The 144,179-nt window shown below is 39.6% G+C and overlaps 1 protein-coding gene across 1 annotated transcript; it reads right to left on the minus strand.

Annotated features, from left to right (window-relative positions):
• Positions 1–11,414: 11,414 nt before the first annotated feature.
• LOC143637868 (dynein axonemal heavy chain 9-like) lies at positions 11,415–87,490 on the minus strand. The gene is made up of 17 exons (XM_077105174.1): positions 87,269–87,490; positions 84,633–84,756; positions 73,841–73,983; positions 72,628–72,789; positions 72,185–72,418; positions 60,253–60,513; positions 47,292–47,717; positions 41,740–41,859; positions 39,274–39,462; positions 36,262–36,497; positions 30,024–30,146; positions 28,467–28,671; positions 25,447–25,611; positions 22,176–22,316; positions 17,328–17,498; positions 15,491–15,613; positions 11,415–11,510 (listed from the first exon to the last, which is right to left on the minus strand). Exons 1-17 carry the CDS (start codon positions 87,488–87,490, stop codon positions 11,415–11,417), a joined length of 3,141 nt encoding a protein of 1,046 aa, XP_076961289.1.
• Between the last annotated feature and the right edge of the window lie 56,689 nt (positions 87,491–144,179).

Raw genomic sequence — 144,179 nt, forward strand, 5'->3', positions numbered from 1 at the left:
ACCAAGCACACCACCCACTGGCCCAGATTGAAGATGGCAAGTCAACTGAGGCAGAGCCTGAGAGCCAGGAGGCCTGGGCGGGGTTGGGAGAGGTACATAAGGGTAGATGAAGAAAGGTCCAGGTTTTTTCCCCACTGGGTGGGATATGTATGGCTGGTGTTGGGCTGGGAACAAGGATAAGCCTTTATCCACTCAGGCAATGGCCCCTGTCTGCAAAGAGGCCCCTGTGGGCTCAGAGCTGAGGTCTTCCTGGCAGCAGGGGTATTGTCTATCTGTGCCAAGGTCAGGGCAGGGCAGTCATGTTGGCATCTTTCTCCTCTAGCTACAAGCTCAGTTCCAATGAAGGCTCCTAAGCCAACCCCAGAGCTAGAGCCTTCTCCAGGAATGGCTCTTGTGCCCTGGGAAGGGGCAGCAACAGCATGTCATCAGAGCTGGAGTCCAGGAGATCAGGTGTCTCCACTAGGTACTCCTCACGGCCCCAGTACAACAAGCGGGTGGGAGGCAGCTGCCTCATTCACATCTACCTGGAAAACGAAAGGACAACACAGTAGAAGAGCATCCTGGTGAGTCTTCTAGCAGGGGAGTCTCCTGGGAGCCCACACTGGGGAAGACCGAGTCCACAGCAAACACCTTGGACTAGGCCTGTCTTCTTGAATTAGAGCTTCTGGAAGGTCAGGAAGGAGAGCAGGGAATAAAGGAGAGAGAGAGAGGTCAGTGCTAAGAGCTTGACTTGAGGGATGGGAGAGTACCAGGATACCCAGTTCCATGAGTGAGTGGGCCTGTGTGTTTTGGGGTGTGCAGGCCAGAGTGCAGATGAAAGTGCTGGGTTGAGAAGACTCAGAGAAATATGTAGGCTGCAGGCTGCACTCTATGGACCTTGGTATTGTTGATGAGTGTGCAGGGCCTTAGATGAACACTTGCTCCAGCAGGAGGATCCAGAAAACTTTGAGCTTCTGCATATTGTCTCAGACTATTAGAGTAAAAGTGGAACAATCAGATGGTGTGGAGCAATGAGTCACAGTGGGCTCAGAATAACTTGCAGCCCAAACACAGTGTGCGTTAGCCTGAAAAATAGGCAGAGTGTGGTGGGAGTGGTGCACAAAACAAACTGCAATGATGGGGGCATACATCTACAAGTACTTAACTTTGCCCCCGTGGCCGCTGGACCTCTCTAACATGTGTCCTCCCATGGACCTGATCATGCATTGCAGAGCTAATATCCATGAGGGGAAAAGAAGATAGGAATCTATGTCTTCTATCAAAGGATAGGCAACCACAGCGTATCTATTTAGTCAGCCTTTCATGACTGTGACAAGTACATGTTAAGAGCAGTTCAGTGAAGAATCATGTCTTTTAGACACCTGGTTTCCAATCTTTCTGTTCATTGCAAACTGACTCCATTTAGGACCAGAGGACATATCTAGGCAGAAGTGTGTGGTAGAATAGAACTCTTCACAGCTTGGTGAACTGGAGTGGAAGAGAAATAAAAAGAAGGAGGAGAAAAAGAAGAGTAAAATGATTTGAAGGAGGAGACAATGAATAAGAACATGAAGAAGACTAGAAAAAGAATATTCAGAGAAGATGAAGAAGAAGAAACAGAACAAGAAGGAGAAACACAAGAAGAACAAGAAGTATAATGATAAATAGATTAAAAATGTGATCAGAATTATAATGATGAAAAGAAATGGAGAAGTAAGGAACTCAAAAAACATATTATTTTTGAGGGACAGCTCCTGGGGACATCCTCCATTCCAACAGACCTCCAATTTATACCCCCTCCCATTAGTGTATTCATCTATGGATGGATTAATCCACTGGCAAGGTCAAAGCACCCACTGTCAAGTCTTCCCCACAAACTCACATGTGATCATTGCTGCACCAGGGAGAAAATCTTTACCACATAAGTCTTTGAATCTGGATGCAAACTCTAGCACTGTCTCTTTGGAAGTTTCAACCTGACGTGAGAGGTTCTGAGGTGCAAAGGGCTTTTTTCCTGAAAGGTTAGATCCTGTGCATAGTGGGTCCTCAGGGAGGAATGAATCACTGAGGTAGTCTTGGGTGGAACAGTAGCTAGGTTAGAGGGCTCTCAGTTCTGTTTCTCAGGTCTGACCTGGCAGAAACTCTCAGTTATGGGAGGGATTTTCTGTTGTGTACTCTTTGAGTATCATTTACCACACCTGTGCCCCTCCCTCTCCAGAACTGAGGATCCCTGTTGATGGAAATGTGTATTATGCTATGAATGGCAGAGTGAACTACCATTTTATCCTCAGGGAAAGACCCGCCAGCAAGTGGTTCAAGGTTAAGCAAAAGGAGGTAAACACCCACCTTCTTCCTAGTGCCACTCCACCTCCTCCAAGGTGACAAGCACCTCAGCTTCTGGACGGATGTTGTAGAACACCCACAGAGCCAACTGACAGGCTGGGGTGGGGTTTAGTTGCTGGGCTTTGCTGATGTTGTCATACCCTGCAGTTCTTGGAGTCTCCTAAGAATACATCCAGGATCCCACCAGCCTTGAGCAGCACCTCTTCTGCAGCAGCCAGACCATTGCCCCAGGCCACCCAAAGCAAGGAGTACTGCAAGAGAAAAATCACCAGTAGCAGCTCCTCACTGCTTCACTCCAGTAAGCAGGTGGAAGATAGCCACTTTGTTCACAGAGCAGGGAGGAGACAAAGCGCATCCTGGTAAGCCCGACAGCAGGGCTGCCTTCTGGGTGTCCACACAGTGGAAGACAGGAGACACAGCCAACCCCGGGGCTGTGGTGGGAAATAAAGAAGAGAGAGGTCCATCTTAAGGGCTTGACCTGAGGAGGGAGAGCTTCAGCATGCCCAGCTCCAGCGGTGAGTGGGCCTGTGTATTGTGGGTTTTGCAGGCCAGAAGTGCTGTGGGCAGATGAAGTCAGAGAAATGTCCAGGGTGCAGGCTGCAGTGCCTAGAACTTGGTATTCTCAATGAGTGAGGTTGGAGCAGAGGAGGTGGCAGTGACTTGTCACATGTGTAGAAAAGATGTGTTGCTGGTGACAGAGAAGGGAACCTCCTTAGCATGACTAGGTGTGGGAATTTGGGGTCAGGATCACCTGGGGGGTCATGCCAAAGCTTCGGAATGTCAGCCTTTGCATGTATGTGAATAGGGAGCTAAAGGGGTTCTTGGCAGTATTTCTATGGATGTGCAGTAGACACCCTAATGCTGCAGGTGTCCAGCTGCAGAGGAGACATGTCCAGTGCCTGCCAGTGCTGAGTCAAGTACATCATTACAACCAGACCCGCACCGAGCTTCCAGAGGCCAGGGCCTCTCCAGGCTGTCATGAAGCACTCAAGTGCACACTCTTGTATCTGAGTCTGTTTTGTGTAGTGGCAGTCAGGACCAAAATTTTCAGTGTATCTGCCTCTTTCACCCAGAAAGGCAGTCTGCATCCCAGAGCACACGTGGCACGCAGGTCCCTGGCCCATTGCTCTCATCTCAGTGAGTTGAGAGTGTGTCTGTGCATAGGCAGTTTGGTCCTTTGACCTGAGTGGAATGTGGCTCCCCAGGGGGAGGGGGGATGGAAGGTACAGGCAGACATTTGTACCAGGATTGTTCTAGTAGCACATTGCAAAAACCCAGGGGGTATATGGAGGCCACACTCAGGTAGCAGGATAACAAGATTGTGCCCTTGTATATATAGCTGAGGTTGCTCCTGAATGTCCTTGACTGTTGTCCTTTGTGTAGCTCCTCCAAAATCAGTTCTCTGATGAAATTTCTCTCATCCTGATCCAGGTGACCTGCCAGGAGAAGATTACGGGCATCATCCACAGGGCCTTGACCACTATTTTCTCAAGAACAAGAATCCAGAAGACTTTGAGCTGCTCAAAATGGTCTCTCAGCATGAGAATAAGTGTGACAATCAGATAATTGGGAGAAATGATGCACAGTGGGCTCAAGATGACTCACAGCCAAGAGAAAGTGGGCCTTGGCCCCCAAAACAGCCAGTGTGGTGGACCTGGTGCAGGAAACCAACTGCAGTGATGCTGGAGTCAAATCTGCAGGTTCTCAAAGAGGCCCCAGGGGGCTGCTAGACCTTCCTAAATGTGTCCTGCGCTGAACCTGGGCAGGCATTGCAAAGCTAATATCCATGAGGGGCAAAGAAGAAGGGCTCAATCAATCAGGAGTTGGTTTATAGCTCACTGATAAGGATGCCTTCAAATGGGATCAGCACTGATGTGGACTGACGCAGCACATGTTAAAATCCATGGGCAGGACATGAGAAGTCCCGCCTAGTCACAGGAATGTCAGGATTGCAGCAACTGGGAAGAGGACTCAGTGAAGAGGAAGTCAAGGCCAGGGGATAGCGTGTTTGGGTTGTTTTTGGAGCAATTCCAAGTCCTCTGTGCCTGGGTGTCCATCTCCCAAAGATATCAGAATGGCCAGGTTATTATTTCTGCCAGCATCAAAGAAGGGCATCTGAAGATCATAGGCCACAATGCTGAGCTGTCCACAATGAAAGTGCTCTTTCCTTTCTTGTGAGCCAGACACTCCTAGCCTCCACCATCCCAGCCTGTCCACAATAGAACCCACTATCTTTAGGGCATTTATGGTCAGTTTTCCCATTTTCACACACCAAGTCGGTTCGCTTAGCTCTGTCTTATACATGAGGAAGACTGAGGTCCAGATAGTCCAAGGAGCTGGGCAAGGTAACAGTGGCTAGGAATCTCAGTGCTTGGGAGGCTGTGCAGGAGGACCAGAAGTTCAAAAGAGCCTCGGAAACTTAGTGCCTGCCAGTGCTGAGTCAAGTACCTCATTACAACCAGGCCCACACTGAGCTGCCAGAGGCGAGGACCTGGTTCAGGGGAGCCTGAATCAAAGTAAAAAGGCCTAGAAATGTGTCTTAATGCAGGGACTCTGGGTTCAATCTCTGGTTAAAAAAAAAAAAAAAAGCCAGTCAATAAGGAATTACAAAACTGAGAGTCTATGAAGGTGATTTCAGAAACAGACACTTTCAACCCAAGCATCAGTTGAGAGCAGGCTCCAGACCAGGGGAGGTTTGTGTGTAACAAACATCAAAAGGGAGGACTACCGGGGGCCTGGAACCCACTAGGTGTGATGGCATCTATGCCTTATGGCAGGAGGGTGGCAGTGATGCTGGCCCTCTCCTAGATCTTGGAAACCTTGTTTTCATTGGGGAAGCTTTTTGGAGGTGGAATCTATTTTAGCAATCCTGGTCCAGATGAGGTGCTGACTACCATGGGTAGAAGCCTATCCAGAATGCGGTGTCTGTTAGGAAGTCTTTCCTGACTGTGACAATGACAAAGAAAGGAAGTTACTTGTCAAGTCTTGGTTTCACTCCTGGCCATTGATTGAGAACTGATTTCATCTTGGGGTTCTGAAGAGAGGCTGCATCTGGGCAGAAGAGTGTGATAGATTTGAACTCCTCAGAGGACGCCCCACCATTGCCAGAGAAAGAAGGAGAAGGAGGAGGAGGAGAAAGAGGACACTCCTGAGTGGGGAGAGGATCAAAGATGAAGAGCAGGAGGAAGAAGAAGAAAAAGAAGGAGGCAAAACAGAAGGAAGGGTGGAGGGAGATACACAGAAGAGGAACAAGAAGAAACCATGTAAGAACAAGAAAAAGACCCAGAAAGAACTAAAAGATGATGCAGGACAGAAAGAAGATCCAGAAGTAGAACAAGAACCAGAATAAAAGTACCAAGCAGACAGCTCATGATGAGAAACAAGGGGGAGGAGAGCGAACCTATAGAGTTCTCAGGGCACCACCCTGCTGAAGTCCTCCATATCCATGCCCAACACACCTCTGATGGATACCACCTCCCCTCTGCGTATTCATCCACGAGTGGATTCATCCAGGGCAAGGGGATGAATTCACCTACCATCCAACACTTCCCTGAATGCCCATGTGTGAGCATGGCTGCCCTGGGGAGAAAGGCCTAAGCACAGGATCCTTTGGGGCCAATCCTGATGCAAAGCCTAGCAGTGTCTCTATGGCAGGTCCAACCTGCACTGAGAAGTTCTGGGGCCCCAGGTGCTGTTTCCATTGTCAGGTGCTCTTTTGGTTTAGATCCTGTGCATCATCTTCGTTCATGGAAGAATCATTGAGGGAGTCTTTGGTGGCACTGTAGCTGGATTGGAGGGCTCTCAAATCTGGTGCTGGCCTGCCCTGGCAGAGACTCTCGGGGGTTGGGGGTGTCTGTGGTATAATCCATGAGTGTCACCTACCAATCGCCTCCACCTCTCTCTGCAGAAGTAAAGGTCCCTGACCATGCAGTCATGTATCTGTCCATGAATCCCGGAATAAAGTATCATTTCATCCCGAGAAAACATCCCACCATCAAGAGGAAACAAGCAAGGGAAAGGAGGAAAACACCTACCTTATTCAAGCTGTACTTGTGCTGCCATTCCACATCCACCTAGGGAAATAAGAAGCCTCATCACCTGGACATATGTGCTAGAAGCCCATAGAGCCAACTGACAGGCTGGGCTAGCTTTCTGTTTCTGGGTTTGCTGATGTTGCTTCCCCCACATTCTCAGAATCAACCTGCAAGTCCTCCAGGCGGCTTTCCCACAAGCAGGTGGGAGATACCTGCTTAATTCGCGTCCACTTAGAGACACAAAGCCCAAAGACGTCCAAGACTGTCCTGGTAAGCCTGGGAGCAGGGGTGTCCCCTGGTGCTTACCCCTGGGCAGGAAACAAATACTAATCCAATACCATGAACTACTCATGAGCCCTCTTGAATTGGACCTTCTGGTTGGTCAGGAGGATAGATAGGAATAAAGGAGGCAGAGGTCAGTGTGAAGGACTTGACCTGAGATGAGGGAGAGCAGCAGCATGTCCACCACCAGGACTGAGGGAGTCTGTGTGTCGGGTGGCAGCGTGCAGTCCAGAAGTGCAGGGGCAGGTATTGGTGGCCGATTAAAACAGGATAGGACTTAGGGTTCAGATTCCCCTGTATGGGATGCTGGCGTCCATGGAGGAGGACAGCAGTATGAGGTTCTGCATGTTTTTTCAACAAGGAGCTGAGAGGGTCTCTCTGCAGAATCGATAAGGATGTGGAGTAAACACATGAAATGTCCAGGTAACCTGCAGGACAGGAGCCCTTTCCAATGACCACCCTTGCCGGATCAGGTGTCCTCCTACACCCCAGCCAGCACTGAGCCTCTGGAGGCCAGGAGCTCTCGTGGCTGTCTTTCAGCACTCCTGTGTGTGGTCATGTTCCTGGGTCTGTTTTGGCCCTGGCAATCCAGACCAAAGCCCTCTAGGTTTTGTGTCTGGGCCACCCCAAATGCCACCTGCATCCTCAGGCAGACCTGGGATCTTGGAGGCCACTGTCCCATTCCTCCCAACTTGTGAGGTGAGATGGCATCTGTGTACAGGGAGTGGGGTCCTTTCACTTCGAGTGGAGTGCGGCTCCACAAAGAGCAATGGCAGGTCCAGGAAGTCCTATGTACAAGGATTGGGCTAGTAGCCTATGGGAAGAGCGCAGGCGATGAGGAGGAGGCCAGCCTCAGGTGGTAGGGTCATGGATGGTGCCCTTGTATTTAGAGTGGAGGTACCACCAGAATGCCCATGTTCACTGTCCTTGAGTAGTCACTTCAAGGCCCATTTCCTGAAGGCCTGTCTCCCATGCTGCTCCAGGCGACCTGCCACGATAGGGCTCCTGTCGTCATCCGCAGGGCCCTCGAGCTACACTTGCTTACTCAGGAGAAGCCGGAGGATTATGAGTTGGGCCAAATCATCTCTAACCATTGGAGTAAGTGGGACAGTCAGATGGTCAGGAAGTGGACTCAGGTCAACTCATAGCACCAAAGAGTAGTCTCTGACTCTTGTACACTCAAAAGTGTGTGTGGGCTCTCGTGTACAAAGAATACTGAATTAGAGCTGGTGTAAAGTCTCTAGGTGTGACTCTAATGTGACTCCCTACCAGGTGTCCTCCCCTGGTCATGAACAGGCATCCAATGCTGACATCAGGAGTAGCAAGGAGGAAAGCCTCTTTCCAGAGAATGTAGGGCCCCACGGCTCTCTGATAGGAGTGGTTTAGAGGAACATGGGAATGCATGGGCTAAAGATGGAACTGGCACTTTTGTGGACTGAATCAGCAATATTGAAAGCCTTCTGTGTGACCAGAAAATGACTGCCTGGGCAGAGCATGGCCAGGATTCTAGCAAGCAGTAACAGGATGAAATTGGGAAGAGAGAACAGGCTGGGAGACAGGCTGAATCATCTGTGTTTGGACAAATTCCCTGGTTGTCTGTACCTGAGTCCACCTGCCCAGAAGTGATCACAATAGCCAGGTTAGGACCCCTAACTGAAGTCAGATGAGGGCTTCCTGAGCACATCGGCCACAAAGCTCATCTGTTAATAATGCCAGCGCTTTTTGGTTGGTTGGTTGGTTTTTGTGAGCCCAACATCCACAGCAGCCATGATTCCAGCCTATGTACACTGAAGACCACCATCCCTATGAGTTCTAGGATCAGTTTTCTCCCATCTTAACCTACTGTTAGGTCAGTAGAGTCTATGGAAGAGGAAGTCAGTCTGGGACCTTGGTAGTCTATGAAATTCATAGCAGAGATCCCCTCATCAACCCAGAAGGGATGGAGAACAGGCTCTAGGTTAGAGGAGGGCGACAGGAAACAGGTGTGCAGAGGAAGGAGAAGCGGGCTGTTGTATTCCCCCACTCGGGGTCATGGCACCACTGGACCATACACCATGTTGGAGGGAAGCAGTCCCTTTGCTGGTCTTTGGAACCATTGTTCTCAGTAGGGCAGCATTTGGAGAGTGGCCTCCATTCTCGGAAGCCTGGTCCACATGGAGGCGGGCTCCACCAACGCAGAAGCATGGCTCTAATGTGGTATCTGTTCTGGTCAGCCTGTCCTCCCTGTGGCCATACTTGAGGAAAATAACTCAGAAGAGGAATCCTAGGCCTTTTCTCTGGGTTTCCTAGCTTTCTCTTTGGTTGTGCACTGAGGCTGTCCATAAAGCTCTAGTGTGTGGCAGTGGAGACCTCCTCAGCCCTTGCCAAACAGGCATAGACTGGGAGAGAGAGAATGAGGCTGGCAGACAGGGAGAGAGAGAAAGACAGAGAGGAGAGGAGGACCTCTACTTGGAGGATGAGGATTCAGTGGAGCCAACAGGGACAAGGTACTATTGCCCAGGGCCCAACCCTGTTCAGGTCTTCCAACCATACCCAACCTTTCTTCCAGTCCCTCCCACCTCCCAGTAGTGTGTTCATCTTGAATGAGAATTTCATGATGACATCAGAGCACTCACCATCCAATGCTTCCCTCCAAACCCACCTATGAAGATGGCTCATGTGGGGTCTGAATCTTCAGCACAGGAGCCTTTTGTGGGAGATTTCAGATGCAAACCCTAGGGGTGTGCTTTGGAAGATGCAAGAGGACCTGGGATGTTCTGGAGTCCAAAGCCTTTAGAAGGAATAGACATTAGGTCTGTTGAAGTGCTCTGCCTACTTTTTCCTCAGGAAGGACTGTGGAGACTGTCTTTGTTGGTTTGGTGCTGAATTGGAGAGCTCCCAGGTCTGTGGCTCAGGTCGTTTCTGGCCGAGCTTCTCATATTTTGGGGTGTCCCATGTTGTACCTCTTGCATGCCAACTTCTTCCCATATGCTCCTCTCCTCCCAGAGCTGAACATTCCTCACCATTGCAATGTTTTTTATGCTATGAACCCTCACATTGAATACAACTTTGTGCTGAGGAAGAGGACCATCTCTAAGAAGAAGGATGAGTGGATCCAGCCCAAACCTACCCCTTATGATGCAAAAGAGGCTCAAGCTCTCCATAGGATCCTTCTAAGAACATTCTTCTGCTGTTTGGTTGGGCAGTGCTGAAGCATCCTATGATCATTTACATTTATTAATATTTGCTTCAAAATTTTGAAGTTGCCAATCTATAGTGTGGCATTCGATATTTGTTATATATTCCCTTTAGTAACATATTCATTACTATATCATATATTTGTTATTTAAACTAAGCACTTTTTAAAATATATTTTTTTGTTATCTGATCTACTTTGATGATTTGAGTGTATTAATTGTAGTAGTTGATTCCTAGAAGAAACATATAAGCCCAAAGGAAGAAATGTTTCATTTGATCACAAAGAAATTTTGTTTTTAGGAGTTTGACAGATGGTATTAAATGAGTTAATTTTTCAATGGGAGCAATGAAATATCAGGCATCATGACACAAACACAAAGAAAGACACACAAACAAATCTGAAAGACTTCTCCAAAGTGCACACACACACACTTGTTGAAGGATAGATAGAGAGTTTGAGTTGGTCTATGCTGAAATACTTTGGAGAAGTCCTTCAGATTTCTCCAATTTTGGAGTATTTTCAATTTCATAAGGTATCTTGTGGATGAAACCTAAGTCTAAAGAGACATGCCTGTGTGCTTCACATGCAACTTTATACATTATCTGAAGGTAATTTCATGCAATATTTTTAGTGAAGCTGATTTTGACTGTGAACCATCCCCAGAGGTCCGGTGTGGAATTTTCTACTTGTAGCATCACAATGGGGTTCCACTGTTTTGATTTTGGAATATTTCCAATTTTAATTGTTCAGATTTTAATGATATATAACATATATAGTGTATATGTTATGTATTATATATATAGTATATAATATATATATATATATATATATATATATATATATATATATATATATATAATTTACAGATAATGAATTTTATACATCTAGGAATCTGTAGGCCCATAGAAAATGTTTGGATGCCTACTGCTGCCTGGACTGGTCTGCAGGATCCTGTAACATTTGAGCATGTGTGAGGGCTGCATAGGGCTTGCAAAAAATCCTGCATCAAACTGAGCTCCTAGAAATCTCCACCACAGCATAAGGGCCAATGAGAAGTACACTTCCGCTCAGAAGCTGGGAAGCTACCTTATGAAGGTGATCATAGGTGTGGGGCCCTCTTGCTAGGACACTTTTTCTATTGGGCCAAAACTGTGCTCTGAATGTGTTTGCTGAGAAGGGTTTGACATTTCAGAACTGAAATAGTTTGTGAAAGCTGCTTCCATTTGCAGGAACAAAGCGTGTTCTCAGTGAGTACTCTGGGACTGTCCCTGGTTGAATTAGAGTGTGTCAGAAACACTTGTAATGATTGGCATTCACGGTTTCACATTGAAGCATCTGTGCCATCTGTAAACCACAGTTTGTTGCCTGTAGGGCCAGCATTTCAATGAGTTTTCTGAAAAAGGTATGACTTACGGATTTCAATGGAACTTTAGAGAATAGATCTTCTGAGCATTCCCCTTGCCTCCCTATATTTGGTGATGTAAGGTACAAGGGCTCTCTTGGTAGCACACATTGGGATGGAATGTGCTTACTGAAAACAGCTAGGTAATGGAGAATTGAAACCACTTCTGCAAAGCAGTTCAACTTGCAGGACTAACTTAGTTGTAAGTGAGCACATGGTGCTTTTTCTGGTTGACTAGAATGAAGCAGAACCGCTTCTTAGAGGTGACAAGCACGCTTTCACATTGAAGCATCTGTGCCAAAAAACAAACAAAAACCAGTTAATTCATGTGGGTACCTGCAACTCAAATGTATGTTGTCAACTAGTTTGACAAATGGATGTCAATAAGACTTTGGAGAACTGATCTTCTCGGCTGGTCCTCTTTCCTCCTGCAAGTTGGTGATGATAGATACAAGAGATCTCTTTCTGGCACACTTTGTGTTTCATGCCTGAACTGTGCTCTGAATGTGCTTGGTGAGAACAGCTTAGAAGTGCAGAAGTGAAGCTGTTTGTGGAAGCAGCTTTAAGTAGCACAAACTAACTTGCTCCCAGTGAGCACGTGGGGATTTTTCCCTGGCTGAAACACTGAAAATGAGAACTGCTTCTCAGATCTGATAGGCATGTTTGCATTTGGAAATGTCTTTGCCATCAGTCATCTAGAGTTCCTTGCATGCAGAAACCTGCATTTCAAGTGAGTTTTCAGAAAGGTCTGATGAATGGGTTTCCAAGAAATTTGGTTGAATTGATCTTGCCTTCTCAAAATTGGTGATCCTAGGTGCAAGGAATCTCTTGTAAGCCAACATTGTATTTTGGGCCTGACCTCGGCTCTGACTGAGCTTGCTGAGAATATTTTGGGGGTGCATAAGTGAAGTAGTCTCTCAGCAGCTTCAACATTCAGGAACTTACCTTGTTCTCAGTGAGTACATTGGGGTTTGTCGCTGCTTAAATTAACATGAAGAACAACTGCTTCTCAGAGGTGGCAGTTTCCCTTTGAAGCATCAGTACAATTGGTCAATGCGAGTTCAATGCAGGCAGGCACTTGCATTTCAAGTGAATTTTGTGACAAAAGATTGAGCAATGGATTTCAATCAGCCTTGGGGAACTGATCTTTCCAGAAGGCTCACATTTTTTTCCTCAAAGTTGTTAAACCCTAGGTATAGGGCTCTCTTGCTAGCATCCTTTGTATATGGGCTGAAACTGTGCTCTGAATGTAATTCCTGAAAATATTTTGGAAGTGCAGCACTGAATAATTTTGCAAGCAGTTTTAATATTAGGAAATAACTTTCTTCTCAGTGTGCACATTAAGCTTTGTACCTGGCTGAACTAGCATTAAATCAAAATGCTTCTGGGAGCTCTGGGCACTGTTTCAATTTGAAACAACTGTGCCATTGTTAAATTTTTTGCTGTCAGGCACCTGCAGTTTCAAGGAGTTGCCAGCAAAGATTGAGTAAGGGAATACAAGGATACTTTGTGCAATTCATCTTCTCAGCAAGACCACCTTCCTAATCAATCAACCAATGTTGGTGATGCTAGACAAGAGTGGACTTTTGCAATGATACTTTGTAATGTCTTTCAGGAAATGTGTTCTGAATGTGCATCCTGAGATCCATTTGTAAGGGGAAAACAGAAAAAGTTTGTGCAAGAAGCATCAAAGTAGCTTTGTTCTCAGTGAACACATGGGGGGTTTCCCTGGTTGAACTTGCAAGAAGCAGAACCTCTTGTCAGAGCTGATGGCACAGTTTCACTTGGAACCATCTACACACTCAGTAAAGCATAGGTCATTGCAGACAGGCTCATGCAATTTCAAGATAGTTTTCAGAATCTGTTTGAGGAATGGATTCCAAAGAATCTTTAAGGAATTGACCCACCCAGCAGTCCCATGGCTTCCTATCTGAGCAAGTGCTCCGAGTTACAAGGGCTTTCCTGCTAGCACACTTTGGATATTGAGCCTGAACTGTTCTCTGAATGTGCTCAATGAGAAGAGTGTGAAGTGCAGAAGAGAAGCAGGGTGTGCAAACAGCTTCAATTGCAGGATGTAAAAGTGTTCCTAGAGAGCACATTGAGATTTGTGAACTAATTTTTTTTTGTTGAGATTCTGAACTAATCAGAATTGGAACCCCTTCTGAGATCCAGCAGTCACTGGCTTTACTTAGAAGTTTCTGTGTCTTATATAAAGCAGAGTTTGTTGCTCGTGGGCACCTTCATTTCCAATGAGTTTTCAGAAAAATTTGAGAAGAGGATTTCAATGAAACTGGGCAACTGATCTTGTCAGCCGTCCAACTTTCCACGTGAATATTGGTGATGTTAGGTCCAAGGGCTCTCTGGGTAGCACAGTTTGTACTTTGGGTGTAAAGTGTTGTCTGAAGTTGCTGGCTGAGAAAAGCTTGGAAGTGTGCAGAATGGAAGCATTTTGTGCAGGCAGCTTCCAATTGAAGGAAGGGTCTTTGTTTCTGGTTGAAGCTTCATGAAGCAGTACCGCTTCTCAGAACCAGCACTCTCTGTTTCTCTTTAGCCTCTGTTACATTGGAAATGCAGGTTCCCTGCATGAAGGCACCTGCGTTTCCAGTTAAGTTTTCTGAATGAGTGGGAACCATTCATTTCCACACTGTATGTGTCTTTGGCACGGTTGAGTGGTTCCCTCAATATTTACTATGTGGTCCTTCACAAAAAGTTTGATGATTCCCGATTTGTATATAGTCCTAAGGTTGATTGAAAGGATAGCTATAGACTCTGAAAAAGAAGTTAGGAGAGGATTTTAAGCAATGGTAGCATTAGTGGAATTAGCCTAGAATTTCTTAAGACGACTCCTTTGAAAGAGGAAAGCCTGCACATAAATGATCTATTTCGGGGCTTTTGTTATAAAGTAAATCAGCTTGGATGGATCTCAAGGGAATTATGCTAAGTGAACAAGCCCATTCCAAAAAGTTATGTGCCATATGTTTCCACTCAAATAACATCCTTGAGATGACAAATGTTATGTAAATGGAGAACTGATTCGTGGTTGGTTGGTAGTAGGAACTGGGTAAGGAAGGAGGACACTGTAACTATAAAAGGCCAACATGAGGAAGCTCTGTAAAATGGAACTTTCTGGGTCTTGACTGTGGTGGTGATTACATGACTCTTCACATGTCCTGTAACTAAACACACACAAGCACGCACACACGAATTTCTGTAAAACTGGTGAAATCAGACTAAGATTGGTGGATCATGTCAATGTTAATTTCCTGGATATGTGATTGTATATAGTATTATAAGATGCTAGCATTGCAGGAAGCTGGGTACAAGGGATATCTTTGTATTATGTCTTACAATTGCCTGTGAATCCACAATTACTTAAAAAAAATCTGAGTAAGATATATATGAGAAAGAAAACCAATCCCATTGCTGTAGACTCATAATTCTTTGTGAATCAAGTCTCTGTAAAATGCAACAAATATGGAAGATCATAAGTAGGATTCATCTTATGCAGATGCCATTCCATAGGTGACTCCTCTGGTAGGGACTGGACTCTCTGGAGTTGGGATTCACTCAGTTGTCCTTTCCAGCAGGCATCATGTCAGGTTCTCTTAATGTAGGCACAGTGCCTATTGAAAGGACTTTATTGATTCTTTTCAACATTCATACAATCCCAACTTAACTGCACAATATGAAATGAAAATGGGCTCGGCCCCCAGCCAGGCCAAAATGTGAGTTCTGAATTTGCCACTAGTAAGAAGTGGGACCTCAATTTCCTCAAATGTTAAATGGAAACACATAATACCTATTGCCAAGTCGGACATGGCCGTGAAATGAGACCCTGCCTTTCTGAGGCACTCAATAAGCATGAACTCCTATCACTGCCAGCATCCCAGGTTGGAATGCATTCCCTGCTTGGAGTCTGAGTTCAGATTCAGGTGGAGATGTCTGCTTTTTTAGAAATGCTACTGCAGCAGCAGCTCCACATCAGTCCCAGGAACTCACCACAGAGCCCACATTCCAGTCCTGAGCCTTGGTAGATGAAGGCAGCTCAGAGAAGTTTATAGGGACTTCAGGTTCCTTTCTCCCCTGGAGGCACAGCCCTCACACACCCAAATGCGTGCTCAGAAGATTGAGCCTGCTGTGGGTGTACAGGAAAAGGGACACAGCTCCATACTTGAGCTCAAAAACTGAGATCCTGGTTGACACCGTAGGGACAAGTATCAGGAGGAAAGTAAGAGATGAGAACTTGACTTTTTCATAGGAACCAGTACTGACCTTGACACCTCCCCAGGCCTGATGGGAGAGGAACTCCACTGGGCTAGGGGTGCCTGTCTGCGCTGGAGATCGAAGCAGGAAGTCCAATTCTGCTGCACTGATTTCCTGGTTCATGAGGAGGATCTGCAAAGGAGGGAACATGACACCATATTTCTTTAGCTTGTGGTGGCCTCAGGTTCAGGGGATCTTAGGGATTGTCACTCAGTGTAATTATTGCTGCCTCTAACACTAGAGCTTGCCCATCAATTTTGGTTATTTAGAGAGGATGGAGAGGAAGAAAGTGTATATTTATGCAAATTACTCCTATGTGCATCTGTTTTCAACCCCAATATCACAGTGACTTAAATATACCCAGTGGATGACTATGTATCTTGGTTAGCAGGCATTTATTATGTATCAATCATAAATGCCACGGAGTATGTGCCTGAAATTTAATTGAGCAGATGACACATACAAATGACATGATTTGAGGAAAGTGCCAAAGTGACATATGAACACACGCAAAATAGAAACACACATATGAATCAACAATGTGAATTTATGCAAAATAGAAGCACATATGTGAATTAAAAATAGGAGAGAGGTTCCTGAACAAGGGAGTGGCCAGCAAGCCAGAGGAAGGAAGGGTTTAAATTGACTAAATTTTCTATAAGTCGTCCCCCACACCCCCAGCCCCAGCCTCCGCCCCCAGTACTGGGGAATACACCAAGGGGCCTTGTATTTACCAGGCTAGCATTCTATCACTGAGCCACATCCTAAGTCAGTTTGAATTAGGTCTTGAAAAGCTGAGAGATGGGAATATTGAACAGGAAGGTAGGACTTTCAGATGGGGGGGGGGGCGGAATGAAAAATGCAGAGGCTTGGAAGGGAATTACAACAGAGTGTGCAGGAGGGGAAAAGCTTTTGGCTTGGTTAGAGACATGATTTTCAGTGAGAGGTAGAACCCCTGTATTTTCAAAGTCCAAGCTATCATTTAGGCTGGCTTGGGAATTACAGAACATGAGAGGACTAAGAGATGCTCACATCTATGAGCTTGACTTTGGAACGTGGAGTCAACACAAAAATGATACAATATCTGATTTTGGAACTGGAAGTGGCCTTTGAGATAGTCTAGTCTGTGCTACCAAGGTATATATTGAAAAAAAAAATTCCCAATTCTAAATAATTAGGGGGATCAGTGAAAGGAAGTAAATTTTTATGACTTTTTGATGTTGAAATTAAATGGAAGACCAGGGTTTCTCGTTCAAGATGCAGCAATATTAGAAGTCTCCAATTTTCCCAGGCCTTTAAGAACCAAAGCTGTTGAAAATTTTCTAAGGCCATGGTTGCTACCATGTCTTGTGTGATTTCTTAACCCGGGAGAAGGTTAGGTCAGTAAACTTATTATCTAGATAAATATTGATGGAACAAAACTTCTGATGGCATTGGAAAATCTTCTAGTTTTCAGTATGGCCCTCTAGTTCCATCTTCGGTGCCAGTTTTGATTGACTGGTAGTGGCTGCTGGAGGGATATTTTTAGAAGAATCAGAGCTCATCCAGGATCAGCAAGAAAATGTACCATGATTGATTCAGCGTATCTGTCATGAGGGGGACAATGTGGGGGCAGCATGCATGTATCCTATCAGAACTTCTTTGGGAAGAGATGTTACAAGAAGAAAGTTTCAGGGCTGTGGCATGACTCAGACAGTGGTGGAGCACTAATTTAGGCCCTGGGTTTTATCTCCAGCTAGTGGGAGGCAAAAAAAAAAAAAAGAAAATTTTTTAAGACCTGATGACTGGGCACTAAAAATGACCTATCTTTTAGAAATTATTATTTTTTTTTTTGTTTTACTTTTACCTGAAAGGTGAGTTGGGCAAGGTAGGTCAACTTATCGCACTCGAAGAGTCCGCGGGTCGTATACTGGTACACAGAAAAGGTTATGTTGTCTATTAGATTGGTGACCCGTTCCTTGAGGCTGTCACCAGGAGCGGCCTTCTCTACAGCCTTCTGAAAGACGATGCAGAAGGCCTGAGGACAGAAGGGTAGCATCTTGGTGACTTACGTGAACCTCCTTTTATTATATGAGGGGTCAATTTTTCCAGCCCACCCAATGAAAACTTATCCCAGTATATCTGGGGAAGACAAGAAGAGACAATGGTAACAAGAGAAGATGCTTTAGCTCTTAGTTTGCTCAGATGAACAATTAGATCGCTACGGGGCTGCCACTGTTTGAATGTAGTTTGTGCCCTATGAAAGTCATATTGGATTTTTAATCCCTAGTGTGAGTTATTAGGAGAGTGGAAGCTTAATTTGACTATGGAATTAAGAGAAAGGGAATTTGGGAGGAAGGTAAAACTGGATAAGATCATCAGGGTGGAACTCCTAACGTTGAATAGAGATTTTTTCTTGTGGGTGGGGGGGGGAGGGTAGTACCAGCGATTGAACTCAGGGGTACTCAGCCACTGAGTCACATCCCCAATCCGTAATTCTGTAATTTATTTAGAGACAGGGTCTCAGTTGTTAATGCCTCGCTTTTGCTGAGGTTGGCTTTGAACTCGTGATCCTCCTGTCTCAGCCTCCTCAGATGCTGGGATTACAGGAGTGTGCCACCGCACCCCCTAGTGGTGGATTTATAAGGAGAGAGACCAGGAAACACACATGCCTTGTCCCACTTCAATAAGGACGCTGCCAGCAATAAGGCCATCACCAGATGTGGCCTCTTGACCTTGGACCAAGAACTGTGAACAGAAATAAAACTCTTTTCTTTATAACTTTATAACTTCCCCAATCTGTGATGCTATTGTTCTTTTAGTAAAAGAAAAGGATCAAATACAAGGACACACAGAGAAGAGCCCAAGGCTTTGATCAGTGAAGAACAAACATCCAGTAGTCAATATACTTTAAATTCAGTAAGTTTTTGTTGGATAACTACCTGAATAGAAAGTAGACACAGCTGGGATTAATGATGCTCTACAGCATGGGATAAAATTCTTGGGGGCAGAAACAATCCTCTGTTACAACTTTGTTGAACTGACCCTTGCACATAGCAGGCAGTGAGAATATTTTTAGTTAATGATTTTTCCTTTGATAATGATCAGAGTCTTAGATATTATTTGTTCTTTTCCTATTAATTTTGCAGTCATTTGAAAAGTCCTTGAAAAGTGTCCTTTTTCCCTTATGAACCCTTCTGCAATGGTGGGAGTACAGCCAGCTTTGGGTTCTTCTTTAGAACTATATATTATGGGTATGATGAGCAGTAAAAAAAATCACATAAGTTAATTTTCTCTTGTTTTAAACTTAAATAATGACTCCTCGTAAAAGTGAATATTTGAAATGCTACCCTTCAAGTGTGACATGAATAGAACAAATCCTTAAAGAAAATAAAAGCCAAGATACAATCGGACCTTTTAGATTCTTGGTTCTGCAGATTTCTAGTTTCTTCTCTATTTTCCTTTTGTGGTTTTAAGAAGAAGAAAAAAGAAGAAAAAAATCTAAAGTCTTTTTGAGACCAAGTATTTGAACCTAGATGGAAACCACATAAGATTTGAGTCTTAGTAGTTCTTCATTTGCAAAATAGGAAAAAAATGTGAATTTCTCTCTCCATTCACAGATCCACATTTCTTCTTGTTAACAAAGCCCTTGGAGTCTTCATCTCAGCAAAATCTTCAAACCAATCCATTGTGATGTTTGCCTTCACTTGGTAGATTTTAGGTGAAATATTAGTTGACTATGAGCTGATGAAGCCATAGCTCTCTAGAACCACACAGAGCAATTTGAGAAGCTTCCATGTGCAGAATAGGTCCATGGAGATGGATGGGTACTTTTCCAGGTGGTTGCTATAGCTTTCTTCTAAGGCTCTATCAAAATAACAGTAATCAGCAATGAACCTCGAGTTACTAAGTTTAAATAAAATGATTCCTGATTCAGGAAGAGAGTTAAGGAAAATGAAAAATCTGGATACATCCAGGATATTTTCTTTACACTAAGCTCATTTGACTGTCTTTTTTTTTCCATCCCTGTTTCTCTCCCTTTGTGGTTATGAACAACTCTGGTGCTGGGCCTGATCCTCACTCCCACAGCTTTCTCCAGAAGGTCTGTTCTGCCCACATGGTCTGGTTATTGACTTACCCTCCCCTGGTAGATACTCACAAGCTTTTGGAACATTTTTAGGGCCCATGAGTGATTGCCTAGAGTTTTGTCTTTCCACTTGTATAAAAATAGTTGCATTTCTCAAAATCGAGTCCAGCTCTGTGCATATTATAGGTCTGAAAAAGAATGGTTGAATGAATGAATAAATTTGCTCTGCTAATGCCCAAGAGAATGAGGGACGCTCTAGATCAAGACTGTCCAACTCAAATGCCTCCAGGAACCAGGTGTACAAGACCAAATAGGGAGGAGGAAGACTACCAGGACACAGAGGGCAGGTGCCCACCTAGGGAGAAGCAGCTACAAATTCATCCCATGTGGAATGTGAATACAATGTTGTCAATCTTCCAAATTTTCACGAGAAGCCCCAAATTGGTATATTTATGTGAATTCTCTTTATATTATTGTAATATTATTTGTGGTGCTGGAGATGGAACCCAAGTCTGATGCATCTAGGTAAGCACTCTACCATTGAGGTATACCTTCAGACTAATCCTCCTTATTTTAAAATATTGGTAACCTACTCAAGTATTTGAAAAGCCTTCTGTGGACCAAAGAGAAGAGATCAACAAGACCTTGGGTTCCCTGTTTGAAACCCGTGATCTGTGTTCATCTTGCTTCTGTCTATCGGATGATCCCTTTCCCATCTCATGGAGAAATGGTATTCCTCAGTCATGCCTTTCTATAAAGTGCACACAGCAGCTACACTGGGCCTCCCATCAGTCTGCAGGATATCCTAGGGAGGTGTCCTCTTATCTATGACACTGTGGTGCCTTCTATGTATGTCTCCCAGCTTTTGGTTGAGCTTTGAAGAAAAAGTTACTTTGCTTTCATTCCCATCTTAACCACATGTTGAACTTCAAGTTCATTCAAAACTTGCATTTGGATGAATTTCTGCTTGTGTAAAAGCAAGGACAAATATTTTAACGCATTCTTGCTCAAAACGCTTTGAAAGATGGGACATGTGGCTCCTGGCACACTGGTCTTTCTGGGGTTTTCATACTCTGAGAATGTCCCTCCTTTGTGTGCCAGAAATGAGAACTGCAAAATTGATCCTCATGTGAAAATCGAATCTGTAGAAACTCCAGTAGCTAGCTTTTTAAAAATCAAATCACAGGAGACTTTCAAATGCATTGTTCTTTTGAAGACCCATCCCACAGCTATTTATCACTCAGAATTTCCATCTGTTTTCAATGATCTAGTTGATCAATGAAAGGTAGTTGTCCTTGGCAATTCTTCATAACAACATGGCGACCCAAAGTACACCTTTTTCTTTTTTTTTTTTTTTTTTAAAGTAGTGCTTCAGAGTTTCCTAGATCAGGATGCTGTTGCTGCAGAGCAACTGACAACATGTTTTAGCCCATATTTTCATGAATTTCATCTCAGATCGTTTTCCAAGTCACCGTGGTAGGCTTCTGATAGTCAACTTCAACTACTCTTGGAACTAAGGAGATGACCCTGTAGTTAATAGGCTTATGCTAACTTTTATATCTGTTTTTGAAATATCTTATATTTCTTTCACATGTTTTCATAATCTGACTATACAGCCAAGGATCGAGTTTCTCCTAAAAACATAAAATATTATAACCACATGTCTTCCAATCTGCAGAGACTTTGAGTTAAGGGAAAAGGATTGGGAAATGGTGAAAACCCTCTCCAATTAAATGAGCCCCAGGTACTGGGGGTCTTCTGATTTCTCAGGTATTCATCACCATATCCACACCTTGACCTCCACATGATGACTTAGCATGTAATACACATACTGAGGAGTGTGTGTGTGTGTGTGTGTGTGTGTGTGTGTGTGTGTGTGTGAAATCTCTGTGTCCATATACATATGTTCTCTCTGTCTCTCTCCTATTTGTGCATGTGCATGTCCTCTCTGTTGGGTCAAACCAATGAAGTTGCTCAAAAACGTTTGATCTCCTCTTAATGCTTCTTTAATTGTGGTCATTTGATGAATTCACTAGGGGAGAATGATAGTTTCCGAGGTTCACTTAAAATTTATGGGTTTTATTTTTTCATGGGTAAGATGAGTTTAGTCAGCACTTGAAATTTGCTAACAACTTTGGCTTCAGGAATATTGCAACAACCATAAAACAGTTGCTTTGGGGATATTAAAGTAATAAGAAAAGTAATTTAAAGTTGACTGTTATGATGGCCTGCACTGGTCTTTCATCAGTACAAGTGGTGTGCATATTCAATCCTCTCTGGGGACAGGAATAATTTCTGACATTTCTCTGATATCCTCGTCCACACATCCAACATGCACACATCCAGTAGCCACCCGTACTGAATTTGCTTATGGAATGAATGAAGCTAAGCCTTGCTGTGGCACCTGCTTCTGTTCCAATGAATTATATAAGACTAAATTAAAGAAATGAGGACCTATAACGCAGGTCTGAAGCCAATGAAGCAGTACTCCTGGCCTTGATCTTCAAGATCTGCCGTAACTAATGAAGCACATGGATAAGCTCTCATGGGAAATTACATTAGAGACCTAACACCGCTTGATTACGATTATTCAAAAAAAAAAAAAAAAAAACTCCAGGTATAAATCACCTTGAGAGAGAACTGATACATTGGGTGTATCTTGCTGAGGTCATTCATGATGAAGTAGAGCAGAGAGGCTTGGGCAGCTGCTGGCCGATAGTGCTCTCTGGCCTCGTTGATTTTTACTTCAGTCACCCTGGCTTCCTGGACCTGTTGAGAAAATAAATAGCAGGCCATTGTTCAAACTAAATAGGGCTTCCAGAGAATCAAGCTGATCTTTCTGTGTGCGTGGTGTGTGTCTGTGTATGGGGTGGAGTGAATGGAAATGGGAATAGTGGGAAGAAGTTGGAAAGGCCCTGTATCAAGCTTGAATGGAAGGACAGTATTCACAATCTTGCTCTCACAGACTGAGCTGTCGGTTCTCATAGTTAGGAAATATGCCAGCTTCTTAGCTCCGAAAAAATATATATATTGCTTTAAAATGAACTCCATGCCAAGCAGTGGAAGTCCATGGGAAGAAGCAAAATAATTTTCTTTAAAAAAAAAAAAAGTTTAATGAAATAGTGAATACATAAATTCACAAAGAAAACCTCTTTTAATGGAGTATTTTTATTTTCAGAAAATTTCTTATCACCGGTAAAAATAAGAAGAGAAACCTAAGCAACAGGAAGAGAGATTTCTTCAAGAACATGTCACTTAAATACGAACCTCAATGCTCTCTGCCCTCAGACTCCAAAATAGAATCAACTACTGATAACTTGTGAAAGTCCACAAGAAAAAGCAATGATCCCTATTAAAGAGGTTTTCACAAGAAGAAGAAGTGCTAACAAAGGGGACAGTTAGAAGGCCTCTTCCAATGAAGTGAACACCTCCTAAATCCCAGAAGGATTAGCACTCTGAGAAATGAAGATGACTGAACAACTTAAAACAGAAAGACAAATACTGCATATTCTCCCTCATTTCTGGAAGCTAAAAAAAAAAAAAAAAAACTGATCTCATAAACACTGGTCTTTAAAGTCTAGAAAGGACTGGGAAGGCAGACAGAACAAGTATGTCCTTGTTCCAGAACAAGTAGATATAAAAGAAGCATATAATAAGGTCATTACCAAAAGAACAGGCATATGTGAAAAAGAACTAACTAGACTTCTAAAAATAAGACAGTTATTTAAATTAAAAAACTGTACAGGTAAATATAAGAGGCTTGAGTTGAAAAGAAAGAAACAGACTGGAAGAGAGACCTAAAGAAATCATTACAAATGCAGCTCAGAAACGAAGGTAGAAAATATGTAAGTTTATGAGTCTTGGAAGATAGAATGAGAAGATTCAGACAGTCCTAGTAGGAAGAAGTAGAGAATAGAAAGAATGAAACAGAGACAATATTTGAAGTTGTTTTTTTTTGTTGTTGTTGTCCTTGTTGTACAAGGGATTGAACCCAGGGGTGCTCATTACGTTGCCCAGGCTGACCTCAAACTTCAGATCCTTTTGCCTCAGCCTCCTGAGTTGCACCATGATTTCTGACTGGAAGTTACTTTGGGAGCTATATTTGGAGTTAAGAATTTTCGAAAATTGATAAAAGGCTACAGTGCTTATCTTGAAGAAGCATATCAATCGTGAGTACAATGAATAAAAAAAATAAATTCTGACTGTGGTGAAATTCGGAAACATCAAAGAAGAAGGGAAACTATTAAAAGCAACTAAAAAAGACAAAGCTGAAAAGGAATAGCAATTAGACTGAAAGCAGATTCTCAGCAGCAACAAGACAACATTAGCTATATTATAAAACAATAACAGAAGTTGGGAGGGAATGATCAGAATTAAAGTACTCTCTAATCTTTATGCTGTTTGGCAAGAAGCAAATACATTGCTTAATTTTGGACTCTTTAAAAATATATTTTTAAAGTCACATATATTTTTACATATAAACAAAGCAAGGTTAATCCATAAAGTAAAATAAAGTGAATAGCTTTAAAATTAGGAAAGATCTATAGAAGTTACCATAGTCTCTATAGCAAGCAACATGGAGATTCCTCAAAAAACTAAAAATAGAATAACTAGATGATGCAGTAATCTACTACTGGGTATGTATCCAAAGGAAATGAAATCACATCAAAGAGATATTTGCACACTCATATTTATTGCAGCGCTATTTACAATAGCTAAACTATGGAGTCAACCAAAAAACAATGAACAAAAGAAATAATATTACATTTCCTGTGCTAGTTGGAAGACAGCAAGTGCTCAATAAATGTTCACTGGTTTTTACACAGCTGATTCATCCTCTGACCTACTCGTATGTGAGCTAGATTTCTCCTGCCCAGAGCAGAGGACTTTCTGCCATCATTGCTTTACAAACTCTTTGGTCCCCTCTGGAGAGGCAGAGGTCATAGATAAATGGCAATAAAAGCTGAGAGGCACATCCTCTGCTGAGCCAGGGTTAGACTATACCCTTCTTTTTTTGGGGATCATCACTCCAACCTGAGTGAAGAGCTGTTATCCCACAGGGGGTCTGATCTGGTTTATCTGCTCTGACCATTACTTTTCAAGTTTTCTACTTTGTCTCTACTTGGAAAAGTCTTTCATATTTGGAGAAACCCCAGTAAGTCAGCAATAAGCATATTCATTCCAAGGTTCACTGTTCCCGGGCACCGTTAAGATGTATGTGATATCTGAATCAGAATGAGTAATCACAACTGGTCTTCTGATCCCAGAGCAGGACTGGGATTGCAAAAGGGCCTATACAGGTTTGAGTGTCCGTTGGGAAAGGATGAGAGACTGGGCCTCTCTTCCTTATCAAGTCATCTTCTAGTTCTCTGCAAGGAGGAATAAAAACCTTCCAAATGTTGTGAAATGGATGAAGGAAACTATCTGCTCTAATTGTTTCCCAGGATGATAGAGAGTTTGAGAACTGAGTTTTCCTGCCCTGTCATTGAAGTTTTCTCATTAAAATCAGACTTGGGAGATTTTGCTAGTCCAGTGGGTTTTCTTAGGATGCAATCATGCCTGAATCTCAGAACTTTCACAGCAATGTGATTCCTTAGCTTCAGGGCCATTCCACAAACTATCTGAGGCATTCAGTTTGAAGTCTGATTCCCTGAACAGAAAGCCAGGACTGCACAGGGTTAAGTTTGTGGAGCCCAGATGTCAGAAGCATTTTCTAGAAAATGGAAACTGTAACACAGAAGTGGAGGTAGTCATTGCTTGGAAGAATGGTGGGAAGATGGAAATGCTATCTGTTACTCTTCTTTTTTTCAAAAAGTCAGACTGAGGGACTGAGCAGAGAAAAATCACAGGAGGACCCCAATGGGGGGCTGCCTCCCTGGACCATCTAGAATAAAGTTACCTTTCTTTCCACCTCAGCAGCAGTCTGCTTGGTGATCTCCAGATTCTCCACCAAAGCTGTTTCTCCCAGGAAGTTCCCAGATGCCGAGGAGAGGCGCGAGAGCAGATTGTCTTCTAATGTTTTGAGTGTGATTTTGAATCCATTTTGCTGTTTTGTGAGATCTGACTGCAAATAAGGAGGAAGAAAGAGTAAGGCAGAGATGCCCAGGGCATCCTATTGCTGGGGAGAGGTTTGAATTAAAAAAAAAAAAAATCATTCCTGGAGCCAGAGTCCCTGCCCTTCGAGACTGTAAAGTGGAGGCCAAGTAGTGGGGTGCTTGAGACCACAAGCAACAGGAGATGAGCAGATAAGTCAAAACCCAACAGTACCCTACACTGCTGCCCTCCATATCCACATGTGCAAATTCAACCCACCGTGGACCAAAAATATTTTAAAAAATTGTGTCTTTCGTGAACACATACAGGCTTTTTTTTCTTGCCATTATTTCCTAACAATACGGTATAAAAACTATTTGTACAGCATTGACCTTGCATTAGGTATTATGAGTAACCTAGAGATGACATAAAAGTACAGGGAGGTTGCAAGTGTGTTATATGCAAATACTATTAGACCAGTGGCTTGAAACTCAACTGGTCTTGGAATCAAGAGGGATCCTGAAACTCATCCTCCGCTCAGACAAAGGGCATGAGACTTGGGCTAATTTTTCTCTTTCCAGTGGGGTTAATATCAGTCCCTATTTGCGGGATGTTTGTGCTATCCTTAGCACAGTGTTGATATACTCAGTGTCACTAAATGTAATTGATTGCTGCGAATAGAGGGAAAGGTCAAGTTTTAGTTCTCTAGCTTGTCCTCTTTATCACCACTTTACTGCCCCCAAATGAACAGCTCTCCTATGCTTTGCTTGCATGAAACAAAACAAAACAGTAGAAACTCATCTTACCCAATTTAGTCAAGATCATTGCAAGAGCCTTCTCCAAGGCTGGAGAGAGACTGGCATCCAAGTGAATCCCACCACATTTTCCCCTTTCTGATGGTCAGGCTTCATATTCCAAGGGACTGGGCACCTTTTATTCCAGTTTTGGGAGCCAGGGAGTTAAGTTCAGGCAGCTCTAGCTCTTTTGTCCTCACGCAGCCTTTGGATCCATGGAAAGATCCAAAGGCTACATGTGGAGGCTTCAGCTGTGGCCACCCTGGTCTACCTCAGTCCTATCTCAAGACCAGAATTTGCTGCTCACTTGGCTGAGAATTCTCTGTGTCGAGCAGCTTTCGAGTTATTTAGGAATTAGTTCAAATGCCAGCTCCTCCTAGAACTCTTTTTGGTTACCACTATTTAAACTAGCCCCCTAGCTTTCTAGTATCACCCTGTTTTATTTTCTTCAAACTTCTCATCCCTGGAGACTATCATGCAAAGTGAAATAAGCCAATCCCCCCCAAAACCAAAGGTTGAATGTTTTTGCTGATATGTGGAAGCTAACCCATAATAATGAGATGGGGAGGGAGAAGAAGAGAAGTTCAGTAGATTAGATAAAGGGGAACCAAAGGAAGAGGGAATAGAAATAGGAAAGACAGTGGACTAAATCTAACATGATTTCATTATTACCCTACGTGCATATATGACTACATGACCCATGTGATTCTACGTGAGGTACAACCAGAAAGTGAGAAGTTATACTCTATTTATGTATGAGGTGTCAAAACGCATTCGACTGTTAAATAAACAAAAATAAATAAGTAAGTAAGTAAATAAATAAATAAAATTAACATGACTTTCCTATGAACACCTGTGAAAATACCTTAGAGAACCCCACCATCATGCCCACCCACAAGAATGGGGTCCGAATTAGAATAAGATATACCTCATGCTTGTATACTTTATCAAAATGGATTCTATGGTCATGTATAGCTAAGAAGAACTAATAAAATTAAAAAAATAAAGTACATTATGTGCATATACCAAAAAAAAAAATCCTTATCATCTGCTGAAATGATATCATGTCTTGGTTTACATTCTTATTTTGCATATACTTCTACTAGGCCATAAGCTCCATGTGGACAGTGCATGGTTTTCTGTGGTCACTGCTCTATCTTCTGTACCTATCACCTTGACTGTTATGCAGTTGGTGCTCCATCGGTGTTCAAAAAAATAAATGATCACAGAGGCAGAGTCCCAGGGAAAGCCTGAAATCAATCCCAGGAGCACTGTCATTTTAAACCCATGTAACCTAACCTAATCGCAATTCAAGAAAAGAGAAAAAAAGAGATATTCACCACAGACTGAGTTGTCTTTCCCCTAAATTCATAAATTGAATTGTCAAAGCCCTGGCTTCCTATGTGACTATATAGGAGACAGTGTTTCTAGGGAGGTGACTGAGGTTAAAGGAGGTCCTAAGAACTCTAGTCCTGTTCTGTTGGGATTAGTGCTCTTTTGGGGGAGATGCCGGAGAGCTTTTTCTTTCTCTCTCTATGCATGCACCAGAGGAGATCAGATGGGGGAGCACAGTGCACCGTGAGAAGGTGGCTGCCTACAAGTCAAGAGGAGAGTCCTCACCAGAAAAGACCATGGTGACACCCTCATCTCAGGCTTCCAGTGTCCAGAACTGTGGAACAGTAGATGGCTTTGCTAAAGCTACCCAGTCTATGGTGTGTTGTTATGGCACCCAGAGCTGACTGAGGCACAACCCTAGCGGGGTCGAACCCACTTCTGTTACCACTGCAGATTTGATTCCACTTAGGCTGGACATAAGCGTGTGAATGTATGGGATCAGAGTCCTGGGCCAGGCCCTGCTCTTGGCTGTAGGAGTGTCCCTTTTCCTGCCTGTCCTCTGCTTTAACTCACTATATCCTCTTTTTCCTAACTTGGTGTTTCTGGGTGGCTCTATGGGATTGGGTTTCTTCCACCATATCGCAGAGTTCACTTTCTTGGTAGCAAGGAGAGCAGCCCCAACCCCTACTCCCAGAGTAGGGTGCACTGCAGGATCTAGAGCAGAGCACCTCCCTTCCTTGGGGAACACCCCACGCACCTTCAGCTGCTCCAGATCTGGCCTCTCCATGCTGACCACGGCGGCCAGCAGCTGGTCCTCCAGGCCATCTCTGGTCACGGTGAAGTTGATCAAGGTGGCCTGAGCCTGCAGCTCAGGCTGGTAGTGAGGATTGGCCAGCTTGGTGTGAAGGATGAGCCGGAATTTGGGATTGTATTCACACTCTTTGTCTCCAATTTTAATGAATCTGGAACATACAGGCTCATGTGAAGGTGGGGTGATTTCCTGTGAGATTTTTTTTTTTCAAGATTACAGCCAACAATGTGGCTATATTCAGATGTACTTTTTCTAGGCATGTCTAGTGTGCACCCTTGGGTCCTTCTTTGCCGTAATTTAGGGTTTAGGTTTGGAAGGGAACTAATTTTCCCTTGGCCACCACTTTTGATATGTGCACTGTGCAACCCTAGAGAGAGCCATTCTGGTGGTGGTCAGTACAGATTAGGATATTATGGAAAAGCTCCAGCAGATGGCAGTAAAGTGTTTGGAGGAAGCAGCATCTTGTACTTTGCACAAAGGTGTTTTTAGGCTATGATAGGTCATACTTTTTTTTTTTTCTTTTCCTCATGGCCGACAGGAGAATGACTTTGATGGGTGAAAATAATTAAACACATAAATGAGCATGGAAAAGCAGCTTAGGGCCTGAGCAGTGGGTGAGACTTTTGCTACAGTTGGATACGGTTTGTCCCCCAAAAGTTCACAGGCCGGAAGTTTGTTCCCCTGTGTTATGATATTGATGTTAAGAGGCAGGACCGAGTGGAAGGAGGTAATTAGGTCACAGGGGTGGAAAGGGATTTATGCTGTTTCTCTGAAGTGGGTCAGGGCTGGTGGGAGTGGATAAGTTCTGAAGAGAGTAGGTTACAAGATGAATGAGCCTGGCTCCTCAATCAGTGTCTTGCTTCCTGTTTTGCCATAGGATCTCTCTGTCCTTCTTACATGTCCTCCTGCCATAGTGCCATCTACAATATTGTGATGTAACCAGAAGGCTCTCACCAGAGGTCTAAAGGATGGCGCTGCCTGATCATGGACTTTTAGCCTCAAAATTGTTGAGTTAAGCAAAAATTATTTTCTTTATAAACTATCCAGCCTCAGGTATTTTGTTATAGCAACAGAAAATGGACTAAGATCCTAAGTTGAGCATGCCTTCATGATAATTAACACTCCCTGTCTTAGTGAGGATGGCTTTTCTACTTCTTCTCATTTCCCTTGTGCATCATATCCTCTTTCTGCCCTATTCTTGCTAAGCCTGAATCCATAATGGCACTCAAGATGAAACTGAACTGTGAACCTGTGGGCGTGGGAGGGGGGTGCTGGAAATCAAACCCAAGGGCTTGATTGATTGCATATTCTAGGCAAGTGCTCTACCACTGAACTAAGCTAAGCAGGCCTCTGCTGGGAGACAGAAAGGTGTGCTGGCTCCAGGGAGCTACTTGACAAGAGCAGAGGAGAAGAGACTCTAGCAAGAGCAGACCTCTCCACATTTCTAACTGGGGTGGGGAACCAGCTCTTCACACAGGGGCAGCCACATGGCTTGAACCTTACCGCCCTTTCTTAATGACTTCTCTCCCCAGCAGAGGTCCCAGAACAGGATCAATGGACTCCTCCAGGTTTTCAATCAGCACCACGTCTCCAGTTTCCAGGGCACGCTCGATGGTTTGCAAGTAGCTGGGGGAGCAAGTCAGGCAGTGTGAGCCTGTGGCCAGGTGTGCACTCAGAGGCAATTTAATAAGACGACCGTGGCCTCCAAGGCACGGCAGTACACTTGGAGGAACAGCTATTTGAAACGTCTTTCGTGGCCCCATTTTTTCTCTATTTCAAGTGACATTTATGTAATTTTGTACATTTTTAGAAATAGGGAGAAATTGCAAAATACGAAAAAGATTATGGAAATTCATCATAACTATATTAGCAATGTGGCATTTACTGGGTGTAACTGGACATTCAGTGATCCTTTGGTAACTGTGGGTGTTCCAGACCCCTGTGGACACCAGAATCCGCAGGTGCTCAAGTCCCTTCTATAAAGTGATGTAATATTTGCATTTAACCTGGACACATCATTCTGTATACTTTCTACATACAATACCTAATACAAAGTAAATGCAATGTAAATCATTGTTACACTCTATTGTTTAGGGAATAATGACAAAGGAAAAAAAGTCTACATGTGTCCACTACAGGCACAGTGTTTTTCATGTATTTCTGCTGTGTGGTTGGTTGAATCTGCGGATTTCTGTCCTGCAGATACAGAGGGCTATGTTGTATTTTCAAATTTAGTTTTTATATGGCATCTTTATTGAATTCATATGGCATCTTTACTTTAAAACCCAGTTTTCATAAATAAAATATAGTTTAAACATTTCCCTGTGCTATTAAATATTCGCCCAAAGCAAATGTTAATGACTGGATATTAGACTTTTATTTATATAACTTAACTTATTTATCAATCAATCAATGAATATCTAGGTTACTTTTAGCTTTTCAGTGCTTTATAGCATTTAATAAACACATAAAAATGAATTTCCCCAAATCAATTTATAAGTTTGATGTAATTCCAGTTCAAACAGAACAAAAACATTTTACATAACTTGAGCAAAGATTTTGAAGTCATCATAAAGGAAAACAACAAGGCTAGTTAACAAAAATAAAATGATGAAAAAGAAAGGAGACTCATATTATCTAATGCTAAAATATTTTATATAACTTCAACAATACAGGTATGTAAAAAAAGTCCCCCCCCCCTCTCTCTCTCTCTCTCTCTTTCAATTGGGTATTGAACCCAAGGATGCTTTATCATTGAACTACTTCCCCAGTTTTTTTTCTTTTGATATAGGGTCTTACTAAATTGATGAAAGTCTCATTAAGTTGTTGAGTCTGATCTTGAACTTGGGGACAATCCTGCCTCAGCCTCCTGAGTCGCTGAGATTACAGGTATGCACCACCATACCCAGTCAAAAGAACTCTTAAAAGACAAGTATTGAAAAGTTAGCAAGTTAGCAATGTTTTTGAATGATAAATTATAGAAAGTATTATTTCTTTTCTCTTTTTCTTTTTTTTTTTTTTTTTGCAGTACTGGAGATTGAAACCCAGGTCCCACACCTGCTGGACAAGTGCTTCACCACACCACTAAGCTACATACATCCCAGCCCTTTTAACTTTAATTAATTAAGTAATGTGCTGGGAATTGAACCCAGGACTTTGTGCATAGTAGCTAGACAAGTGCTCTACCACGCAGCAACAATCACAGTCCTCTTTCCTTTTATCAGTAACTACTTCTCGCTACCTTTTCCACAATTATAATGCATTACTCTTGTAATGAGAAATACTACAATTAATGTGACTGAATTTATGACTAAATAATTTAAAAGCGAGGTCAGTAAGCTAGTATAGTATGAGACACATAAAAAGAACAAAAATGCTGTTTAATACAATAATGATACAGTAAAATGGCATTTCTAATTAATCGAGAAAAGGATGGAAAATGTAATAGGTTACATTGGGACAGCAGCTAACCACTTGGAAAATTAGTCTGCATCTCATTTAGGGAACTTAAAGTATGATTGGATTTCAGTGTAAAAAGAAAATTCACAGAAAACTAAAATATAATAAAATTTCTGGAGGAAAAAAAAAGACATTTTTCTAAAGATGATCCACAGAAGAAATGGGTGATAAGTCTGAACAAATAAAAGCAAAATTAAATGAACAATAGTATGTCAAATCTCACAAATAAAAAGCCTAGACAGGTTTTTCATTCACTTGACAAAAGAAGATTACACATTGTATGGATAATACAGCATTTGCATTCAAATAAAGTACAACAAATCTAAAAAATCATCCAACAGAAAAGTAGTCAATAGACATGAATGGAGAATTAATTGAACAAATATTTATTGAAGGCCAACAAAGTGTTAGGCAGTGTTTGTGGTAGTGGGGATGTAGCAATGAGCAACACCCCCCCACCACCACCTCCAAAAACAATTCCACTTCTATCTAAAATGCATTCTGTTGACTAGAAAGGGATATTTTAACCAAAGTTTGGGAAGAAGATTAAGGTTAGATTATTCTGTGACTGAAGATGTAGATAAAAATATATCATGTCATTCCTGGGTGTTCATTTGCTCTGTTTTACAATTATTATTTATAGTTCATGAGATTGAACCTAGGGACCCTCTACCAATGAATTACAACCCCAATACTTATATTGGACAGGGTCTTGTTAAGTTGCAGAGCCTGGCCTCAAATTTTCTAGCCTCCTGCTTCAGCCTCCTGAGTAACTGGGATTAAAGGTGTTTAACTGTTATTTTTAACATTACACATTAGGTGTAAACAATCCTGGGTGAACTAGACCTGTGGGAGAGCATGTTAGGGACACATGACTAGAGAAGCAAACCTCACCTCACTTGTGCTATGTTGGATAAATCTCAGGTCTCTCAGTGAGGATAACCTGGGTTCAAATATTGCCTCTATCACTTAAAAAAACAAAACAACTATTTAGTGGACTATCATATGCCACAAAACAACATTTTAGTCAGCAAGCGATTGCCTATATGACAGTGGTTCTGTAAGTTATGCCACCTAGTGACATCATACCTATCTCACTTTGTGTAAAAATGTTCCATGTCAAAAATCAATGAAATTGAAGAAAAAAAAAATTAAAAAAAATTTTAAATTAAAAATCAACAAAACAAAAAGTTGCTTCTTTGAAAACATAAATAAAAATGATAGATATTTAGCCAAGCTAACAAAGAGAAAGAGAGAGAAAACTCAAATTACTAAATTCATGATGAGAAAGGAAATATCACAACGGACACTATTGAAATACAAACAATGATCACAAACTGTTTTGAACATTTATACTCTAATAACATAGAGAATCTTGTAGCTCAGGAGGCTGAGATGAAAGTATCACAAGTTCAAAGACAGTCTCAGCAATGGTGAGGTGCTAAGCAACTCAGTGAGACCCTGTCTCTAAATAAAATACAAAATAGGGCCAGGGATGTGGCTCCGTGGTCGAGTGCCCCTCAATCCCCAGTACCAAGGGGGAAGAAAAAGAAATAAAAAGAAGAAAAAAAAAAGAAAAAAGAAAAAGAAAATCTTGAAGACTTTGACAAATTTTTAGAGACAAATGACTCACCAAAATTGAATCATGAGGACATAGAAAATTTAAACAGATCAGTTTCAAGCAATGGAATTGAAGATGCCATCAAAAGCCTGCCAACAAAGGAAAGCCCAGGGCCAGATGGATTCTCAGCTAAGTTCTACCAGACCTTCATAGAACTAACAACAGTCCTTCTCAAATTCCTCCATGAAATAGTAAAGGAAGGAACCTTGCCAAACTCGTTCTATGAAGGTAGTATCACCCTGATACCAAGACCAGACAAAGACACATCAAGGAAAGAAGACTTCAGGCCAATATCTCTGATGAACACAGATGCAAAAATTATTTTTTTTCCCAGTACTCTTTATTTATTTGTTCTTTTTAGTTACACATGACAGTAGAATGTATATATTATACATACATGAAGTACAACTTCCCATTCTTCTGGTTGTACATGATGTAAAAATTATATTGCTCATGTATTCATATAGGAACACACCAAAGTTATGTCTGATTCTTTCTACTAACTTTCCTATTCCCATCCCCCCACTTACCTCCATTCCCTTTAGTCTAATCAAAGTACTTCAATTCTTCCCTACCCACCACCCTTATTGTGAAGTAGCATTTGCATATCAGAGAGCACATTCAGTCAGCCTTTTTTTTTTTTTTTAGATTGGCTTGTTTTATTTTGCATGATAGTCCCTAGTTCCATCCATTTACTGGTAAGTGCCATAATATCATTTTTCTTTATGGCTGAATAATATTCCACTGTGTATATATACCACATTTTCTTTATCTATTTATCTCCTGGAGGGCACTAGTTTAGCTATTGTGAATTGGGCTGCTATAAGCATTGATGTGGTTGCATCACTATAGTATGCTAATAGATGCAAAAATTCTTAATAAAATACTGGAAAATCACATATAAAAACATATTAGAAAGATCATGCACCATGATCGTGTGGGGTTCATCCCAGAGATGCAAGGTTGTTTCAACAAATGGAAATTAATAAATGTAATTCATCACATCAATTGACTTAAAGACAAGAATCACATGATTATCTCAATAGATGCAGAAAAAGCATTTGACAAACTCTAGCCAGAGCAATTAGACAGAAGAAAGAAATTTAGGTGATACAAATAAGAAAAAAAAGGACTCAAACTATCCCTATTTGCTGAAGACATGATTTTATACTTAGAAGACCCAAAAACACTTCACCAAAATCTTCCAGAATTCATAAATGAATTCAGCAAAGCTGCAAGAGGTAAAATTAACACCCATAAATCATTTGTGTTCCTATACATCAGTGATGAATCAACTGAAAGAAAATCAGGAAAATGATCCCTTTATAAAATAAAATAAAATAAAATAAAATATTGGGGAACCAATCTAACAAAAAAGGTGAAAGACCTCTATAATGAAAACTACAGAACACTAAAGAAAGAAATTGAAAAAGGTCTTAGAAGATGGAAAGATCTCCCATGTTCTTAGATAGGCAGAATTAATATTGTCAAAATGGCCATACTATCAAATTCCAAAGATGTACTTTATAGAGAGAGAAAAAGCAGTCATGAAATTCATTTGGAAAAATAAGCCAAAGCAATCCTTAGCAAGAAAAATAAAGCAGGAGGCATCACAATACCAGAACTTAAATTATAGTAAATTATACTACAGAGCTATAGTAACAAAAAATGCATTGAAGACCCATGGTCCAGAATAGAGGACATACAGACAAACCCACATAAATACAGTTATCTCCCATACTAAACAAATGCACCATAAACATACATTGGAGAAAAGATAGCTTCTTCAACAAATGATGCTGGGAAAACTGGAAATTCATGGCATTTGCTGGTAAATGGATGGAATTGGAGACTATCAAGCTGAGTGAAATAAGCCAATCCCCCTTAAAACAAAGCCTGAATGTTTGCTCTGATATGTGGATGTTAACACACAATAAGGTGGTGGGGAAGAAGAGAAGTTCATTGGATCACACAAGGGAGAAATGAAAGCAAGGGAGGGGGAATAGGAATAGAAAGACAGAAGAGTGAATTGAACCCAACTTTCCTATGTTCATGGATAAGTACATGTCCAGTGTAATGCCACATTAGGTACAACCACAATAATGAAAAGTGATATCCCACGTATGTACAATATGTCAGAATACATTCTATTGTTGTGTGTATCTAAAAAGAACAGTAACAAAAAAGAATGCTCTGTGATGTTCACACAATGATAAAACTGCATACCAAGGCACCTATCATCACAAATCCCTGTCATTAAATGACACGCGTGACTGTATTTTTCGAGAAAATACACAAAATATAAAATTTAGCATCTGCACCACTTTAAGGGTACATTCACACCATTGTAAAATAAGCACAAATATCAATTCACAGAAAACTACTTTTTGTAAATTCTGTACCCACTCTAATTCCCTAGTTAGAGGTGGGGTAACTGGGAGGAGAACCAGGAAGGAACTTGTGTGAGATCAGGAGAAGAGAGACAAGCTAGGGGGCACCTAATGTCTGCTCCTGATATTTCTTTTCTTCTTAAAATTTTTTTTTGTTCTTTTCCGTTACACATGACAGCAGAATATATTTTGATGTGCCATCCATACACACTTAACATTTCTTTTTCCTGCATCCATGGCAAAATGGTGACTTTTGTGCTCAGTTACTTACCCTTTCTGACCGATCTGGGTGACCCGGAGGTCTTCTCCATATTTGGTCTTGATCCACTTAATGCCTTGTAGCTGAGGGTCCACCATGAGCGGCCAGCGCTCACAGTTGATGAGGATGGTGGCATTCTCCATGGACATGCGGTCTGCCGGGAGGCCCTCATTCTGCCAGGCGGCCACATCGGCATCGTCTGTCAGCATTCTCAGGGGATCCAGGGATGGGGTGACTGGGATGGGAACCTGGTGAAAGTGAACACATGTGTTCAGAATGGAGGAGCATTTTCTCAGTGGGGGGGAGGTGGACTCGGATCTCACTTTAAAAAGCAAGATCAAGGTTCCCCCAAAGAGTGTGCATGGGGGTGTGATCATTTTTGGAATCAGGTGTTTTGTTGAAGTCCTGATAGTCTTTTTTTCTCTTGATGGATAAATAATAATAAAAAATCAGCCCATTGCTCTTTGTTATATTCACCTAAACCAAATTTCTGCTAGAGATGGGTTATATTTTAATATAGAACCTCCTACATTTATTTTTCTACCATGTCTCTCGGTTACCAGCCTGAAACTTTCATCTGTTGCACCACCTTGCAAAGGGGTAGAAAGGCTTACTTTCCCGGCTGCCCCAAACATCCTATTCCCAGGGTTGCTCACAGGACCCTCTCTGCACATCTGCCTGCCAAGAGCATCCACCATCCCTGAGAACTCTCCCCATGGCTCCCTTGAGGGCTCCCAGACTCTTCCTTTTCTTCTCTTTTGGTCTCTATCTGCTTATTTAATTTTCCTACAAGCAATCTTTTTCATTGATGACTCATATACACTTTTTAAAAACTAGAAGTAAAATTCACACAACAGAAAACTAACCATTTTAAAGGTGTCGAATTCAGTGGCATTTAGAACATTCGCAATGTTGTGCAACCATCAGCTCTGTCTATATCCAAAACATTTTCATTGCTCCAAGAGGGAACCTCGTACACATAAAATAATCACTCCTCATTTCCCTCTACTCCAAGCTCTTGGCAACTACTAATATGTTTTCTGTCTCCATGGATTTTCTGATTATGGATATTTAATATAAATGGAATCAGACAATATGTGACCTTTTGTGCCTGGCTATTTTTATTTAGTGACATGTTTTCGGGAGTCAGACATAGTCCCTTTCAACCCCTCTGTCTCTCTCCTCTCTGTGCTGTGCTTTGCCCAGTTGCCCCAGGAAAATCTCTTCAAACCATCTCCTGTCCCTTAACTTGATCTATTAAGGGCACAAATGGCCAGTGCTATGCCATCAAACAAACTGTTAAAGAGAAATCAGCCCCTTCAAGGTTCTCATCCTGGGATCGGATTTTTCTTTTAATCTTATTCACAGTGGCGTTATTTTGAGAAGGCATTAGTATTTTTTTTTAGCAGAGTGTCTGTTATAGTTTGAATGTGCCCCTGAAATTCATGTGCTGAGAACTTTATTTGTGATGCCACAGAGCTGGGAGGGGGCCCTAATAAGAGGTGATGAGGTGACGGATGCTGGGCCCTCCTAAGGGGATTTCTGTCCTTACCATGGAGTGGGTTAGTCATCGTGAGAGTGGATTTGTTGTAAAAGTGAGTTTGGCCCCCTCTTGCTCTCTAGCTCTCACCCTCTCTTGTATTTTTGGCTCCCACTCTAGGATGATACAGCACAAAAGCCCTCACCAGATGTCAGAGCTCTTGGGCTTCAAGACTCATAAAGCATAAGCCAAAAAAAAAAAAAGAAATCTCTGCTCTTTATAAATTACCCAGTCTCAGGTACTCTGTTACAGAAGCTGAAACCAGACTAAGGAGTCTATGGCATAGAAATGTTTAAGAACCCCGAACAAAGCCAGTAAAATCTTCACCAGCTGCAACAAAGCAGCTCATCTTCATTTGCTCAATTAATGATGGTTCTTTCAATAATTTCCTCTTTTCCACCAGTGTTCAAGATGAACAAAATAACAGTTTAATTAGTACTTTTAACATGACTAGTTAACACAATGAGTACTGCTATGTTATAATAGCTTAACTAGTACTTGTACCATTCCAAGTACTATAATAGTCTTTAAATCACTGTTTAGCAAATCATCACAGAAGTAGGATTTTATGAGATAATCTGGGAAATCAACCATTTATCCCCCCTCTCAAATGCATCTGTTTTGTTCTGGGGATACAGCTACCAATGAATTTTGGAAGACATCCCTTACTGTACATTGTGAACTTTTGGTGCTGATGCTTCCCATAGCTGAATTTTATGAATTTAAGATCCTCTGTGAACATGTTGGCGGTATCCTGATCTTGGATGACTTCTGAGACTCCTTTAGAATGGAGGGTAGGGCACACTAGATACTCACTGAATATTAGTGAACTAATGATAATGAGTGATGTGAATATGCCATGGGAATATTAGGAATTATTCTGACTATAGGATCCAAGTGCAGCTTGGATTCCCCTTTGATTAGAAACTAGCACCTTGCCTATTTCATTCAGTTGGGTGGGAGAGGTGTAGAGGAAGGACCCGGGAGTAGGTTCATCTACTTATATAAAGACCACCTGTGCAGCCCATGGCAAAATCACCTGAGCTGTGGTGGGCGTGTCTCAGAGTCCCAGGCACAAATTAGGCAGCTTTGAGGCCTGGTGACAAGGTGCAATGAGTAGCTGCTCCTATGACATTTGGCTCTGGAGCTGAAAGATCGGAGAAAAACAAAGGTTTTGTTCGGGTCTCCTGGATTTTACTATTTTGAGAAGGGCCAAGAGAGAGCTTCTGGCCAGAGGACCCAAATTCCCATGAAGAACTTCATTAAGAAGTGAGATTCTGTCCTTGGCTGGCCTAAAGGGTAGTGGGCCACAATGCAAGGCAGGGTAGAAGGACACGGAGGACACCCATGTCCCAGGCCTGGTGCTAAAAGAGCGGTATTAGGAGTGAGTGTGCAAGAGGGCACCAGAAGGTTTGAGTTCCTGTGGTCGTGTGACCTCACTGGTGTCCATGTGTGGACACAGGAGAAATTCAGGAAGTACGTACTTTCAGCTGGTTCAGGTAGGGTCGCCAGGTCCCGTCCATGAGGCTCTGCCGGTATTTTTTGGTACAGAAGCCAAGGTACGAAATGAAAGCTGTAATAAGCAAAATGTCTCCACACAACGTCCTTTCCTGCTGCTTGAAGTTCTGCACAGCTTCTGCCCACCTCACGTTTTCAGAAGCGAGTCCCCCAACCTACCATTTCAAAGGCCAGAGAGGAGAGAAGACGCTGTCACATGCCGGGCAACAGCAGTGGATCTGACCACAGAGATCACTCATTGCACGTTCAGAGCAGGAAGAGCCAGGACATCATTTGTTTGACCCTTTCGATCAGTGCTATTTGGTCCTGATTTCAGCAAACAAGCCCTTGTTCTGTGCTGTGCCTTACGAGGACTACAGAAAGATGACTTTTTTAAAATTGGTGCATTATGATTATTTATAACAGTGGGATTCATTATGGTACGTTTCTATATGCACATGACGTAATTTGATCAATTTCATTACCTGGTACTTCCCCTTTTCCTCTCCCCCTACTCCTGGTTCCTATCCTCTACTGGATCCCTTATAGTTTCATGAGGTTCCTCTAAAAACTACTTTCTTCTAACTTCCATATATGAGTGAGAATATATGACGTTTGACTTTCTGAATTTGGTTTATGTTGCTTAACATGGTGGCCTCCAATTCCAACCATTTTCCTACAAATGACATAACTTTGTTCTTCTTTATGGCTGAACAAAACTCCATTGTGTGTGCATACATACACACATACCCACACATGCGTGCGCGCACGCACACACACGCGCGCGCACACATATTACATTTTCTTTATCCATTTGTCTACTGATGGGCACTTAGGCTGGTTCCATAGCTTGGCTAGTGTGAATTGTGCTGCTAAGAACATGGGTATGCATGATTGCTATAGTTGGCTGAAAAACAAGCTTTTAGGCTCTGCCCTTTTTCCCCTGTGGAGATGGATACCACCCACTTTACAGGTTGTTGGGAAGATTAAATATGATCTGTATGTTAATCACTTAGCACCATACCTGGTCTATAGGTACCTCTCCCTTCCTCTCTAAATGCTGGCCTGCCTTCCATTGCATTTTTCATTATACAATGGAAATAAATAAAATCAAATCTGTGTGCTATAAATAATTACCACGTGGTAAGTAAGACACAAATTGTAGAAGTACTGTGCATACGGGGGTGTGTGCCAAGGACCACAGACTTTGGAACACACCCTGATTGACCTGGCCCACTTTGGGATAGCAGCCCTCTCCTTGGGAATAGAGCCATCTTTCCACCGAGGATTGCAAGGTGTCTCATGGAGCTTCGTTCCTGTGTGAGGACTTGCCCTTCATTTTTCCCTTGAAAGAAGCCACCATACAGTGTCAGAACTGGGAAGGACCTGAGGAATTCGCTAACTTCACCATTCCCATTCCATTTTTAGATTAGACTAGAAGGGTGTAAGTATTTCCCCACAATCTGCTGGTAGAGAAAGAGGTGGTTTCAGAACACGTGCCTCATGTTTCTCCAGCCTAGTGCCATCCTGCCTCCCATGAGAACCATCTCAGAAAGTGCTCTAGCCAGGTGCAGCAAATTGTGCTGAGTTTTGGAAACCCATCAGGGAGCTGAATGGAAGGCAAGCCAGCTAGGAAATCTGGATGATTTCTCGCCCAATTCAGTTGAACGGAGGGTCTCTAAATTATGTAGAGGCTGGTCCCACAAGCAAGCACAGACACACACTTGTGGTACAGCCTTTCTCTACTAATGCATGACTCAGTTTAATGGTGGTAATGACTCATTTCTCCCTAAATTAAAAAATATGGCTTTGTTATACAAATAAGTGGTGTCTGGAATAAATGTAAAAAAGAATCGATTATATTTCCCTTCACTGGTAGGGATGGTGCTGCTAAGACTCTCAACTGAAGAGTAACCTCATTCAATGGACTGCTTTGCAAGATCTTAACTGATAAAGATAAAACTGATAAAGTGCCATTGTGCTGGGTTTTGTATCCAGGCTTTAAGAGACTGAAACTGTCCACTTTCTGTCTTGGAGTCCTGGGTCACTATGGAAGATATCTGACTAGCCTGCAGGAGATATTGCATGGAGAGGCCCTGAGACTACACTCTTATTATCAAAACATAGCATAAATAAAATCTTTAGAGCTTGCCTATAAAAATACATGCTTCCTCTAGTAATGTTTCTGCACACATGCAAGCTTAATTGCATCTTGCATGGGTGTGACAGATCCAGCATTTCCTTCCATCCGACCATCTCTATAAGCAAACTCTTGGCATGACCAGGGTGCATGTCCACACTTTCCTGAGGTCTCAGTCCCTGCATCCCAGCACGTATTAATGTTTCCCCGCAAGATGGGCAGTGCTGAGCTGTGCCATCTATTTCGCACCTTCACAACACTCCACAGAGCTGCTAATGTAACGGGAGCTCAGGCTGCCGAGGTGTGCACTCACCAGGCGGTTTGCAAGGGAGATGGTGCCTGCGGTCATTTCAGCTTCTTGCTGACATCTGAGTTTGTCGGCTGTTGCTTTCTCAAACTTGGCAGTGAGCTTTGCCAGGTTTTCGTTAAGGTGCTGTTTAGGAAGGAGCACAAGGTCTGTCAGTAATCCCAGCTCAGGTCACCTCCAGTGCTTCTGAGATGAGGGTTCATGTGATTATAGAAGAAGTGGTTGGGTTGTGGGGAGCTTAAGGGCCTGGGAAAGCAGGGTAGGAAAGGAAAGGAGCCAACTGAATGATCTCAAGTGGAGTCCCAGGGAAGAAGTTGGCTTTATACCGTAGTGAGGCTATGGAGTGGGAATGCAGAGATTTCCCATCCAAGGTGAGAGAGCTGAGCTTCCACACTCCAACACCTCAGTCATGGGGTAAAGGCTATAGGAGGTGAGACTGATGTGGGGGGTGGGGTGCATACACCCCACCTCTCTTTGTATTGGGGAAAATTGGGTTCTTGTGGTCTGTCAAAATGGTGCAGGTCTTGCTACTAAAAGCAAAAGCACATTAAAACTGGGGGAAACTAAAACATGGTCCAGAGGATACCAGGGCAGTTCTTCCTGGATCACTGACTGTACCTTCTGTGTCTAGTCAGGACAGGGCTGTCTAGGCTGACTAGAAGGCCTTAGACCTATAGGACAACTCTTATATAACCTCATTGCTTGTCTCCCGCTATTTCAAAGTATGGGAATATTTTTGAAAAAGTCATAGTTTTGATTTTTTAAAAAATTATTAAGAATCTAGGACTGGGGCTGGGGTTGTGGCTCAGCAGTAGAGCGCTTGCCTAGCATGTGCAAGGCCCTGGGTTCGATCCACAGCACCACATACAAATAAATGAACAAAATAAATGTATTGTATACAAATAAAAAACAAAAAAATAATCTAGAACTGGAGCATAAAACATTTGATGCCCTCAAGAATACATATTTGTATGTATAAAGAAGACACAGGAGATACCTACAAATGTGTCCCGTGTGGGTGCAGTAACTGGGGTTCAGGCTGTTCTGTTAGTCATTACTAAAGTCACAAGAGAAATAAATACAAGGCCGAGTTTACACAGCCAAGTAGGTTTAAGAGCAGGTGGTGAGCCATCTGATTAATGATGGCCGACTGGCCACTCATTTCCCACCTCTCTTCCCCAGACTTCTATAAAATGATTGCAAAGCAATTAAAAAAGCCATAAAGCCCTTAACAACAAGCAAACTGGTGAAGGCTGTTGGAGGATGAGGCTTTCCAAAAGATCTTTGGAGGGTCATGCTATGGAGGGAGTGCAGAGCAGGAGGAGGAAGGAGAAAGCTACAGCTCCCATATCTCACCAGAGGGGGAGCTGATGAGCCTACAGAGGCCCACTGTGAGTTGGAGATTTTGGGAATGAGAGGAGCTGGAAATAGGGGGGCTCATTGGGAGCCTATGGATCCAATTCATATCTCCATCCCCATGTCCAGCATTCAATGCCCCTCGGCACCTAGGCCACCAGGCAAGAGAGTCAACAGGGGCAGAGAAAAAGCACCATATTTTGGCATTTAGGGAGCATCCAACATAACTTATTTGATTTGGAAAACAAATATACCAGTCAGCTCTGCACTTACTTGCAGAACTAGAATCAGCGGGTTTTTTTTTTTTTTTTGCCTTTCTAAATATCTTTATTAGAATATTATAACTGCACATAATAATTGGGCTCATTTTGACAAAATCATACTGAATGGGATTTGGTTTACTCCATTTCAGTCCCTAGTACCCCCCTTCCCTTCTCCTGCTCACTCTCCCTATTCCCTTTCTCTAATCCTACTGGTCTTCCTTTCACGTGTTTATTTATTTATTTATTTTTAAATTTTTAAGTTGTAGATAAACACGATATCTTTATTTTTATTTGTTTATTTTTATGTGGTGATAGGGACCGAACCCAGCGCCTCAAGCACGCAAGGCAAATGCTCTACCACCGAGTCACAACCCCAGCCAATATTTATTTATTTTTGATCGCTGCCTTACACATATACTTAAAGGTGGAATTCACTGTGGTATATTTATACATGCACATAGCATGATTTTGTCAAGTTCATAGAATCAGCTTTTGAACACTACCTCTTATAAACATGAAAGAACAAGAAGATGTTAATGAAAACTTAGATTAAGGTAAATAAGAGGAAAATGAGGGTCTGGAAAAAGGGAGATAATTCAGTAACAATAGCAATGTTAAAACCTTTTCCAACTATTTTATCAGAGATGTGCAAGATATTTCACCCCTCAAATGAGAACAGGATGCTACCAAGACAACTCATTGGCAATGACCAGTATTGCATTGTTAATTTACAACATATTAAGTTCAAGGGAAGGGCTAAAAGAGGAATTTGAGGAAATCTCCTAGAAATTACAAGAAATCATACAATGACAAAAAGAAGGGAAAGAGAGGACCATGTCAGGAGGGTTGTCATCCAACCAATATGCATTATGAGTCGAAAAAGAAGACAGAAGGATGAGATAATACCAAGTAGCTGAGGACAGTAAGTCTTTACATGCAAAGCACAATGAATACAAAGAGAATGACAGCTAAGCACATCAGTGTAAAATTTCAGATACTAAGAATAAAGAGAAAGTTGAAAGACTTCCAGAAAGGCGAGGGAGTGTGGGGGGGGGAACGGCATTCACAAAGGAATGGGACCCCAATGGTTCATTACACTTCTCACCAACAACAGAATAAAGCACTCTGTGTCTCAAGGAGAAAAAATAGCAACTTGGAATTCAAAACCTGGCAAATTAATTGTTACTTCAGTTAAAAAAAAAAGGCATTTCCAGACTTCTACTATTCAGACAATTTACCTCTCTCTCTTAAGTTTTTTGAGAAAGTTTCTTGAGGATAAACCATAGAAGAATTAAAGAAGAAACCCACTTTACGCATCCTGAATATAAAATTCTGTACTGGGAATTATCCTTAAATTCTAACCACAAAGCATGCACGTGGCAGGTATTTACGTGTGTGCATGTGTGAGTATGTATGTGTGTGTGTGGAGAGTGTGTGTGTGTCTATGAGTGTGAGTGTGTTTGTGTGTGTGACTGGAGAAGGCTGGAAGGGCTTCAACAGCAAATGGGGAGGAATTTTCTTGCTCTGAGTGAACCTGCATATTAGGGACAGGTGATGGCCCTTGTCCTCTGGTATTAGCAGGGACAGTTCACATGCTCTTGATGTTAATAGGCACATGAATAAGCAAAGGATGGAGAGGAAGTGGTTAAAAGCAAGAATATATATATATTTTTCCACTAGAAAATATTTTGGCAGAACAGAAGTGCCTCCCTAAGGTAGCCAAGGATTTTAAACATATTCTTATTGCTTTCACAGGTTGAGTGGGCTCATCATATGAATGTCGGCTACTGAAAAGGTATAAACATTTTGAAAACATCCCCTTTGCACCAAATGTTCTTTTAGTTAAAATAGCTTGAGTAGAGAGTCTCAAAAATTCTCTTGTTATACTTTCCTGGGAGAGACTGAAGAACATGAAATTATTGGGAGGTCTTTTCCTCCCAGAAATCTGGAATGGGGATATCACGGTATTTTACCCTTGGTGTTCTTTGAGGAGGAACTGCTATGGAGATTATCACCTGTTTTAAATAAATGTTCCATGAACATCTGGATTTACAAAGCAAGTATTTTAGAGATCAGCTGCTTTACCAAAACTAATATTATTATTATTATTAGTGCTGGGGATCAAGCTCATGGCTTCACATATGCTAGGAAAGTGCTCTACCACTGAGCTACATCCCCAGTCCCAAAGTATCTTTCAAAAATAGAGATTGGTGGCAAGGATTTTTGAATTAGAGACATTAGTCACAGGTTTTCATTTAACAATCAATAAGCCCACACCACATGAGGCATGCCGCACGTCTACAATCCTGCTTTTGACAATTTGTAAGACCTGCTTTATCGTCATGACAAATGTGCAGCAAGCATCTCATTTGCCTGGAATGCAGGTGTAGAAATTAAATATCCAGAAAATTGTTTGGATTGAAGTTGATTACGGGAGCGACTGAATTCTTGCATGCAGTAGACATGCATGTGATAGAAAGTGTGCGAGGCAAAGGAGGGCAGGAGAGGCAGAGGGGCAACAGCGAGACCTCAGGCTGTTCCTGCTGCTCCCTCTGTCCTGGGCAGGTCTGGCTTCAAGCTTTACTTGTGCAATTTCCTTTAATCCTCACAACAATCCAGTGAAGCCAGTTCTATTACTGTGTCCATTTTACTTTAGGAAACTTTAGTTTGGGCATTCTGAAGACACCACCAGTAAATATCACAGCTTGGTTTGGAATTAAAGTCTATTGATGAACATATTTTTAATTGCTGTGCTATCCCCAGGATTCTAATGTCTATCTTTTACTTTTGAAGTTTTCATTTTCATGGTCAAGGTGAAGTTCAAGGGGACTCCTCTCTAAAATAGATGTGAACCCAAGATCACCATCCCCTTCCCGCAGTGCTGGGTGAAGCAGATATGCTAGTGTTACCTATGTGATGTTTAATATAGCTAATGACCCTTATAGTTTTATAGTTTTGGACAATGGAACACCCCCGAAATCACAGAATACTGCTTGCTTTTTTTTTCTTTTTCTCCAGTACTAGGGATTGAATCCAGGGGTGCTCTACCACTGAGATACATCCTAAGACCAGCTCTTATTATTTCTTTTATTTGGAGACCATGTGTCACTGAGTTTCCCAAGCTGGACTTGAACTTGTGATCCTCCTGCCTCAGCCTCCTGAGCCACTGGGATTACAGGTGTGTGCCACCATGCCCAGCTATACTGCTTGCTTTTAAAAGCATCTATAAAACAATGCAGATAGCATAAGACATGTCCACACTGCTGAGTGTGAGACTGACACTGTTGGCCAGAAATGAAGCTAATTAGGTACCAAAGGTGAAGCAAGGTGGCTAAAACCTACATTTCAAAGGGGATGAGGAGGAAAGAATCTTGAAGTCTTAACTTTTTTCTCTTAACCTATCAAATGTGCAAAAAATATTAAATTCACTTTAACATTTAACATGGTTAATAAGAGAACAGTCAGCTCCATGATAATACCGTGTGTCTATGATATATCTACCTATCTGTCACCCTTTCTTTCTTCAGAGAAAAAGGAAAAAAATCTTTTCAGACCAGAATTGTAAGCCAGTGGTTCAGGGGATTTGTCTTGTTTGGCCTAAAAGATGTTAGAAAAAGAAATATAAAAAGTTGCCTCTGTTGACAAATGAAATTTTGTTTAAAAAAAGGGGGAGGGGCTGGGTTGTGGCTCAGCGGTAGAGCGCTCGTCTAGCATGTGCGAGGCCCTGGGTTTGATCCTCAGCACCATATAAAAATAAATAAACAAAATAAAGGTATTTTGTACAACTACAACTAAAAAAAATAAATATTAAAAAAAGGGGGGGGGTGTTTCCTATTTCCCCTTAGATATCATGTTAGGCACTGGGTCATGGCCAGAGAAGGGTGTTTGAGAGGCTGCACTGTTTGCAATGGGGTGAAGAAGGGGCTGGGGTCCACTCACAGCAATCTTGGCTTTGATGGCCGCCAGCTTCTCCTGAGCAGCTGTGAGCTCCGAGGTGGCTTTGCTTAAAGCCTGGCGCTTGGGTTCCACATCACAGAACACCTCATAGAACCTCACGATGTTGATGACCCAAGAGCAGAGGCCCGAAGCTGCGTAGGACTTGGTGGCCACGAACTCAGGATTGAACTCAGGGTCTTGCAGATATGGTCTGATGGCTTTGAGGCAATTCTCGTGAATGTTCTCCTTGTCAAAGTGGATCAGGGAATCCAGGAAGCTGTCCACTTTGGTCATGGTGACCTTAGCAGCCTTCCAGCTCTGGTCCTTGGGCACCTTGCCCCCTGGGGCCATGAGCACCATCACTGCGGCACTGACGTTACTGACAGCTGGAGGTGGGGAACCAAATGACTTCAGCTCTGTCAGGTTGGTCTGAGAAAAGAGAAGGAGGTCATTAGAGGGAAAAACGAATGAGTTTTCTTTGTCCTCTTGGCCACTAATGGAGTTAGGCTGGGGAGCAATCAATCTGAATGGGCTGCTTTGAAGCCTGCAGCAGCCCTCTGAATTTTAAATATCATGACTCATCAAAAGGAAACCAAAGCTACTCCCCAGTGACTTCAGACTTCCCTGAATGGTTAGACGGGGACTCAGCTATGTTCTTTCAATGCTTTAACTGACTCTCAGCCCCATTAGAAACACACAATTATTTCACATTCAGCTGAAAAACTATAGGGATGCCAACATACTCTGAAATATGCAGCATGACATGAATAAAAGATAAGGTTATTATAAATTAATTTCCACCCCGGATTGCTATAACTAATTTTTTTTTTCTTTAATTAAACTGCTTTGTTCCATGAGCTCGTTCTAACTACTCTTGACTGTCCTGATAGCAAAGTGGCATTTTTTTTTCTGCCAAGAAATAATTCAGTCAGAAAGCCAGGCACGGCTCCTGAGTCAGCTGCCCCTGCCCGGTCGCAGGTTTGTCCTTTGTTCCAAGTCTCACTTGCTCTAGAGAGGTGTGGCTAAAAGGACTGACCTTGGCAAATCACTTAAACTTCCCGGGACTTGATGCCCTCGTGTGTAAATTGGGGTCAGGGGCACCCACTAATTCATGTATAAAATTGTGTTCTAAATGCTCATGAAGTTGATGTGAGACTCTCTGTGATATTCCACGTGAAGCCCAGGAATGAAACCACTCGCTTATGGGGGAAGATCTTGATTTCAGAGATGAAAGCCTTTTCCGAATTTATTCAAGGTGCACTTGAACCTGGAAGTCCACCAGTGAAGGGGGCTATTTCTAGCTCCTAATGGAAAGACTGAGGAAGATGCTCCTTTTGTTCCTGAACTGTTTTCACATGTGGTTATGACTCCCCGGCAGGGGCAGAAATGAAGGATGGCATAGGTGTGAGAGGGATGCTAGCACACCTGTAGTGGTAGCCTCCATGGAGGTGAGAGAGGGCAAAGGGAGAAAATAGGAACAGGCAGAAATAAGAAATGGCATCATTTAAAAATTAATGCTTTGGGCATGATGGTGCATGCTTGTAACCCCAGTGGCCTGGGAGGCTGAGGCAGGAGGATCGTGAGTTCAAAGCCAGCCTCAGCAACTTAATGGGACCCTGTTGGAAGGAAGGAAGGAAGGAAGGAAGGAAGGAAGGAAGGAAGGAAGGAAGGAAGGAAGGAAGGGCTGGGGATATAGCTCCGTGGTTGAGTGCCCCTGGGTTCAATCCCAAGTACAAAAACCAACAACAAACAAAAAACCCTAAGAAATGATCTGAACATGGATTCTCAAGACAATAACAATGGGGCAGGCAGCAATGATACTACTAACAGAAGCCCAAGGTTGGCAGAGACATTTCTCAAGAGGCCACCATCGAGTGTGCAAACGTTGGGCAGCCTTGGTTCCACTCCTATCCTAGGGCTATTACTTTAGCTGTGGCCTTGACTGCTTTTCTCCAGGTACCTGCCTAATTAATTTGTCCTTTCCCCCCAATTTTCTCAAACTTCTCAGGATGGTCCACATTCACCTTCTTTAACACCAACTGCTACCTTCTGCCTTCTACCGCTGGTCCTCACCAGCTGCCCGGCCTCGGGGCTCCTCCATGCTGTGCTCCACATTTTTCTTTTTTATTCCACAGCATCTGTCATGCTGTATCCCTTCGTGTAAATTACCTCTTCCTTATGCTGATGGTGTCTTGCCTCTGCTAGAATATGAGCATCCTAGAGACACAGCTCTTCTTTTTTTTTCCTGCCTAGTCCACTAAAGGCAGTCCATAAATCTTCATTGAGTGAATAAATAAATAAACAAATGTACATCCAGAGTCATTCACAGGACAAAAATTTAATAAGTGCCCAGTACTGTTTTATGGGATGAAGATACTTAGAACACAAGAAAGGAAAAGTCCTTTTACTTATTCAGCTGGGGGAGATGGTTAAACAAAGAGATAATCTTTGATATTTTTGACAGTGAGAAGATAAACAAACCAGGGCTAATGGATAGAGACTACTTGGAGGGTGATGATACCATGTTAGCTAAGAAGGTAGGTCTGCAGAGGCCTCTTGGAGAACCTGACTTTCCAGCTGGGAGCTAAAAGATAGGAGCAAAGCAGTTCTAGAGAGATCTGCAGGACTATTCCAGGCTGCTGAGTCAGCAATGGAGAGGTCAGAGGCAAGAAGGCACTGGGCCATGATGTAGGGGTCAGAGGAGTCAGGAGATTGGTGGAGATGAGACTGAAGGTGCAATCAGGGCCAGACCATGGGGACCAGGCACCATGGGAAGAGTTAGGATTTTATTCTAATTTCAGCAGGCAGCCACTTGGAGGCCTTAGACAGCAAATGAAATTATCTGCTTTACGCTTTAAGAGGGTCACAAGAGAAAATTACAACATATCTAGCTTTGCAGATCTTTATTGCTTTGGTTTATGATTCTAGATTCTGGCAGCAATTCGAACAAAAACAGGTCAGAATGCTCCCTGACTGCACCAGTGGGTTTTGTTTACAGCCAGAGAAAAGGAGGTGACCTACAGAAAGCAGAAAGAAGTGAGGTACAGAGACGGCGCCACAGGTTACAGCTTGACCTTGGCCTTATTGGAACCTGCTTTGAACAGTGGGTCCTTGGTTGGCTGAAACTCTGCTGAGGGGATGGGTTAAGACGTGGTCATTCATTACAAGAGGAGGTTGTAGACTCTCTTCACTTCAAGATAGGCTTCAGTTCACTCTGTATGGAGAAACCTTTAGGCCAAATTTAAAATATGTTCAGAGGCATATTTTAATGAACAATTAATAACTTATGAATATTATTAATTATTTTTTTATAAAGTGTGATTTTTAAATAAGCAATGTACTTTTCTCTCTTACAGGTACATAATTGATTGGGCCAACTTCCTAAAGGTCAAACTTAATTCAGTTTAACCAGAGTGTGTTGTAGTGTGGGGGACAGGGCTGGGGTGTGCCCGCACTGTCAAGGGAAGCTGCTTTAGTCATTTACGAAGGAGACTGAAGAGGGCTTGGTCCAGGTTTTTCCCCAGTGCACGTGATGAGAAATGATTGGAACTGGAACCCATTTGGGGTAGTATAGTCAGAGCTTACTGCTAGGCTCAACAAGAAGTGAATAAAATTCTTCAGCAGGATTTTTTTCATCCTTCAGATGGATGAACCCAATTTATACAAAACAAATCGAATCTCAGGAAACCTAGGTCATTTCCAAAAATTTACCTCGTGCAGGATGCTTTGATGAATGTGATTCTATATAGATCTGTGTGAAAAATCTTAGAGTCATTTTTTTTTAAGGATAATAATATTCCTGGAAGTGGATTGGTTGGGTCCAAATGCAGAAACATTTTTAGCATTCCTTGTGTATACCATCAAGTTATTTCCCAGAAATTTCAATGACAAGTGCTCAAGAGAGCCTGACACATGCCCATTCTTTTCAATATTTAATTTGATAAGTTGAAAATGATATCACAACATTGGTTTAATTAATTTACATATCTATATAGTCATGTACGCACACCCAGACACATGCATATCCCTGTTTATGTTAACCTTCTTTTTCATGCAAAGCATCTTGAACATTTTAATGTTATTAATTATTTTTATAAAGTGTGATTTAAGATACGAAATGCAGTTTTCTCTCTTACAGGTACATAATTGGCTCAACTTCCTATTGTTTCACATTTAATAGTTGATTAAAGGATATTAACTTTTAATGATATTAGAGACAAAAACCAAAAATCCAAACTGGACTTCAATTAGATTTGTATTTGACTTATGAATAAATTGGGGGAAACAGTGGCATCCTTATGAAATTGAATCTTTCAGTATACAAACTTGGCATATGTTTATTCACATTTTTTTTTTAATCCACTAAGGATGTGCAGTTTTCTTCACAGTTTCAACAGATTTCCTTACACTTATTTGGACCCTGTGTTTTGGTTGTTACTTTGAAAATACATTTTCCAAATGGCTTTTGTGGATATTATGGAAGCTATTACATTTTGTAATCTCTTTTGTAATAAGCCCTTAACCTTTCTCATTTATTTACTATATTTTATAACATGTATGAAGAATAAGACATTTATCTGCTATTGCATAAGATTCATAGGATTGATATTTTTTTTCATTTATTATTGCATTGTTTAGGAATCTAGGATAGATTTTTTTTAGTAACAGTAGAGAGGGGGGCAACCACAGTGTCTTTTCTATGTCAATGGGAGTGTCTCTAGTGGCCTACTATTAAATAGGATGTTTTGCCCTTGGATTGGGATTGATTGCTTTCTGTTAGCAAAAAAAATCTAATTATCCTTTTATCCCTACTTTACTAAGAGCTTTAATAAGCAGTGAATATTGAACTGTGTTAAATACCGTTTTGACATTTCTCGGACTAAAAAGCTTTTCTCCCTTGCCGTATACTGGATAAACCTTTCTGGTTGCTGGCATATGGGTGTTTGAACACATTGCCAGAGTTGACGGACTGGTATTTTGTATGCACATACCTTATACCATCATTCATAAATTAATCTGAGGCTGTGTCTCTATCACTTTTAGTATTGAGCTGATCACCTTAAGGAGAACCTGAGAAGTTCTGCAGGGAAGAAGTTTGTCTATTATCCTAGCATTCCCCAAATGAATAGATTATAAAATCTATGTTTATGTTACTTGTTAGGTTAAAAGACAAAGAACAGACTGGGAGAAAACACACACACACACACACACACACACACACACACACACACGCACACACTCTCACACCAAGGAATTAATTGGAAACATTTGTAAAGAATAACTGTAAATCAATAGCAAGAAGAGAAACAATCTCAAAAGAAATGGGCAAAGAACCTGAACAATTGATGAACCAAAGAAGGTCTAAATATTTGGAAAGATTCTTGGTCTGTTTAGATTGAAACCATTTAAAATTAAAGTATTATTTATACAGCTTTCTCTGGCTTCTGTAGCAAATTACCACAAATGTAGCAATTCAAAACAACCTAGAGTTATCAGTGTGCGGTTCTGGAGGTCAGAAGTTCTACAGTAAAGGTGTTGGCAGGACTGGTTCTTTCTGAAGGCTCTAAGGGTCAATCCAGCCCATGTCTCTGCCAGTTACTAGATACTGTTGCTCCTTGGCTTATGGCCCCATAACACTCCAACTTTCCACTCCTTCTATCATCAGTCACCTTCCGTCTCTCTCTTTTGCAGACCCTGTGATTACATTTAGAGCTCTCACAATAATCCAGGATAATCTCCCTACCTCATGGCCTTTCACTTCATTATATCTGCAAAATCATATCTGCCATATACAGTAACATTCCTATGTTCTTTGGATTAGGATGTGGCTCTCTGGGGGAGAGGCATTATTCAGTCTGCCACTTTGTTCTACCAAACAGTTGTACTTATTTGGCCCAGAGAAATATTTGCACTTATGCAATTAAGGTATATGTACCGAGATATTTGTCTCAGGAGGAAACCCTACAAACTCAGTGAAAAATGAATGAATACAATACAGTACAATTATAACATGGAATACTACTTGCAATAAATAAACGAGGTTTCAACATAGGTACTCACAAGAAATGACCTTGTTTCAAGAGAGAAAATAACTTTCCACATATAAGTGAGTTCATGCAACATTTTTCTTTCTGTCTGGCTTATTTCACTTGGCATAATATTCTTCAGGTTTAACCATTTTCTCACAATATAGCAGCATCTCTTTCTTTTTAAAGGCCAAGTAGTAATCCATTGTATGTGTTACATTTTCAATTCATCTCTCTCTCTCTCTCTCATACACACACACACACACACACACACACACACACAAACACATACATACATACACACAAAAAATGTTACACTACAAGATAAGCTGATCGATTTGTTAATTTTCTTGACTATAGTAATTATTCACTATGTATACCAAATCATCATGTTTATACCCTAAACATATACAATAAATAAACAAGAGAAAGTAAGTTGGTAGCATCTATTTGCATTTAAAATATGGTATATTTTATATAATGTATATATGGTATGTATGCATTTATTCAAATGTAAATGCATAGAAAAATTGTTGAATTAGATACACCCAAATTATCTTCTGGGAAAAAACTGGGGCTGGAGTAGAAAATGAGAGTGACTTCATATTTGACCCTATATAGCCTATACAATTTGAATTATTTTTAACAATAAAAATGCCGTTACATATTATGTATGTAATAAAAATAAATTTGCTATAAAAATGCATGGGAAATAGAAAATTACAAGTAATTTTGTGGAGGGAGAAAAGGCCATGACATTGCAAGATATACCATTCCTAAACTAAGGCAGGAAAAAAAAACAACTATGGGATTTATTTCAGTTTAGCTATAAAAGCAATATAAAACTGCTGAGATGGAGACAGAACGTGCAGAGACGTAGTACCCGCCTCTGGATTTACAGGTATTCTTTATGTATGAGCTAAAAATTTATAGTTAACTTTGAAAATAATGAGCAAACAGGGAAATGGTCCTTAAATACCAAAGTTTTGTGAGTGCAGAAGGGTTTGTGGTGTCCTGGAGTCTGTGGGATCATGAAGCAAAATATGTCCTTATGACATGTTGTACACTCAGGTCCATTCTACTCCATCAAAAAAAGAAGTGCTATTTGAGACTCTGTTATGGTCTGGGTACGAGGTGCCCCCAATGAGCTCCTGGGGAGGCAGAAATATTCCGAGGTACAATGATCACATTATGGAGGGCTGTAACCTAATCAGATCATCCTAGTTTGACTTGATGCACTGGGTGGCGACTGTAGGCAGGTAGGACATGGCTGGAGGAGGTAGGTCACTGGAAGAATTCCTCTCCCCAACCCCTGCCAATTCTGTTTCCAGTCCCCACCATAAGCCCGGCAGAGTTCCTCTACTGGGCTCTTCCCAGGATATGCTGGCCTCATCTGGAGCTCAGAGCAATTCAGTAGACTCTCTATGGACTGAGACCTCTAGAAACTGAGAGCCCCAAATAAACTTTCCCTTCTCTAAGCTGTTGTTGTTGGTCATGGTGACCAAAAGCTAACTAAAACAGAATCATTAATAGGTTGCCCACCTGCAGATTGTGAACACTGGCCTACAGTTAAACTTCTTGGTGATGTCATGGGACTATTAAGGATGGTCGACTCACCCTCAGAACCCTCACCTGGGGACCTCACTTTATATTTATTTATTTAAAATTTTGAGACAGGGTCTCATTAAGTTGCTCAAGTTGGCCTCAACCTTGAGATCCTCCTGCCTCAGCCTTCCAAAAAGCTGGGGTTACCGATGTGGACCGCTGTGCTTGACTTTCAGGACCCCATTTTTGTACCCACCACTCAGATACACTGCAAAGATTGTTCCTTTCTGGAGTGTTCTTTTCTACTGCCTCCATCTAGTAAAATATTCATCCAATAGTAACTGATTAATTAACTGTGTCTTCTTTATTTCCTACCTGGCCAGGCAGTTCACTCTGCCCTCTTCTTTGCTGTCAAGTCATTGAAAATGTTTAATTTTTATTTCTGTTAGGTAATGCCTGCACAGGTTTGTAAACTCTACTGGAGCTTCAAGTCTTAGAACAAAACACCTCCCCAGCTTCAGCTCCCAGAAATCACCCCGTAATTTATTCCATGATTACCTCCAGATTTTATGCATTACTGATAGAGAAAACGTTTAGATTGCTGTTAAAAACATTTTAACATTATCAAGTGACTTAGTACTCTAGAAAATGAATACTTTATTATTTTTTGACTTCATTTTTCTCTCAATGTCTTCCTCTATTGTAGTTATGTCACAGTTTTAGTTAAGTTAGCATTGAGTGTGATTATAAGTATTGCATCAGGCTAGCAGGATCTCAGTACCTAAGGCCAGAAAGGAGATCACAAAAAAACTACAGGCCAATATCTTTAATGAACATAGATGCAAAAGTCCTCCACAAAATACTAGTAATCCAGATTCATCAAAAGGATCACTCAACATGATCAAGTGGATGAAAGAATGGTATTTGCAGATTAATATAAATGTGATAGAATGCACTAACAGAATGAAAGACAAATCATTTGATCATTTCAGATGCAGAAAAAGCATTTACCAAAGTCAACATTCTTTTATGATTAAGACACTCAGCAAATTAGGCGTGGAATGAATGGATTTCAATACAATATATTGAATATAATATATAATTGAATACAATATATTCAATACAATATATAATAAGTCAAGAGTTAATACACTTAATGGAGAAAAAGTGGAATCCTTTTCTCTATGATTCAGAAGACAAAAATACTCATTCTTGACACTTCTATTCAACATAGTATTGGAAGTCATTGGAAGGCAATAAGGCAAGAGAGAAATAAAAGGAATGCAAATAAAAAAGGAAGAAATGAAATTATTGCTGTTTGCTGCTTGCATGATCTTACATATAGAAATCCTAAAGTTTCCACTAGAAAAAAAAACACCTGTTAGAATCCAAAAACAAATTTAGTCAATTTATAGGATTACAAAATCCACAGTCAGAATCAGTAGCATCTCTCCACACCAAAGAATGAGCTTTTTCAAGAGGAAATCAAGGCAATAATCCCATCTACAATGACTACAACAAAACGAAATCCTAGAAATAAATTTAACCAAGGTGAAAGAATCAAAAACACCAATACATACTTGTTTATGGACTGGAAGAATTAATATTTTTAAAAAGCTACCCAATGTGATCTGTAGATTCAATGCAACCCTTTCTGATATTCCAATGTAACTTTCATAGACATAAATTCAATTCATATGGACTATCTCTCTCTCTCTCTCTCTCTCTCTCTCTCTCTCTCTCTCTCACACACACACACACACACACACACACACACACACACCCCAAATAGCAAAGACAATTATAAGCAAAAAGAACAAATCTGGACACATCACAATATGTGATTTTTTCTCTAATGCTAGGGATTGAATTCAGGGCTTTGTGCATACTAGGCAAGCACCCCACCACTGAACTAGATCCCCAGGTCTTTTTATGTTATTTTGAGACAGAGTCTCACTAAATTGCCCAGGCTTGTCTGGAACTTGTAATCCTCCTGCTTCAGTCTCTCCAGTAGGTGAGATTATAATTGTGCCTCTCTGTACCTAGCTCACAATATCTGATTTTAAACAATACTACAAAGTTATAGTAATTAAACACCATAGGTCTGGCATAAAATTAGATCTGGTGAATGGAACAGAATAGAGCCCCCAAATGAACCTACATATGTACAGTCAATTAAATTTAAACGAAATGTCAAGGAAATACAATGGGAAAATATAGTCTGTTTAATAAGTGGCATGGAAAAAACTGGATATCTCTAGGCAGAAGAATAAAGTTAGGCCCCTATAGCATACCACATTAAAAAAAAGTCAACTCAAATGGATTCAAATCTTTAAAATAAGACCTGAAACTATAAATTTCCTACAAGAAAACATAGGAGAGAAATGTACAATGTACTGTTCTGGGCAATGATTTTTTTTTTTCAGATTGGACTCCAGAAGCATAGAAACCAAAAGCACAAGTGGATCAATTGGATTACATTGAAATAAACTTTAAATAAAAAAAGAAACAACAAAACAAGGAGACAGCCAGTGATTGAATGAAGATATTTGCAATCCAACTGAGGAATATTAAGTCTGAAACATGTGAGGAACTCAAGAGAAAGAAAATAGTCCAATTAACAAATGGTCAGGGTCCTGAGGGGGTGGCTCAATGGTAGAGCACTTGGTTCATCCCCCAGAATCTCCAAACCAAAACAAAAGACAGAGGGGAAAAGACATGGGCAAAGGACATGAATAGACATTTCTCAAAAAGACCAACATGAGTGGCTAAGAGGTACAAGGGGAAAACAAACAAACAACCCCCCCCCCCCAAAAAAAAAAGACAAGCTCAATGTCACTAATCATCAGGTAGATTGAGATTAAACCCACAGTGAGGTGTCATCCATACCTATTAGAATGGCTACTATAGAAAAGATGAAAAACAAGTGCTGGTGGGTGTTATGGGCTCTACGGGCAAGGACCAAACAGACTCCATTTTACCCTGGGACTCCATACCATGTAAGAAATGCTTCTCCCATGGGAAAGCCCCGTCTCTGTACCCATTAATTGTCACCTAGCATAACATACTTGGAAACACAAAATGGCAATTCTTATACAATATAAAATTGTTCTCTTTGGTTTCCCTTTTCCTTGGGCAATGTACCTTGTCAGAGATTGACTGTCTAGACGTTAGTAACCATTCTCTAACATATACTGAACTAGGGTCATTTTGACCCTCTTCCCTTCTGCTTGCTTGCTGCTATGCCAACCTGGAAAGTCCCTTGAGAAATACCAAGGCACCCATTGCATTGTCTCACTAATTGCTCAGTTCAGCTTCTATACCTGCTTGCTTGCAGCTACGTCAACCTAGATGTGGTTTTTGCCTTTAAATATTCTAAAATGCTCAGGCTCTGGGCTCTTCCTTGCAGAGACAGTTATGGGTCCTGAGAGGAGCAGTCACCTACCAGCCTGCTAAATAAAGACTCTTCCATTTGGACAAAACTGGGACTTGGTGTGTTTTCTGAGTGACCTGCCCCACAACAGTGAGGAGACGGAGAACAGGGAGCCCTTGCATACTGTCAGTGGGAGTGTAAATCAGAATAGACATCATGGAAAATAGAATTGCCAGATGATCCAGTAATGCTACTCTGGGTATTTACTCTAGGACTTCAAACCAGTCTGCAAAGAGGTATCCACACTCCTGGGGTTTGTGGCAGCACTTGTTACACCAGATAAGATATGGAATCAACCTCAGGACCCAAGTGTCTATCACTGGATGAATGCTTAAAGAAAATGTGATGTGTCAAACTCTCGACAGGGGGAATACATCTGAGTTTTTTGAGGTCTACTGCACAGTGTGGTGAATATATTTAATAATTAAGTACCATGTATTTTGATACCACTAAAGGAATAAATTTCAAATCCTCTCATAAAAAGTGTTAAGTATTTGAGGTGATGGATACGCTAACTAGCTTGATTCCATCATCCCACATTGAATCAAAAAATCATAACATCACTTCATACCCCATAAATATGGGCAATTATAATTTGTCAATATACAATAAAGACAAATAATAATTGAAAAGATTACTCAGACTGCTCTAATGGGCAAAGACAGCACTGGACACAGACTTATGAAGAAGCTGTTAACAGCCCAAGGAAGAGATGATTGATGGTGGCTAGGACCAAGTGGCAGCGGTAGAGATGATATAAAGCATTCAAATTCTGGATATACTTTGAAATTGGTCAAATTTGTTAATAGATTGTATAGGAGTGTGAGATAAACAGCACATTAATTCCTCTTTCTTTTCTGTGTCATAGGGATCAAGAACTTCAATGACTTGCAGGGCATGGTGCCATGTGCCTAAATCCCAACAACTTGGGAGGCTGAGGGAGGTGGAGTTTGAGGCCAGCCTCAGCAACTTAGCAAGGCCCTAAACAACTTTGTGAGATCCTGTCTCAAAACACAAAGTAAAAAGGTCTGAAAAGGATGGAAGGAAAAAGGTACACTCATATATTGCTGGTGGGACTGCCAATTGGTGCAACCACTCTGGAAAGTGGCATGGAGATTCCTCAGAAAACTTGGAATGGAACCACCATTTGACCCAGCTATCTCACACCTCAGTTTATACCCAAAGCACTTAAAATCAGCATACTACAGTGATGTAGCCACATCAGTGTTTATAGAAGCTCAACTCACAATAGCTAAACTATGGAACCAAACTAGGTGTCCTTCAACAGATGAATGGATAAAAAACAATGTGTTATACATATACAATGCATTTGCTGGTAAATGGATGGAGCCGGAAAATATCATGCTAGGAGAAATAAGCCAATCCCAAGAGAACCAAAGGCCTCATGTTTTTTTCTGATATGAGGATGCTAATTCACAACACGGGGTGGGGTAGGGAAGAATAGAGGTACTTTCGATTAGACAGAGGGGACGTTGTATCTTATTTCAGACTTATATCTTAAACATTTATGAAAGAGCCTTAGAAAGCTCTTGTGCCCTGTGTGGTACTCAAAGGTCAAAAGGACCCTGGGTTGCCACACTGGAAGATCTAGGGATTGGATTCTGAAGATGTCAGTTCAAGTCCTGACTCTAATATTGACACCTGTGACTGTGGGAAAGTGAGTGACCTTGCTGAGCCTTGGTTTTCTCATCTGTGAAGTGCTCTTTCATGCTCTGGTTGGTTCTATGATGAACATCTATGGGATTTCTGTGGTAGCTCTTGGACCCTGACACAAGAGTCAGTTAAATGAGTATTTGTTTACTTAGTGAATAAAGCAATGGCATCTGGGGTCACCCGAACCCTCCCAACTCTGCCCTTATGTGTCTTGAGAACACCAGGACACCAGGTGGTCTTTGGCCCACCCCTGGAGGTGGTCAGGTGTGGCAGGCAGTCTTCCTACCTTGTTGAGGGTGTTGAGGGCGGCCTGGGCGGCCGTGAGTGCCGGCTCTGCTTTAGCCAGATCTTCCTCACAGTCCTTCTGCTTCTGCTTCACCTCTAGCATGATGAGGGCCACCTTCTGCTCCTCCTCATCTGCGATGGCTTTCTCTTTGCTCACTTTATCAGTTTCCACGCCGACCACCTGAATCAATTTGTCTGCATCTTCGTTCTTCTGCTTTAGCTCCACTTCCTGGGTGGCCAGCTTGGCTTTCAGATCATCCACCTGCATCAGAGAAGTAAAGAGGCTTAGCAGGAGTAAGGCAGGCATGACCCTGAAGACCCATCTCTGCAGAACAGAGAGCCAACTCCTGATGCAAACAAAGGTGCAAAGCTATGTACCCCGGTGAAACCCAGCTCTCTGATCTAGGAAAGGAACTGGACTCTCTCTCCCCTTTGATGGAATATTCTAAACAACAGGCACTCTGATACTTCTCCTTGATATCTCAATGTTTTAGGCTTCTTCTCACTGATATTGGTATGTCTTTTAAAATTTCATGCACCAAACAACAACAAATTATTTTTTCTATGGTGCTGGAGATTGAACCCAAGGCCTTGTGCTTGCAAAGCAAGCACTCTACCAACTGAGCTATATCCCCAAATGAATTTTGCACATAGAAAGTCCTTAATAAATATCAGTTGTTTAATTAAAACTGGCCAATGTGTTGGTATTGGCACCAAAACAGACTGGTAGACCAATGGTACAGAATAGAGGACACAGAGACTAACCCACATAACTACAATTATACTAGACAAAGGTGCCAAGGACACGCATTGGAGAAAAGATAGCCTCTTCAACAAATGATGCTGGGAAAACTGGAAATCCATATGCAACAAAATGAGATTAAACCCCTATCTCCCACCATGCACAAAACTTACCTCAAAATGGATCAAGGACTTCTTAGGAATACAACCAGAGACCCTGCATCTAATAGAAGAAAAAGTAGGCCCTAATCTCCATCATGTGGGATTAGGCCCCAACTTCCTTAATAAGACAACTGTGGCACAAGAATTAAAATCAAGAATCAATAAATGGGATAGACTCAAACTAAAAAATCTTCTTCTCAGCAAAAGAAACAATCTGTGAGGTGAACAGAGAACCTATATCCTGGGAGCAAATCTTTACCATCACACATCAGATAGAACACTAATCTCTAGGGTATATAAAGAACTCAAAAAGCTAAACACCAAAAAAACAAATAACCCAATCAATAAATGGGCCAAGAACCTGAAAGAGACTCTTCTCAGAAGATGAGGTACAGTCATCAACAAATACATGAAAAAATGTTCATCATCACTAGCAATTATAGAAATGTAAATTAAAACCACTCTAAGATTTTATCTCACTCCAGTCAGAATGGCAGCTATTATGCATACAAACAACAATAAGTGTTGGCGAGGATGTGGGGGGAAAAGGTACACTAATACATTGCTAGTGGGACTGCAAATTGGTGCAGCCAATATGGAAAGCAGTATGGAGATTTCTTGGAAAATTGGGAATGGAACCACCATTTGACCCAGCTATCCCTCTCCTCGGACTATATCCAAAGGACTTAAAAAAGCATACTACAGGGACACAGCCACATCAATGTTTATAGCAGTATAATTCACAACAGCTAAACTGTGGAACCAACCTAGATGCCCTTCAATAGATGAATGGATTAAAAAATGTGGCATATATACACAATGGAATATTACCCAGCAATAAAAGAGAATAAAATCATGGCATTTGCAGGTAAATGGATGGAGTTAGAAAAGATAATGCTAAGTGAAGTTAGTCAATCCCAAAAAACCAAATGCTGAATGTTTTCTCTGATATAAGGAGGCTGTTCATAGTGGGGTAGGGAGGGGGGGGGAGCATGGGAGGAATAGATGAACTCTAGAGAGTTCAGAGGGGTGGGAGGGGAAGGAAGGGGGCATGGGTAATTAATGATGGTGGAATGTGATGATCATTATTATCCAAAGTATATGTATAAAGACACGAACTGGTATGAATATACTTACTATGTATACAACAAGAGATATGAAAAATTGTGCTCTATATGTGTAATAAGAATTGTAATACATTCTGTTGTCATACATAAATTAAAAAAATTACATAAAAAACTAACCAATGTGGGATTTTCCTAGGATATACAAAAAGGAGGATGTCTATGGTGTTGTCTGAGAGACTAAATATACAGATGAACAATGGCAAGACTGTATATAAAAAACAGAACTCTGACCCACAACCTTCAGGAAGACTTACAATAACCCTAGAACAATCAGCCTCAAATGGCTAGGACTTGATTAATAATGGATGACTGCCTTCATTTTTTTTTCTTTTTTTGAACTCAGGGGCACTCGCCCACTGAGCCACATCTCCATCCCTATTTTGTATTTTATTTAGAGACAGGGTCTCACTGAGTTGCTTAGCGCCTCGCTGTTGTTGAAGCTGGCTTTGAACTGAAGATCCTCCTGCCTCAGCCTCCCGAGCCACTGGGATTACAGGTGTGCACCACTGTGCCTGGCTCCAACTTCCTTCATTTTTGTCTCTTATTCCAATGTAGGGCCAATCAAAACAAAACAACAACAACAACAACAACAAAAACCCCAACACATCTCCCTGACCAGTTATATAGGATGCCTACTTCTAGTGAACCCACCTGTCCCTTCCCTGGCCTGCTCTCAGGGTGCACTGGACATCCTTCTCCTTCCTCATCATCAAGCTCTTCCACTTCTCTGCCTGGTTTTGGCTCTCTGCTAAATACCAGTGATGGTGGCAGATTTCCTGGCCTGTAGCAAGCTCTCCCTAAATAGCTTGGATACTTCTCCTGGTTGGTCTTCATTGATTTCCACAATCCTCAATAGAAATAGATGACCAGGTTAAAATAATGTGATAGCAAGAATTCCGGTGGTCCAGGCCACTCGATTCCCCTATCCAACTTCTGAAGTCAAATGTCATTTGGAGGCATATGATGAAGTGATGGGAACATCAGTGCTGGCAAACCATCTATTTATCTCATGAACTGGGAAGAGAGGAATGGTCTTCTGTTTACACTCAAAATCAGCAGTGCAGTGGTTTTCATAATGTTGCTTCCTGGACTAGCATCAGCTTTACATAGGAATTTATTAGTCATGCAAACCCCGAGGCCCTATTCCAGACCTACTGAGCCAGAAATTCTGGAGGTGAGGCAAGGCAATCTGTGTTTTACAGGCCCTGCGGTTGATTCTGATGTCCATGTAGGTTTGAGAATCACTGATGGAGTGTAACGGCCTTTTTCAGATGCACAGGGAAGACACAGACCTGTTTATTTCTTGAAAGTCGAAAAGCTATTTGTATTTGCAATATGGCTCATAAACTTTCCATTCCAGAATGACCTCTTGCCTTTATTTTTTTCCTGCGGCCTATTGCACACAACTACCAAAGATTCAGAGCTCCTGGAATACGTCAAACAGATTCAAAGGCTTTATGATGCAAAATAATCAGGGCGAATATAAAACTGAGGCTTAGACACCACTGATAATTCCCTTTTCATGGCAGATCAAAAGGAAAGAAAAGGAAAGGGGAAAAAAAAAGAATGCTCTTTAATTTTGTGTATTCATGGAAACCGGAGACTTTGTGTTAACCTCAAATAGAGGCTTGCACCCTAGAACTCCTCTTATATTCACATGTTGGAAGGTTAATCTGTTTCCATCTCCCGTTGTTCAGCTGCAGAGAGTTATTTCTACAAGGACAAAGATGCAATTGTAAATCAAAATGATTGAGTTGCATAATCACTCCAGTCAGCAAACACACCAGTAACTTTTTGTTCCTTTTTAAATCTTGGGAGATTTGAGAAAATTGAAGTGGTTTTTTTTTTTTTTTTTTTTTGGTTATTGTTGTTTTGTTTTGTTGATTGCAGATATGGCTTGTGACCTCAGCCCCAAGGTAAATAATCCCCTGCACTGTGAATGGGAGCTTAATAGCCCTTCAGCTATGACATGGGGCAACATGAGGGTCCTGCCAGTCAGAATTAGGCCACTCCCCTGAAAATCAGAGAAGGCAGAACTCAGATTAGTTTTATGATTCTTTTGCAATAGAATAGGGAATTGGAACAGATTACTTTAAGTCTTTTTTGACTCCTTTTCCTTCTTTATTCAAAACACCTGAGTCACACTTTGGATTTCCACCTTATTTAGACACCCCCAAACCTGGATGGGAAGATTAAGAGGGACAGTGCCCTGATCATAGGAGAGACCCTTTCCCTCAGTCCTGTTGGCCCCCATGAATTGGGAACATGAGTGGAAAATGGGGGAATTTTGACAAAGACGGGTGACAACATGGGGGGTGCGGGTGGCCCCTTCTTCAAGGACCAATAATGACAGAGAGACCAAGCTGCTCGGGAACTTTCCCCCCAGAACTCCAGCCACCTTGGTAATGATGTGAGGAGAAATCAGAGGAGCTGAGCAGGGGGTGTCAAAGGCACACATGACTACCCACATTGCCCAGGGTGGAAAATCCTGCTGGCTCCTCTGGATGTTTGGGGAGGGAGGGAAAATATCACCATTTGCCAAAGAAGAGGAAGCAGGGTGATTAGCAGCAATGAATAGTGCCCTGTGGATTGGCAGTCTAGAGAATTCTTCTGCTTATTCTGTGTCTCTGTAGTCACTCAACACTTCCTGATATGAATTGGGATTTCAAGGAAGTTTCTCTTGGGTACATGTGTTTTTTTTCTTTCCATCTCTGCTACGTTGATGGATCTGATAAAAACTTTGCATCCTATTCTGGCAATATAGTTGAATTTTCATTTTGAAAAACGTGCCCTTCCCAAGGCCTTATGATTGCTGGGGAGGACTGATTCCCATTGTCATGAATGGAGGAACCATGTTGAACAGGACATGTTACAACAAACTAGTTTCAGCTCTGTCCAAATTAACCTCTGTATTTGACTTTTTAGTAGTTTAAAAGAAGTTACCTGCTTTTATTTAAGCAGGTCAACAATGAAGTGAATTGTTTGGTCTAGACCAACTTAAGGTAAATTTTGTTGTCATCAAGAGTCCTGATAACTATTTCATGTGTTCTTAAGGTTTTCTCTTTCTTCTTTCCCTCTGCTCCTGTTCTTTCCTATCTTTCCTTTCTTCCTTTCATTTTTGTATTTTTCTTTCTTGCTAAATGAATTTTGAATTCTTTCACTTGCACCCCCCCAAAAAAAAAATCCAGACAAAAACATCATGAATTAATAAATCACTAACTTCAGGTAAATTTGGTGGCATGAGATTATTTGAGAACCCCAAGATAAGCTGAATTTAATTTACATGGATCACAACACTATATTATACCGCATAAATATGTACAAATATCATGTGTCAATCAAAAAAAATTGAATTTAAGAAAAAGCATTCAGATTGACAGACGTGTGAGTTAAATCCTATATGCAGGGAATTGGCAATAGCCTTTAGGCCTTTTGTGAACATTTCTTCAACCAACAGTCTCCTCTTCCTCATGAATATGCCTGAATTTTATATAGAAATGATGATCCCAGTGGTTTCTGGACAGTGCCAGGGAGGGACAAAGGCACCCAAGTCAGGTTGAGGGCTCTGAACATGCCAGGAAACAGACCACAATTTGCACCAACCATGAAGCCTGAAGTTAAAGTTGATGCAAAGACAGAAGAAGATGATACCTAAGGACCCTCCAGGGCCAGCCTACCTTCATGAGAGCCAGTGAAATCTGGTGAATCACACCATGATGTTTATCAGTTGCTTCTTGAAACCTCACACTACCACAGAGAGGAGAAGGTACAAAGATCCTTGACAGGAAAACACTTTGAGGTAGAGTTTGAACTGTGAACTGACTGCCCTCCAAGAACTAAGTTTTTAACCTATTCCAATAGCGTAAGAAGATACTTGATGCTGGATAACTTATAAAACAAAGAGGTTTATTTGGCTCACGAATTCTGGTGGCTGAAGGGTCCAAACAGTATGCATCAATGTTCTGGTGATGAGGGTGCCCTAGCTTCATCACAAGATGGCAGAAAAGTGGAAAGCAAAGTGGCTGTGTGTAGAAGAGGCTAAATATATGCAATGGCTTCACTTTATAACAATTCACTCTTTCTGAAGCTAAGTAACTCTGCAAGACCATTCATCCTTTCCAGGGCTAGTGACCCCAGGACCTAATTACCTTGTATTAGACCCCCACCTCTAAAGTTTCCACTACCTCAGCACCACCAGGATGAAGACAAAGCCTCTACATATGAGCCCTTGGGAAACCCCCAAACATACCCAAGCCACAGCTCCTGAAATGACTACTCATACTGAAACGCAAGATTTCTGCTCTTCAATAATCAAGATGACGCAGAACTAAGTCAAATTCAGTTATGCTGGATTTGAAGCTACATTTGTGATCAACTCTAAGTATGAACTGTAAGGCTAAAGATAATAAGCTTTAGATTATCACAAATGGTTGATTTTTGTCACTCGGATCACAAACATTACTACTTTGGCTACAACCAAGATGGCTAAATAAAATTATATCCTGAGCCATTTAGCCTGCTCCCACTAGGTTATAAGTATTGGAACTGTCATAGTCAGGCAACAGGAGTCTAATGACAATATGATTCAAGTCATTATCCTTATGTTAGTTATGATAGTACACATTAGTCTCTTTCTACCATAGAAACAGTTACAGATGAATAGTTTACTCCAGAGTTAGGAACCCCAAATGCCATTTTTAACTAGAAGAATCATCATTATAACCATCAATAGGCATTTATGGAATCTATTCCATGAGTACATTACTGCCCCAAACCACCTTCCACCCCCACTCTGCACTTGTAGGCGATTTGAGGGCTGCACATTTGCTAATTTGTTTATCCAGCCATCATCCTATGACCTACCTATTTAGCTACTAACTTAACAGAACACCTGCTATGTGCTGGTCTCTGAGATAGAACATAAATGGATCCTGCTGTTTTTCTTTGAAGAACTGATAACAGCATAGTATGATATATGCAGAAGAAAGAGAAGTCAAGGAAGAAACCTCAGAGAAGGAAATTCATAATGGCTTGGAGATTAGAAACAGATGGGGGGTGGGTGGGTAGCAAATGGTTTAGGTCTTGGCAGGGATGAGGTGACAAGGTGAAGGCACAAGGAAAGGAGTTTTGGGGGAGTCGCAAAGAGCACCTATGAACTCCAGAGTCCAGTGTGGAGGAGGGAAAGGATGGAACAATATGTAAAGGTAGCACTGATCAACAGCATTGCTCATTCATTTGTTCAACAAATGTAAAATGAGTGCTCCCTCTGTGCGGGCACTCTTAGGCACTGGGATATATGGGTGAACAGAACAGACAAGGATCTTGTCATTACAGACCCTAGAGCCAAAGGATGGAGACAGATAACAAACAATAAATGCAACTCATGGAGTCCATGATAGATTATGTTAGATGGGGGTGTGTGCTATAGCAAGGGAACTAAGGGAAGGGCTGTGATTTAAAATGAGGTCATCGGGATAGGACTCATTGAAGAGGTGGCATTGGGCAAAGAACTGAGCCTTGGTGATGTTAGAGGGAGATGTCCAGGGAGAGGGATAAGGCCAGTGCTAAGGCCTAGTGTCTGAGCAGAGAGCAAAGGGAAAGTCTGATAGAGACAGAGGTCACAGGTACGGGGTGATAGGAGATGAGGTCTGAGAGTCACAGGTAGAGTCACAGCTAGAGAGGAGCTCGGTCCCCTGGAGGAGTGGGAGTTAGCATTAGGTTTTACATAAACGCATGACATGGTCTCATTTATGTGTTAAATTAATCAACTCTGCCTGCTCAACTTGACGATAGACTATAGAGGGACCAAAGTAGGAGCAGATCTATGAGTTTGAAGGGTGTTATAGCTACCCAGGTAAAATAGGGCCAGTGGCTCCGACAGTGAGGGGGTGGGTGCAGAGATTTGGGGGTGTACTTTGAAGTTACAGCCCCCAAACTTCTTATGGTTTAAGTGTGCATACAAGAGAAAAGAGCAATAAGAAGCATCAAGGATGATCCCAAGGATTTTGTCCTGCGTGGAGGATGCCACAAGTCGTGGGTAAGGCAGGTTTGGAGTCAGGGAGAGACTGAGTGTTCGGCCTTTTGAAATAATCCTGTTAATAAGTGTCTAAATGAAGACATTGAAAATAGGGATACAGAAGGATGGGCATATTTCAGAGATCTTTAGAAACACATAGGACTTTTTGATTTCTTTTTTGATTTTTTGATACTGGGGTTTGAACACAGGATGCTTTACCACTGAGTCACAGCCATTTTTATTCTTTATTTTGAGATAGGGTCTCACTAGGTTACTTAAGGCCTCACTAAGTTGCATAAGCTGACAGCTGGTTTTGAACTTGTGTCAGCCTCCTGAGCTGCAGGGATTACAGGTGTGTGTCACTGTGCCTGGCTAAGACTCGTTCATTCTTAAATGTTTAAGTGACAGAGTCTGGGATAATTCCCAGGTTTCTGGCCTAGGTAACTGGGTAGCCAGAAGTATCATTCATTAAAGTGGAAAATACAGACGGAAAAGATGGCCTTTGTGGTGTCTGATACTGAACTTAATGCCAGGACATGGGATAATAGAGCTGGATTCACCTAACAATATCACCAGTCTTCTTCTTATTAAATAGAGGTCACCTAAAACAGGAACACAGACCTGTGTGCCTTCATCATTGTCTGCTCAAGGACCCTGCATCTGCACAAAATAGATTACTGCTCTAGAGAGGGTCAGAGTGTCTCCTGTCCCTTGCTCCCTGGCCGCCATTCTTTACACAACCAACCAGCAATTCCTAGAGGATAAATGGGCAGGAAGTAGAGCAGGGAATGGCTGGTAGAAATGTAGAATGTTCTAGGAGCTTTGAAGGAATGAGGAAACAAAGGAAGGGGAAGAGGTGGGAGATGTTGAAAGAATCTGATAGTACTACATTCTAGAATTGTGTTCCATAAATTCAGAGACTGAGAGGAACAGAAGGTGACTGATGGACAAGATGCTGCCTTTCTGGGGCTGGGGATGTGGCTCAAGCGGTAGCGCGCTCGCCTGGCATGCGTGCGGCCTGGGTTCGATCCTCAGCACCACATACAAACAAAGATGTTGTGCCCGCCAATAACTAAAAAATAAATATTAAAATTCTCTCTCTACCTCTCTCTCTCTCTCTCTAAAAAAAAAAAAATGCTGCCTTTCCGTAGCAAAGATGAACAATCCGGTAAATTGCTTTTGTGGTCATGACACAAGTGGAAAGGGAGTAGTATCGTAGGGTCATTTGCATATGTCATTTGCTGTTGGACATTGAATTTGAAATTATCTCACCTTGCCTGAAGGTAAATAAAGAAAAAAAAATTATCTGTACAACACTACAGAACAGAGAAAGAAAGCAATAACATCTAGAAGATGGAAAATCGACACCACTTTGAAAATGGTCCATTATCAGACCTAGAAAACAATACGGTGGAAACCGTTTGGCGTCATCCGTAGAATGGTTTGGTGAAAGAGTTTCAGGAAAAGAGAAATTAAAAGGCAATAGGGTATACCATTTGCTTTTTACCGAAAAGCAGAAAGGATGAGATGTGGAAGAGCTGTTAGGAAATTAAAAATGCAATGAAATGATAAAAGTCTTCATTGCAAAGTACAGGAAGCAGAGTAGCATCACAGACCGTTAAATCAGTATTGTTGTAAGATAAACTTGAAAAGCTGCCCTAGAACACAAAGAAAAAGGCCAAAGGGATAGAAATAATGAGCAAGAACATAATGGATAAAGGGATCAGGGAAATCATTCAGCAAGCCAGTGCTCCGAGAGGAGAGACCAGACCAGATGGACAAAGTCAGATGACAGAAGAGGGCTTTCCTCAGTCCCAGACGGTGTGGGGATCACAAGGGCCCACTTCACCCTGCCAAATGAACTCAGATCCTTTAGACAGATTATGTTTCTGAATCAAGAAGCTGAAGTAGATGAAGATCGGTATGGAGGCTTCTCAAAAGGCTAGGCCTGGAACCACCACATGACCTAGCCGTACCACTCCTCGGTGTTTCCCCTGAAGAATTAAAGTCATTATCCTATAGAGATACCCGCACACCCATGTTTATAGCAGTACAATTCACAACAGCCAAACTATGGAACCACCCTAGGTGTCCATCAACAGATGAATGGAAAAAGAAAAATGTACTATATATACACACAATAGAGTTTTATTCAACCATAAAGAAAAATAAAATGATGTCATTTTTCAGAGAAATGGATGGAACTCGAGACCATTATGTCAAGTAAAATAAGCCAAACTCAGAAGGTCAAGGGTTGCATGTTTTCCTCTCATCTGTGGAAGCTAGCAAGGAGAAAGGAAAGAAAGATGGGGGTGGATCTCTTAAAAAAAAAATCAAAGAAAAATCAGTAGAAGAAAAGGACCAAGGGGGGGTGGTTGGAAGTACTGGGAAGTGAACTGGACACATTATATGGTTATATTGTTATTGTGCGCATGTACAAATATGTAGCAACAAATCTCATCAGTGCATATAACTATAATGCACAAAAAAATGTGGAACAAAATAAAGAAACTGAAGTGGAGAGGAGAGGCAAGTCAAAAGAGGAATTCCAAAGACAAAATCATATTTTTAAAAAAAATATTTTTAATTGTCAACAGACATTTATATATTTATTTATTTGCCGAGAATCAAACTCAGTGCCTTACACGTGCTAGGCAAGTGCTCTACCGTTGAGCTACAACCTCAGCCCCCAAAGGCAAAATTCTGAGACCAAAAAAAAAAAAAAAAAAAGAAAAGGCTTAGACATCCACAGGAACATGTGACCTCTAGGAACTAAGTTGATCACGATTTCATCACCTGAACGAGGGTCGTCTCTGCTACTGGTAAGCAGAGAAGAGAAAGGGGCCATCAATTGAGCAGTGATCCTCAGGGAGCCAAGGCAGGGGCAGAGCTGGTGCCAGAGCGATCCCCGATTCTCAAGGGCAGAAGAGTAGGTTGAAATAGACCTGTTCCATTTTTAAGAGTTAAGTAGAAAAATCTAACAAGGGCCGGAGGACAGGGCCTTCTTAGGGTGGCCAGCAACTTGGAAGCATCAGAAGAAATGCCTGAAATGAGGCAGAAGTTAAGAAGTGGGTCCCAACGGCTCTTTGACAGATAACACAGGAAGAAAAGAATCAAAACTCTTATGGCCCTGAAACTGCTTTCTCCACCATTCATTTCCTTTCCTTCTAAGGATGGAAGGTGCTACGGTTTGTGTGTGGATTTTCTTTCAAAGGTTCATGTTCTGGAAGCCATGTCCCTGGTGTGGTGATGGAATCATTAAGAGGTGAGGCCTGGTAGAAGGCAACTAGGTGACAGGGACTCCACCCCCATGAAAGGGTTAATGCCATCTTTCAGGAGTAAGTTTGATTTCATGGGACTGGATCAATTCACATGAGAATGAGTTGTCATGAGGGTACCTGGCATCAGTCCTGATCTCCTCTTCTGTAGGCACCACACACCTCTTCTATATATGCTCCCACCAACCACTGTAAGATGCTGGTGCCATGAACTTGAATATTCAGAATTGTTAGCCAAATAAACCTCTTATCTTTATAAAACACACTGCCTCAGGTATCTTGCTATAGAACACAAGACAGACTAAGGCAGGAGGAAAGTGAATTGGAGAGAAAAGGAAAGTGGAGGAAAAGAAGATTGCAAAGAGGGAAAAGAGAAGAGGTGGCTCAGGGGATGCCAGCTTCAGAGGGGGGCAGACCTGATATGAAAGTAAGGACATGTGTCTCTGTTGGGGGAGGTCAGCCTTAACATTTGGCACTGTTTCTGCCGCAGATTCCTGGAAAATCATAAATGTTTTCCATATCTTGATTGCAGTCCCTCCATTGTGCTGGTTTGGGGCCATTTCTATTCCTCTAAGTCCTCTGCAGGCAGGAGAGAAGGGCATGACTCACCTGGGCAGAGGTGCTATGAAGCTTCAGAAGCCCATTCTCGAGTCGTTCCATTTTAGACTTTAGCTCCTTTCCGTTCCTGCACAACAAGCTCTGGTAGAGTCTGATGAACTCCAGGAAGGATTTGGGAGTTGTGTAGTTGTAACGCTGCTCATTGCTCAGATAAGACTTGGAGGTTTGGTTGACACTCGCGTGGACGAAGGCCATGAACTTGCTGATTGATTGCTTGACTGTGGGCTAAAATCACACAGCAGGAATAAGGAGATCATTTTGCCATGAAGCTCGAAGGTGACAGCCCACCCCAGATCTTCCTTCACCACATGGGAAAATTGTGTCCCAGTTTCATTCTAGCTGAGCTTGAACTTTAACCCTGACCTCTGGATGCGAAATCCTCTGTGCCCTGAGGTGAGGAGGACATGGAGGAGTGTCTCCTTTCCCCCTCTCACCTCAATGGTCTCCGTGTCCTGCAAGAAGCGGAGGCTGACAGACTCCAGGGCTTGCTGAGGCCACTCATGGAACCAGTCGATGGCCGTGCAGTTCACAATGGCTGGGAACTTCCTGCTGCGGACCCTCAGCTTGTTCCCCACGGGGGAGAAACAGAGAGTCACCTGAGAAGTCAGAAGGATGGAGAGAGCAAAGAAAGGTACCAGAGAAACACAGAGAAGGAGACATGACAGAATGGCAGTCGTCAAAAAGACAAGCAATACTAAATGCTGGAGAAAGAGGAACACTTCTATATCCTCAGTGGAATCGTAAGTTAGTACAACCGCTATGGAAATCAGTATTCAGGCTCCTTAAAAGACTGGGCATGGAACTGCCATCTGACCCAGCCATACCACTCCTCTGTATTTACCCTGAAGAATTAAAGCCACCTTATTCCATTGACACATACATAGTCAACAGCAGCACGCTTCACAGTAGATAAACTGTGGAGCCATCCTAGGTGTCTATCAAAGGGTGAATGAATGAAGAAAATGTAAATATATATATATGGGAGTTTTACTCAGCCATAAATAAAAATGAAATTATGGCATCTTCAGGAAAATGGATGGAACCAGAGACCGTCATGTGAAGCAAAATAAGTCAAACTCAGAAGGTTAGGGTCGTATGTTTTCTCCCATATATGGAAGCTAGAGAGGAAAAGGAAAGGAAGGTGAGGGTAGATCTCCTAAAAATTGAAGGGAGATCAATAGAGAAAATAGACCACAGGGAGGAGAATGAGGAGGCACGGAAGAAATGCTGGGGAAGGATATTGACCAAATTATGTCGTTATGTTGTGTGTATGTGAGAATATGTAACAAGAGGTCCCATCCATCTGTATAACTATAATGTATTAATAAAAAAAAATGAGGGAGGGGAGAAGCAGACATGGCTTTGTGTTCCTGATCTTCCAGGGAATTGTGAAGCACATCTAGCAGAGACCACATCCATACACTCTAGCCAGCTTTCCCAGCAAGAGATCAAGAAATTAAGAGAGGGCACGGTCCACAAAGCAGATGAGAAAGTCATCTTTCCAGTGGTGCTCAGGCTGACACGGGCATTGAGCTCTCACCCCTACCCTTAAGAAAATCAGTAAGGATGGCCATGTCCAAAAATATCAGTAGACTCCCATGAACCATTTCTGGTCCCTGTCTACCCCGTGGGTCAATCTTTCTTTACCTTCAGCTGCCGTCGGACTCGATCTATGAAGAACTTCCAGCAGTTGTCCCTGTTGTCAACCAGACCTTGGCTCCTGACTTCATTCCGCACGTTGTTTATGATGTTCTCAACTTCATCATCAGAGTAGAGATCTGGGATCTCTCCTGGGAATAAACAGAGGGCGGATGGGCAGCTTTGGCATCTTGCTAAATGATGCAATCAGACATGGATGGTTATCTTGCCTTGGAGCACGGGTCTCTTGGTGTTTACACCAGATTCCACCTCTCTTGCTGGTGAGCTGGAGAGACACTATGAATGCACTAGACCCAGGATAGGAGAGTGTCTAGCAATGGATGGGGCAGGGAGGAGGAGGAGGGCATTGGCATTGGTATAGGGCATTGTCCTGGCATTGACAATTGGTAGCATTTCAATAGGCTTTTCTTCTTTCACATAAAACACTTATTTAATAATTACTGTATTGTTGGCCCTTCTGGAAATTTTGTTCTTAAAGAGCTTAACATTTACCTGGAGATGTAAAATTTATTTAGTTTTAAGATAGTGGGTGAAAAGAGCCATAAGAAACATATATTGCAAATCCTTATATTTCAGAAGAGAGAACTATCATTTTCTATAAGAAAGGAGGGGGAGAAAGCAGTAGTGGTTTCATGGAATTTGGAATAAAATAAATATGATACCTAAAATCCATGGGGAAAAGATGAACTATTTAATAATTCAATATGTAGTATTAAGAACTAAAAAAATCATGGTTGGGTTCTTATTTTACATTGTATGCTAAGGTAAATTTAAATGGGTCATTGATTTAACTATCAGGAAAAAAAAATCCCCATAAAAACAAAAAAGAAAATATTCTCATAACCTCTGAGTGGGGAAGGACTTTCTAACTATAACTCAACTAATTTATTTTAGCAGAAAGATAAATCTGATGCATAAAATTTGATAAATTTGACAACACAAAATTTTTTAAAAAAATTCATGGTTGAAATACCATAGGCAAAGAATAACAACTACAGAGGAAAAATTAAGAAAAATACGAGGAAAAATTAAGAAAATATATGTTAATTTAGATTATTGTCAAATGATCAATCTCTTTAATATGTAAAAAAATTGTCTACAAATAAAAGATCAGAAAATCAATAGAATGATAGAATGAAGAATATGGAAAGGGAGTTTACGGTAAAGGAAATGAAAATGTCTCTTGAACATATGAATAGAGGTCTAACTTGTAACCATAGAAATGCATATCCAAACTGCTTAGTTACTTTTAAGCTTATACAAATTAGGATGTCAAACATGAACAGACACTCAGCCTCATAATAATAGAAATGTACATCGAAACAACCCTGATTATCATTTTTTACCAGGTGGGCAAAATTCTGAAAGTTAAATAAAACACTGTATTAATTAGGTAGCATATAAGAATAAAATTATATGCCTGATCTCACTGATAAATAAAAATTTAAGAAATTCTAACTATTGTATAAAAGTCAATAAATGGTGACTAAGTCCAGCTTATCCTGGAAATGTGAAGTTAGCAAATATTAAAAAAAATCTATGAAATAGTTCACTGTTAATAGATTAAGGAAGTAAAACTATGTAACTACTGAAATAGATACATAGGATTTCTAAAACACTGTTGGAAAACTAGCAATAAAGATATTTCTCTTAATTTGATAATAGATATCAACCCCAGCCCAAAACAAACATCCTAGTAGTAAAATACTTAACATTCCCTTTTAAATCAAGAACAAGACAAATACAATCACTATCTTTTTTCTGTTTAACATTATATAGGAGGTCTTAAACTGCACAAAGTTGAGAAAAAGAAGGAAGATGTATAAGGAGAGTGAAGAAAGTAATAAAACTATTATTGTTTGAAATCTAATTTTATACATAGAAAACCTAAGAGAATATCCATATAAATGATCAGAACTCATAAGAATGTTCAAAACAAGCTTACTGGATACAAAATCAATATTGGAAATTAAATTGCATTTTTGTTCTCTAGTAAAAAACAAAAGGCAATTTAAAAGTTATCATTTAGAATACCAGCAAACATTATAGGCAGCTAAGTAATAAATACGTAAAATGATGAGCAAGATCTTAATGTAAAAATCACAACATAGTACTGAATGGAAAAAATGAAACCCTTAATAAGTGGAGAGAAACACTGTGTTCATGGGGGTTGATGTGGTAGTAACACTATTACAAAGATACAATTCCAATAACAAAATCAAATGGGTTTGTGTTTTGACCTTGTTAAGCATATTCTAAAATGTACCCGAAAGAGTAAAGGGTAGGGGGAGGGACAACGGGAGGAAATACTGGGGAAGGATGGGGACCAAATTACATTGCTATATCATAAGCATGTAACAATGAATCCCATTATTATGTAATAATGGAGGTAAAAAGGTAATATGTAACATGTAACAATGAGTCCTGATACTATGAAAATTATAATGCACCAATAAAATATGGAAAAAGATACTAAAAAAATAAAAAATAATAAAACTTGATAAAAAATGACATTCTTTTGGAATAACCAGAAGGAGGGATTTGCTATGCCAGAAATCAAATTTCTTTATAAAGATACATTTTTTGAAGCAATGAGAAGTTAGTACTGGGCTAAACGATTACAATGAATGTGTACCACCTAGAAACACATACATATATGAACAGGAAATTGATGTACAAAATCAGGATACAAAGGTATAGAGAACAAATAAGGAAAGCTAAGATAATTCAATATTAGTATAGCAAATGCAATTAGATCACTCTATGAAAATAAATTCAAGGTGAATTAAAGATATAAATATGAAAAGTAAAACCCATAATGATTAAAGAATTAAAACACAGGCAATTATTTTTATGGCATTGGGTTAGGAAAAAATTTTCAGGATGAAATAGATCCTGAAAAGCACAAAGCATTAAAAAATAACATTAACTTTTATAACATCAGAAATTGGTATGATAAAGGTCAGACATAGACTTTGAAAAGATACTAACAACCCATATTATAAGAAAAGGGTGAGTATCCAAAGCATCTACAGAACTCCTATTGAGGCAGGGAGATAGGTCTTCCATCGACAGCCAGGATAAGGGCCTTGGAGAAGGTAAGGAGGGGAGGGGGCATCATGCCAACCTGAAGGGAGACCTCAGGTCTGGGGGACTGACTTAGAATTCCTAATTCTGTTCCTCACAGCTTCAACCAGAGCAGCCCCTCTTTAGTCACCTTTGTCCCTACCCCTAGCAACATCTGATCACAAAGTAGACCCTTACCTGAAGAATCTTCTTCTCCCTAATGTGTCAAACCACAAGGTTGGAACTGTCCCCCTAATTATGTAAATAAGGGATTGAAATTATGCACTTATGATTGGCTTATTAAGCTTAAAGCTTTAAAGTGTTTGATTGGTCCATGCTGGCATCCCTGACTCTACCAATCACTTGCACTGGGTTATCAGATATACCTTTTAAAAACACCTAGACCATAGACACCTGTTGGCATCCTTCTCTTGGGGCCTCTCCTCTTTTGGGAGATCTTTTTTCTTTCTTACTTCAATAAATCCTGTTACTTTGCTCTCACCCTTGTGTCCATGGATTTCATTCCTCAAATTCATGAGACAAAGACACCACCCTTCCATGCTCTATGTGACCCTATGAATCTATAAGAAAGAGTCCAAGAGCCAAAGGACCAATTCTATAAATAGGCAACTCACAGAAGAGGAACAGGAATGGCCAAAGAACACTCAAAAAGATGCTCAGTGTCACTAGCAAAAAAGGGAAAAGGAATGAGTGAGATTTCCTTTCATTCCTATTGACAAAAATTAACACGTCAGATAAACCAAATATTGGTGAGGTTGGAAGGAAACAAGTATTCATGCACCAGAAACTAAATTTGCATAACTACACTAGAAAATAATTTGACATTTTATTTAGCAATGTTGAAATGCAGGTACAAGGCAATCTAGTGATCTAGTTTCTGAGTATCTATTTAAAGCAACTCTGGCAAACTGCACAGGTTTCTATTTTGCAACATTGTTCATAATTGCATGGGTGTTTTGTTTTATTACATTTTGAGCTCCCAAAATACCTTGTAAAGAAATTATAGAAAAACAAGGGAAAAAAGTCAACATGGGTGGTGAGAATGGGAAAGGAGTGAGTTTTATACTTTTAAGAATTTAGTCTGGGGAAATACTCTGTGATTGTTACTTGCATTTCAAGCGAGAGAAAGGTGATTTATAATTTTCTTTTGGAGGGAGAGACTTGGTCATGTTTGAAAGACAAGACTTTTCCTAAAGAAGAGATGGATTAGAACAAAATTTTGAATTAGGAACTACAGGGGGTAGGTTCTTAGTTCAGTCTGAAGGATTGGTCTTGGAGAAGTGGAATGGTAATATTGGAGAAAGGGAGAAATATACAAAGAAACGAAAACTGAGATGCGTAAAGGTAGTTGAGAGGCTCATCCTGAATGAGATAAGTTTCTTCAAATAAAAGAGATGAGATTGGGAGAGAGGAATGAAGGAAGCAGTAACATAGCTAAAAAGTTGGAAACACTATATATCATGTGTTTTCATCAGCTTTTTCATTGCTGTGATCCAAAGACATGACAAGAACAGTTTTAGGAGGAAAAGTTTATTTTTGGCTCACAGTTTCAGAGGTTCAGTCCGTAGTTGGCTGGCTCCATAGCTGTGGGCCTGGGGTAAGGTAAAGCATCATGGCGGAAGGTGTAGAGGAGGAGAGCAATGGCAACCAGGAACCAGAGAGAGAATGAGAGAGAGGGAGAAAGAGCACCGGAGCTTGGCTCACCAGGGACAAAATAGAAACCCAAAGGAATGCCACAAGTGACCTACTTCCTTTAGCCACACCCTACCTGTGTAAGTTACAACAGCAGTACCTTCACCTTATGAAAAAACAAATCCTGAATATTTTCTCTGACATAAGGAGGCTGATTCATAGTGGGATAGGAAGGGGGAGCATGGGAGGAATAGACGAACTCTAGATAGGGCAGAGGGGTGGGAGGGGAAGAAAGGGGTCATGGGGTAATTAATGATGGTGGAATGTGATGATCATTATTATCCAAAGTACATGTATGAAGACACAAATTGGTGTGAATATACCATGTATACAACCAGAGGTATGAAAAGTTGTGCTGTATATGTGTAATAAGAATTGTAATGCATTCTGCTGTCATTTATTTAAAAAAAGATGCAGGATACTGAGGAGGCAAATGCAGCAGGCTAACTGTGGCTCTCGACCTCCTTTTTGTATGGTTTGTAAGCAAAGAATGGTTTTTATAATTTTTGATAATTGGATATATTGAATGGCACATGAATGTTATTTGAAGTTCACCTTTTATTGTCCATGAATAACTTGACTGTGTGCAGCTGGACTCTTAGGTATTATCTGGGGTGATTTTTGCACTACAATGTCAGAGTGGAGTTGGTGTGACAGAGATGTGTGCTTTGCAAAAACCTAAAGTATTGACTTCCTGATGCTTTGTAGGAAATGTCTGCTGACCACCGCTTCTGAGCTACCCGGAGCCAAGATGCTGAAAGCATGTAGTTAATTTTGGGATTTTCCAGGCTCATAGGATGGTGGTGTTTGTCACAGGATCCCAAGAACCTGTAAGAAGGGATTGCTAGATGAAATATCTAGGGATAAATGCCTCTGAATTCCTAGCAAAGTCTGATTTTCAGATGTGTTCCTCCAGTTTCTCCTGACAATATTCCTGTCACTTATTCTGTGATGTGCCATATCGTGTTGAAAGCAGGAAGATGAACTGCGGGGGGGGGGGGGACTTGTGATGGGAACAGAGGCAGAAGCTATTGAGACATCTGAAAACTTTCCTCCTGAGGCCTGAAACTGGGAAACACTATTTTTGCCTCCAAGTGCTTGCAGGTTTTCTGTGGTCATTAAAATAGTTTTGTCATTAAAATAATGTTTCAGATTCCTCAGAGGACGTAACTGCTTGAGTGAGAAGAGACCCTGATAGTTTCACAAAGTTCTGTTAACTGAAGCGTGGTGATTAAAAGGGTAAAACTAAGGGTTAGATGCTCCATGACCCCAGTCTTACACTTGCTTATGAGTTTCAACCCGACCACATTCTGATAGTTTTCAAAAATAGTTCCTGGGTCTCAAGGGAGAAGTGTGACAGTTATTTCGGTATGTCTGTTCCTCTCTATCCATGGCAGGAAGACTTCTGAAAGCCTGTTGTCCCTTGATAATAAGTAATATGTATGATGGCATGTCATTTTCCTGATATTACACACCTTTGTTCAAGGAATGAATGCCTCCTGAACAGTAATTATGGGCCAGGAGACGGGCTGAGCACAGAAGGTATGAAAGAAGAAAAAAAAATACAGCCTCTGCAGGTGGCTACAGTTTTACCTGCTTTGTTTTACTTCCTAAACTGGATGATAGGTATTTAATCATTCTGTTTTTGTATCTCTGAATTATTTAACAAAATAAAATTAACCAACACAATATAGTCTTTGCCTTTCATGAATTTATAATCTTGTTTCAATATAAGGATGATATCAACTGCTTTAGGAACACAGAGGGGACTTACATAGGGGTGACAGTGGATCAGTAGAGAGATAACACTTAAGCATGTCTTCTAATATGAGTAGGAGTGAATCCAGACCAAGAAAGAGAAGGAAACGAGGTTCAAAATGACCATCATGAAAAAGGATGTCAGAAAACAGCATAATATGCTACTTCAGTGTTAGACATTTCCTGATACAAAAGGGGCTTGGGTTTTATCCTGCACCCAGTTAGGAATTAATACAGGAATTGTACTTTTGATAAGCCCTGTCTAAAGTATAATTCCAGGGGATTGTCTGCAAAGGAGAGAGATGAGTTAAGAAGTACCTGCACTTGTTGAATCAAAAAGTGATAACATCAGAGTCAGAGAAGATATGGATTCAGAAATGTTTTGGGAGAAAAACTGGTGGCCATTGTTTTTGCCTTGGATATAGTGAGGGAAAATTTAGCCATGTAAGGAAATCCACAGACACACAAAGTCGAGAAGAACCTGTATGGGACTTGGGTACCACAACGAGGAAACAAAACGCTGATTACTTAAGCATCTTTTTGCATCACCCTCTTGGGATTTCTGTTTTTGCATCTGGAGAATGTGAGTTCAAAGTTGCACTACTTGTGATCAGATCCAATGAGTCCACAGAATACATTCAAGAGGTTCAATGCGTGCTTTCTGGCTGTCCTTTTGCTCCAAGTTTTGTGGTTTTTTCCTTTCTTTCAGATAAACTGGGTCAGAAGTTAGCTTATACAACAGCATAGAAGGCTCATTCATCTATGGAAGCCCAGTTCCAGTTGCTCACAGGAGAACCCTCTAATGCCAAGTTCATTACAAATCTTACCAGACTCTGCATCTTCATGTGATATGTGTAGAACACTAACATGGCAACCTAGAAGATGAGGTGATCTTTTCACGTTCTATATACCAACCGGATATTGGGCCAAATATAAAAAGAACAGTCTGGGTCAGAGGTGGAGACTGAACTGTGCCTATGACTTTAGAACAGAAGGGGCCCAGTTGCTCTACACTCTTCCCTAGGCTATACAGAGGCTACCTGTTTCTCAGAGAAGCATAGGACCTTGTGACTGGAGCATGGGAGCTTAATAAGTGGTTGTTGAATAAATGAAGAAGTGGAAAATGATCTAGCCTAAGTCAAGGAAAACAGATCTTAATTTTAGAGGGAGGTAATTAAGACTTCTGAAAAGTGAAAGGAAATTCCAAACATAAAATTTCAGAGTAAAATGAAGTATGAAATCTTTCAGAGTTAGGATAGGAAGAGACATCACACCTAGACTAGACTGTTCTATTTACCAATAGGATATTGGTCCAAATATAAGGTATAGTTTCCTAGTTTCTTAGCCAGTTAGTGCTTATTGGGCAGGGGTACTGCAATAAGTGAACGGACTTTCTAGAAGGGTGGAAAATTAGAGGGGGACTTGGTAATTCTCTTTTCTTTTACTAAATTAGGATGGGGACTTGCTAAACTTGGGTCAAGGATCAAGAGAACAACTTTCGTAAGAGTTCCTTAACTCATGACTTTGATGATGTACATTTTTCGTAGTCTATCATAACAGGCCAATAAGAACATAGCAAGAATTAAACTTTTCAGATCCAGCAAGAGTCTATATTTAATGCACAGTGTCACAGCATCTGCATGTTCCCTATTTAAGATGGTGGCATCCAAGGGACATGGCTCAGAGATATGCTTTATCTACTTGTAACCTGGGTGGCCACCCAGCTTGTAAGAGGTGTATCATTGACATCCGAACCTAATGCCCCATGCATGCTAGGTGAGCCCGCTACTGCTTGAGCCACATCCCCAGCCCCTAACTGTGCTTTTATAGACAACCTGGAAGGATTTATAGATGACTATGAAGTAATGGGTTATGGTCAAGGGAGCCCAAGGTATACTTTCCTAGTCTTTATTGTGCTTTTCAAGGATGGAGTAATTACGTGACCCAACCCCATTAAAAAATTAAGAAGATGGTGAGATTTTGAGAAGTCCCTGCAACCTTGGTTGGCCTAGCAATCAGTACAATCTTGCCAGAAATTATTTATTGGATAGGTAAAATTAGGACTAAGAGATGCTCTAATCTTCCCTGTTGAAGTGGTCAAGTTAAACAAGGCTGTGATCTTAGCCACTCAGAAGGCTGAGGCAGGAAGATTGCAAGTTCAAAGCCAGCCTCTTCCACTTAGCAAGGCCCTAAGCAACTTAGTGAGACTGTCTCAAAATAAAAAAAATAAATAAATAAAAAGGCCAAAGATATTGCTCCCCTGGGTTCAATATCCAGTACTCCTCCCCAAAAAAATGATTAGGAGAAAAAAATGTGCTAATCTTAACTATACCTCTACCTTAACATGTCTAGGCAAAGCTTGCTTCTTTTTGACATAGAAGCTTTACAAGGAAACTGTGAGCTGGAAACTCCATGCCTTTGGAGGAGGCTGACTTCATTACGTTTTCACTGGGCAAGGCTTCAGAAATTCATTTGCACTTGAGAAAAGTTGTTGTCCAGATGAAAAATTAAAGATACTTAATTGAGGACTAAAACTTCATTTGGCAAAAGTCTAACAACTTCTATGTCCCAGGCATTATTTTAGGAGAAGGTGATCTGGCTGGATTGGTGCCAACTGAATAACAGAGCGAGGCTGGCACCAGGCCTGACGTCTCCAAAGCTACACATTTTTGGAAACACACTTTTACTCTCTTAGGCAGTTTTAAAAATTAGGCTGTAGGATAGTTTCAGAGTGGTAGGCCAATTGGATTCCTTTTTGTTTGTTTGTTTTATTTAATAAAATAATAAAAGGTGAGATAATATTGTAGGTTAACTACTACAGTGATGAGATGTTAAAGGCAGTATTTAGGAAGGGAAATATCCAGTACCCCCAACCTCTCCCCACCAAAAAAAAAAAAAAAATGATGAGGGAAAAAAAAAGTGCTAATCTTAACTATATCTCCACCTTAATACGTCTATGCAAACCTTGATTCTTTCTGACATGGAATCCTTGCAAGGAAGCTATACCTGCAACTCCAGAAAATGCACAGGAGTTGGTAGGAAAATGTCTGCATATAAAGCTAATGTAAACAGAACAGTCTGGGGAAGAAATGAGTGTGGGGAGCCAGCATGCTAAGGATCCTGGGACACAGACCCTCCTCAGAAACAAGACCTGCTAGTGCATGGTCTGGACTGGGACCAGAGGCTCTTCGTGGAACAACAGTGACAGAGCATGAGGTGGATTGCCACAAAATATGAAGCAGGCTATGTTCTGAAGCAGTGAAGCTCGTAGGGATTGTTAGGAGCTATCCTGAAATAAGTTACTTACGGCCTGGGACAGATGAGGGACACAAGTACCTGGGGACCATATTGACTTTATAAACTAAAGAATGTTCAATAGATCTAGGGGATGGATTGTGGAGAAATGGACTTTTGAAATTCTGGGAAGCTGAAGGAAGAAATTTTGTTCAGGAACATCTTGGAATGCTGTTTTCTTTTCCCTGGTGAAGAGGTGGTTTTACAGAGGCTGCATTTGGTTTAAGAGCCAGGAATATATGTTCTCCCTTTAATTGATATAAATATATACATGTTTATATAGATGCTTAATGTATGCATTTTATTTTCTTATGTACTCTATTGTCTCATGTAAATTTGAGTGTATGAAGTGTACATATATATTTATATGACTTTGGGGAATTATATACTCATCAATAAGAACAATAATGCAGCAAGAATCAAGCTTTTCTTTGAAGCCCTATCTTGCACAGATAGTGTCACAGGGCACTAGACAACTCCTGTCAAGGTCATCAGGAACTAAGGAAAATGATGTGGAAATATTCTACATCTGTTTCTGCTTCCAGCAGGTTCTGAATCTTTGGTGAATTACATTGGCAACCCAATTTTTTCCAGTGTTGGGTATTCATTATCTCTGTATTTCTTCCTGCCAATACCTAACCTTCAGCTTTTCTTCATGATGAATATAGAGAAGAAATAGCACCTTTTCTCTGACTAAGCAGATTCCCAGGTTCTTACCTGCTTTTCTTCCCATAACCTGATCTTGTCCCAGTAAGACAGCCTCAAGATTATTGCCTGATTTGCAATGCAAGTAGAATCTAAGAGCCAGGACAGTGGGCCCAGCACCAAACCTGGGAAGGGCTTCAATGACCCAGTCCTTCACTGTTATCAATTTTCTCCCTCATTTCTATGACTCATCATTTCTGACCTTGGTGGTTGTCTCCACACTCGAGTGCAAATAACCTCTTACCAGATGCCAAGAGATCGTTGATGAGCACCAGGAACCGCTCGTCAGCCACCTGGGCATCAGTCATGAGGAACACGGTGCTGAGATTCTTCACCCCAGCTTTCAGACACAGGCCAGCCAGGTCCACCTGTGGGAAAATCGATACCAGAAATCCTGAGAAGGGGACCTTCTTGAAAGAGATCCCCAATCCACTCTTTAGAAATGGAACCATTTTCTTATCTATCTTAATTGGAAATAAAGCAAGGTGACAGTGAGAGGCAGGGAGAATGCTACCTTGCACTGACAGGTAGGAAAATCTGCCTCCCTCACTCCCAGGCTCAGTGCCAATGGAGTTGGGTGAGTAAAACCACATAGGGAGGACCTCTAATTCATACAACTGTGGGGACTCCTTAACGAGCTCCTGGAGTTTTTGATTTGTGTGGATATAGGAGAGGTGGTCCTTTCCAAAGGATGGAGGTGTTCTCTGTTCATCTGTTTTACTTGTATTATTATGCAAGCAAATGACCTGCTCTAGAAGGCAGGTAACTGCTTTTGGTCTTGACAGAAGGATTTTGTTCTTGGGGCTATCTCATGTTGGCAGCCTCTTGCGTTCTTATGACTAGCTCCAGCAAAACTTTCATTGAAAAAAAAATATAGATTGGGGAATACACTTTCCCTGCAACAGACAATCAGCTGTAGGCAATCACACATTCAAAACTATGGATGGATGAAGTTTGGGGCAAGGATGCCAGGCCCTGAATTTACCCAGCATGGTCAGTCACGGTTCTTTTGCTATATCAACTTCACAAAGCGCAGCCATTGTCCAGTACCTTGCTCTATTTTCTTTCTTTTTAATAGTTTTTTTTTAGTTGTAGATGGATGCAATATCTTTATTTTGTTTATTTATTTTTATGTGGTATTGAGGATCGAACCCAGGGCCTCACACATGCGAGGCAAATGCTCTACCACTAAGCTACAGCCCCAGAACCCCTTGCTCTCTTTCCTATCACCAGTCAGAGATTATTTCCTAACAGCCTCCTACATTCTGTTCCGATAATAGTGGTCCTCTTTGTGCTTTGAATACATCCCTGGCTGCTCGGCCACAGTGACTTATTTTAAAAATGGACATGTTTCTTTCTCTTCCTCTCTCCCTGCTCCTCCCTAATCTCTCTCTCTCACTCTAATCTCAGGGAAACAGGATTACCTTTCTTCCCATGCTAGACAGAGTTATCTGTTCTTGAGCACACACCCCATCACAGGAAAGAAGCAATCCAGACTTTGGGGATGGCACAGGAAGATCTCAGAAATGACTATCTCCCAAATGAACAAGTGAATTACATCTCCAACAGAGAACGCTGGAATGCAGCCTTTGAATCACCTCTTTAAAAGCCCCCTGCTTCCCTTGATTGACAGAATCACAGCCTCTGGAACAGGAATCCCCTGTGCTTCTCCTTTCGGAGCAAAGCAATAAAACTTCTTTTTTCCTTTTTCTCAAAACTGTGTCCTTGTTATTGTTTTGGCATAGGGGGCAAGGACTGCGCTTTCAGTAACATTGTTGCAGAGCTTTCTTGGTATCCAAATAATTCAAGATAATACACTTCCTTTTAGATCAATGGTTCTTACCTTATGCTTTTACAAAATGATCTAAGGCAGTGTTTTTTAATTCTCATTAGAATCATCTGGAGGATGCTTTGAAAAACCCTAATGCCCAGGCTATTTCTCATGCTAGTTGAGTCAGAATAGCTGGGGATGGGATGCAGCCATTGGCATTATTTGAAGATCCCTAGCGATTCTGGGATTTAGCCAAAGTCTCAGTGTAGAACTACTGTCTTACATCATTCTGTAAATGCATAGCTCCCATTACTATGCTGTCTTGTTTTATCTTTTTTTTTTTTTTTTTGAAACCCTGAAGAAAGACCTAATCTGAACCTGATGTATGACCTTGGATACAGCCAGTGTCAAGAGCCTGAGCTGTGGCTTCAGAGCAGAAGCCAGCATGTACCTCTCCCATCAGTGGCTGGAATATTATGAGAGCAGGTGGCTCAGGGCTGGCTGGAGTTCTTCCAGGAACAGGAAAGGCAGAGCATCTCGATATAAATGACACCATGACTTTCTATTGTGACTTGGTTGTGGCCATGCATAAAAGTGAGAGGACTAGACAAAGGATCTCTGAAGGTTGTATGTGTCCTTTCTTCACTTTCCAGAACATGCATCACGCGTGGCTCCTAAGGGCTGCTCTCTGAAACCAGAAAATGTCCCTGCAGGACCTGAGGGGGCCAGTGATTATTGAATCCATCTTTTAAAATCTGAATTTCTTAATAAAACTTGGGAAGACTGTTGGGATTCTTCCTGCATGTACTAGGGAAGCTAGCAAGCTGCACGCTGAATTTGATATAGATTTGGGGCAAAAGCTGAGGCCCCACGGATGTCCTAAGGGCAGCTGGGGACTTGCAAAGGCAGACCTTGGAGAGGTCACTGCGCGCAGGCTGAGTCTCATAAGAAAAGAGCCCCTCCTGTCACCAACCCAGACACTAAGGAGAAAATGGACAATTAAAGGGAGACTCTGGACAGGGGAACTAGAGAGCTAAGGAAGGTTGACAAGGAGTCGTGGGTGGTTGGACAGAGGCTGAGTCTACTCCCCAGCCGGCGGGCCTTCTCACCTTGAAGTCAGGGATCTGGTAGCCTTTGCGCAGCGTGATCTGGAACACATCCATGGAGCTGATGAAAGCCGCCAGCCTTGTCAGACTCTGTTTGCCGCTCCCACCTACGCCAATCAGCAGAGCATTCCCCCGTGGGGACTCCAAGATGCGATTGATATGGCAGCTACAGAGGAAGAAGCAGAGGCCTGCTCCTTTGATCAGACTTTTCCCAGTACGAGGCATATAACCATCTTAGGGGGAATAGGATCCTTCCTTGGAAGCAGTGCATCATGGGCTGAGCCAAGGGGACCTGATAAAATGTCCCCAAACCTGGCTCTGCCTTCTTGCCCAAGTGGACTAAAGTTGCTGTTGATTTGCTTGAATCCATAGCCTTCAGTGAACCAGGGAGAGACAAGTCCAGGCCAGGCAGGCAGCACTTCAGGGGTCAGCCACAGGGATGGATGGGGAGGGGCCCAGGATTCTTCTCCCTCTTCTCCCCATTAAGCCTGACTTTGCCCGCCCCCCAGCCCCACTTCACTTAGTCTCCCCTATTTGTGCTTTTGGGCAAGAAGAGGGAACAGGAAAAAAGAGAAAAGTAGAAGACATATTACTAAAATAATAATAATAATAATTAATATCAGGGGAGGCTTGGGGACATGGCAAGACCAGAACAGTGTGTTCGTCTTAGGAAAGAAGAGGAGCGTGAGGCAGGAAGGGTAAGAACAGAGCCTGACATAGTTTCTCTCTTCCTCCTTCAGTCCTTGGTGGATGTTGATGCTCTTGTAATGAATGTTTGCATAATTGCCAACCCGCAAGACACCCACATCCTTGGCTTCTGGATTCTTCCCCTCATGGCTTAGCTTCTTCTCATCGCCCTCAGTGCCCACCTCAGCATGGGGAAATGTTCCAGGTCTCACGCTGGGCTTAGACCACCCTCTCCAAAGGAAGCCACTGCCCCGGTCCTCCCAAGCCTTCCTCAAACGCCACTCTGCATCAAGCCCTCCAAACTCTCTCTAGGAGACGCTGCCAACCTTTTCTTTAAGCCCTCTCCTGGGTGCACGTTATTTATAAAAAGAAATCCTGTTCCCGTTTCATGTCCATCTTGAAAACAATGGCTATGCATTGCACAAAATGTATAAAACCACTGGAAAAATACACAATTGGCTGCTGTCTAGTAAGAAACATTATTGATATTAATAATTAATTGGCCTTGTGGACTTTTCCTTACTATCTATTTTTTGTAAATACGTAGTTATGCATACATACATTCATTACACCTAAAAAGTCAATATATTTATATCTCGTCAATTTTTAAAAATTGGGTTTAGGTTCACTCTTTAGACTGAAGGTAGTGTTTTGAACCATTTTTTTTTTCATTTAGCATTATACTCTGATTATTTCCCTCTGACAGTAACAATCTGCTGCATCTTGCTTTTGATGCTGGGACAATATTGTATAAAACATGAATATTATATTGGTATAAAAGTAGAATAGGTTGCTTATCTGTAATAGCCTACTGTTGGATGTTTAGATTGTCTCCAACATAGTTCAGCTATAAATAATAAAATATAATCTCTTTGTTTCGATCTCTAATTTTTTTCCTTGGGATAAGTTCCTAGGAGTAAAATTGCTGAGTCAGGCAGTAGGACACTTTCTGTAGCTTTTGATATGTTCCAGAAAACCACCCCCAGAAGATAGCACTAAGTTTTACCTTTCTAAGGTAAAACTGATCAAAAGGTGAATCTGTGGTATTGCAGGATGAGGATTTATTGGATTGTATTCACTGAATTAGAATATAAATCCGTGAATGTAGGTGTTGGTGATCTTGGGACAAAAAGAAAACGATAATAAGAATTCAGGTAGCATTTGGCCAAATAGAACAGGGATCCATTTGAAATTGAATTTCACAGAATACATTCCTATTTCCTGTCTTATGTTAATGATATTATGATTAGAAATGCTATACCCAAATTAAGTAATGGTGCAGTGACTTAAGGTCTGTGTGACATCAGTTTGGAGGGAGGGCTGGGAAGTAGTTTTGGTGGGTGGGGTTTGACAAGTTACAATAAGTAGGTGTGAGGTCACAGGGCTCATGCTGAGCTTCTTTGTGATGAATTTTCTTATTAGGGCAAATTTCTTGCATGTACTGATGACTTGGTCAGAATTAGCATAAACTAACTGTGGGTCCGCATTGTATTTGTTGTTGGGAAGGAAACGGCACAAGTATATGTGTGTCAACAATCAGTACCAGCTGCATGAAGGGGGGCCTGGTGCCCAACCTCACACATGCATGCATGCAAGTAGACACACACACACACACACACACACAAACACACATACATAAATCTTTGCCAATTTAGTGGCTAAAAATATTATTGTTTTAATTTTAATTTTTTATGGAATTGAACATTTGTCATGCTTATTGATCCTTCTATATTTTTTTATTTTGTAAATTTTCTGTTCATGTCCTTTGCCCACTTTTAAATTTAAGTGGGCTTCTACATTTGTAAGGACCTTTTATGTATGTTTTGAATTACCCTCCAACTTTTTACTATTACCTTTTAGTTTTCTTTAAGGTATTTTGGATGCACACAAATTTTTAGAATTTAAAATCATATCTCACTGAATTTTATGTAGTTACAATTCATTCATCTAAGTGTTTATCATTTACTGACCTGCATTTACTGTTTTTTTAAATGATTTTACTTTTTTACTTTAATAATTTAATTAGAAGATTTATACTCTGACTTTTTCAGCTAGCATTATGCTTCTCTTGCTCTCTTTTTAAACCATCATTTCACAACATCTGAAGAGTGTGCCTACTTGTTTGGTATGCATTTCCGTGCTGGCACATTGAAGATATCCAACAAAATGTTATTAAAGTAAAATAGAACATGTCCATGCCTTAAACTCAGTGTCACATTTGGGACGATGTGCGTAATTATTCATGGTGCTATGTGCTTTGTGTCATGGTCATTTGCTTTGTGTCTCCTTTGTGAAAGGTGCTAAGATATCCAGGTTCTCTCTCCTGATTTAGAAAAGGGGAGGTGGGAATGGATTCAAAGTGGAGGAGAGGGGCAATCTTGGGGGGAAGATTTGGACTCCAACTGGGTTCTCTGGGATGTCCAACACCCAGCTGCATTCTAGAAGGCCTGAACTCAGTTTTGCTCATGTCATTCAACATCTAAAATGGAAAACACATCGTTAGTGATGAAGTTTCCAGAGAAGAATGGCTAAGTCTGCAGTTGTCAGCATCAGGTTCCAGCTGGGGATTCATTAACAACCTCCGAGGAGGGCAAAGGGTTCTGCATTTAAATTACAAAATTTAAAAAGAAGATCAATATTCTAAAGAGCTCCTGGGCCAGCCAGCCACACCAGTCTATGTTAAGCTCTTTACTGAATTTCTGGGAGATTAAAAACAAAAGCTGAAGATGCAACACAGCACAGCTGGAGAAGGCTGGTTTATTGAAGACTACACACACACACACACACACACAAATCCCCTGGAGAACTAATAAGATACTTTGGGCACAAAAGAAGTACATCTGAAGTTCTTTTTTACTAATGATTGCTAAGTGATTCTCAAAGAAAAAGAGAGAGCAGGCAGAAAATCCACGTGAGAGTGCAAAAAAACAAAGAGGCAAAGAAAAAGATGAATGAAGACGGTGTCAAAAGTGGGTGAAAAGATCTAGTTGAAGGTTTTAAGAAAAGGCAGAAGGAGAATCTGCTGAAATTATGAAGGTGTTGTGAATGGATAATTATGATTGTAATGCATATCACTATTGTCATGTATGTAAGAAATAAAAAAATAAAAATAAAAATAAATGAAGGAATTCAATAGAAGAACAAATTCAGTGGTATTATGGAGAATGGAAGCAAGAGCACCAAGAGAAAAATGAATATGTATTGACTGCTTTCTCGGGGGTGAAGCATTTCCCATAGGCAGCAACAACCTTACCACGAGGGTATTTTTATTATTCTCGTTTTACAGATGAAGAACATGAGGCTTGGGGAAGTTAGGTGTCCTTGCCAAAACACCCCAGCCAATTGGGTTTAAAGCAAGAGAAAGGAGAGAAGCAATATTGGGAGAAGGTGTAGGGGCATCCAACAAAAGAAAATACTAAAATGTTCTAGTGACAAGAAGAAAATAGACAGATGAAGTCAGAATGAACATAGATCCTACTGCACCATTAAAATAGGCTGGCTCTCACCTTGTTCTGCATCCCCTGCCCCACAGGACTCCTGGGTTCCTCAGAAAGCTCATACAGATAATTTTCTTCTCCTGTGCCACTCCCAACTTGGGTCTCAGGGGGGTGGGATTTTCCAGGAGCAAGCCCTGAATGCTCTGAGTCTTGGACACCAGAGGCTGTGGCATCTTGCTGCTTATCATTCATGTTTCTCAGTGCATTGTTTGGCCTCCCTTTTTTGTGGTCTAAGGATATGTGGCCGGTAGGGGCAGCACAGAGGGGTCAATGAGCCCACAGGGAGGGGAGGGAAGGGCAGGGCAAGGGGAAAGGAATGGGACATGGATTTTTTTTTTTTAAAAAAACACAAATGTACAGAAAATTATACATCCGAATACATTCTGTGCTTCAGCATTGCCCCCTCAAGACAGTTCATTTTCCCAGTTGTTTTGCCATCACTAAAAGTGGCTCAGGCCTCTCTTTGGAAATGATCTTTAGACTCTGTTTATGAGTCTCAGGAGAAAAGCCAGTTCTCATAACCAGCCCTTATTTTTTTTTCCTAAAAACAATATCCGTCAGTTTGATCACCCATGTTGGGAATCACTAGCTGTTCTCCCAAATTAAATTCACCCTTAAAGGGCAAAGACTCGCCTCAGTTCCAAAACTGATGCAGAGGTGCTGGTAGCTCTTAAAGAGGAGGAAAAATACTGGTTGCACTATCACGGGGTTAGTTGGTAGACATTTTAAGCCCTTATTTACTGAATACCTACTATGTGCTAGGAACTGTCCAAGGTACTAGAGATTCGGCAATGAGCAAGACAGGCTGTGCACTGGATTTGTGGAGGGTAGGGGAAGCTTATGGGAAAACGTCACATGTGAAGGGCAAGAGCACAGACTCTGGACCCAGACTGCACAGGTGTGAGACTTGGCTTCCTTTCTATGAGGTATATGACCTCAGGCAACTTCTCTTCTCATTTACAATATAGGGAGAACAATAGGCCTTACCTTCTTTAGGTCTTTTTATAAGGACTAAATAAAATTGATATATTCAAAGCACTGTGAACCTGACCCATGGTGACTTTTATATCTTATGTGTCATATCAGATACTGCATTTTTGGTAAGGCCTCTGGATCACTCTATTTGAAATTGGATTCTTCATCTCCCAGCATCCCCCCCTTCCCTTTATTCTCCTCTACTTGGTTTATTCCTATATGATATGTTAAAAAGTTTATAGAGCACCTGCTAGATTCCAGACAATGTCCTGGTATTGGGGATCTGAAGTCAATAAAACCAAGATCCCCCATACCCATACTATGGTGGTCTAATCCATAAACATGTGTTGGATGAATGGATGGATGCAAGCCAAGAAAGTAGACACAATAGTAAATCATGAAAAAATGCAACAGGGTGTCCAGTAATACAAGCGATGTCAACTGACCTTAGCAAGAGGCGAGTCTGTGGTGATTACCGTGGGAACCGCTTTGTTCAGATGGTAAGCAGTGGGTTGAGGAGAATTAGAGGTGAGGAGGTATGACAAGAATGGATAATTTCTTTGGTGAGTTTTGCTGAAGAGAAATGAGGGGTAGTAGATGGGAAGGGATACGAAGATCAAGGAATATTTTATTATTTCCTGGATAAGTGGTAACATGGTAGGTGTGTATGTACATTAATGTGCATACAGAAATTAATGATGGGGTAACATGAAAAAGGAGAGAGAGAAAAGAGGGGAGGGAGAGGGAAATGGAGAGGGAGAAGAAAAAGGAGAAGGAGAGATAGAGAGGCAGAGAAGATAATTATAGGAAGGAGTAAAGTCACTGAGAAGATGAGAGGTGTTGGGATCCCATCCATATGTATGAAGGGATCATCCCCAGGTAAGAACCAAACTCATTAATTAAAACAGCAAGGAAGGCACAATTTTGTGGGTAGGATGTGTATGAAATACATGGGCTGCACAGGTATCCCAGGTAGGCAGGTATAAGAATTCTCAGTGAAACAAGAGATGTGGTTGTTAGCTGGGATTAAAGAGAGGGGAGAAGTGTTAGAAGTTTGAGGAGAAAGGAAAAACATATAATTCAGTTATCTTGGAAAGACAAAGGAACAAAGTGTTCAGGATCCTGGAGGAGGAATTCTAGCAACGTTGGGGGGCCTACTTGATATTGTGGCCACAATACTGAAACAAATGTAGTCAATTATTGTTATGATTTGGATCTGGAGTATCTTCTAAAAGCTCATATGTAAAAATGTGGTCACCAATGCATCAAGATTCAGAGGTCACACTTTTAGGGAATGATAAAATCGTGAGGTCCTGTCATCTGATACTGGGAGGAAGTAGGTCACTGGGAGTGTGCCCTGGAATGGTCTGTCTTTTCCCTGGCTCCTTCCTCTACGAGATGAACCACTTTCCTCTGCCACACCCTTCCACCATGATATTTCTGCCTTGGAACCAGTTGACCATGGATTGAATCTTCTGAACCATGATCCAAAAGAAATCTCTTCTCCTGTGAGTTGTCGTTGTTAGGTATTTTGTTCACAGCAATGCAAAAAAATGACTAGCACAAACATGGTGAGGGATTCTTCTTCAACCATAAACAGCTGGATGAGGATAGGTGTGGAACAAGGTAACAGACTGGTTTCACCAAAGTGGGGCTTTTCCATGTGGGTACAATGACAGGAGAGGTAGGGGAGTTTGTACCAGGATGACAGAATCCATCGTAGGTGAGGGAGAAAGTAAAGACATGGTAGGGGGGAGCTTGAGAAGGTAGATGGCCCATGAAACAAAGTCTTGATGAAGTTTAAGAAGAGGTGGAATAAAAGACAGGTGAGTGGAAGGGTAGGAGGTACAGGGTGGAGAGTGGGATAATTGAAATTCAGATTTTGCAGGTGAGTTCACCATTGATGGTAGATGTTCTAGGACAGAGGTTATACATGAGGGGCTGAGGTGAGGTGGAAGAAAAGATCATAGGAGCAGAGGAGACCAAGGATCAGAAAGAAGGGGGGACTAGAAGCCATGGGTGAGGAGAGACAGATGGCTCAGCATTGAGGAGTCACCTGTCAACTGTCACGGGGGGAGAAGTAGCATGGAACCTGGATTCCGTGTGCTTTGAAAGAGCTGTGGTTTGTGAAGGACAAAAGGAGAAATGACTTGAACATGCCCGGGGCGGGGGGCGGTGAGGGAGGGGGTAAGGAGGAGACTTACAACTCCCTAGACTCTGGGGTACCTGGGTCCAGGAAGGAAACAGGTTTCCTCTACTCAGGGGTCCATTGTTTTTTTTTCAGATCCACCAGAGAAGGATGAACTCAGAGAAATGGAAGATGAGGCAGATTTTGTTTCACGAAAACCATAGGCAAAGAGGGAGGATTTGGGAGGGCAGGGAGTGTGGTGGACGGAACTCAGACTGGGGAATGCAGAGCAGTTCTGAGGATAGCACTGGTAGTGTAAGTGGAATTTATCTGGAAAGTTTGCTGATTACTTCCAATCATTCATTAGATAGCTACAACACTTAAAAGAATGTCCCTGCTGTTGTTTTTGATCATTCCCTTTAGCTCTCCTAACCATGATGCGCATCACAAACATTTTGAGGTCTCAACAATTGTGAGAGTTACTTTTAAATTATGCTGCAAGCTCTTAGAAAAGTGGGGAATCATGCTTTGGATCTTTGTAAACTTAGGCAATTAACTAATGCTTTTTGTGATACGTAAAAAGCAATGTCTAAGGAATTTTGCTATGAGCTGCCCAGTAACAATAAATCCTTGAACAGTCTCCAAGTAATGCAGGACTGAAAAAGTCTTTGAGGGCAAGGCATGCTGAGCACAGCCAAGAACAGCCAAAGCTGTGACAGCTGTGGTATTGATCAATCACTGACAGAGAGATACACTCTCATTAATATGCAGAAGTTACTAATGTCATGTCTCACTGGTGCCAAAGCCAGGCATGAAGAGGGGGTAAGAAGGGAAATGGTAATTTGGAAAGAGTGAAGGCATTCTACAGTGCTGAAGTATCTTTATTGTACCATATATTATTTAATTTGATCCTTGTAAAAGCTCATTGAAATAGACGTTGTGAGTTTTTTTTTCCATTTAATGACAAAGACATTGAGGATTAGTGAGATTTCTTAATTTTCCAAGGTCATAGGAACTGAGATTCCTAACTTCATCTGTTTGGCTCTATAGGAGCAGAACTTGCTATCACATTACTAATTGACCTCTATATGAAGATGTCCATTGGTATTATGTTCCTGGATTGTCTATATTCTCACTCCTCTAGAAGTTCTCAGTTAATTCAGGAACTAAGACTTCAACCTTCTTCTCCTACTCCTCCTCTTTCCCCTCCTCCTCTTCCTCCTCCTCCTTCTTTCTTTTCTTCTTTCTTTCTCTCTCTCTCCCCCCCTCTCTCTCTCTTTCTCTTTCTTTTTCTTTCTTTCTTTCTTGTAAACTAACTCCTACAGGAAGCAGACATCTGGGCTGCCCCTTTAGGACATATCTTTTATAACATCATGACCTGGGACACAGCCTGGTGATGGAAGGTAAGTCTGCCAGATTCTTGCTTCAGTTTCAAGATATCAATGATGTTCATATTAAAAGTGATATTTGATTATTCATTTATCCATGCTTTTTTTTAAAAACCTCAGTTTGATTCAGAAGTAAGTTGGAGAAAAGAAGGATTAATGTTTTGATTTCAGTCTATGTTCCTTTCCCTATATAAAAACTAAAAAGGATTCTAAAAAGGACTGAAGATAAACAGAAGGCAGGAAATAGCAGGCATGAGGTTGAAAAGAGAAAGAAAATAAATAAATAAAACAGATCAACTGTTGGGAGAAATTCAGAGGGAGAATAATCAAGTCCATATATCACTATCCCAGAGTGAGCAGCATAGCACAATAATTAATGTTCCCAATAACAATTCTTGATCCATCAAGAAGCATTAAATTATGTTCAGGAGACTTTATTTTTTCTTTACCTAAAATGTGTAGCACACTTTAGAAAGATTTATTCTTTTGATAAACATCATTTTGCTTGTATTTTCTGGATTCCCAAAGGAACACCATTGTGAAAGTATTTAAGTATAGAAAAACTGAAGGAATTGTTGAGGATTCACTTCTTAAGAAAACACATTTAAAAAAATTTTTTTTGGTTGTCATTGAAACTTAATTTTATTTATTTCTATGCAGGGCTGAGAACCAAACCCATGCTAGGCAAGTGCTCTACCACTGAGCCATAATCTCAGCCTTAAGCAAATACATTTTTTTAAGAGGCTACCACTCCATCTGCCCTTCTTTACTTTATTTCAATTTGCTTGGTCAGGATTAATAAATTTATTAAAAATAAATAAATGAGTGCCAGGTGGGGTAGTGCACACCTGTAATCCCAGCAGCTCAGGAAGCTAAGGCAGGAGGATCAAGTTCAAAGTTAGCCTCAGCAACTCAGCAAGGCCCTAAGCAACTTAGTGAGACCCTGTCTCAAGAAAATAAAAAAAAAATAAAAAATATAAATAAACAAATAAATATAAAACAATTAAAAGGGCTGGGGGTGTGGCTCAGTGGTTAAGTGCCCCTGCGTTCAATTCCTGGTACAAAAAAAAATTAAAAAAATAAAAAGTTAATGAGTAAATAATGATCAATTGATCACTTTCTGTCAAATCTAATGATATCTTTTTAGTTTGTCTCATCTTGGTCTCTCTATTGCCCTTGTCACCATTGTCGAATTATTCATTTGATTTTTTCTAATTTATACAGTTCTGAGATATCTTCTTTCCCCTTCCCACCTCTTGGGCTCTTCTTTATCTCCCCTTGGCTGACTTCACCTTTTCACATGTGACGTTTTCCCATAAGCTTCCCCTACCCTCCACAAATCCAGTGCACAGCCTGTCTTGCTCATTGCCGAATCTCTAGTACCTTGGACAGTTCTATCTTTGCACTACTGGCTCAGGTTCACACTGACTCCCCTTAGTCTCTCTTTTCCCTCTTGGTATGCCCGATCCTACTTCAAGTATCCCTCCCTTTATTGTCTTTTTAATCTTAATTTGTATTATTTTTTCTATCCTTTCCTCTGCCTCATTTTCTTCTTCCCTTTTCAAGCCTTATGTAGAATAATAGTAATTTTTCTATATTTATTAATTAATTTCTCAACCTATTTAGTAACATTATTACAATCTTATAATCGAATTTGAGAATCTCTGAAGAACATTTTAATAAGGTTTTTTTTTCCTAGTTGGGCTTAGTATTTTATTTCAAATGGTTGTGATATTGGGCTTAGCAGAGGATACATGTTGAATGGGAATATCAATACTTGGATATTTGCCCCCGCCTGGGTCACTTACGAGAAATAAGCTCACTGAATAGTACCTTGCATAAAAGTAGAAGAACTAATCAGAACAGCAGACAGGTAAAAATACAAACAATATGAACAAGCAGGGGAATAAGCCACACAAACAGTCCATAATACATCAACAACTGATCCCATAGACACCTCTTATAGGGAAAGACAGCCATTGGCTTACAATGAAAGAATGGAAAAAAATATCATACAAATAGAGATGAAAAGGAAGCATAAGTAGCTACTTTCATATCTAGAAGACCCAAAAACTTTAACCAGAAAACTTTTAGAGCTGATAATCAAATTCAGCAAAGCAGCAGGATAGAAAATCAACACTCAAAAATCAATAGCTTTCCTATATTCCAACAGTGATTCTGTTGAGAAAGAAATCAGAAAAATCAACACTTTCACAATAACCTGAAAAACAAACATATGAATTGGTGTGAGCATACTTTATATACAAACAAATATATGAGGAATTATGCTCTTTATGTATGATAAGTATTGTAATGCATTCTGCTATCATGTATTTAAAAAATAAAATCCATTAAAACAAACAATAAACAAACAAAATAAAAAACTAGAAATTAACCTAACTATGGAAGTGAAAGAACTCTACCACAAAACTATGGAACATGGAAGAAGGAAATTGAAGAAACCTTAGAAGATGGAAAGACGCTCCCCCCGACCACCACCATGTTCTTGGATGGGCAGAATGAATACTGTAAAAAAAAAATGGCAATAAGCAATGTACAGATTTGATGCAATTCCCATCAAAATACCAATTGTATTCTTTACAGAACTATAAAGAAACCAGCCTTAAATTCATTTGGAAAAATAAGAGACTCCAGATAACCAAAGCAATCCTGAGCAAGAAGAGCAATGCAGGAAGCAATACAATACCTAATTACCTAATCTGAAATTGTACTACAGAGCTATAGCAACAAAAACAGCCTGGTATTGACATCAAAATAGACACAGAGACACATCCACATACTTATATTCATCTGATAATTGACAAAGTGCAAAAACATATGTTGGAGAAAAGACAGTCTTTTTTTTTTTTTTTAAACAAATGGTGCTAGGAAAACTGGATACCCATACATAGAAGAATGAAACTAGATCTCTATCTCTTGCCCTGCACAGATAAACTCAGAGTGTATCAAAGACCTAGGAATTAGACCAGGCAATTTGCAACTCTTGAAAGAATACATAGGCTCTCCACTCTAATATAACGGCACAGGCACCAACTTCTAGAATGGAACAACAACAGATGAGGTAGAGAGGGAAGATGAGAGGGGAGGGGAGGGGGGATAGTAGGGGATAGGAAAGTCAGCAGAATACAACAGTCACTAAAATGGTATTATGTAAACATTGTGAATGTGTAACTGATGTGATTCTGCAATCTGTATTTGGGGTAAAAATGGAAATGCATAACTCATTTGAATCAAATGTATGGAAGATGAAAAAATAAATAAATAATAAAAAAAAGAAAGAAAGAAAAAAAAAGACTCTTAAAGCTCAAGAAATAAAACCAAAGATCAATAAGTGCGATGGCATCAAATTTAAAAACCTGCAAAGTAATGAAAACAATTAAGAGGATGAAGAAAGAGCCTCAAGAATGAGACAGCATCTTTTCCAGCTACTCCTCTGACAGGAGATTCATATCCAAAATATATAAATAATTTAAAAATCTTAACACCAAAATAAAAAAAAACAATAACTAGGTAAAAAACCTAAACAGACACTCTTTAAAAGAAGACATATAAATGGCAAATAATATTTGAAAAAATGTTGAATATCCCTACCAAACAGGAAATTGAAAATCAAAACTACATTGAAATTTCACTTCATTCCAGTTATAGTGACAATTATCAAGAATACAAATAATGCTAAATGCTGGTGAGGATGTGGGAAACTATACTTATACATTGTCTGTGGAACTGAAAATTAGTACATCCACTCTGGAAAGCAGTATGGAGACTCCCAAAAGACTAGGAATGGAACTACCATATTACCCTGCTATCTCACTCCTCAGTATTAATTTGAGATAATTAAAATCAGCATGCTATATTGATACAGACACATCAATAATTATAGCAGTACAATTCACAATAGCCAAGCCATGGAACAAGTCCAGGTGCCCATCAACAGATGAATGAATAAAATGTGATATGTAGACACAATGGGGTTTTATTCAGACATAAGGAAGAATGAAATTACCGGTACTTCCTGGTAAGTGGTGGAACTGAAGAACATCATGCTAAGTTAAATAAGCAAGTCTAAGAAAGTTAATGTTTTCTCTAATATGAAAAGTCCAGAGCCAAATTTTCACAAATAAGGGAAAAATGGGTTATAGAAGGGAGATCAGTGGAGTAGAAGAAGGAGATGATGAAGGGATATGGGGAAGCAATGGGAAAAGGGAGAAGCACAGACTAAAGTCGACCAAATTATGTTATGTACATATATAAATATATCAAAGTGAATTGCACCTTTCTATATCTATAAAGTGCTAATTTACAAAACAATAAATAAATAGAAGGAAGACCAGTAGAGGAAGAAATGGAGGGAGGGAGTAAGTGTGGGAACGGGGACTGAAATAGAGCAAATTAAATTCCATGCATGTTATGATTGTCAAAATGAGCCTCAATATTATGTATAACTATAATTCATTAATAAAAATATTTAAAAAGAAACAACAATAATAGAAAGGTCAGTAACATAAAGCAAGTTCATAAGGCAGAGAGAGGAGGGAAAGAAAAGAAAGGTACTGGGAAATGAGATTGATCAAATTATATATGCATGTATGAAATGGCATAATTAATCTCACTATCATGTACAATTTTAATGCAACCATATATTTTAAAAATCATGTATAATTGAGGTATTGTACAGATATACAGCAATATAAAACAATTCAATTTTTGTTCTAAATTATATGAGTGAGACACTGAGTTCAAAAAAGTATGATTAATTTAGAAGGAGACAAGCACAAAAGTCTTGATGTTCTTATAATGGACTGTCTGACATTCAAAAGAAAAGATTGTCCACCATTAAAAATGTTGACTGCACTATATAGAAAGCAATTAAGAAAGATTTAGATCTTCTGTCAGAGGAGATAACATTTATTGTTCTTTACATAATTTACCAGATCATTAAGGAAGGGTGATTAAAATAAAGATCTATCAAAGAGCATTTCTGAAGAGCTAATGTATCCGTGATTATTTTTGTGAGAATTCAAAATATGAATAAGTTTCTGGGCACCAGGGTGCACTCCTATGATCCCAGCCACTTGGGAGACTGAGGTGAGCATCACAAGTTCAAAGCCAGCCTCAGCAACTTAGCGATGCCCTAAGCAACTTACAGAGACCCTGTCTCAAAATAAAAGATAAAAAGAACTAGGGATATGGCTCAGTGGTAAAGTACCCCTAGGTTCAATCCTCAGACCCAGAAAAAAAAAAGAATAACTTGTCCTGATAATCTATAACAACACAATATTCTTTCTAACTGATATAATTTAATGAATTGCTAAAATGTTATTGAGCTCTACAGTGGCTCATGTTTTTGTAACTCTAATTCAAGAAGATTGATCTGAAAGGTTCTCTAGAATTTATAAGATGACTAAATTTGAAATCATTATTTTGCCATGAAATCATTGTTTACTTATCTTTGTATTTCCAGTAGTGAGGTAGAGTCATGCCTATAACCTTGTGTTGGAGAATCACAAAATTACATATAGTAATTCCCACCCTTCTGCATTTTGCTTTCCACGGTTTCATTTATTTGTAGTCAACCATGGTTTGAAAATACTACATGGAAAATTCCAGAAATACAATTCATAAGATTTGAATTGTGTGCCATTCTAAGTAGCATGATAAAACCTCACACCATCCTGCTTCATCCTACCTGGGCCAAGAATCACCCCCTTGTCCAGCATATCCAAACAGCATGTGCTACTCACTCACTATTCAATTTGTAGATGCCGAGGTTATCAGATCCACTGCCATGGTGTCGCCATTCTGATGTTGAAGTAACACTTATTTTACTTAATCATGGCCCCAAAGCACAGAGGTATAATTCTTGCAGTGCTAACATTCTAAGGAAAAGCCATAAAGTGCTTCCTTTAATGAGAAGGTCAAAGTTCTTAGTCAGGAAAGAAAAAAAATCACATGCTAAGATTGCTAAGATCTACAATAAAAATTAATCATCTGTCAGTGAAAATGTGCAGGAAAAACAGGTGCTAGTTTTGCCCTCAAATTTCAAGTTATAACTGTTCTATTTTATTATTAGCTATTGTTAGTCTCTTACTGTGTCAAATTTATCAATTAGACAGTGTCATAAGTATCCATGTACAGGAAAAAACACAATATCTTTAGGGTTTGTTACCATCTGTGGCTTTGGGCATCCACTTGGGGTCTTGGAATGCAGCCCCCATGGATAAGGTGGACCAATGTATTATCAGTTTGATTATGAGGTGTTCCCTCCTGGTTCTGCAATTCCTCAGATGTAACAACAGTTTGGAGGAAAATTAAAAGATAAATATTGGACTCAATAGAAATGATTAGTCTGTGCTTTAAAAAGGTAAGAATAAGCTATGTAGAAATTTCTGAGAATGCTATCTAAATCCACTGCATCAGGATGATAGTTCCTATAATTAATGGTGCTGCCATTAGATACAAATATATCTATGGTCTCACTTATAGGTGAGACCTTATAAGGACAAGTTCTGGGGATCTAACATGTAGCATAGGTGGGAATGGTTGTGTTAATTAATTCATGACAATCATTGCAAATATATATGTATATCAGATCATATTGTATATCTTGAATAGAAGCCATTTTATCTACTAAATATTGAAAATAAAATCAAGAAATGAAAATAAAATAGTGCTACAGTTTTTATTTTATGGTAATTAATACTAAATAGGAAGCCATGTGCTTTTACAGATGAATAATAAAAAGAATTTGTCCTCTCTATAGGCATAGGAAAAAATTTGGTATTAAGTCCTTGAGAAAATATTATAATACATTATATAGCACTCTTTTCCTGATTTGAAATTATTAGAGCCAGAATCCACAATCTACTGAATCATAACTTTGTACAGAGACTGAACCAGTGACAGGCAATGATTGGAACCACCACCAGAGTGACTTAAAGCCTGGACACTGAACTCATCAGTCTTCCTCAACTAACTCTGTGACTTTGGCTCATTTACTTAACCATTCTAAGCAGCAGTTTCCCCATCTGTAAAAAGACATTCTAATTATACTTATATGGTTGTAACTAGGTTGAAATAAGATGATCCATGCAAAGCACCTGGATCCTAATAAGAATTTGATAATGGTAATGATTATTATGATCTCTTAGGGATCTTTTTCTAACAGGCATTTTCCCTTGAATAGGCATTAATAAAGCCAGTCTGATACTCCATCAGAGTTTATGTGTAAGGAGGAGAGGAAGAAAGAGCAGTACAAAATAGAGGCTGAAATGCCATGCAGCCCCTAGACCATCAAGAGGACTGTCACCAGAGTTACTGCTGCTACCATGACATGAAATGACAGCCCCATTCTCCAGGAGGCCTGAGTGTGGGACAATGAAATGGGAATCTTCGCTCCTGTGCTCCAGCATATTTGGCTGAAGACACTTTTGTGGGTCTCTAGTAACATTTTTTATATAGGCCTCCAACGTATTTTGTTAGATTTATTCCTAAGTACATCCAAAATATATATATTTTTTGTCTTTCTGAATGGTATCACTGTCACTGGAAATTTTAATTTCTATCTGGCATAAAGGAACATAACTCATTATTTAATGTTCATTTTATGCTCTTTTGCAGTTTTTGAACTTGGATTAATTCTATTTTTTTAAATTATCTGTTAATTTCTATTATCTACGAATAACAGTAATTTTGTTTCCTTCCCTAATCTCCATATGTCACATCTTTTCTTTAGTTATATTGCACAGGAGGATACAATTCAACATCGATGAGGATTAACAGCAGGAATCCTGATCTCACACCTGAATTTTAATGGTTTGTGTGGTTTTTTATATTCTACTAACAAACTTTGCCTTTCCAAGTGTCACTGTGTTTTCTCATAGGTATTGTGTGGGGTTTGTTTTTACATCTAGGTCTGTGATGCATTTTAGTTATTTCTTGTACGTGATGCAAGCCAAGGGCCGCTAATATATAAATATATGTGTTTTGCAGAAGGATGTACAATTCTTCCAACATTGTATGTTGAACAGATTGGCATCTCTTTTAAAAAGTCAATAGATGGGTCAATATCTGGACTCTCTCTTTTCTTCTATTGATTTAAATGTCTAGCCTTACTCTTTAAATTTAATTTATTCTTCTTTTCTAGTTCTTAAGCTGGGAGCTCAGATTTTAATTCACTTTATATCTTTTAAATATAGACATTTAACACATTTCTAAGCATTTTTTGAGCTTGTCCCACCAATTTTAATATGTTATGCTTCCATTTTTATATTTCCTAAATTTTATTGTGATTTCTTTTGACTCAAGGTTTAGAAAAGTGTTGTTCAATTTCCAATAATTAGACATTTTAAAAACACTGAGTATTGAATTCTGATTAAATTCACAATAGTAACAGAATATACTTTGTATGATTTCAGTTCTTTTTGTTTATTGTTGGGGGTGGGTTACTGGGAATTGAACTCAAAGGCATTTGGCCACTGAGAAATATCCCCAGCCCTAATTTGTATTTTATTTAGAGACAGGGTCCCACTTAGTTGCTTAGCACCTTGATGTTGCTGAGGCTGGCTCAGAACTCATGATCCTCCTGCCTCAGCCTCCTGAGTTGCTGGGATTACAAGCGTGCACCACCATGCCTGGCTGATTTCAGTTCTTTACAATTTGTTTCTATTTGTTTCATGGCTCTCAATATGGTTTACCCTGGCAAATGTTTCACATGTACTTTAAAAGTGTATTCTGTTGTTAAACAGGATATTCTGTAAAGTAGATAAACTACATTGATCAAGTCTCCTACACACTAATTTTTGGCAACTTACTCTATAGTTATTGAGAGAGGAATGATATAAGTTTGCCATGATGATTCTTTTTTATGAATATAGAAGCTCTGTTGTTCTGTGCAGACATTTAAAGATCATGAGGTCTCTTGAGGAATTAACCCCATAATCACTGTGTTTTCTTTCATTCATGGTGGTACTATTTTCCCAAACTGTATTAAGTTCAGATTTCCTTTCTTTATCTATTGTGTTATTTTTTCATTTATTTTACTTATACATACCTTATAAATCACACAATATCTCACTAATATATGTCTTTACATAGACAGTAATCAAATATGAATTAGGAAAAAATTTGTTCTGAAAACTTTAACTTATACAATTACTTCAGCTCTTCATTTTTTGATCTAAATATCTGCCTTGTATCATCCTTTTGCCTACACATGTTGCATTAACATTCCAAGTACTGAGATCTGCTGGCAACATATTATTTCATATTTTATTTGTCTAAAATTGGTTTTGCTTCCCCTTAATTTGTGAAGAATATTTTTCCTAGAAATAGATCTTTAGACTGTTTAACTTTTTTCTGGTCTGTTAAAGATTGTCACTTCTTTGACTTCCTGATTACATAGTGTCACATTGTGAATGTTTTCAAAAGCATGTGTTGGAAATTTAATCCCCTATGCAACTCTATTGAGAGGTGGGGCTTTTAGGTCATGAGAGCTTCATCCTCATAAATGGATTAATGCTGACTACAAAAGGGCTTGAGGTTTCAAGTTCTATCTTTTGCTATCTTCTGCACATGCTCTCTTGTCCTCTGCCATCTGCCATGGGATGAAGCAGGAAGGAGGCTCTAACCAGATGTAGATCTTTAACTTCCTAGTCTCCAAAATTTAGGAAATAAGTCTTTGTCCTTTATGAATTATCGAGCCACAGGTACAGATAATTCTTGACTTAGAATTAAGCTGTGGCCTGATAAACCTATAATAATAAGAAAATGTCAAAAGGTGGAAATGCATTTAATATACCTTGTCTACTGAGCATCCTAGCTTATCAGCACAGTGCACGGTAGATTATCAGTTGTTAACCTCGAGAGTGAGTAGCTTGCTGACTGGGGACTGTGTCTTGCTGTGACTGCTATGAAACTGAGCTGACAGCTACTGGTCTGAGAAAAGATAAAAATTCAAAATTTGTCATGTAGTTTTCACTGAATACAAATCACATCTGCACCACTGTTAAGTCAAATCATCACAAATCAGGGACTGTCTATATTTTGTTATACCAAACATAAAGCAGATTAAAACATATTCTTTCTGATGAGAAGTCTATGATCATTCTTATATTTATCCCCATTTGTAATGTTTATTCTTTTATTGATGCCATCAAAACTTTGTATTTGGTCATTTGTGTAGAATGCTTGAATGTGTCTCTATATTTATTTGTGTGTCTTTAGTTGGTTTTCATTTGTTTATTTACATGGGACTTCAATTTTAACTAGATTAGAACATTTATCTCCTAAATTCTAACATGCTTTCAAAAGCTTTTTTTTTTCTTTTCTTAATTAGGCTAATTTCTACCTTTACATTCCTGATTTTTCCCTTTAACTGTTAAATTTGCTCATACATCTAAGGAAAAAGGAAATCTTTTTTTTTTTTTTGAAAAGAGGTTTTTTAAAAATATTTTTTCAGTTGTCAATGGACTTTTTAATTTGTATTTATTCATATGTGGTGCTGAGAATTGAACTCAGTGCCTCACATACACTAGGCAAGTCTCTGCCACTGAGCCACACCCCAGACCTCAAAGGAATTCTTCATTAGTGATATGTGCATTGTTGTTGTTATTGTTTTGCTGGTATATCAGTTTTATTCTTTTTTTTAATTTCAGGATCTCAACTAAAATTCTTCACTTATTCATTATAAGTTGTCCTTTTCCTTTTGATCTTGAAGGTACTAGTGATAATTGAAGTTCATGCCTGATAGTTCAAACATCTCAGTGGTTTTGAGTGGAGTTCTTTGATTGCATTATGTTGACAATTCATCATTTTGTTGCACTTTCCTGGTGTGCTGTGGTCTCAATGTGTACTTCCTCAATTTGTTCTTGAAAGTCATAACCCAGAAGGTGACAGTATTAGATAGTGGGGCCTTTGGGAGGTAATCATGTCATGAGGGAAAGGGTCCTCGGTGAACTAGCATGCCTCTTCCACCATGTGAGGACACAGGGATGTGCCATCTATGAACCAGTGCATGAGCCCTCATCAGAAATCAAAGCTACTGACATGTTGATTTTGGACTTCTCAGCCTCCAGAACTATGAGAAGTTTGTTCCTATTATTTAAAAGTACTCAACCTAAGTTATTTTGTTACAGAAGCCCAAGTAGAACATGACTCAGTGTGTTTAGGAAGTTTTTATTGAAGCTAGACATTATACATAGAATGTTATTAGAAACTGAGTGTAATATGATTTATATCGAGACATGAGTATGCTCTTTCCCCAGTTAGCCCACTGTGATAAATGGTCAATCTGGTTGGCATTTAGCTGATTTTAAGTTTTGCTGTTGCTATCATCATTCCCAATGTACCACAAGCTTTGAATTCATCCAGTAGGGGTACAGATATCTTCTGTTTCTCCTAGAGTCCTTGAGGGTTTTTCTCAATGTTCCAATTCTACCTGAAGCTTTTAACAGTCCCTGCATGTCTCTGGAGAGGTAGTCACTCACCCTACTCTTGTTCTTGGTCCTTGCTATTTGTTTCAAGGCTGGTGATGAAATAAAGCGTATTTATCGGTTCTTTCAGTCCACATTCAGTCTCAGATATGCTTGGGCATGAACATCTTAAGCCTTTCTCCCTGGTGCCCATTGGAAACTAATCTTTGCCTTCCTTCAGGTATAAGAATGTTTATTGCCCTTTCCCCAATTAACCAAGCAATAGACAACCTCAGCTTTGTTTTAGTGCAGGATCCCAGATCCAAGAGATTTTCCTACCCATTTTCTTCTATCAGTCTCTTAGAATCAATGAGTTTGATCCTTCTCAAACATTTTAAGGCTTTAACTTTGTAAGATACAAGGATCTAAGGAGGCAGTTCTTAAATCATGCTGTACTCCAGGGGCCACCAAACACTACCTATATGCCTGCATCACCAAACAGTATCCCTCTGAGTTTTTCTTTGCCTGTATTGTTTCTATTTCTTATGGAAACACATGGCACAGGGAAGTCCAAGGAATTTAAAAGAAAACTACTAAAATTGTAAATATTTCATCATCATTGTGATGAAATATCAATATACAGAATCACCTGGCAATGAATAAGTCAAACTAAAATTAAGGAAACAATTCCATTTATGATAATATCAAGAAGCATAAAACATTTAGAAATAAATTTAGCCAAAGAAGTGGAAGACTTATGCATTTAAAACTATAAAACATTTAAAAAATAATAATAAAGGAAAAACTAGTTAATTTAAATAATTCCTACTTACTGATTTGAACACAAATGGCTAAATAACCGATTTTGGAGAGTAATAAAACCATAAGATCATCTGAGTAATAAAACCACATGATCAAAACAATTGATACAAAATGACACCTGTTCATGATGGAAGAATTAGAATAAGAATGGAAGCCAACTTTCAAAAGCAGAAAGGCTTCTTATAAAGGCATGTACTTAAACCTGAAAGTCACATCATATTTAATGGGAAAAAAGATCAGTTCTTTACCATCAATATCAGGAAGATGACAGAATATCCACTCTTGCTACTTTCATTAAGCATTTTATCTAAATATGAAGTCAGAGTTTACATAGAACAACAAAAGGGAAAGGGTGGGGGAATTCCGCGTTTAAAACTCTATCCTTTTGCTTGTTCTTTTTTAAATGGATGACTCTTTCACCAGCTCAACTCAACTTTTGAGGAATGATGGAATGAAACTAATCAAACCATCCTGTGTACATATGTGAATATACCACAGTGAAAGTCACCTCTCTCTCTCTCTCTCTCTCTCTCTCTCTCTCTCTAGAGAGAGAGAGAGAGAATATCTTTTTGGTGGATGGACACAAAACAATGCCTTTGTTTTTATGTGGTGCTGAGAATCGAACCCAAGTCCCGCCCGTGCTAGGCCAGCGCTCTACCAATGAGCCACAATCCCAGTCCACCTCTATATAATTTTTTAAAAACTATAGATAAATAGAAGAAAGATCAAAAGAGTAGCAGAAAGGAAATAGGAGTAGGGAGGAAGGAAACAAAAAAAGAAGTACTGGGGACTGAACTGGAGCAAATTATGTTCCATGATTGTATTATTATGTCAAAATGAACCCCAATATTATGTATAACTATAATGTACTAATAAAAAAATTTAAATGTCTACTCTTGAATTCATCTGGTGAATTTTCATTACAATTATTTTACTCTTCCACTCTAAATTTCTGATTCTTTTTAATAATTTTCCCTTACTGATATTCTTACTTGGCTTAGCATTGTTTCTAGACTTTTCTTTAAAATTTTATATGTTTTTCTTTATTTATTTGGCCATGTTTATAATGGTTGCTTTAAAATCCTTTTCTAGTAAACCTAACTTAGGAGCCTACTCAGGGTACTACTTGTAATCACTATCCCCCTACCCCAGGTATGGGCCATATGTTAATGTTTTTTTTTTCATGTCTTACAGTATTTTATTGAAAACTGAACATTTAAAATAAAGTCTTATCATTGTTGTTGTTGCTGCTGCTGCTGTTGCTACAATTTACTTGTTTAGTGAACTTCTGGAGGTAACTTCTGTAAGGTCTATATTCTCTGATGGGCAATTCCTCCGGTCTTTACTTGGTTAATTTAGGGATCAGTCACTGATTGAATAGATGCTTCATTTAATATTTTGAACTAAGTTGTTCCACCTTCTTGGGTATGTTTTTCACCCTCTTGCAATTTATAACTTTGCTTTAACTTTCAGTTTCTGCTTGTGTATAGCCTCAATGTCATTGGTGAGAGATAAGTCTTTTGTAGGCCTTTTCTGGTCATTCCATTTTTGGAATTATATGTTAGAACTTTTCAAAGTCCTGTATGGCCATCTTACTCCCAGATCTAAATTGTCAATAGCCTCATGTTTTCCTTACCTACTATTACCACTTCAGGAAGCGATGAGGTTAAATAATTACTGATGATACTTTTTGGCAAATACCCTGAGGGTAACGATCTTTCCTCCTAAGTGAACTCTGAGTTTGGTTCAATAAAGGCAAATTCTACAGATGGGCATTTCTCCAGAGAATCATCATGAAGTCCAAAAATGACAATTCTCTGGAGATGGGGCCTTTTGGAGAGCTTAAAGTCTGTTCTGGTCCCACTAGTATATTCTGTGCTACTGAATTTACAGCAACTACACGTAAAGTCTGTTGATTTTCAAGGTTACTGTGGAGCAGGGGAAAGGAGAATGAGAACAAACAAAGAAGAAACACCGTGAAGTTCATGGTTCTTAGTAAGACTCAGAGAGTCCATGATTTTTCTTGATTATGCACACTTTGCATTGTTGTGAGCCTTTGTTTAATTTGCAGAATTCTGTAAAAGAGTTGATATTGATGTTTTTTGCCAGCATTCTCATTGCTTTTATGAAGGATCATTTGTGTGTGTGTGTGTGTGTGTGTATGTGTGTGTGTGATTTCTTTACCATTCCCCTAAAGAAAAGCTTTAATAGATTTCTTTCTTTATTAACAATTGTGTTCCTTAAAAAGAGTTTTGCATCAGGACACAATTTGGCAGATGCTTCAGGAAATATATTCTTTCAGGAGTTATTTTTGTGCTCTTTTCTTGGCATGGACCCAGTCCAAGCAGGTAATTTAAATGCAAAGTCCAAAGAGCAGGTGAGACATCCTATATTTAGAACTTTTCAATGGGAACTTTTCCTACTCAGAGTCCAGGCTGAGGCAGATGTGAATCTTTACTGCTTTTATATACTAGTTGTTTTCCTAAACCAACATTTCAGTGAATATGACCACAGAAGCAAATGTCCTCTACAGGAGTAAATTGGGCTGCATCACATCCCATTCTCCTTCCTCTATAAATACCTCCTGATCACATCCCTCATGACAATTCAGTTCAAGGGATCTTGTTAAAGAGAAGCCACCATCAGCTACACCTGATACAATTTGGGGTGGAGGAGCATTGATATTATCTTCTCATCCCCATTCATAATCACATGCTCAACAAATGCCCTGATGTTATCTCACTCCTCTGATGGTGTGACTGATCCTGATTCTTACTACACAACCATATATCAATCAAGAGGTCAGCTTTTGCGTTATGGGCGTATGCTTACTCAGTTTATTTTTAACTTGTTTATTGTTCTGTCTGCCCTTCTTTTGAATCCCAAAGATCCTGAATTCTATGTCAACTGGAATAATTAGTGAATGCAATGCAACAGGCACTGTCATTCATCTCTGATATATATAGCATAATTTCCCTGATAACACTATTGGAGCTTGGGCTAACTCAGCAAAACAGGAGAAAAGTGAAGGTAATAAGCTCACCTTTCTACCTTGACCCATGTCTTTCTGGTTGATAGGTCCATGTTGCTGTATGTTCAAGGCTTTGAATTTTCTCTGCATAAAAACTGAGCTCATTTTTGATTATGAATCGGATTAACTTCAACATCTCTTTATACCTCTTCAGTACTGGACTCCTGTCTAGTTCATGGTCATATTTGCTGAAGATAATCATAGCTAGCTTTTGTTTATCACTTTAAGTTAAAAATCAACAGCCAAAAGAAAACTGGAAAATTTACAATACATAAAAATTAAGCAACACACTCTTGAATAACCCTGGGTCAAAGAGCAAATTTAAAAGTAAATGAGAAAATACCTTGAGACAAATGAACATGAAAAATGTAATATTCAAAACATGAGATACAGCCGAAGAGTTGGAAGTTTACTGCAGCAGACACCTGCATCAAGTTAGAAGAATGGGAAATTATTAATTAACAGGACCAAATTTCAGATAAGGCAGGAAGAATAGATTCTAGAAATAGTTTATTCAACATTGTACCTAGGGGCCAACAAATCTGTATTGAATACTTGAATTTTTATTACAAGGTCATATCTCATGTTAAATTCTCTTATCATGATAAAATAAAAAAATTTTAAATGATTGGTATAATTTATATAATAAACTGAAAAGGAAAAAGACCCCTATCGCCAACTATCCGAGCTGGTGACCTATGTGGGTTCACAAAATCTGACTATTCCAATAACTTAAGAAAACGGTGAAGAAAGCATGCAAATACACAGAAGTACCTTTGCAAAATCAGGGGATGGCTCTGTGACCTTAGGGTTCCATGGAAAGAGAGAAAGCCACTGGAATTCTTTATTCTTATAAAGGGGACCCACAAGGGGAGTTTCCATGGAACATTCTATCCCCAAAAGGGCAAAGGGTAGGATTACAAAGGAACAGGTGGGTGTAATTCCACTCATTTCCATAGCTTCTGTCCAAAGTGGCTTCTGACAGATCCCAATTATTTACAAAAATCCAACCCCCTCAATTCCTGATGAAGCATCGAGTAGACTAGGAATAAGAGAATTTTCTCAACCTAATAAAGCATGAACATTCCCATCTACCATCATCCTCAACAGAAAAATCAACTGCTTTCTCCCTAAGATAAAGAACAAGATCAATTACCTACTCTTACCATTTCTACTCACCTTCCCAATAGAGAATCTAACCAGGGCAATTAGGCAAGAAAAGGAAATTAAGTATCTAGACTGGGGAGAGAACATGGTGAAAATGTCTTTTTTGATAAGTGCTTTGATTGTCTATGCAGAAAACCCGAGGAGATATGCCAAAAAATGATAGTGCTAATAAAGTAAATTTAGCAAGAAGGGTGAAAATACAGAAATAAATTGCATTTCTATACACAAAATAAGGAGATATATAAAATGTTAAAGTATTCAAAATAAAATCAACATATAAAATATGTATGGTTAAGTCGAATAAGATAAAGTTCTTACGTTAAAGATCTGTCCACTGGATAATGCAACTGAGAGGAAAAGACCTAAACTATGGAGAAACATATTTTCTATAGGTTAAAAATCTCAATATAATTAAGATGTGAATTCTACCTAAATTGACTCAAAGACTTAATATAATTCAATCAAATTTTATCAGGTATATTTCTAAAACTTAACAAACATTGAAAATTAATGTGGAAACACAGGACTTGTACTAGGCAAAACAAAATTTTGAAAAGAACAGTTATAGAACTTAAAATGTCTAATTATACTACCAGTTCTTGTAGTGCTTTGGTCATCAAAACACTTCAATTTTGGCAGTGGTAAAGATAGATAAATAGATAAAATGAACTTAGTCCACTTTCTGCTGCTATAACAGAATCCCACAGACTGGGTAAATTGTAAACAACAGAAGTTTAGTTGGCTCTTGGTTCTGGAGACTGGAAAGTTCAGGATCAAGGAGATGCATCTGGTGAGGCCTTCTTGATGTATCCTAACATGACAAAAAGGAACACATGATGAGAGGAAAATCCTGCAGCTCAGATGATACTCACATGCTGATAGAGCAGCTAATCGGATAGGCGTCAAAGGCAAGAAGTAACTTGTGTGGTAAAGGTTGCTGCAAGCAGGATTTGCTTGGGTAAATCAATAACAGCTCAGCTTTAGTAGCTGTTCATGTAATTGAGCACACCTGTGGGAAGGATATAAGTAGATAGGATAGTTAACATAGATTTATAGAGCTTTCCTTTTCTCTATGTAGGAAAAGAGGCTTCTTTTTTTTTTTTTGAGAGAGAGAGAGAGAGAGAGAGGGAGAGAGAGAGAATTTTTTAATATTTATTTTTTAGTTCTCGGCGGACACAACATCTTTGTTTGTATGTGGTGCTGAGGATTGAACCCGGGCCGCACGCATGCCAGGCGAGGGCGCTACCGCTTGAGCCACATCCCCAGCCCCAGAGGCTCCTTTTTTTTAAACCAAAAAAAAAAAAAAAGTAAAGAAAAAACATTAAAAATAATGCACACCTGTACCTATAATCCTAGAGGCTCAGGAAGCTGAGACAGGAAGATGGTGAGTTCAAAGCCAGCCTCAGCAAAAGTGAGGCTCTAAGCAACTCAGTGAGACCCTGTCTCTAAATAAAATACAAAATAGGGCTGGGGATGTGACTCAGTGGTCAAGAGTCCCTGAGTTCAATCCTCAGTACACTCCCTCCCCCAAAATAGTTAACTTATAAGTTATTTCAGTAGCTGGAGCAAACTAACCAGATTATACATTCCATAGGTTCTATAAAGAGCACTATAAACTAAAGGAGAAATATTTCCAACATACAGTAGAAATGGATTTTTTATGTTAAAACAGAGGGCTTTTTGATCCATAGGTTCTACATTTGTGAAATAACCAACTCCTGATCAAAAAATATTTGGAAAAAATGTTCGCACTGAATAGGTACATTTATTTCTTGCATTCATTCCTTTAAAAATACCATATAATAACTATTTGCACAGAATTTACATTGAATTAGCTATTATAAGTAATCTAGAGATGATTTGAAGTACACAGGAGGATGTGCATAGGTTATATGTATATATTATATCTAATACATAATTTAGGTGCCTGCAGGAGATCCTGGAAACCAACTTTACATGGATACCAAGGGATGAATATATCACATAGTGAACAAATGAAAATCAATTCAAAAAAAAAAAGATAAACAACTAAATAAGAGGCAGGTATATACAGGCAAACATTCAATGGAGATAAAATAAGAAATACAAGTAGCCAGTAAATGTGTGAGAAAGTTCTAAATTTCAGAGATATATTTATAAACTAACAATTACAAAGGAAAATGTAATGTGGCTTTAATTAAAAACATAGAAATTGACATGTGGGGGAAAAGGCACAGGATTATCAAATGCTATTTCTAAGAAATCTTGAGGGTGAATTTATAAAGGAGTAAGCAAATGATTTAAAAACTTTAAAAATTTTTTTCCATCGCCACGAATTTCTGCAAAATTCCAAGAAATTATGCACTTGTGATTCAATACAAATATTTTCAGCTGAAATTTAGTCTCTAACCTGCTAGTTCTTTCTCCTTAATTTGCTACCACGTCTCCAACAAGTCCCAGTTATTTTTTTTGTGCTGCAACTTATGCACTAGGCTATATTTTATAACTCGTATTTTGATTACTTGCTAGACACTGTAGACTTAGCTGAGGTTTGCCAACATTAAATAATTTTGTTTTATAAATGAAAATTGAGGTGGTGAAGACTCCAAATGATTTTTAAATAATTGCTTTTTTCATAGTTTTTGATAAATTATCCTAAGATAGTGTAAAATACATTTTTGTGAAACTGTCAGTAATCACTCTTCTTTATTGCTGCATGCATATGTTGTCAACATTGAAGTTCATAGTGCTTTACCTGCTTCTCATTAGTATGTACAAATGTTAAAGCTCTGAGAAATCATGGATACACAACCAACATTAAGTTGGAGAAAGAGTGTTTTGAGAGAGAAAGCAAATAAGAATAGGAGTGGCCAATAATTAATATGAGAAATGGCCACTTGGAAGGGACTGTCTTCATTCTGTTCTCCATTTTCATCATCTTTGCAAAAATAATAAATAGCTACCAACTTTTCTTAATATATAACACATAATATTGTGAAAAGATTTTATTAATATGAGGGCATTTTAATCACAGGGTCAATAAAGAGTGTTGAAGAGTTAGCCAGGTCTGGTGGCACACTCCTATCATCCTGTGATTTCCTTTCCTTTTCTGTGGTCTCCTCTCTGTAGCTCTCCCTCCTGTCCTTTGTCCCACCCTACTTTTTCTTTTCTTGTTTGGTTGATTTATCAAAATATCCCTAGAGCAATTTGGAGATCCACAGGCTGCCACCCTTGGAAAAAGATCTCTCCGCCATGTCTGTCTCCTTTGGCTGTGATTGTGCTTTTGTTAAACAAACAGCTGATCTGCCATTTGTTCTCCCAACTGGACCTTCTCCTACACAGACTCTTCTGTGTTCCCACAACACCCTAAGAAACCTCTATATTTTGGTCTAGAAATGTGAAATATGATTACAGCTTTCGTGTATCTCCCCAAAGAGATTTTTAGTGTCTTTAAAACAGAGAATATATTCACTCCTATTTCATAGAGTACAGTGCTTGGTACATAATAATGTAAACAAAAATTACAATTGATCGGAACTTGGGATAGATAAAAGAACGAAAAGCAAGAAACTTGCAAAAATGGTCACTCAGATCCTATTGACCAGGAATATTTGACTACAATCAATTATCAATCATTTAGCCCATATCCTGATCATTATGTATTGGGAAGATATCCCAGTGTTAGATAAATGTCTCAAGCCATTTGAGGGAGTCCCTCCTAAGGTAGCTCTGAAACCCCTTAGAGAAAACCCAATTCAGATCAAAAGTCAACTCCACAGAACAAAGCTGGTTAAAAAGTCTGATGGCAATAATAGGACATAAAGAAAACTATGAAGCATTCTCTTTGCCCTACTCAGGATGTTTTAGATCCTTTTTTTGAGCGCTGCTACTTTGGCGCTCCATAACTGAAAGTATTACATAGTATAATGAGCAATCTAGAGGAAATCAACTGAGTAAACTTAATACAATAACTATTTATCAATCATCTATCATATATAAATAGTGAAGGTGAATGATGGAAGGATAAAAAGTCAGGGAAGAGCTAAAGAAACCTGCTTCCTTTACTGAGGGTTGGGAAACAAAAGGGAAGCCATTTATTTGTAAGCAAGATATGCTCATTTTCATGGAAGACAAATGGAAAGGAGATAATTGCAAGCAAGAAGGGTTTTGGCCTAGAATCACCTTCAAGGAGTCCTTTACCAAATGAGGCTCAGATGGCTATTTCCTGGGAGATGCTTTTATGGCTAAGGTAACTCGTTATTTGCAGACCTTTCAGTAAGTAAAAAGCTAGATCCCTGGAGCTCTCTTCTGGCTAAATCATTCTGGGATATTCTAGCTCCTTTTATGCTTCTCCTCTAGTGACCTTAATTCCTTTTATCAATTTAAAGTTTAGAGCATTTATGAGGGACATGTATCTATTTACAAGGATGAGAAATTCAAGACTTCTCCAGGCAAATCTATTTTAGTGAAAATCCCCTATTTCAAGTGACCTCGTGAGTTACTTTGGGATCAACATAGCTATTAAAAGATGCAGTTACACAGGTTTTTAGCTCTGAATGACATTACATAAGATCCAAAAACAAACCTCTCTTTTATGACATTTATAAGCATTGTCTTTCTGTTAAAAAGAGAGGGGGAAGAAGCCTTCGAAACGATGCCAAAGTTTGAGAAGCAAAAATAGTTCCAATAACCTTCTCAAGTGTGATAACTTGACTCCAATTAAAAACTTTTATAAACTTTAACTTGGACATTTTCTACACAGTCTTAACAAAGCAACATTGACAATGGCAGTCAAATATCATTACCATAACACCTGACCCTTTCTGTTGAGGTTTTTGATGACATTAGATACCCTCCGAAGCAATCTGCACCAAGCTGACTCTGGGGAACAGTCACATGCACACTGCCTACTGCAGGGTTTGCATCTAAATTCTCCTTCCACCGCTGTTAGGCATGTTCTGTGTCCCAAACCTTATTGGGACATAAGCTCAATGCACATGTATTTCCTCCAATTGTGTTTGTGAGTGGTAGCCCTCCGCTGAGTTTGAAAAGGAAGCTATAGGTCTCTGAGCAGTGGAAAGAAGAAAACTTGAACATCAACCGTCACTTTCCATCAGTTGAGTACCATAAACATAAAACAATGTCATATACTTGATTTTGATGAATGTCCATGTTAGCTCCAAATTGTTAATTCCATATTGTTCTTAATAATTTACATGGGTTTTGCAGCTACATAATCCAAAGGCTCTTTGAAAAAAAATTTGTCAGTAAAATTGAAAAAATTATCCTCCAAATCATAATGCAACAACATTCAACAGATTCTCAGTTCCTATTTTACCTTCTTAGATCAATGGTGTGCCACAAGGAAAAATATGAAAACACTTGGATGCATGATTGAATTTACACAAATGCACATCTTATCTGCGTGCACGCGCACACACACACACACACACACACACACACACACACACACATTGTCAAGCCCATCCATCCTTGGAGACTATGAATTGTATATCATGTCTTTGACAGGGCACTGCTCAGTTTATTCTGATATCTTGCCAAGTTCAGGATATATTATCCTTGGCCTGTGCTTCTGAACCCAAGTTTCACATTGGAATTACCTGTGGAACTTGAAAAATATGAGTATTTTCTGGTCAGGAAACAAGTGAACAAACCTGATTCAGTAGGGGTGGCACCAGTGTGTGTTCTTTGTCAGAGCACCACAGATGATTTCTGGTTATAGCCAATGTCTAGGATCATTGACCACCAGGAACATTTTTCAAACTTGAATACACAAAAAGAAACTGAAGATCTAACTCAGTAGGTCTGGGACAAGGCCAGAGATTCTGCATTGCTACCTCTCTCATTAGTTACCCAATAATGCAGGAGGGCCAGGCTGTTAAATAGACTTCACACGGTTAGAAGGGGTTTCCAGTCTCAGTTGTTCAGAAGAGTTAATCACAAACTTGATCACAAAAAAGGACATTCACATTGAAGCCTCAGACTTTCTACTAGTGTCTACTGTCACTGAGCACAGGGAATCTGTGACATTCCTACTTGTGGATGGAATTTTACTTCCTACTGCAGTGTTTACATGCCTACTTTATGGCATGTAAATCCTTATCTGTCCAATGGGCTTCCCCTTCATCCTGCTGGCCTGTTCCTAATTATCTTCATAGCTCTGCTAAGGCAATACTTCCTCAGAGGATCCTTCCAGTGACAAATTAGGATCCCAGAGCCCCTTTGGCCCTTCACTTGCTTATGAGCAATGTGAAAACAGTGATTGTTGAGCCCCGCTGACCCAGAAAGGAATCCATGCAGGCCCAGGATAGCCCTTGGAGCCCACACTAGGTCAGAGCTGCATCTTTGAACACATTGCCCAACACCACCACCCACCCCACCCCCACCTGACACTCCATCACTAAAAGTAGCCGCCTCCATCTTGGGGCACATTCATCACCATCTTTAATTGTGGAAACTCCCAGGTTGGAACACCAGCTGGGCAGGTATCCATAGTCCCCAGCTCCCCCTGCTATCCTTCAGCTACTAATCCCACATAGCGACTGCCCAATACTAAACAGCTCTCCAAGACAGGTTTGCAGCCCCTAGAGCACAACCCACAAGACCTCCTAAGAGAAAGGTCCACAATTAGGAAGTAGAAACGGAGAGGGAGAGGTCTACAGGCAAGATAAGGAGATAAGACCAGGAGCCCATATCACATGAGTGGGCCCCAAAGGAGATCCTTGGGGTGCAGTCTTTTATCAGAAACTGGCTGTTGCCGTATCCACTTCAGGTGCCCTGCATGCAAGATCAACCCTACCACCCTGGTATCCTTCAAAATCCTGAGGGTGGGATCCTAGCAGATAACAGAAAACAGCACTTATTTGGATGAAAAGGAAAGCAGGAAAGATACTGAACTCCAACCAAAGCAATCCTTGTTTCTTCAAAAGTTTTCTTTTTCTCCCTCCCTATTCTCTCATTCTCCCATCCCCACAGTTGTGAAACCAAATACTTTGCATGAATTAGGATACTGAGGACTTGGATGTCTGAAAAGTATATTACAATTGTGTTGTATATTCTTTTATCTCCCATTTTTACATTTTTAAAATTTTTTCTTAGTATTTATGTGTGTTTATTTTATATATTCTATTGTCTTTCCACTTACTTGTTTCCCCAAAATCACTTCCTCTCTCTTTTCCTGCTACTAGCCATCTTCTTTAGATTCCTTTTTCATATTTCCTAAGTTCTACTAACTGTATCCTCATCTCCTACCCTCTCAACATCTCATCTTACACTTCAACCCCGGTTCTTTGTTCACCATCAGAAACTGCAGACCCTTTTGCAAACCTATTGTTTATATTGTAGAAATTAATTGAATTCACCATTTCTTTATAAGCCTCCAGGCCTGAACTCTTAAAAGGTCCCATAAATCTTAGAGTAGTGTAAGTCCAGCTAATTTATACCTATATACCTTGTAAATTTACAGAATGTATTTTTAGACTGATGAAAAGAAGCCTTGAGAGAGTGCATGTTATAGACCTACGATATGCATGAAGTTCAAGTGCTATTAAGTTAGATAATAACAACCTAAAGTCTGAGAAAGGCCAACCACCATCACCTGCTCTCTCTTCTATCAAAGGAATCAAGCTCTTTAAGCTGACACCACCCCCACGTGCTTCTCATGTTCGCCACTTACAAACATTTTTCTAAAAGAAGAACCCCAGATTCCCAAAGTCTCAATTTCAAGCACCTGCACTCCTGCTCTGTCATTTGTTTTCCTGAATAAATCTCTGCTTGTGCCTCTTTTGATGTGTCCTGAAATTCCTTTTTTGTGATGGAAGTCAAGAACCTGCCAGGGCTGAGTCGAGAGGACCTTTGTCCTTTGGGGATCATCTCAGACCCCTACCCAGCAATAGTTTGAGTTTGTTCCCCCCGGGGTTAATGGGTCGTAAGCTAGGTCCCCAGGAGGGTGGTACTGGGAGGTGGTGTGGAACCTCTAAGAGATAAGGCTTACTGAAAGGTCCTCCAGGTCCTCAGAAGAAGTGTGGGACATCAGTCTCTCTCTTAGGCTTCCTCTTCTGTCATCCTGATCTCTCCTCCCACACATCTTCCTGCCATTGCCATCTGCCATGAGGTTAGGGTTAGGGAACTCTCCAGAGCTTGTGCAATGCGACTAGATTTTCAGCCTCCAAACCTGTGAGCTACATAAATGCCTTCTCTCTGTAAAGTTAGGCTCCTGTGTTAGTTCACTGTTCACTACTGAGACAAAATACCTGAGAAAAACAGCTTACAGAAGGAAAGATTTGTTTAGGATCTCAATTTCAGAAGCTTCCGTTCAGAGTAAGTTGGATCCATGGCCTTGGGTCTGGGCTATACAGGACATCACGGCATAAGAGCATAGCCGCGGAAGATGCTCACTTCATGGCACCAGGGAGTAGCAAGAGAGGAAGAGGCTAGGGCCAAGATATGTAGAACTTTCAAGGACACACCCTCAACATGCGACTTTCTCCAACTAGGCCCCACTCCGAAAGTTTCTACCACATCCCAATAATGTCTTTAAAATTATGAATCCATCAATAAATTTATCCACTGATGAGGTTAGATCATGACCCAAAAGTCCCATCTCTGAACACTGCTACCTTAGGGACCAAGACTTCAATGGATGAGCCCTTGGGAGACGTTCCAGATCAAAATTGAAATACCTCTCATGTAATAGCCTTATATATTATAGAAAGCAGACCAATACATTGTCTAAATTTTTAAGTTAAAAATCAACAACTTTTTCTTATTAAAGAAATCGATACCTCTCTTGCACTACTCCCTCACATTTAGATCATCTTTCATTCTGCCTACGTTAGATATGTGAGGCATCGCCAGGATTATATCTGATGCAGGTACCACGACAGTGCTTTGGGGTAACTATTAGAAATTATTCATTGTGATTCTTTTCCAAGCCTTCTGTGTATCCGTCACAGACTGCTCTGACACTGTTGGTGGTGCCAATCAAATGTCAGCACAAGAAGCAGGGGCACAAAGGAATCTCTGAAGAGGACTATTTACAGTGTCTTGCAGATTATTATGCATTTTTTATATATTCAGAAAGTCAGAATTTTCCATTTTCAAAGCTTTGGTGGAACTGTAGAACTGGATCTGTTACTTGACACAGGAAATAGTAAAATGTCAACCCCTTTTCTTAACTCATTTGCAGGAGATTTTGTTCGGAGGAAGATTTAGTAATGAGCGTATTCAGGGAGAAGTGCACCACTGCTTAAGGTCAGAGGTTGAGAGCAGAGTAAAAGTCGATTTCCCAAGTCTACTTCCACCATTAATATAGTATAACACTATACTATATTAATGAATCACTTATTTGCGGTATATTTCTGTTTCCTCAGCTACAAAATGAAAACAAAAAGAAGATATGTTTCATGGCATTGTGAGGTTTAGAATTAATCTGTGTTTAAGATAGTGGCTGGCATTAAAGAAAAAAACACAACAAATATAATCTATCACTATTGTTTTGTTTTATTATTATTTCTTTTGTTTTACTCTGAGGACTTCATGGTTTGCCTGATATTTTATTTTTTTACTAACAGAGAAATAAAATAATGATTATATTTAGTTCATATATTCATATATTATCAGTGTATATGCCAGTGTGTTAATATTGAACATAGGTTTTGATTGATTTAAGAAAAGAGACAATCATAGCCAGTAAATATAACTGTATTTATGACCTAGGTGGGGCTGAGGATATGGCTCAAGTAGTAGCACATTTGCCTGGCATGTGTGAGGCACTGGATTCGATCCTCAGCATCACATAAAAAATAAAATAAAGATATTGTGTCCACCTAAAGCTAAAAAATTTTAAAAAGAACAGATCTGACCTAGGTGAAGACAAATTTGTAGCAAGTTGGTTCACCTTTGTATATTACAAGTTAATTATAAAACAATGAAGCCACTTAAGTAAGTGTATCTCCTCACAGAATGTGTAAAACCAGTCATTTTGCTGGCAACCAAAGAGGAACTCAGTATTAGTAGATAGGGAGGTGAGAAGATCATGAACTCTGGCAGCAGGCTGACTAGGATTTGGATTTCAGGGCATCATCTCCCTGCCTGCCTGCCTGAATTGGAAAGTAGATGTTCCCAAGCTTTGCCCCGTACTTTGAGTTTTGAGTGCTTCAGAAAGAGTAGTATTTATTTCATTTTGTTATTTGAGAATGGTTAGATGATGTGGACTATTTCCCTATGTGCATAGTTAGGGAAGGGAAAAAGTCAGGATATGATCTTATAAGAAAGAAAGAAGCAGGAGTTAAGGAAGAGAATTCAAGGTTTTGGATGATAGGAAAATGCTCTGGGCAGGGTTCGTTCCAGCACATTGGGCAGTTAACAAATTGTGTCTCTCAAATTGCCTTTTGTATTCAGACGTCTCCCTGTTGCTGGGGTAGCTAGAAAAAACTCCTCTTGAAGATTGGGGCTGCTACTTTCTCCATTTTCTGATAAATCTAAAATTACATTTTCTTTAGTCTTTTTTTTTAAATTGTAAACAAAGTCTATTCTATATACAAGACCATTTGTGGGGGTTTTACTTATGAATTGATCATTCAGTTAGTTTGTACTGATAGACAACTTTGGAAGTCTTTCTTCTGTTCCTGAAAATACCAATAAGAGTACTCTTCACTTTATGTTTTCTACAATAGACTCCAATGCTTTTAAAAACCTAATTAAAATATTTTTCACTGAGTCTTTCTCTGAAGCAAATTATTTGATGAGTGTTTCTTAAAGCAAATAAATGATATGAGAATGCTAATTACCTTCTTTTTGTTTTTCTTAGTGCATTTTTTTTTCTTTCTTGGTACTGGAGATTAAACCCAGGGGTGCTTTACCACTGAGCCATATCCCAGTCCTTGTTTAATTTTTATTGACACACTCTCTTGCTAAATTGCTTACTGTATCCATTAAATTGCTGAGGCTGGCTTTGAACTTGTAATCCAACTGCCTCAGCTTCCTGAGCTACTGGGATTACAAGTATATGCCATCGCACCTGGTTTAGTGCATATTAATAATTTTGACTACCTTGTATATTAAAATATAAAGTCAATTATAAATTTCTTATTTTTCCAAAATTGGATTTTAAATGGCATATTTGAATCTAAAAGTATTTTCTTATTCCAAATTTATCAATAATATCAATATGAATTCCAGGGAAAAATAATTTAATCAAAATTGAATACAATTGAAAAATCTGTAACTATGTTGATATCATTTCCAAGGTTAACGGAAATTGATAGTTTCAATTTAAAATTGTTGTATGCCTTTATCTTAAAAAAGACTTTAATTGGTATTAATTCAAAGTTGAATTTTAAATATTTTTTTTAGATTCCAGAATTTCTTAATGTATAGTCTACTTTCTTCTTTCATTAACTTTACTTGGGAAGGTTTATTTTTAAAATTCCTGTTGCCGTACTCCACTCAAAACTTGTTGAGTCAGAATACCTGCAGATGAAGCCAACAAACCCACATTTTGAATACAGCATATGCACAGTTAAATTTGATTTGAGTGCTACTATCAAGAATTAATGGAGAGGTCAGCAATTAGGGTATTTTGCTCCGTATAAACAATATTCTGTAAAGTATTTAAGAATATTTGGTACTTCTTATTTCACAATAAATCTATGATTGTGGAAATAAAGAATGTCTAAGGAGGGTGAGGTATACAGTTCCACGGGAGAAAAAAATGAGGCCATTAATGAAGTGCATATGAAAGACAGTTTGACAACATGAGACAGTATAATTCTCATTTCCTATTACAAAGTTATTTCCTTTTCTATTAAAAAAACATCCTGATGCCAAAGTGAACTTCAGCAGATCTCTGCCCATCTGCTTACACTGATTTGGTTACATTTATATAGTAAAATGAAATCAACATCTTCCCCAAACATACAAGCCCTACATTTTATTCAGTGATCTGTACACAGAACTATGGAATCTCCAACACTTGGATTGAAATATATTATTCTGAGAAACAATTTTAATAGTCTCCTTTCTGGAAAGATTTTCTTTTATCTCAGTTTTGCTGTATATTTAATTAAGAATTTTGTCGGCATTCTGCAAATATTTTTGCCTAAGAAAGGCAGAAAATAAAATTGTCCTTTAGATTTTGGCATATATAAAAGTGGTAAAATATTTAAAGTGAAACTGACATGAAATGATAAATAATTCATCTAGTTTATTGGAAATTGACAATGAGATAGGAGTTACATAAATAAAATGCGTCTCTTTGCTATCATTTGCCCAATGCAATATATTGTATAGACACTAATGATACACAAACAGTAAAGTTTAATGATGTTTTGAATGCTGATTGCACCTAAAAATTGCTTCAAGTCCTACAAATATTCCAGAAGTGATCAAAGTGTGAGCTATTTGTTGAAATAAACATTACAGGATTGCTTAAGGTCAATTTAATTAAATATATATGAAAACCTTTTTGTAGTTGCATGTGTTTGCTAGTGCTTGGTCATTTAAAATCTGTTTACTTCCCAAATACTCAGTTCTGGAAAAACTGTAAAGTGGAGTGTGTCACCTATTAGTGTAACCATTCCCCAAAGTTAATTAACCTTTGATTCAATCAAAAGACATACCAGCAAGTTGCCATTAATCTGGGTAAAGGGAGATGCTGTTACTTCCCAGAAACTGTTATTATCTAGAATCTTCTAAGCAGGTGATTAGACAAGGTAGAATATTTTATACCAGAGAGAAGTCCGTTCATCAGAGTAAAAATAGATAAAACCACTTGATTAATGAGGCTACACCTGAAAAAAAAAAGTCATTTTTTCCTTAGATATTAAATTGCTCTTTACAACACTTTCATGTTGCATTTAATATTTAGGAAGGGTGCCAACCATCAAGTTTCCCACTCTTGTTTTATGAATAAGAAGGTAATGAACAGTTAATAGAATGCATTTTGAAAAAAAGTACAGTTGCTTGTAATTTATCTATACCTAGCGTATTTTTATTCATCCATCTGGTCTCTGGTAAATCGTACATAACCTTATGAAATACAGACAGCTAGATCACAGCATAGCAAGAAATACTAATTTTTAATACGTGAAACTGAATAATGCAGCTTCACTGAGCTGACACAGTCAGGTTGCTCATAATACTCCGGGTACTGTCGTCCAGCTGCAGCTACACGTCAATCTGAACAGGAAGTGGGGTATCCAAAGCCTTTCACCAGATGGGAGGTTTTATTTATTCCTGGAAACCAGATGTCACCAACTTCTCTTTCTGACTCGGCTATTTACTTATTTTACAAGGAGACAGAGTAGTTGCACTGGGGCATGTTTATTGAGAATTTCAACTCCCAGTTAAATAAAGAGATCCTCACTGAGGAACAACTAATTAACAAGAAAATCCCAACATTCTCTTGTGATTTAGAAAACTAACCAATCAACTCTTTTTTTTTTTTTTTTCCTATTTCATTAACAAACTCTCCTGACTGTGGTTCTTGAGTGAGGGTGGCGAATGTGGACATAGAGGAGGCAACACCAAAGTGGACTCACCCGCCTGAGTCTGGAGCCCATGCAGGGAATTGAAGGAGTTGGAGGAGGTCTTTAATCCACATCTGCTTCAATTCTAAGATCCCTAAGCTTTGGTGTACAGTCTCTGTCAGAAATACTAAAATCCAGTAAAACTTTGGTATTAGTTTTACAGAAATCTTTTCTGGATCGGGTTCTTGAATGGGAAGTTTCTGGTATTTTCTTGGAGGAGCTCTAAGTGAGTCACTCTAAAACTTGTATGGCAACTGCACCCCTCCTCCACTTACTCAATCTTACGCAGAACCACATATAAAGCAGATCAAAGCAGTGTCCCTCAGGAAGGGTCTGGAACCTCAACTGATTAACCTGTGGCTTTGACTCTTACATCCTTCTAATATTTCCAAATGTCCCAGACCAAAACTGATTCAGAAATAAATCATCTGGGCTCTGTCCTAATGCATACTGGACAGTGAAGCAGGATGTCCCCAGCTGAGTCATCATGCACATCATCAAAATAATCATGTCCCTTGCCCCATGCAAGAAGATCAAGAAGATTACCTGATTACTTTGCATCTCAATTGTCCATCTGACTGAACCCTTGTTAAGTATATCTTGTTATTTGGTATTCTTAGGTATCATACAGATACACATGTTATACACACACATACACACACACACACACACACACACACACACTCATATGCTCACATACACAACTATATCTGAAAATAATTATCTTCCTGGCCAAATTCTGGTCAGGTTCTTCTGATCTCTCTTCCACCTGAACTTAACCTTGGCCTTTAAGACTTAAACAATTGCTAATGAAGTTTCTAAGTCCACATCACTGAATTGACTTTACCTTACCTGAGAGAACTTAAGTTTGCTAAAATTTTTACTATGTCTTCTGGCCAATAGCTGAGAATAGGGTCTCTGTCTCCCAATCTCTGTGGGAGGATTAAATCCTAACTTTGAAATTGCTAGCTAGCAGGCACAACTAGCCTAATAAAATTTATACTGACTAACCCTTTATAATTTCTCACTTCCTTGACTACACTAGGTCATTGCTCCCAATTTTCTTAATTTCCCTTTAAAATGCTCAGTGACCACTGTTCAAACCCAAGTTCAATTCACTGGACTTGTTGTAGGGGACAGATGAGGCAAGGCACTGAAGATAGCAGGAAACCGTTTTATTTGGCTGCAGCCAGGTTCAGAGGGTACAGCTTTCACTGTAATCAGTTAATTCCCCTGAGCCCCGAGTTCAGGTAGTTTCAGAACTTTATACCCAGCATGTAAGGGGAGGTGTTCAGAAGTTCACAGACTGCAGAAGTTCACAAAAAGCAGCTTTTTCTTTCACTGTTTTGGGCAAGTTAACCCTTCAAGGACAACACCTGAGAAGGGGAGAGCTTCTTCTCCCCCTACCCCCTACTTCCAGCTGTTACCATGGAACCCAATTGGTAACTTGTCTTAGATATGCAGACATCTCTGTGAAGCCCAGCTCAAGGCCAGAGGCCTTGTTAAAGAATACGTCCTTTTTATCACATTTTGCATTTGCAAACATACTTCTACAAACTACTATACTGGATAAATGTTTGTTAAAAAAAAAAAAAAAAAAAAAAAAAAAAACTAGAAAAGGGGCGTTCAGCACCTGAAATGCTGATTTCTCCCAGGCTACTGGCCAAGTGAAATAGAGCAACAGGAAAATAAGAAGTTTACCTACACTGAATTCTTTTGTAGAGACTCTTTTGCTTATAGTCCTATAGACCTAAAATCAGTTATGGTGAAGCTTTCTGGAGAAGCTTAGTCAAGATTTTCTGTGGAGGATGGGGTGCCACTACAGGTTCTTTTCCCTATTGTCATAATTATTATCGAGTAAGATCTGTCCTTACTAGTTAGCCTAGTGTCTGACTTTATTTATCTTTCACACAAGTTCAACCACAAAGTATATATTGGTTTCCTAGTGTTGTTTCTCTCATTGCCTACATTCAAACAGGCTTTCAGGAAACACAGACTTTGTAACAAATTTAACACATTTAATAAATTGCCCTAAATTGGAAGCCATATAAAAGAATGAGCAAAGCTGTGCTCAGTTTAGGATGGCACAAGTTGCCCAGGAGGTCACCCCATAAGAAGACAATAGAGTCAAGCAGATCTCAGTATCTCTTTCCTGTCACTTAATAGTGCCTAATCATAGGACTGCTATGATAATTAGGAGAGGTATATTGAAAAACCTTTGGCACAGTTTCTAACATATTAAGTACTTATAAATACTTACTATTTTTATTATTAAGATAATTATCGTTGATAATCTGGTTGTATTTTTAACTTATAGGTTAGATAGCTGTATGAATTTTCTCATGCTGTTGCTGTTGAAACAAATTACCATGAATTTAATGCCTTGAAAACATATATATAATTTTATACATTATTTTAATAAAATATATTTATTTATAATTCTGAAATTCAGAAATACAAACTTAACTGATTGGGCTAAAATCAAGGTGTCTGCAGGCCTGGTGCTTTCTGGAGGCTTCAGAGCAGAATTCATTTCTTTACCTTTTCTAGCATTTGGAGAGGAAATGTATTTCTTGGCTGGTGGTATAGGCCCCATTTTCAAAGCCAAATGCATAGCATCTTTCAATTTCTCTCTCTCTCTCTCTCTCTTTCTTTCTCTCTCCTATTCCACTGTCATATCTACTCTGTCTTTGGCTTCTTCCACCCCTTGTATAAGGATTCTTAGGATTATATTGGGTCCATCCAAATAATCTAGGATAATTGCCCCATCCCAATATCTTCAGTCATTTTTGTATGAAAGGTAATATATTCACAGAGTTTCAGGATTAGGACTTTGACATCTTCAGGTGGCCATTGACTCAGTCTTCCACAATAACAGACTGAAGTGATAAAATGACTTTCACACAGTCCCACAGTGAGCCAGATGTGTGCCCTGTGTCTCAAGGCTCCCAGTTAAATGTTCTGAATTAACATTCTGAGCCTTGTTACAGATCTAGTCCTATTTAAGAAGCAGGTTCATAGCCTCTTATGTGCTCTTATTGTTTAAGAAATACAAATAGTACATGTCTGTAACTTTTTTATAGAGCAAAATGTAGATGTTCCCTTTGCCACATTCTTTCCTCAGATACTTCCATATCCGGCTTTCTAATGTCCTGCTATATGTTTACATCCTACTTGCATAAGTAGGATGTAAACATATATGATGTAAACAAATGTTCACCTATTTTTTTTTGGGGGGGGTTCTTTCATTATTAATAGAATAGGAAATCACCATCGAGATTACTCTATCCCTTTTTCCCCCAGTTACTAATGGAATTCTTAACAGGGAATATAAGATTCCCATATGAGAAGCTTGTCATGTTTTCAACTTATGTTTTTCAGATGGACATTTCTTTTTCAAAGCTTTATTATCACAACATTGTGATGAAGAGGTGTTTTGTACACCAGGGAATCTATTTATAATTTACTTAAAATTTTTAGAAGTAGCTCTCTGTGTATTAGGCAAGTGCCGATGTGAGGAAGTGAGGGTGGAAGAGAGAGAGAGAGACAGAAGCCTGATTCTGAAGCCTAAAGTTTTAAAAGTTGAACCAATTTATGATATGACCAGTGGTGTATGAGAGAACTCATACCCCTGTGTCTTCATTTACACTTGATATTCTAATCACAGCAACAACAATTAAAGACAAAATTATATTTTTTGTCTTTAATTGTTGTTGCTGTGATTAATACCATGAAAAAATTAGAATTTTTAAGGGATTCTTTAGTAGGATGACACCAATATGATTGTATTCAATGAAACCCTCCTATCTGAACTGGTCAAATAATAGGTCACATGGCCAGTTTTCAAATCCATGTCCTAACATTCCCCTTTGGCCTGGCTCCATATTAAAAATGCCTACATAAGGTTCTTCTTTAGACAATCAATCTCTCAGTCAGTGAAGTATTTATTATGTACTTTGTTTTGTATCTGGCCACTTTATACATGGTGATTTTACTCACCATCCTCCCTAAACTGGTCTCATTAGATTTGGGCCAGCTGAGCTCTATGTTAGACCAACTGCTATCACCTCACCGTAGTTCTTATTTTCCCATTATTATTATTATATTGGTTTCTATTGATAAATTTAAAAAATAATTAAGCTAGTCTACTATACTACACACAATCTATGGTGTCTAAGGTCTTACAAATTAGTCTGATTATGAGTACAAAATAATACCCAGTGAAACTAATTTATCAATCTACCATGTTTATTCATGGATCAATGACCATCTTCAACACAACTGGAACCAAGCTGTTGAAAAGAAGGACAAAAAAGACATCTAATTTGAACTTACTTAATGTTGGCCAAAATGCAGTCAAACCTTGTGTACTTTTTCATCAATATTTCTTGAATGTGGTCATCTGGAAGGTTAGTTGCATCAGTTATGGGAACTTGTGTATCTTTTGATTAAGATCATTGTTGTTAAGATTCAATTATGTTTCGCTGGTAAAGCAAGAAATGACAATTATAAGCAGAATACTTTATAACTAGAATTTTTTAATGTTTGAGTAAGCTTTGGCTTGTATGGTGTTGCAGGAAAAAAAATAGTAATTGAACTTCAGATTATGTAGCAAAAAGCAAATGATGGCACCAACATTGGGCTGTTGTATCCTTTCATGTCAATACTGAAATATTTAGGTGGTTAGGGGATTAATTATCTTCCATATTTCAGACATGTCGGTTGTGGGTTTTTCTTGGTTGGTAGGCTTTTGATTGCATTTTCTAATTCAATACTTGCAATTGATTTGTTTAATTCATGTATGACCTCCTAATTAAGTTTGAGTAGGTCATATGTCTCTAGAAATTTATCATTTTCTTCTATATTTTCTATTTTATTACAGAATAAATTTTTAAAATAAAATAAAATTAGTTTCTAATTATCTTCCATGTTTCAGACATGTCCGTTGTGATATTTCCTTCTTCATCTTGTATTTTAGTAATTTGAGTTTTCTCTCTTTTTCTCTTAGTTAGCATGGCCAGGGTTTATCTATTCTATTTATTTTTTTCAAACTTTTTGTCAATTTTTTTCAATTGTTTCTTTTGTTTCACTTCTATTGATTTCAGCTCTGATTTTAATTTTTTGACTTCTATTGCTTTGGGTATTGATTTATTCTTCTTTTTCTAGGGCTTTGAGATGTAGTGTTAGGTCATTTATTTGTTGACTTTTTATTATTTTAATGAATGCGCTCAGTGCAATAAACTTTCCTCTTAATACTGCCTTCATAGTGTCCCAGAGATTTTGAAATGTGGTATCAGGGTTCTCATTTACCTCTAAGAATTTATTTGGAAAATTAAGAGACCTAGAATAGCCAAAGAAATCCTTAGCAAGAAAAATGAAGCAGGAGGCATCATAACACCAGACACTGAACTATACTACAAAACTACAGTAACAAAAACAGCATAGTATTGGCACCAAAATAGACTTACAGATGAATGATACAGAATAGAGCACACAGAGACAAACTCACGTAAATACGATTGTCTCATATTAGACAAATGTGCCAAAAACATTCACTGGAGAAAAGATAGCCTATTCAACAAATGGTGGAGGACAAAAGTGGAAATTCATATGTAGCAAAATGAAATGAAACCTCTATTTCTCACCCTACCCCCAAATCAACTCAACGTGGATCAAAGACTTAGATACTAGAACAGAGACCCTGAACCTAACAGAAGAAAAAGTAGGCCCAAATCTTCACCATGTGGGTCTAGGATCTGAGTTCCATAACAAGCTCCCTAAAGTGCAAGAAGTAAAATCAAGGGTCAACAAATGGGATGGATTCAAATTAAAAGCTTCTTCTCAGCAAAGGAAACAATCAATAATGTGAGAAGAGAGCCTACAGATTGGGGGAAAATTTTTACCACATGCACCTCCAATAAAGCATTAATCTCTAGGATATATAAAGATTTCAAAAAAGTTAACACCAAAAAACCAAATACCTAATCAATAAATGGGCTGAGGAACTGAACAGATACTTCACAGAAAAAATACAAACCATCAACAAATATACGAAAAAGTGTTCAACATCTCTAGCAATCAGAGATATGCAAATCAAAATTACACTAAGATTTCAATTCACTCCAGTCAGAATGGCAATCATCAAGAATACAGGCAATAATAAATGTTGGTGAGGATGTGGAGAAAAAGGTACATTCATACATTGCTGGTGAGACTGCAAATTGGTACAACCACTATGGAAAGCAGTATGGAGATTCCTCAGAAAAATTGGAATAGAACCACCATTTGACCCAGCTATTCCACTTTTCAGTTTATACCCAAAGGACTTAAAATCAGCATACTATAGTAATGCAGCAGCATCAATGTTTATAGCAGCACAATCCACAATAGCTAAACTATTGAACCAACCTAGATGTCCTTCAATAGATAAATGGGTAAAGAAAATGTGAGTGCTTCTTTACTTATCTGTATTTCTTTAATTTCTGAGTATATATAAATATTACTCAGCTTTAAAGAAGAATGAAATTATGCCATTTGTCAGTAAATGGATGGAGTTGAAGAATATCATGCTAAGCGAAATAAGCCAATCCCACAAAACCAAATGCTGAATGTTTTCTCTACTATGCAGATGCTAATTCACAACAAGGGGGGTACTAGAGAAGAATAGTCCTACCTTAGATTAGGTAGACGGAAGTGAAGGGAGGGGAAAGGAGGGGATGTAGGGATAGGAAGTAGAATGAAATAGACATTATTAGTTTATGTACATATGCAACTGCATGACCAATGTGATTCTACAGCATGTACACTCAGAAAAATGAGAAATTATATCCCATCTATGTATGATGTATCAAAGTGCATAAATTCATTCTATTGTCATGTATAACTAATTAAAATGAATTAAAATTTAAAAAGAGGCAAATCTCTGTCTCTTATTTTGAACTAATTTTGAGAAGCCTATCAGCTAAATATATCAAGTAAGCAACTCATAGTTAAGAAAGACACTTTTCATGGAGAGGTCTAGGCTAGAGATACAGAGTTAGGAATTTTCAGCATTAAAAGCCACCATGCCAAGTAAAATGAAAACTTACATTGAAGGAGACATTGAAAAGAAATGTGGTATAGGGTCACTCTTAAGGCATTCCATTGCTTGGGGTTCCACTGGTAGTGAAAAAAGAGACTAGGTGAAAAATAGAAAGGGGTAGTTTCATAGTATACAAGAGACAAGACTGATATATGAGGTTGTGGATGAGGCTAATTAAGATGAGGATTAGAAAGAATCCATTTGAGCAGAAAGATAGATGGGGTCCTCATAAGAGCAACTGTCACTAATTGATGAAAGCTAAATTCTAACTGGATAGTGTGAGAAAGTGATTGGAGAGGTGAAGCCCAGAGTGTGTGTAGAAATGGCTTCAAAAGTTTCACAGAACTAAGAGAAAAATGGCAGAGTAGCTACAAATGATGTAGAGGCAAAGGTTCCATATTTAATTGAAGGAAATTCTGGAGTAGATTTCAACACTTAGAGCAGCCACCTAAGAGAAAAAGAGTGGAAATGCAGGAGAGGACACAATCAAGGAGTCAAGTCCCTTGAAAAGGTGAGACATAATGTGACACAAAAAGCCTATGAAAGCATTGCCCGTGCCAGGGCACTTCTCCTTTGAAAGAAGAGAAAAAAGAAGATGGGAGCAAATTTGCATTAGTTTTATAGATTTGGGTCATGAGAATATGTGACTTTTTTGTGAGATCTTTAATACCGCACTAGTATACAATGCAAACTCATCAAGTGGGAAGAGGGTTGAGGAGGATAGGAGATGAGAGAGGAAGGAAGAGGTGCGAAATATTTATCTGTTAGCATAGGAAAGTGCTTTAAAAATAACATGGTTCAGCTGGGATTGTGGCTCAGTCATAGAGCACTCACCTAGCACATGCAAGGCCCTGGATTTGATCCTCAGCACCACGTAAAAATAAATAAATAAATAAAATAAAGATATCATGTCCAACTATGACTAAAAATAAATATTAAAAAAATAATATGGTTTTCAGGAAATATTGAGAACTCATGTGAAGTTCAAGATCATGAATTTGTAGCAATACCCATCTTGACAGTTTCAGGTTTTCTCTTAGGAGACTTTAATGCATAAACACAGATACAAAGAATGTGAAAGGTTAAATCTTGGCTTTTGGACTTTCTGAGACTGTCATGGAAAGATAAAAGATTGTAGTTTGATGCAAAAGAGTGACTATACTGATGAATTTTCAAAATGAAACTAGATTAAAAAGAAGGGAACAAATTTTTACCCCTCACACATCAGATTGAGCTCTAGAGTATACAAAGAACTCAAAAAGTTAAACAACAAAAAAATAAATAACCCTATCAACAAATGGGCCAAGGATCTGAACAGACACTTCTCAGAGGAGGATATACAATCAATCAACAAACACATGAAAAAATGCTCACCATCTCTAGAAGTCAGAGAAATGCAAATTAAAACTACTCTAAGATACCATCTCACTCCAATAAGAATGGCAGCCATTATGAAGTCAAACAACAATAAGTGCTGGCGAGGATGTGGGGAAAAAGGCACACTCATACATTGCTGGTGAGACTCCTTTGAAAGACTTGACTTGCAGCCAATATGGAAAGCAGTATGGAGATTCCTTGGAAAGCTGGGAATGCAACCACCATTTGAGCCAGCTATTCCCTTTCTTGGACTATACCAAAAGACCTAAAAAGAGCATACTACAGGGACACAGCCACATCAATGTTTATAGCAGCACAATTCACAATAGCTAGACTGTGGAACCAACCTAGATGCCCTTCAATAGATGAATGGATTTAAAAAAATGTGGCATTTATACACAATGGAATATTACTCAGCACTAAAAAATAACAAGATCATGCATTTGCAGGGAAAAGGATGGCATAAGAGTAGATTATGCTAAGTGAAGTTAGCCAATCCCTAAAAAACAAATGCTGAATGTCTTCTCTAATGTAACGGGGGTGACTCAAAATGGGATAGGGAGGAAGAGCATAAGAAGAAGATTACCACTAAATAGGGAAGAGAGGTGGGAGGGAAAAGGAGGGAGAAGGGGAATTGCACAGAAGATGGAAGGAGACCCTCATCGTTATACAGAATACATGTATGATGTTGTGAGGAGAAAAAAAAAAGAAGTGTATCACATTAGATTGGGTAGAGAGATGTGATGGGAGGGGAGGGGAGGGGAAGGGGGGATAGGAAGGGCAGCAGAATAGAATAGACACTAGTATTGCTGTATGTATATAGGTGACTGTTTGACCAATGTGATTCTGCAACCTGTACACTCAGAAAAATGAGAAATTATACTCCATTTGATTCAAATGTGAAAAAGGAAATTATTCATATATCAATACACTTACAATGAAAATGTGGAAACTGAAACTAATAATGAATATCATTTACAAATGCACCAATAAAAATTAAATTCTTAGGCTTTAAAAAAAAAGAAGTGGGGCCTGGACTAAGTGGTGAGGTCAATGGATTGAGGGTCTTAAAGCGGTTGAAGTAATATTTCTGTGAGACTCTCTGAGAAATTGAGCAGTAATAATGGACATACATTTGTGTTTTGAGGTGAGTTTGTTTCTGATGATAGCTGGACCCACAGTGTAACCATGAGAGAGTACAGCTAAGATGATGTGGAGTAAATGAAGCCAGGAGACTTATTCACTCACTTAACAAGGGTGTTTGGAGTGTTTCTTATAAACTATGCACTATTTTAAGCCATGGGTTTACATCAGTGGACAAAACAGATAAAAACTCCCAATGGGTTTTACATTCTGGTGAATACGGAAGATATCATACTACACAAGTAATACCAAGACACAAGAGCTAAAACAAGACATATTGCATGTGTCTTGGTATGTCACCAAGATAGATGTGACAAGTGTCAGGGAATGAGGATGAAGAGGTAGCCAAAGTTTTGGTGAAGTAGATGCCACATCAGTCATGATAAAGAGTTTGCATTTTTTCCTTAGTGTTGTAGAATGTGAATAGAAGATTTTGAAGTGCAAGAGTATACGAATGTGTAACATGATCCATTAATTAATATAGATAGGCTTGCCATCTGGAAAGCCTACCTTTTGAGAGCAGGCAAAAAGGTTTGTTGAGAACCTTCTGTAGTGTTCCAGGAAAGAGGCAAGTGATAAATGTTCTTACTTATACTAGAGCAATTGTTGTGGGTGTTAAAAGAATAAGGGTGGGTGGGCGGGTGGGTTCAACCTATGAGTTCATTAATTTGAATATACAATGTACAAATTCTCAGGTTCTTGAGTAGGAGGGTTTGAGAAGTGGCTCTTGGTGATTTGCTCAGCTCATTCAATCCTGTGTTAGTCTTCTCTTCCTTGCTAGAACCAAAATACATGACAAGAACAACTTAGAGAAGGAAAGAGTTATTCTGGCTAACAGTTTTGGAGTATGGCCATGGTAGGCTGGCTCCAAAGTAGAAACATCATGGTGGAAGAGCATGGCAGAAGAAAGCTGCCCAGCTAGGGCAACCAGAAATCAAATATATCTCTATATATCTATATGGTAAGAGAGAGAGAGAGAGGAAGGAGGCAAGGACAGATGGTTCTCACCGATGTGCCCCCACCCCCCTCAGTGACCTACTTCCCCCAGCCAGGCTCCACCTGCTTCATCTGCCCATTTCACCAACTCCCAATAAGTCCATTCAAATTATTAGCCAATCAAATGTATTAATCCACTGATGAAGTCAGAGCCCTTGTGATCCAATCATTGCCTAAAAGTCCCACCTTTGAACCTGGCTGCATTGAGGACCATGCTTTCAACATATGACCTTTTGGAGGGAAATTTTGGATCCACACCATAACAAACCCCAAGAAACCACATCTGCTCAGCAGCCTGGCATGCTGAAAAATTCAAAGATGGCACTCTGTTCACATTTACAATTGCACTGAATCATTACAACAGCTCTATATGGTAGGTCTCATTAACCATCATGCAAATAACTATACCATGGACCTTGTAGGTGGCTGGGGAAGAGCTAAAACAAGACATATTACATTTATAGCTGCTAAGGGAATGCTGCATTTATTTTCTATTTGTATCATTATGTGATTTAATAGCAGTGTGGAGTTTGAATTCTGTTTTGAGAAATTCGTAAGAGAGCATATGCATTTTTGTTTCAATCTTAGAACAATCTCTGCAGCTCTATTCCATGGTCAATTCTAGAGATAAATTTAAGTCTAAATAAAACTTCACAAAATGTTTTCTACTCACAGAAAGACTCTGGTTTTATTTCACAGTTCAGTGGTTGTTTGTTTGTTTTTTGGCACACATTCCTTCATCTTGCCTCTAGATGCCAAAAATAGATGAGTTGTAGTTGGGTAAAATGATCTTGATATGAAATTGCTTTTACTTTTGAAATATTCTTTTGCATTAATCACATAAAATTTTGGTGAAAAGCAGTGACTCATTGGTTTGCATCCCTTCTTCCCCAAGCACCAGCCTCTTTTCTGGTTGAGCTAAAACAGCAATTAAAAGCATCCTAAGATATTAATCAAAATGGTGTTGAAATAAGACAAGGGCTCAAGGCACTCGAAGCCAAAGTGTGGAGAACAATTCTTGTACATATTAAAATCAGTTAAAATCTTGTCAGGAAAAGTGTGATGAAGAAATTGTGACCCAGGTCCTGAGAATATCAAAAATAGAAGGGAAATGATGAGGACCACAGCCAAAGGCTGTGAAGACCAGAGGGCAAAGTAAGATGCTGATGGTGGAGATCTCAGAGCAGAAAGGGCTCAGTAACAGTCAGAGGAGGTAATGATGTGGCGGCACCTCTGCAAAGGCGGAAGCTGCCCATTCCACTTCCTAAGTGTGAGCTTTTAAGAATGTGTGAAAACAAATACCTTCTACTTGATAGCAGATGTTCTCAGGGAATATCCAGTTAGGAATATCCAGTTTACTTGGAACTGAATTAGAGAAAATCATATTCCATGCTTTTATAATTATGTCAAAATGAATCCTAACGCCACATATAACTAAAAGGAACCAAAAAAAAAAAAAAAAAAAGACTAAGGATGGAGAATATGCTAATCATGAAGCAAGATGTTCAGAGGACACAGTACTAAGCTGTTATTATCCTCATTTATCATGTTGAAGCAAACTGAAGCTCAGGAAAGATAACTTATCCGGAGTTCCAGCACTGCCAGGTAGCAGCAGAATTTGGCTCCTTAAACAATTTTATTACTCCACAAAGGGCCACAAATCTAATTCAATGTAATTTAGAGCTGTCATTTAACGTGCATTAGCCAGCAATAGATTGCAAGACAGACACTTAACAATGCTTTTTATGCTAATTCTGACATGAATTCTCTGCCCCTCTTATGGAAGTTCTCAGGGCACTGATAGATATGTCCACTGTCTCTTCAAGAAATTTGTTTAAGTGCTGATCAGTGCTAACATTCTATGTGGCTAGGCTTTAATACCTGCTTTAAAAGAGGCCTGGAATAAACAAGCAGGTGAAATAGATTTGATTGTGAAGTAATGTTGACTAATTCACAATATTATTAATGATCATTTATACTTTCAGGTATAAAAGACTTTATGTAAAGTCATTACAAATATAGTTGGGTTTTTTTTTAAGTTGCTGATGAACTTTGTTTTATTCATTTATATGTGGTGCTGAGAATTGAACCCACTGCCTCCCACATGCTAGGCAAGTACTCTACCACTAAGCTACAACCCCAGGCCACAAATATAGTTTTTTGCCTCTGGACTTTTTCCTGCATCCATTTTTATTTTACAGGTTTGCTTTCCTTATTCAATGATAAAATCATTTTAATGTTAATTTTCACCAGAGTATACAAGCTAAATTTTACCTTTTCCCCCCACAACCTTTATCTAGTCAAAAGGTGGCTGACAGAGTGGGTCGGGTTGCCTTAGCAACCAGCACATACAATAATAAATAGAAATTTCTATGAACTTTGGAGCAAAGGTTTTCTATGGTTAAGAATAGAAATTATTTTTGAAACATAATTTTGAAACTTTTTCTCCAACTATTGGGAAAAAAAGAAATAATATATGGTAGTTCCATTGCTAGATGTATATTTTTTTCCAACTAGCAGAGCAAACTAAAACAAAACAAAACAAAAACCTAAGTGTCTACAGAGAGGGATTATGAAAAAATCCTGATTTACTCTAAAGTCTAAAGGGTCGCAGAACAGCATGGCATGTGGATGGCAAACCTAGGGAGACAATGTTGATGCCTTGCCTACCAGGAAGGTGAAGCCTCAGATTTCCCTCTAACTAAACAGTCAGGTGGCCCTCTGTCTCCCACCCCAGCTGGTGGAAGAAATCTCTTCTTTGGTGAAATTGTACTGGAGATGTTTGGAGGGTGGTACAGAGGTTAATGGAAGACCCTGAAATTATGCATATGAGTCATGAGTCTCCAAAACCCATTCCTTATCCCTATACCAAGAATGAGGCCAACAAGAATATGCCCTACTAGATACCAATATAAGGTAATAGAATATTGTTTTCTAGAGTGATGGCTATAGAGAAAGGCATTTCTTTCTTTTGAGATCTTCTGATGTTTGGGTCTCTTAAGCTAAAAAGTGACTCTACTAGATCTATTACAAGATGTCTATTGGTTGAAACATCTTGGACCCACACCTGAATCTCCTACAGAAACTTTATTGCTGACGAACTTTGTTTTATTCTTATAAACTTTATTCTTTAAACTTTATTGACTCTAAAAGGTCATAAGATATTTTGAAAAATCTCTAAACTCAAGAGAATTTCCCAAAATAGACAAAAGGAAATGACTTAGAACAAAAATGATAACTCAAAATCACTTAAAGCAAACTTTAAAATCTAAGTTTAATAAGAATAAATAGAATATCTACAAAATGAGAATAGGATGTGATTAAAAAAACTCATGACAATTAAAATTATGATAGCCAGAATTAAATAAAAAATTAGAAGGCTGTAGAAGCTTTTCAATGTACTATACCTGAAATAAGAATAAAACCCAAAGACAGGGAAGTACTAACATTTTAATGTGCTCCTCAAAATTCTTGTGTTGGAACCTTAAATCCCCAAATTCATATTAGATGGTATTTGGAGGTGGGGGCTTTGGGAGGTAATTAGGGTTAGATGAGGTCAGAAGGGTGAGGCCCCCAGGATGGAATCAGTGGCTTTATAAGAAGAGAGACCTAGGTAGCCCTGCTTGCTTCCTTGCCATGCTCTGCCCTCTACCAAGTGTGACACAGCAAGTAGGCCTTCACTAGATAACAGCTCCCTCAAACTTGGGCTTCCTAGTCTCCAGAACTGTAAGAAATAAATTATTGTTCTTCTTTGTCCAGTCTGAGGTATTCTCTTAAAGCAGCAGAAAATGGACCAAGACAGTATAGCAAGAAGAAAAAGATAAAAATAAGTTAAGGGGCTGGGAATATATAGCTCAGTGGCAGAATACTTGCCTCACATGCAGGAGGCCATGTGTTTAACCATCTCTCTCACCAAAAAATTAAATATTTCTCCATAATCAAAATTGAAATGATAGTGCCTACTTACTCCATGTATGACTGTTTCTTCTAGGGATCACTGCTGTAAGTTCTTAAATTTATTTACAGCACAAGCAAAAGTTTTCACCTGGGACCCATTTGACCCTGAGACCCATTTGTTAAAAAATCTACTGTACTGAAGTTAACTGGGAAATTATGGCCTTGTATTTGTAGAACTCTAAGCCCAGATTTCCATCAGGAAGAGAAAAAAAGATTTACTGTAAAAGTTCTATCAACACTTCTGCAAGTAGCCAGCAAATACATTTGCATTAGGGTCGTTATAAAAACACCAGGGTTGTTTAGGGTAAAACATGGAAAATTCAAGAATTGGGTGGAATTGGTTTGCAAGCAGACATCAGAAACTTGCAAGATAGCCAAGTAAGAAACAGAAGATGCAAGATTTACATGAAGTGAAATGCTAACTATCGAATTGTATGAAATGGCCCTTGACAATGAAGGTCTTAGAAAATTTAGATGAACGATTGTTTTAGTCAATTTTTCACTGCTGCAACTGAAAGATCTGACCAGAACAACTGTGGAGGAGAAAAGTGTATTTAGGGGCTCACAGTCTCAGAGGTCTCAGTCCGTAAGTGGCTGGCTGCAATCCTCAGAGCTCAAGGTGAGGCTGAAAATCATGGCAGAAGAGCGTGGAGAGGGAAGCAGTTCACATGGCGATCAGCAAACAAAGAGACTCCACTCTCCAGAAACGAAATATATACCGATAGCCACGCCCCCAATGAACCAGTTCCTCCAGCAACACTCCACCTGCCTCCAGTTACCACTTAATTAATCCCATCAGGGATTCACTCACTGATTAGGTTAAAGGTATGACCCAATCATTTCTCCTCCAAACCTTCTTGCGTTGTCACACACATGACCTTTCGGGGGCCACCACATCTAAACCATAACAACAATGACATTTTGTTTCTTATGATACCTAATGTGTATTATGAGATTATAAATTCAGCCCTGTATCACATACCACTGTACTAAATGTTAGAAGAAACAGTTGTTTTATTACATTTTGATTAATTAAACATCTGTCTACTATATTCCTACCTCATCTTCTTACACACTAGGAATATAATCTGATCCTTCTTAATAGCAAACTTTATATTGTGTTCATAACAGATCTTTGAATTCTTCCAATTATTTAATAAGCAATCCATTTAATTTCTACCAACCTGATTGATACTGAAGATCTTTAAGTTTCAACTAACACATGTAGCTTCCCAGAAAGAGTTAAATTTTGCTTTCACATCTAATTTTCGATATTGTGTCCCTATGTTTGTAAGGATTCTCTTTGTTTTCCAGCCCTGTCTATGTAGTATATTTCATTAGGAAAAGAAGGAGCTTCCTTCATAGAAGCTCCCTGTTTCACTAAAACTTAATTCGTTTAGAAACATTATTCCATTCAAAGTGCAGTCTTAAGAAGTAAACTCAACTAAGCAATAAACAGATATTTTTGTTTTAATTCTGTGATTCAGTTATATCCAGTAGGGCAGTGAATATCTTATTCACATGGCTCTACGAAGGAGTTAGTTATTACAGATGTGCTTTATTCCTAAAGGAGACTCAATAACCATATTGAGGGACATCCTATTATAACGACAGCACACCTGAAGCACATCAATATGATAACATTTTCCTTCATAATCTACCTATATCCTATCATGCTCAATAAAAAATGCCACTCAGATAGCCAGTAGGGGGAGCAGGTGATGAAGGCTTGGAGTACTATATAAATAGAAGCTGATAAGAAGTATGGTTTAGAATCAAACATTTGCAATATATTTACATTATATGACATGGGAAAAAAATGAGTGATGCTTATTCACACCCAGCACAGAAGTTTATTGATATATCCAATGGAGCTTAGTTTGGATTCATCCCAGCTCTGAAGACTCAGTGCCACCTAGTGGTCAATCACAAATGCAAGGCCTTGCATGAATTCCATTCTGGCCACATCCCCAGCTCCATCAGAAAGAATTGCCGCTCATGGCACAGCCTTTAAAGAACACCTACATTCATTCCTTTCTTTAAAAATTTTTATTTATTTATTTTTTATTATTAGTTGTATGATATTGTTTTGGTTCATAAACTACACCGATGCAACTTCTCTGGGATCTGCAGCCATTAAGCTCAGGCCATGTTGCTAATAAAAATCAACCTCCGGTATACCTGTTTCCATCATATCTGTTGATATGATTTATCAGAAATTGAGTTCTAATAGTGCCAATGTATACTTATAAGATGCCTAGACCCTTCTTTACATTGCAGACCCTGGATTTGCTTAGGAAAAAAACAAAGTTTGCAATTCACTCCCATCCAAATGGTAGCACTGACACTGACCAATCATGTAACTCTGACCAAGTTATTTAATCTCTCTGAGTCTTATTCTCTCAAATCTTTAAAATACATAGAGCCAATAAGTATGTCTTCATGCTAGTATACACACCCACACCCCCACACATACACACACAAATTATCTATGTAAAGTCTTAGACATATCAAACAAGATAAGCAATAAGTCTTTGAAAATGGATTAGATGTGTCAGATTTTTTAATTTCATTAAATATCTTATAATTTCATAACTAAGGAAATGAAATGTTTGACTTCACATCCCAAAGTGCCTGAAAAGCTGCATACTTCTCAGCAGTTCCAGACATATAAGTATTGGGTGAATGGAAATGCCAGTGTTTCCATATCAGGCCATTTCCCTTGGCAAACTTTCTTTGTCTTCATGGCTTTTTTTTTTTCAAGAATCTAAATTTTTAGCAGAACATATGAGGACATTCAACTCCATCCATCATTATTGCCTTGTTTACTCAGTCACAGGGTTACTCAGTCACCCTGTTGCTATTTTAGAACTGCCTTGAGTGCAGTGTCTCATAAATTCAGAAGGCAAATTAATCACACGTTCTTGCCAAGTGAGATCTTTCCCTGACCTCTCATCACAGGATTCCATTTGGCATCTACCATCTTTAAAGTGCTATGACTATATGTTCTTAGTGACAGCAAAAAAATAAATCTTATACTGTGATAATACTGTGATCAAAAGTTGTCGACAAATTGGTTTACTACTAAAACTCACTATCTTCATTGAACTTTCTTCTGTAGGATGGGTTCCACAAACTTATACCTTGGAGTGTTCCTCATTAAAATGGCATATATTAAAATTATTTATACATGGGACTAATGGAGTTAGTCAGAAAATGGGCATGTGGTGGAGAGGCTGACAAGATTTATCCAAACTATCACTATCTCCTCCTGCTCTTTTGTATTACAGTTTTTTAGTTCTTTAAAAAATTAAGTAGGAAATTACTTTCAGAACAAGCAGGATTGGTGCTCTTCTCATTGCTTCTTGTCATAATGGTTGATTCTTTGGAAGAAGAAAGGGTTACTAGATGAACTATAATGACAGACCAAATTGTGTCTTATAGCACAGAAGGATCATCTCTTGCGCAGAGATGGATGATATCTCTCAATGTCAACAGTGTATTTGCCTGGAAGCTAGCACCCTCTTAAGTTTTAACCTGAAGACAAGGGAATGAGGGAGATGGGTGGCCAGGACAGTAAGAATGCAGAATAGAAGATGGTGTGGGAATTGATGGTGACTCACAGAGGATACTGAAGATGTCATAAACACCCAGTTAATAATGATCAGCACAATCATAAAAAGAAAAATCACATTTGATTTTAT

The sequence above is a fragment of the Callospermophilus lateralis genome, chromosome 14, assembly GCF_048772815.1.
Source record: "Callospermophilus lateralis isolate mCalLat2 chromosome 14, mCalLat2.hap1, whole genome shotgun sequence".
NCBI lineage: Eukaryota > Metazoa > Chordata > Mammalia > Rodentia > Sciuridae > Callospermophilus > Callospermophilus lateralis.

Excerpts from the sequence above, each read along its gene's own strand:
- LOC143637868 (XM_077105174.1), bottom strand. The coding sequence starts at position 87,490 with ATGCCTCGTACTGGGAAAAGTCTGATCAAAGGAGCAGGCCTCTGCTTC. Across the intron at positions 30,147-36,261 it reads ACCCAGATCGGTCAGAAAGG|CTACTTGCAAACCATCGAGC; the intron begins GTAAGTAACTGA and ends TTGCTCCCCCAG. Across the intron at positions 22,317-25,446 it reads CTGCTGAGGTGGAAAGAAAG|GTCCAGGAAGCCAGGGTGAC; the intron begins GTAACTTTATTC and ends TTTTCTCAACAG.